Below are 121,896 nucleotides of genomic sequence, written 5' to 3' on the forward strand. Positions count from 1 at the left end.
AGATTCTGCAAATTTGTGGAAAGCGGGCAAGGATGCAGGGAATAAATGGAAGTTTCTAGAATAACATCTGCGACTGTGCTATCACTCACGTCCTTTTTAGCCCTTTTTATTTTTGTATCTCAGGCTGACTTCAAACTCCCTTTGTTGAGCAGGATGACCTCAAATGTCTGATTCTCCATTTCCATCTCCTGGGATTACAAGCCTGTGTCACCATTCCAGTTTCTGCAGTACCAAGCTTCAAGCTTGGGGCTTTGTGTGTGCTGGGCCAGCACATACTATCTGAGCTCTATCCCAGCCCCCACGTCTGTATTTAGTACACCCAGACGGCCACTGGCAGGGTAGGACCCATCCATTCCATGCTCAGTGAATGTGTCCATTATGACTATGGGTTGTAGCTGGAGGGAAATTGTTACTGAACACTTGAAGGCCTTTCTGGATCTCCCAAGAAGAGCCAATGCAACTAACCATGGTCTGTTGTTTCTCCCTCCTGGATGCCACTCAATAAATAAGAGCAAGTTGAAAAGACTTGATTTAAATGCAGAAACCTTGATTCCTACAACACATGAAAAATCTTGAGGATACTGGCAGGGATACAGATGCTAGTTGTTTTAATAGATTTAAAAGTTATTATATTGCCATTTAAGGACATTACCAGACAAGTAATCTATTCCAAACAAGTGGCAGCAGAGGGCGCTCATCTTACAGGTTAGTTTTCATTCCAGCTCTGGCAAACACTTCAAGCACTTGCTAAAACGCCTGCATATGTTAAACTGGTGGCTTCAGAATTAAACAATGGAAGAGAGAAATACATCACAGATGATAGATAGGTAGATAGATAGGTAGATAGATAGATAGATAGATAGACAGACAGAAGATAGACAGATGATAGATTGATTTTATTTCCATGAGTAATTTTCACTCCTCCCTCCCCTCAAGTACATCAATCTCTCATTTCACCACAGAAATGTTCCATCTTTAAGTGAGAAAGTCAGGCTCTGGAGCAAAACCCCCAACACTTCCAGTGCACATACTTTTCTCCTGGGGTCCCTGCACCCCGGGTGCCACAGTCATTCTTGCAGCATGCCCCAAGAAGGAGGTACCCTTCCTAGAATGGCTCTAGTTCTCCCTGTGAACAGGGATCCAGGGACTCTATTTATAGTTAGGGTCACTATCGCTGTGATGAAACAGCATGGCCCAAAGTAACTTGGGGAGGAAGGGGTTTATTTGGTCTGTGCTTCCACACCACCATTCATTAAAGAAAGCCAGGACAGGAACCTGGAGGCGGAGCTGGCTAGCTCATCCTGCTTTTCCAGGACCACTAGCCCAGGGTTGGCACCACCCATCATGGGATGGGTCCTCCTCCGTGGATCTCTGGTTAAGAAGATGCCCTATTGGCTTACCGACAGCCAAAGCTTATGGAGGCGTTTTATCAATCAAAGTTCCCTCCTCTCAGATGACTCTACTTTGGGTCAAGTTGACATGAGACTAGACAGCACAACTGACCCCTTGTCAGCTTGACACAAAAACACACCACTGTTAAGCCACAACTTTTCCATTCCTGTTCAAGAACACAAATTAATAATGACACAGCATTACAAACTTACATAGTTTTACAAACTTAAAAAGTTCCATGGCCTTCCAAATCCAAACATGTTTTAAAAATTGTCTCTTTAAAATTTTCCTCTTTAAAAAAAAATTCAAAGTCTTTGTAAAACTCCCAAATCTCTTTTTTAGAAGTTTAAAGACTCCACTGTGGGATCCTGCAAAATCAAAAATAAGTTAAATACTTTCTTATGTCAAGAGGGAAGAATCAGGGGATAGTGACAACCAGATCAAAGCAAAACCGAGCGCCAACACTGTGAGTCACTCAGTGTCTAATATCCGGGATCCATTCATGATCCTCTGGGTTCCTCTGTAGGGCTGGGTCACTTCTCTGGCTCTGCCTTCTGCAGTACACACGGCTTGTCTTCTGGGCGCCATCACTGCACTTTTCCTGGTGGTCTTCCCCTGGTACTGGCATCTCCAAAATGCCTAGGGCTTTTGCTGCAGCTGGGCTGCACTTTCACAAATAGCCTCTCCCGGGCTCTCTTCACAGCACCAAGCCTCAGCTGCTTGGTGTGAGCTCTTTAATGCTGGTCCTTCAACCGTTACTGAGGCTGCACCTTCACCAATGGCGGCTCTTGGCCACTCACAGAGTGAAGAGGCCACCTGTTCTCCATGACTCCTTCATGCTTGGGAAACTCTTACAGTAGCCAGCCCAGGTGCCAACTCAAGGCACAACCTTGGCTGCCTCCGGAGCACAGCTTCTGTGAGCTGACTCTTAGGAAACACTTCCCAGGAGATTTCACCTCAATGATGCTGGTCTCTTCTTGATCTCTGCTCATTCCTCCGCTCCAGTTAACTAGCAAGAATTGTCCAAGTAAAGCAAAAGTTTCATTTCAGTGGTGCTGGTCTCTTTAATCATGGCTGACTCTTCAGCTTTAGCTGACCAGAACCACAGACTCTTAATTCAAAATAGCAAATACATTATGGCCCTGGTAGTCTCTAAGCAACTCTCAAAGCTCCGTCTAGAGCAGGGGTTCCCAACCTTCCTAATTCTGCAGCCCTGTAATACAGTTCCTCATGGTGTGGTGACCCCCCAACCATAAAATCATTTCATTACTACATCATAACTGTAATTTTGCTACTGTTATGAATTATATATCTGATATGCAGGAAATCTGATATGTGACCCCTGTGGGGGTCGAAACCCACAGGTTGAGAACCTTTGCTCTAGGACTTCACAAGACAGACCTCCATTGTCCGCGTTTCTCTCAACACCATTTTCTTTCAAGTTCCGAAAGAATAGCTCACCAAACTTGGAATATGCAATAAATTTTCTTGCCCAAAGTTCTAAAGCCCTTCCACAATTCTCCTCAAACCAACATGGGCAGATCTGTCCCAAGGACATCCCACTCCTGCCGTGGGTATGCCAACCTTGGGATGAGCCACTTTCAAAGCAATAGAACCTGTAGATGATGGAGATGCTGACCAACATCTTCTTCATGGCTGCAAAAAAAAAAAAAATCCTCGAGGGGCTGGAGAGATGGCTCAGAGGTTAAGAGCATTGCCTGCTCTTCCAAAGGTCCTGAGTTCAATTCCCAGCAACCACATGGTGGCTCACAACCATCTGTAATGGGGTCTGGTGCCCTCTTCTGACCTGCAGGCATACACATAGACAGAATATTGTATACATAATAAATAAATAAATATTTTTAAAAAAAATCCTCGAGCCAGAAGCACCCAGATAAATGACTTCTCAATTCCTGACCTAGTGCAATGGAGGGGTAATACATGTTGATTGTTTATGGCACTGAATTTGGGGTAACTGACGAAGCATCAATAGGAACGAATCCTCTTTTCAAGGTGCCTGACAGCACAGCCGGCACCACTGTCTGTGAAGCTCTCCAAAGGCTCATCTCAGTTTTGGCATGAATTTCACATCCTTCCTTAGATCACCAGCCTGTCAGAGACTTGACCTTCCCACACTCCTCTAGTCTACTCTGCCTTCCTCCCCCGCCTCTCCAGCCACTCTGAAACACATTGTACCTTCCCAGTGTGCAAGGCTATGTTTACCAGACAAAACAGAGCCTGCCTGGGGAAATGTGAAGGCCAGATAAGTAACAAATAATCTATAGAGTTGTGCAGTATGTGAGGTATACGTACCCTAAAAATATGACTGGGAACATACAGATTCTGTTGTTTATCTGAAATTCATATTTAACAGGGCAGCATGTACTTTTTGTTACTAAGTCTGGCAGCCCTGCAGATGTGAGCTGATTTCTTTCAGCTCCCACACATTCCCAGCTGGATTGTTGAAACTCCCCTGGTTAGTTCCCTGTCCTACAACTCTGAAAAGAAGTCAGCCCTTCTAGAAACTCTATGCTGACTCCCCCAGCCTCTGCCACCTAGGATGGAGCAGAGTTGCCTGCTACAAGCTCCTCCCCAACTCTGGGGCCCCTATCTAATGCCATACTGTGATTCCTTCTTCATGACAGGCGCATTCCAAGATGCCTGAGAGACCCATACACCATGCTTTTCTCCTACACACAGCTATGGTGAAGGTGAATTTATGGATTAGTAAGCATTTAACATCAACAAATTAGAAAATAAAACAAGTATATAATAATGAAAGTTATGTGAATGCTCTCTCTATCTCTCTTATGTGCGTGTGCGTGTACGTGTGTGTGTGTGTGTGTGTGTGTGTGTGTGTGTGTGTGTGTGTGTGTGCACGCAGACAAATAATAACATCTTCTGATTGCGGATCACTGTAGGTAGATGAGACCATAGTAAGCAAACCTCAGATTAGGTGAGGTTAAAGCTACTGTATTGATTTGTTCTCTTCTGCCCTAGAACTTATTCCCCAGACAGCCTTCAATCCCAAGCCATGCAATTATGATCTATGATTACTGAGCATTTGCTGCAAGCTACTCTCTGCTCTAAGATACACACACACACACACACACAAACACACATATCACAAATCTTCATAAATCTGGAAGAAAGGACCGTAAATTGTCTTACAAATGGTGCAATTTTGCATCCTACAAACCAATTCAACCGACAGCAGCCTTGACCCTGGGAGGTCTTTGAATATGGCCATTGCATCACAGATAATATAAGTAGAATGGAATAAGGCCTGCACCAATGTCCAATGGTAATCAAAATCTATCCATGTAGAACATTTACATCTCAGAATTCCTTGGTTCCAAGCAATAAAAGCCAACTCTGGCTGAAGTTCAGAAAATAAACTACTGAAAGCATGAAATGTTTCACAGAGTCCAAGGAAAGGCAGTGGCCTTGGGAGAGTCAGGAGTTGGGAGCCTTCAAGGATCAAGAATTTAGAACCTCCTTGGGAAACACACCATAAAGATGCTGGCTCAAACATTTGGGACTGTATGACTCTAATTCTGTCATGGTCTGGGATCAACCTGGATCATAAATTATTTCTCAGACTATCAGTGAGGCGTGAGAATAAAGACACAACTCACATGACTTTATCGGGAGGGAGTTTCCAGGGATCCCTCATGAAATCCTGAGTTCACATCCTGAAAATTCTACCCGCATTTATTCTCCAAACAGCTTTTATACCAAAACATAAACTGAGGGGGAAGTTTATTAGCATTCCGTTTCCAGGTAGCCAGGTGAATGACTGTGGTCAGTCCACACCTTTCTATGCCCCCTTCTGTCACGTCTTCCTATCCATGCCTGCTCTGTCACTAGACTGAATTAACGCCTCTTCCCCAGGCGTCCTCCCAAATTACAAAGAAGGAGCAGAGCAGCATTAGCGCCTCCTGACCCTTTGTTTAGGATGTCATCAGTTTGTCTCAAAAGGCTAGGTGACCACCTCCTGTGTAACAGGTGCAAACTGGCCTGAAATTCTGGCCACCATACAATGTAGAAATATGGGCCTGTATACTATGGCCCTACATAATCCCAAGGCTTAAACGTGTGGGAAGGAACTGTATTTGTCTGTCCTGACTTTCCCTTGGCACCAGGAGAGGATTACAGAGACTGTTTTCAATAGAATAGGTCCCCAAAGCGAAAGTGGGGATCTTTACCAGGAAGGTGCAAAGCAGTCAAACCACTAAGTAGTCATTAGCTGGCTGGTTTACGTCAAGTTGTCACAAGCTAGGGTCATCTGAGAAGAGGAAACCTCAGCTGAGAAACGACCTCCATCAGACTAGTCTCTAGGCAAGTCCGTGGATACTTTTATTGATTATTGATATGAGAGGGCCCAGACCCCTGTGGGTGGTGCCACCCTGGGTATGTGGTACTGGGTGGTATAAGAAGCAGCCTGAGCAACTCATGGGAAGCAAGCGAGTAGGCAGCACCCCTCCCTAATCTCTGGCTCAGCTCCTACCTTCAGGTGGCTGCTTGAATTCCTGCCCGAGGAAAGAGGAAATAAACTCTGTTTTCCCCAGGTTATTTCTGGTCATGGTGTTGATCACGGAAACAGAAACCTAACTATGACAAATATTCACTCTAATCTCATGCCATTTTTGCAAGTGTACCATCCTGTGATGGGGGAGATACTGGGCCTCTGCCTCCCAAATAAAACTGCGTCCTGAACACCAATCCCTTAGTGTTAAGACAAGTGCTTGTCAATTTCTCGAGATCAGCGTGTATGCGGTTTACCTCCATACCAAGAAATGTGAGTTTGCAAATCAGACCGCTGCCTCTATTTGACTTTCCAGCCACCCATGAAGAAGGAGAGCAAGTCAGCCAGGCAGAGGCAGCCGCTTCACTCCAGCTGTGTCCCCACCATCAACGCTTTGTCCATCACTTCAGGTCAGACCATCATCGCCGTCAGCCTGGCAAGGAAATGCAGTACAGCTAACATGTAGGACCAGAGAATCAGATCCAGCCCTAGCCATAAAGTAAACCAGCACCTGGCATCCCAATCCACTTCCAACCTTGGCTAGCCTAGCTGGCTTTTCCAATTTCTTTTCTTTTTTTTTTAATTTTTTTGAGGATTTGACACATATATACACTAAAATATGATCATGTCTATCTACCCCTATTTCTTCCCCTTCTCCCCTATCTCTCCCCAAAGTACCTCCCTCCTATCATGGTCTTTTTCTGAGGGCAGCGGAGATGCCTAAATCCAGGAAGTACAATCCATTAGGTGAGCCTGCATCCCTAGCTAAGCACTGTACTGTCCTATACAGAAGAAAGCACAAAGAGGGACAGTCAGAGGGAGAACTGGTTTTCTTTCAGGATGGGACCCCTAGTAGGTGGACCGTGCTCCAAGGCAGGTCTCACGCCCAAGCACCACAAATTGGAATTGAAGAATTTAAAAATGAAGTTGGATGGGTAGTGGGGTGAGGGTGGGTCTGGAGGATGTTGGGGGATGAATATGATCAAAATCAAGTGTATGAAATGCTCAAAAACTTAAAAAGCTCAATTAAAAAAAACAATTAAAAAAATCCCAGCTGCTATCACTGGTCTCATGCTTATACACTGACCAAGAGCAATCAGGAAAACTCAATGGGAGCGGCTGTTGGAGCTGCCAAGGAAGCGAAAGGGCTAAGCAGCCAGCTAAAGGATGTGTCGGCTGCTGCCAGAGTTCTTGAAAAGGCAGCCACTAGCAATATAGCATCATGGCAGCGGTGCGTTCACGAAGGAGGGGAAACAGAGCTTCTCGGTCAAGTGGGCTCTTTTACAACCTTCCCCTTTCCTTGGGAAATAACTCACTCTAAGGGACTGGTGTCCTTTCTCAAGAGCCTCCCCTAAGGCCCTAATTACCTTTCAGTAGGCTCCACCTCTTAAAGGCCCCCCCCCCTTTTTTTTTTTTTTTTTTGCCTTCACACTGGAGATCAAGCAGTCAACCAACACATGGCCCTAAGGGAGCCACACTGGAGCCATATCCTGGCCACAGAAGCTCTGGTAAGTGATACCATTAGAGAACTCCATGGCTGCAGAGTTCTTAAAAACAGGAAACCACACCTAATAGTCTATCCACTTACAAAGTTTGGGTCTGCTTTGGAACAAGCCCTTTGCTCAGGTCAGACAGCAAAGTCCTCTTGGAGTGGGCACAGATCTGCACAGTGGCTGCTCTCCCCTTTATCCTTTGCTCAGTTCTTTGACCCACTCTGCTGCCCTTCTGCCATGATCACACAGCAGAATACTCCTAAAGCGGACACCCTGAGATAGTTCATAGCAAACACAGCTAATCTGTGAAGGTTAAAGTCAGTCAAAAGCCTGCTAATATAACTAGCCTCTTCTACTGGGCTGCACTCATGACTTAGGGGTCCAAGTACCATGAGTCTCCATCTCCTCTCCCCCTCTACTGCTCTTATCCCCCATTCTTCCCCACTTCTTCATTGTCTGGGAGCTGCTGTAGTTACTGAATGAAAATACAGGAACATCCGGTTCAGTTTGGATTTCTGGTAAGCAGTGTTATAGGTTATCTGGAATTCAATTTTTTTGCAAGTCTTGTACGTTGCTACCCTGACCCATCATGAATATGAGAACCACCAGACTTCCCAAACAGGAGGGTAACAACAATTCTTTCTCACCTGATCAAGAATCCAGGAGGCCAGGAGGCTTGCCTTCATTGATATCTTAGCTCCCAAGCCAAACTGAAAGTACACTTCCTGGCAATTAACTACCCAGGATGCTTGCAAATTAGAGCTCCGTTCTCGAACAGATTTGGGACGTCGTATTCTAACTCCAACCACTTCCGTCTTGGTTTACAGAGTATTAATCTCTGATTGGCCTAATTACTATCTGCACATTATCAGAAACATGTAATCCTTGTTGAATGTTACCTGAGCTCTAACTATATATTTTTCATCAGCACTTTATGCAGTAAAACTCTATTTGTAATTATTTAAAATGTTTTAACCAAATTCTTTGCTCATTTTTCATTTTTCTGTCTCCGCCTTACTTTCCAGGATCCGTTTTCTCTTGTAAAAACAACCATTTCTATGAAAGGATGCTCCTCTAGCAGGAGTGGGCTGAGTCATGTCAGCATTGCGTTGCTTTATTTCAACTTCTTCCTCGCAAGATGCTCCCGACTGGGTGCACAGCGCTGCACTGAGCTACTTTCCCCCAGACATCTCAAGGCTCCTCTGGTGTTCAGCTCCAACCTGTGGCTGAGAAGTCACGCTATCTAGAAAATTTGTATCTCATCTCTGACCAGAGAAAGAACTGTTTTCAAAGTTTGGCTATTGTAGGCGTGGTTTTCTTTTGCCAACTAGACATGAGACTCATCCTAGCTCTGACTCTACAGGTGGATATTTTCCACCAGTTCCAGGTGACTTTCTCCCAGCTCTCGTTCATTTATTGTCTCCCTTTCTCTCTGTTCTTCTCTGCAATCAATGACACCTGTACAGCCTATGCCTTCCTTCCTTCTAAGTTCTCCATACACAGGTCTTTCTGGGCTGCAGTCTCAAAAGTTTCTTTGGATGGATCTTTCAGCTTTATAAATTCTATTTTTGACAATGTCTTGTATTGACTCTTAATTTCAATAATGATGTTTCTAAAAATTCTGCTTTCTTGGGCTGGAGAGATGGCTCAGAGGTTAAGAGCACTGGCTGCTCTTCCAAAGGTCCTGAGTTCAATTCCCAGCAACCACATGGTGGCTCACAACCATCTGTAATGAGATCTGGTGCCCTCTTCTGGCATGCAGACAGAATGCTGTATACATAATAAATAAATAAATCTTTTAAAAAAAATTCTGCTTTCTTTTTAAGTCTACCTGATTCTTTCAAGGTATCATATTCCTTGTTTGTGCTTGTGCTTTTCTTTTTTCTGTGTATAACTTTAAAACATCTTACATTTGTATTTTGTACTCAATAATTTAAACGTCTAAACTCATTGGGGTGGAAATGTTGGTGTTAGTCATGTCTGCAAACGTGCGAGAGTTTGTCTCCTTAACTGTTTTGTAAATTTGGGTTTTGACCCTCTATTTAATAGTTTGTTACTCTTGTCGTTTGAGCAAGCAAGTAGTCCGTATTTATTCAGCACGTGGGAAAGCAATCAGGGAAAGCAAGTGCACCTGACGGAGCAGAGGCTGGGCGCAGTCAAGCGGCAACAGTCAGTGGTTCAGTGGGTTTTATACCTGCAAGTACTGGAAAGCTTTCATGAGGAGTTGGTTTGTCCAGAAGAAACTCTTTCCTTGTTCAAATGCCCTACAGCCTCATCGTCTGAAAGCTTGCCATTTAATTCCTTGTTGTATCGTCTGTGATTACATGTGTCATAGACTTCATACATCTTTAACATAGATGGGAATAAAACATTTCCTCTCTTCCCGCTTTTCTATGAATTAATTCTTTTCTAATGACTGCTCTTACCTGACAGAGCAGCCACAGGTTTAGCACAGAGGTCACAGCCCCAAATCTGTCCTTCAGATGGCTGCTAACACTCAGGGTGCTGGGTCTCCGTGACTGGCAATGCTTTCAGTTCAGTGCGATAGCATCAGTAACTTATTGTACTATTTTTTGTCTTTGTTCTCCCCCAAATGATTTCCATAATTTCCGCAAACTGTGCATATAAAAAATTATGTACTCAGCCAAGTGTTCTCAGTGTTTTATAAAAAGAAGACATTCCGAATGCCTGCTTACAACGTCTCTGAAAACCAGAGCTCCAAACTCCCTCCTGTACTGGCTCACTCTGAGGCTGCGCAGCAGCACATAGAGAGGGCCTGACACCAACAACGCAATGGCGCCTTAAGTCCGTGATTGCTGAACTTTTCCATGACCCTGCATCCTTCTGTGCAAATAACACCTAAGAGCGGGCAGTCTCTAGAATGCTCTTTAGAAAACACTGGTTTAAATAATAATAGTGGGAGTCCGGCTGCTAATGAGCAGAAGTCCTTCTTGCCGTACCTGGACATTTGCCAAGGAAAGCTTTGCAAATGAATTGTCTCTCATGGAGATTTTGTCCGGGTTTGACCCTGTGTGAACTCCAGAGGCGCTGTGGACATTCTTCCCCATCTTGGCCAGAGCACAGAGCTGATGTTATCTCTGTTCACACAAGCGGGAAGAGGAAGCATTTTCCACTCTAGCTCTTGTTTTGGAACCCCAAAGTTTCCATGCTCCTGTTATAGGTGAAAAAACTTCTCAAACCCAGTGACATGTGATCAGTTTGGTGGAACAGTTGTATAAAATCTGTTCTGCCATTTTTGAATAAGGAAACTTATTATGTTTATTTTTAGGCCGTAACACGTCTACTTCCCTGACAGCTCGGGAACAGCCAGCATTGACGCAGAACTTCACACAGATCTACTTCTGATTGAAGGATGGAAGTGAAGCCTGCTCTCCCAAAGTTGAGAAAGTTTAAATGAGCTGACTGAACAGAACACAGCCCTACACAACAACATCCCCTTGCCATAACCCATTCATTACTCTGGCTTTACTGTCAGTCTTCTGCCCCAGTGAAAGCACAGGTATCCAGCATGCTTCCGCAGCAGGGACGCTCCGGACTGTGGCATTGCATAGTTAGGGAGATCCTTTATGCTAATATTTCTAGGAATCAAATGACTAGAACATTGCTCTAGAGTTTATACTAATTCAATGTTAAAATTAAAATATATACAGGAAGCAAATAGGGAAACCCAGATTTTGCTAGAAAATGTGGGGTTTTTTGTTTATTTGTTTCTTTTTTGTTATTGTTCTTTGGCTAGAGTGAACATATGTCTGAACGTTGGAAAATGAACCGGAGCTCTATCCTCTGAATTCTGCCTTTGAAATTTCCTTTATGCTGTTAGGCTGCAGATTTGCCTTATTTAGCTTTGAGGGAGAAAATATCCATACCAAAGAACAACCAATGAAAATCCAAACAACAGGTTACTGAATGTGTCTTGAATGCCTCCTCTGAAGTAAGGGATCCATAGAAACAAAGTTCCCTTCCCAGAAGTTTCCAAAAATTGCCTGAGGAATAACACAGGTGTGTGTGAAACGGTAGAAGCAGGGCATCTCCATCACCCCTGGTACTGGTAGGACATCCTTCGACACAGTTCAAAGAAAAGCAAGTGTGTTAGAATTTGATTCCTAAGTCACTGACAATAACAGTGATTAGATTTAGAAACATGCCTCTTTGTCTCCCTGCACTTCATGTATGCGACAGAGGAGCAGCCACTTGAAAAGCGTCTCTCTGTTAGAAAAACCAGGGCTAAAGGCTTGGAGACAATAGGCAGATGTGTATTAGGTACTTATTGCCTTTGGGGTTAGTGAAAGGACCACTCCCACCCCCCAAACCCTGACTTAGTATTTCAAACGCCCTTTGATGCTGCAACTCTATGTACACAAACAGCAGAGGGAAGCATAAACGTCCACAGATGTGGGATGAGCAGGAGGGCTCCTGGCAGGACCCACTGAACTATGCCTTTGTGCGCTCCATCAGAGAGCCAGGCAGCGATGGTCTGCAGTTTCTCCTGAGGAGAGAAAAGCATATGTAAAGGCCACAGCTCTGCCGGATTCTAGCGTTTAGGTAAGGAATGTTTAAAGGTGGATAAAAGGAAATGAGGTCTCCAGTGCAAATAAAATCACAAGAAGGGCACAGCAAATGGATGAGGGTAGAAGCAGCCCCTCTGTGTTCCACACTCAGAGATTCAACCAAACGTGGGCTGAATATAGGTGTGTAGGCAATAGTGTACATCCATCATAGACATGTACAGACCCATCTCCTATATATGATAAATCTCTAAACAATGCCACATAAGCAATTGTTTACAACATCTTTCCATTGCATTTAACCTAGAGGTGATTTAAAATATTAAAGCGGAGGTTCTCATTTATATACACCATTACACACACTTTACATAAAGGACTGGCACATCCACAGATTTGGGTACCTATAGGATTCCTGGGGCCAATCCTCACACAGATACCAAAGAGTAACTAAACACATCATCTGAGCCAGGGGACAAGCTTGCTTTAGATAAGACGACAGGACCAGCAAGGAAAAGCATGGAGTTCCCATCCCACTCCGTTTCCTCTCCCTCTGTGAAGAAAGGCTACATTCCAGCATACACTGCACATTCATAGCCAAGAGGAGGCTGGGCTGGACCTTTTTGGGCTTCCATCTTTTTACAGTGCAAATATGAGCACACCTTTCCAGACAGGGAGTAACTATTGCAGTGTAGGTGCCAGACAAGTTGGACTCTGTTAAAATACACAGGTACCCAGAGCGTGATGACTTTATGGAAGCTGGAGCTGGGCTACCAATCCCAAGGGAAATTGAGTTAGACGGTCCTGGGCGTCTCACGGCCAGTCAGCCCAGCTGCCTGTCTGCTGAGCCACTCTAACCCTGGACATTTTTCATGGGGTTTGCAGCATTCCTGTGAAATGAAGCACTAATTTTATCTACAGGGATTTTTTTCATGGGCTGTTATAACAAGGGTGGTTTTATGACTAGCCATGTAAGTTTAAACATAAATTCAACAGGCCACTTTGGATATGAGAATGGCTTGGATCTGGTGGGCATTTTGTGTGAATATTTTATTGAGGACATAAACTCATGTGCACAGATCAAGCTCATAGCTGAGTGATATTTTCTGTTATAGGGATATCTAGATGGTGTGTCCTTAATCGTTCAGTTCTGAGTGACACGGCAGATTCAGCTTGCAGTAGGGCCTCTGAGAACCCCTCATGAACCTAACCAAGCAGAGGTGTATCTGGTCAATGCTTGGATGAAGATGTATGACCAGGAGCAACTGTGTCGGGAAACAGCACTCAGCGAACGGTGGTGAAGCCTTCAGGTAATGTTGCTACAGCCGTGGATTCATTATGAGCGGAGAGCTTGCTCCAGGTCTCCCACCCTCTCCCTCTCCACTGTGGTGATTTGACAAGAAGGCTCTTGTCGGAGGCTTGCCCCTCAGTCTTGGGCTCCTCAGCTCTGCAGCATGGAGTCAAACATATTGTATAAACCGACAACACAAGAGCATTGTATGGTCGAGGGGAAGGTTTTCATTGTAGATATGAGAGAGGACAGCCAGAGACATCTGGAAGAGTCCAGAGCAAAAAGGAGTAGACTGAACGTGGCCAACAGAAGTCGGGGAGAGGAGGATGAAGCCCATGAGCTGTCTTCAGTAGGGCGGGAGGTGAGGAGATCTGAGAAGATCCAGGATGCCAGCAGGGACTCGAGATGTCTAACAGGTACTGGTGATAAGAGGGAGCCTGGAGGCCCACATGCACTTTGGTATGTGTGTTAATAGGCACTGCAGATTGCCGTTTTTTCTTCCTGCCGGTGATAAGGGAAATGGCTCCTTTTGGTAGAGGGAAACTGGCTTCCTAAATTCCTGGGGAACACTGGCTTTTGTCTAAACACCAGAATTTGGGGAAATGGAACTTTCTTTGGACCTGACACATATGTTGTTCATAAATAACCCAGCCATAGGTATTCTTTTATTGCAGGAAAAAAAGGAGGGGAGCTAAGGCAGTCAATGGTGGATTTTAGTAACTTTCCAAAGTCTGAAAAGACTTAGGCTGAGAAACAGGGATTGCTCAGGGGCCTCAGAGTCCCTCATGGTGACACTTTCCAAGAATGTCCATCTCAGATGTACTTTAGTCTGACAAGTCTCAGATGAAACCCACCCAAGGGGCACGCAGTCAGAAACTGTGGCCATCCACCCAACGTGCCAGTTCTAAGAAACTGTGGCCATCCACCCAACGGGTCAGGACTCAGAAACTGTGGCCATCCACCCAACGGGCCAGGACTCAGAAACTGTGGCCATCCACCCAAGGGGCAAGCAGTTGGAAACTGTGGCCATCCACCCAATGGGTCAGGACTCAGAAACTGTGGCCATCCACCCAACGGGCCAGGACTCAGAAACTGTGGCCATCCACCCAAGGGGCAAGCAGTTGGAAACTGTGGCCATCCACCCAATGGGCAAGGACTCAGAAACTGTGGCCAGGGGGTACCAGCTAAAGAAAGCCCTGATGCTGAGAGGTTCATTGTCATTTCTTAAGCCTTGAAAGCTTCCTAAGGAGCCTGGGAGTCAGAATCTAGCCCATTCTTCTTTAAGTTTGAATGAGACAAATTTATCCAGAGTCTCTCCATGAGCTTTTTCTTAGCCCCAGGAGGCAACAACAAGGCTGAGCAAACCATCTCTGTGATATTCCACTGCACACATCAGTTTGACAGGGCTCAGGACGCCCAGGTAGCTGGTAGAACATGCCTAGGTGTCTCTTTGCACACCGTCTCTTCTTCTGGATAAACGAGTCCTTGAATCTACATGTGGAATAAAGAAGCTGAGCTGTCTTGCTAATGCATCTTGGCACCACCTGACCTATCACGGGTCTGCAAAGAAAAAGATGATGTTCTTCAATTGAGCAGGAACAGCCATTTCCTGCCACTGGCGTCTTTCTCCCGATTCTCAGACCTTCAGACCAAGATGTGCAGCGTTCGTTGTTTTGCATCTCAGACCATCAGATTTAGAGTGGAACTAGACCACCTGCTTTGCTGGCCTTGGAGAGATTTGGGAGGCTGCTCACCTCCATGCTCTTGCAGGCCAATTCCGCACAGCTAATCTCTTTACATATTCTTCTCTATCAGTAACTTCTACAGCCATGCATTCAACTATGAAATCAAACATATTATAAAAAAATAACCCTGTATTGAATATTTTCTTGTCATGATTCCTAAATAGTATAGATGCATCCCTCCTTCAGGCATCCAGCTGAACTGCATGCTTCCACATGCAAGCTCAACTGCATGCTTCCACATGCAAGCTGCACTCTGTCAGAACAAAGTCTGACCTGGGGTCAGTTGAATCGACTAGCCATCTGACCCTCCCTTTCCCGTCTGAGGTTCACATGCTCCTTGAGACCATATGTCCAGGGATCATTTTTATAGTTTCGCTCATGCTTCCTGAAGCACAATCTGCATCCAGCCAATCAGACAGATGTTCTTGACTTATTGGCCAACTGTGAAACCATGACGACGGGTGCTGTCCTTCCAGAACTTGCTAACAGTGGTTAAGATTTTGGTCTATTGGAACATCATGCCAGAAGAATGTCACAAACGTATTTTTCCTTAAGAAGCAAAATTATATAGAACATTTTATAGCTGAGCAACTGGTGACTTAATTTATTTTTATCTATGTGTATGTTTATGTGGCAATGCAATATTTTAAAAGTATCTACGAGACTGGAACTTTTGCTGGGCCTCAGTCAGAGCTAATAATACACCTTGAGGTCACTAAGACTTAACACTGCTATTCTACTGTGTACGCAGACTGTTTAACCTGTCATTAAGAAAACAGTGAAACAGTCAACCTTACTTGCCTTGGATTTCCCATGTAATCAACCTTTATGACATAAGCTAATGCATGGCTGTAATTTTTTGTTGTTGTTGTTTTTCGAGACAAGGTTTCTCTGTAGCTTTGGAGCCTGTCCTGGAACTAGCTCTTATAGACAAGGCTGGCCTCGAACTCACAGAGATCCGCCTGCCTCTGTCTCTCAAGTGCTGAGATTAAAGATGTGTGCCACTACCGCCTGGCTATAGCTATAATCTTAAATTATGTACTCTTCTATGCCCTGACCCAAAAACTACATGTGTATAATTGCTGAAGACAGCAAATACAGAAGTCAAAAGCCATTTTCTAAAATCTATCATAAAGGTTGAAGCAACTAGTTATGGGTATTGGTTGTTAAGAAATGTTTGTTGTTAGGGTCAGTTGGAATCAGATTAAAACCAGGGACTTAATTCCTTGCACAATTGTGTTAAAGATTTCTGTTAAGTATTCCATTCCTTTCCCAAGTGATGCTTACTATTTTGTTCGATAAAGACAGTGTGAAGCCCTTTGTTAGGGACAGACACACATACAATCAACAGACACAGACAAGCACACACAGACCCCACAGACAGGCACAGAGACGCACACAGTCATACAACAGACAGACACACATAGATACAAACGGACAGAAAGATAATGATGCAAGCAGGTTCATACAACAGACAGAGGGCAGAAGACACGGGGAGCACTAAGTAGAGAATTCAAATCCTGACTCACTCTTGGTTAAACGGCTCCGAGGGGCGTGCTTTTAGTCCTCGCCTTAATGTGACACTGATGCATTATTGCTGACTCAGTCACTAATGCATTACAATCTGCAAACGTTTGCATGCTGTGTGTGTGCATGCAGGCTCCCATAAAGGCCAGCAGAGGGCTTCACATCCCCTGGGGCTGTAATTACAGGGAGTTGTGAGCCACCTGCAGGTGCTGGGAACAGAACCTGGTCCTCTGCAAGAGCAGCACATACTCTTAGCTACCAATCATCTCTCCAGCCTCTAGCTGAGCAACTGAAATAGTGACACTTTGCTTCTTTAAAACATTGTAAGACTAGAAACCAAATATGAGTGAGTACATCCCATGTTCCTCTTTTTGTGTCTGGCTTACCTCACTCAGGATAGTGTTTTCTATTTCCATCCATTTGTATGCAAAATTCAAGAAGTCCTTGTTTCTTACTGCTGAGTAATACTCTAATATGTATATATTCCATACTTTCTTCATCCATTCTTCCATTGAAGGGCATCTAGGTTGTTTCCAGGTTCTGGCTATGACAAACAATGCTGCTATGAACATAGTAGAGCATATACTTTTGTTGTATGATAAGGCCTCTCTTGGGTATATTCCCAAGAGTGGTATTGCGGGGTCCAGGGGTAAGTTGATCCCGAATTTCCTGAGAAACCGCCACACTGCTTTCCAAAGTGGTTGCACAAGTTTGCATTCCCACCAGCAATGGATGAGTGTACCCCTTTCTCCACAACCTCTCCAACAAAGGCTATCATTGGTGTTTTTGATTTTCGCCATTCTGACAAGGACATTGAGCCTATAATTAGTGATCCTAGAGAAGCTAAATAAGGAGAACCCAAAGCAAAACATATAGGCATCCTCCTGAATATTAACCTTCAGCAAGCGATGAAAGGAGACAGAGACAGAGACGCACATTGGAGCACAGGACTGAATTCTCAAGGTCCAAATCAGGAGCAGAGGGAGAGAGAGCACGAGCAAGGAACTCAGGACCATGAGGGGTGCACCCACACACTGAGACAATGGGGATGTTCTACTGGGAACTCACCAAGACCAGCTGGCCTGGGTCTGGAAAAGCCTGGGATAAAACCGGACTCTCTGAACATAACGGACAATAAGGACTACTGAGAACTCAAGAACAATGGCACTGGGTTTCTGATCCTACTGCATGTACTGGCTTTGTGGGAGCCTAGGCAGTTTGGATGCTCAACTTACTAGACCTGGATGGAGGTGGGGGGTTCCTTGGACTTCCCACAGGACAGGGAACCCTGATTGCTTTTCGGGCTGGGGGGGGACTTAATTAGGGGAGGGGGAGGGAAATGGGAGGCGGTGGCTGGGAAGAGACAGAAATCTTTAATAAATAAATAAATTTTAAAAAAAGAAAAAAAAAGAAAAAAAAGAAAATGCAAATGCGGCTACGTTTGGATGAAGAAAAGGAAACTGTTAAATGACAAAATTATTCTGTAATTTCAGTATAAAATACTTTCTAAAATTAACTGTTTTCAAATAAAGAGAGACTTTCAAAATAAAAAAAAAACAAAACAAAACATTGTAAGACTGATTCTGGGAAGTCCTTTTATTTGGGGGATATTTAACAAACTGAACAAGAGTAGATATCACCCTACACCCCTACAATTATGTTTATTTTTTCCTCCTTCCCTCTCCCTCCCTCCTCCTCCCCCCTTCTCTCTCTGTGTGCATGTTTGTGGGTATGAATGCGCGTGGAGGTCAGAGGTCAATACCAGTGTCTTCCTCATTTGCTTTCCACTTTATTTTTGACACAGGATCTCTCACCAGATTTGGAGTTCATTGATTCAGTTAGGCAGTTTTGTTTGTTTGTTTGCTTTTTCCAAGCAAACTCCAGGAAACCTTGTCTTCCCAGTGCTGGTGTTACAGGCCTCCACTATGTCTGACTTTTACATGAGTGCTGGGCTTAGGTTCTCATGTTTGCACAGTTGAGCCATCGCCCCAGCTTCTTTAACTGCACACCTTTTCATACCATCAGAATCTGTTGGTATTCATTCCTAGGTTAACTGAACTTTAAAATGCCTACGATATGATCTTGATAATACAGTCTTGGGCACACATAAGTAGATGGAAAAACTGCAAAGAAATACATCAAAATGACTAGAGAAATTATCTCTGTATATTCTCTACTTTTACTATGACACATTAAAAATAATAATGATGAAACTGAAAACTGGAAAAGATGTACTGGGGCCTCTTATTTCCAATTCTACTTTAAATTAAGGCACACATTACCTAAAATATACTATTACACACTTCAAGTATTCCTAGTTCAAAGAAATAAAGAGAAGGGTATCTTAAAGTTGAAGGATGGAGTGGCTCCTAAACCAAAGAACCTCTCCTCCCCTGAGAAGACTGTCTGCCCCTCTGAGGAAGAAGCCCAACCCAAACTAAACATTCCATTTCAGGATATCCCCAGGTGCCTATACAACCACTATCCCCATTAGAATAAAACCCATCTCCAACCCCTACTCTTACCTTTTATAAAACCTGGGCTTCCTCATTCCCACCAAGAACAACCCACAGGAAGGAAGCTTGCTTCTAATAGCAATAATATGTCTGTTTCTGTTGAGGTCAAGTTCAGTTTCTGTTGTTTTTACATCACCTCCATCAATCTCAACCTAACAACAGTGAGAAAGGAACACTGAATTTTCTTCTCCCTATTTTTCTCTATTTTTGAATGAGCATCGCATGTAATTACTAATATTATTGTGACAAAATCAATGTACATAATTTCCATGTGTCCCTGCTGTGGGACAATGATCTTGTACTCTGTAAAGATTTGCAGCTATTGCCTCCAACCATTGGCTCAGTTCAGCCCCCTAGAGTCAGTTCCCTTTTAGGCAACCATCCTGCATGTTTCTTCCTACCCACCTCCATCCAAGAACTGCTCTTCCCTTAACGTTATTGCTGACAGGAAATGAGATGGACCTCAAATTCATAATAAAAGAGAAATTACAAGTAAATCTAACATTTACTTTTGAAGGATATTCACATTTTTTAAAGGTGCATGTGAAGCTATTATTATTAGCATGATTTAGAAAAAGAGGTAGTTTGTTTATTGGTTTTGGGGCTTGGGGGGGGAGGGAAGGTTGTTTGTTTGTTTGTTTTGTTTTTGTTTTTCTCTTTTTCTGCCTCCAATTTAATAAAGCCACCAGTCTAGGTCCCCAGAGAAAACTCCTTTGGGAAGATTGTCAGTCCTTTTGGATCCTTGCAGATTCAAGAATGAGAGCAATAGAACAATAGCCACTGACCCCCAAGTCTAGGCCATACCAGGGCAGCTTCTGGCACATGATACTCTCCTCTGATTACACAGCTGGTCAAGGCTGGCAAGTGCCAGTTTGACAAAGTCCCAGGGTCTCAAAATCAGGAGCTGCTTTGACCCCTAGAGCCAGGGCACATGCCTTCCTGTTTACCCTCCCACCCACCTGTTCAGGACCCCCCCACCCACGTTGCAGGGCATGGGAGTGAGAACAAGGGACATGCTTGGGACAGTTCCGAATGAGCTAGAGGGTGGTGACATGTGGAACAGATGCTGGGACTGGCTATTATTAGTGTCCTTGAGCGAGCAGGAGGGCCACTTCCCGGGATGAAATCAGCTGTCCCCGGATGGGGCAAGTTCCAAGGAGGGCTGCCACTCCTGCCAGTTTACCCCAGTCTCAGAACGCGGGAATCGGCTTTCCTGATTTCTAATGTCTCCAACTTCAGTCTCTCTTCTCCAGTCATCCAGGGAACAACCACAATAACTGGTAGTTATACACTAACAACTGTGGAAGCCCACGACTCCAGAAGGCTTCTAACTCAGTTTCCCTAGTGAAAGAGCAGCTGTCCCTGTCCTGCACATGAGGACCCTGAAGCCTTAAAAAAGAGCAGCCGGCTGAGAGCCAGGCTCGGGATTTGAACCTATTTGCTCTTCCTAGGTGCTCTAATGCCCCGACGTTCATCACAGTCTCATTCGGCTTTGCTCTACGGAGTGTGGAAGAAACTAGTGCTGAGTAAGTCAGACAGAACAGAGTCCACACTCCACAGTCTGAGAGTAAGTGGCCAGGCTGCTCAATATACCCAAACTTGCACATGTAATCAATAAATATCCTTACATACATGGCTCTTTGTCCACAGCTCCCTCTCTTCCAGCTGTGGGAAGACCCACACGCCTTTCCCATTCTATCTCTTGAGAGCATGGAACAAAACTTTGAGTAAGAAAACAAGTGCATTAGACCCTCAATTCCTATCCATCTGCCTGCCATGCCGTTTTGTTTCTGACTGTTTGTTCATGGCTCCCCATATTTAGAAACCCTTACTGGTTTCACAAGCCTGTTTCGATATCTGTTCTTCTAGGAGTTCAATTGGCAAACACAAAGATCTATTTTAATAGAAAACATCAGAATCCTTTTAAAGCATGATGCCCTTAAGAGTCTCTGAACAAACAGATCAATAAAATCTTCCATTTGGCTGAACCACCCCTACCCTTACAAGAACCTCATTACCCTGACAACAGCATTTGGCCAATCATTCTGGCCAAGTCTCATCGTAGCGCACAGCACCCACCTCTCCTGTTTGCTTGGTTTGGTGATTCCTTGTCTTACTTAACCAAAAGGTCATCTGGGAATTCTGATTGAGGCAGTCTGGTCGGGCCTGAAGTTCTGCCTTCCTTCCAGGCACTCAAGATGCTAAGGCCAAACTTGGAGCCCATGCAGCATAATGCTGACTTGTTATAGAGATGCCAGCTCTGTTTCCTCTCTGCCAGGTGGTACACAATCATGGGCTGGCCCCAGAATCTTCCTTGGATCACCCTGACACACTATGCAAACCTTCTCATTTGCAAAATCTCTGCAATTCCATCAGCTACTTTTTGTTTTCTTATTTTGCAGGGTCCCCATCCTCTATCCTCCAAGCCTGTTCTTAGCTGGGGGTTTCTCTCCAGAAGGTTCCCATTGCCCACATTCATTGTGATCTGAAAATAAATTTTAAAATCCAAAGATAAACAACCATGAGTTTTAAATTGTGCTTCCTTTCAAATAGCATAATGGAATCCCCACCCCACCCCCAATCGAGCAGGGCATTGCCCCACTATCCAGTGGACCCTCAATGTGTGGCACCCTCTTGTTAGTTCTTTATTGGCCAGTCATCAAATGGAGTACTAAAGAATTGCTGCTGGGGTATCTGTTCAAATAATGCTGATTTAATTCTTAGTGATTCTGGAACTCAATCATGCCAAGAAACTGAAAAGGTGGAATTTTAGTAAGGATAAATGTAACTGTATATGTACGTGTGTGTGTGTGTGTGTGTTTGAAAATATTGTAAACATAAGGCTCAGTACTCCTCATAGTTGTGGGGACTCCTGGGCCTGAGAGCACACCTGTCTAAGATAAGGAGTTCCATATTCTCTTCGCTCCGACTGCCTCTGACCCATAAGAACTGCAGTTGAAAACCTTCCTCACAGTTCCTGACCATGGGGCTCAACCCTACACAAATGCTGCGTGTGCTTCTTGCCACCCAAACGCCCCATGGTTTCAAAAATGTCTCCACATATCTAACCAGTCTCAAGGCTGCTCCCTGCTGTGGGATGCATGTACCAGCGAGCAAGAAAACGTGGGAAGAGAACCACAAAGAAGACTGCAGAGAACACCCTGTACTTCACGTCTTACTCACAAGGGACCTTGATTATTTGTTATGAGCTTCATTATTCTCCCCTGCAATCACAAGGGAGGAGAAAACAGTATCAGAGTGGAGGGAGGTTGGTTCCAGGGGCTCCAGAGCCACAGGAACAAGCCTGTCACGCTGATGAAGACTGAGCCCAGCGCTGTGGAGTGTTCCCTCCACACTTAGCCTACCACCACCTGCCCACGCCTCGCAGCCAGCAAGGCCACCTCAGGGCTCCTCTCTTCTTATCACCCAGAGCTATGACGCTGGAATATTTTTGATGGGTTCTTTGTTCGTGGAATTTTTTGATTATTCAAATCTGAGGGAACATAGGGCCTCTGTGGGCGTCTCCTGAAAATCTGAGGGGGATAGCAGGGTGTCCACGCGCATGAAAAGAAGACTCAAGGTTGAAACCTGGCAGCTTAAGCAAAACAGGAAGGAATGATCTTCAGGAAGTTGTCTAGAAATGAGAAGCAGATTGCTTTAGGGCCATGGCTCTCAACCTCTGGGTCGAGACCCCTTCCGATTAAACGACCGCAGAATTAGATATTCTGCACATCAGATATGTACACTGTGATTCATAACAATAGCAAAATTACAATAATGAAGTAGCAATGAAAATAATTCCTTTGCTTGAGGGTCACCACAACATGAGGAACTGTATTAAAGGGTTGCAGCATTAGGAAGGTTGAGAACCACTGGTTTAGGGCAAAGGGTAGCACCCTAAACTCTGTGGTGAGGACATGCATTTGGGTACCTTGCTTAACTCATAGTCAGTGACACTAACCATGAATTTGCAGCAAACTTTAATAGTGTTTCCCACGTTGAGAACTGTGGCCTAAGCCTGTGTGCCAAGGTATAGAGAAAGCACGCACAGCAATGAGCATGCCATTCTGCTCCCGGATGAGACAGAGACTTCTGAAAGCTGTGGCTCCTATCCAGCACAAGAGCTAGCTTTTTGGCTGTAACCAGGTAGGACCGTCTTTGCCATTACAGCCTTTCCAATGGCTGCTGTCTCACCGAGAGCTGGTCACAAGCCCCACTTCACAGGACCTTGTTGGCCTGCCGCAGAGCAACCCACCTTCTTGATACCCAGGAAAGCAGAACTCTGTCGACCTGAGATGGGGGCCAAGGAGATGGAGAAAGCTTATTCTACGCATGAGTGCAAAGCCCTTGGTGAGAAGACAACCTGGGACAATTGTGGTTCTACCTCGAAGCACTTTTAAAACTACTTCGAACTGGAAGGCCAAGGCCTTAAAGGGCATTACGACTGATGGTTCATCTCCGTTTCCCTCCGCGTCTGGTGCTTCTGGGAACGTGAACTGACCCTAGACTGTGGGTGGAATAGCAGGAAGGATGCTGCCTAGGCATCAGCACACTCCTGGCTCCCGGCCGAGAGTGCCTGAGCCATTGCCAAAAGGAAAGAGACAGCAGATAGCCTCCCCGTGGAGCGCGACTCGAAAACACTACTCTGAAGCTTTGAGCTGGATGAACGCATAATATCTTAAATCGTTTGACAGATTTTCCTAGAAAGAGAAGTGGTGATGAGTCACAATCTGTTTGAGACATCTCATCGACTAACATGTGGAAACAAAACCAATCAGCTTCCAGCAGACGAGGAGGGGCTATCTCAGGCCTGTCCTGGTCAATGTGCGTTGCTGTAACAAAGCAGCCGAGGCTGGTAAGTTACAAAGCACTGAAGTTGTTTGAGCACAGTTCTAGAGACGGGACGTTTAAGGTCAAGTCACCAGCACAGTCAGTGTCTCCTGAGGAAAGCCTCTGGCTGTGAAGGTGCTGCCTGCTGCTGCTTCTGGAGCAAACAAGCCTGCTGTGAGAAATCAGGTTTGGAGAGGATGGTGACTAGGTCATGGCAGTACAGCCCTAGAAAGTTATCGGACACAAATAAAATGTCTTATCTTTTTCGCATGTGAGGAGAAACACTAAAGATGGCCCTCTCCAATTGGGGAAAAAAGGTTTTCACCAGTGACTCTTCCAGGACTTTGATCTCAGACTTCTAGCACAATCTCAAGAAATAGATGTTTATTGTTTAAACCACATGTTCTACGGCATTTATTATGGTATCCCAAAGCAAAACAGTAGGGTTTCGTTTTATTTTTTATTTATTTATTTTTTATGTATATGGGCCTTTTGCCTGCATGTGTGTGCACTGCGTGTATACAGCTTCTGCGGGGGCCAATAGAGGACATCAGATCTCCTGGGAGAGCTGCCCCTGGTGAGTGCTGGGAATTGAACCAGGGTCCTTTGGAAGAGCAGCCAATATTCTTAACCAATGAAATACGGGTCCAGTCCAAGAGTTTTGTTGTTGTTTGTTTGTTTGTTTTTATGAAGGGAACCCATTTGGCAGCTGGTTTTTGAAGCTCCCTTACACTGCCATTCACGGCTACCCTTAGCGACTGGAAACTCCAGACTGGCTTCACAGGCCTTCTGCCCTTGCACCACATTTCCCTCTCCCTTACGTTTAGCTGTTTGGGTCCATCCAATATGGTTCAACAACCCTTCCTCCAGTTTCCAAGCATGCTGTATTATTTTGGGGTGTTTGGGTCCATCCAATATGGTTCAACAACCCTTCCTCCAGTTTCCAAGCATGCTGTATTATTTTGGGCTGTTTGGGTCCATCCAATATGGTTCAACAACCCTTCCTCCAGTTTCCGAGCATGCTGTATTATTTTGGGCTGTTTGGGTCCATCCAATATGGTTCAACAACCCTTCCTCCAGTTTCTGAGCATGCTGTATTATTTTGGGCTGTTTGGGTCCATCCAATATGGTTCAACAACCCTTCCTCCAGTTTCCAAGCATGCTGTATTATTTTGGGGTGTTTGGGTCCATCCAATATGGTTCAACAACCCTTCCTCCAGTTTCCAAGCACGCTGTATTATTTTGGGGTGTTTGGGTCCATCCAATATGGTTCAACAACCCTTCCTCCAGTTTCCGAGCATGCTGTATTATTTTGGGGTGTCAACAAAGAAATAGACAATCAGGATAATGGAGTTACTTTCCTATTGCTGCACGATACTTTCTCGTACTGATTTGTGTTTTTATCAAGAGAGACTCTGGACCCGTCATCTTTGACTGTAAGTCTGTTTTCTGGGGGCAGAGATGCCCCAATTATCATCGTATTAGTAAATTATCCTTGATCTCTCCTCACACACATCACTTGCTTATTTTATTCTGATCCTCGCGCTGGCCCCTCCTCCTACTCCTGACAGCCACCTTCTTGCCTTTACGACCTACCAGTGCTCACGGAAACTGAACCCCTCATTCAGCTAACGGCATTATGGAGACAGTTTAGGAATGTGAACCATGGCTCCCTTTCCAAGCTTGTGGGCATTGTCTTAGAGTTATTATTTCTTTTTTTTCTTTTTTTTTTTTTTTTTTTGGTTTTTCGAGTCAGGGTTTCTGTGTGGTTTTGGAGCCTGTCCTGGAACTAGCTCTTGTAGACCAGGCTGGTCTCGAACTCACAGAGATCCGCCTGCCTCTGCCTCCCGAGTGCGTGCGCCACCACCGCCCGGCTTAGAGTTATTATTTCTATGATGAAACACCATGACCCAAAGCAATCTGGGAAGGAAATGATTTGCTCAGTTTACATTCCACGCCACAGTTCATCATCAAAGAAAGTCAGGGCATGAACTTAAACAGGGCAGGAATCTCAAGGCAGGAGCTGATGTAGAGGCCATGGAGGGGTGCTGCTTTCTGGCTTGCTTCTCGTGGCTTGCTCAGCCTGCTTCCTTATAGAACCTAGAACCACAAACCCAGGGATGGCACCACCACAGTGGGCTAGGCCCTCCCCCCATTGATTGCTAATTAAGAAAATGTCCCCCAGCCTGATCTTACAGAGGTATGTTCTCAACTGAGGCTCCTCCTTTCTGATGACTCTAGCTTGTGTCAAGTAGACATAAACGAGCCAATACAGGCATGGTTCTATATGCATACATATAGATACAGTTTTGTTAAGTCACGCTGCAGATATAAACTAAACTATTTCCTTAGCTCTAGTTCATGATTCATTAAGATTCGTGTTGATCATTTTCCAGAGTCTGATTTGGCTGCCCAGAGCTCCCACTCAATGATAAGAAGAACAGGGCACTTCCAGGGCATCTGTTGGGATCTTTGTGTCCTGTCCGTATTGTCAGTCTTCATCAACGTGTGGAACACGCAGTGCAAAGTAGACACTTCTTCTACCTTTGTTCTTAACTGAAGTATCTGAGTGGACTTCTTGCTTCTGGCAGACACCACTTGCCTGTTGGCGTTCCTGTGATGACCCCACTCCTCTGAGCACAGGACCCTGAATTTACCCCAGTTTCATTTTCCAAGGTCTTCCTTGTCCCTCCCCTGAGCTCCCTCTGCTACTAATAGCAACCTGAAAAAAAATCACATGGAAAATTGCTAGAGTAATCCATGGGCTTCATGCTGTGTGGTTTTCCAGAGAATGTGATGAATCTCTCTCCTTCTCCATCCTGTATGGGCGTGAATCAGCCCTGGGTCCAACATATCCACCTGTGTCACCTGCTGTTACTCACAAGTCAGACCTTGGTTCTTAGACCGAGAGTTAACAGATTCTCACCGTGTCTGTAAATAGAGTTTGGGCGCTATCTGCCATTGCAGGAATCTACCGGAACTATGGGATGCATCCTCCACCTAGCATCTAGTGTGACCATCGAATTCACTGTAGCCTGTGATGGGTCTAGAATCAGTCATGCAGCCAGGTTCTGCCGCGGAGATGTGCACAGACATCTACTGAGCTGCACTTCAGGTAAAGTGGTTTCCTGCCTCCGCACTTCGCCTCTTTTGCCTTACGTCTTTCCTTCTTCCTTCCAGACTGGGACACACGTGTGATACTAAGGCTGTCAGTTAAGGGATCCCCGTGATTAGAGAGGAGCAACCACAGGCTGTGCTCCTGAGCTTAAAGCTGAGTTGTTGACTCATCTGCATCAGAGAAGCATCTGATGCTCCAAGCCTGACACCTCTGCCCTACCCCCAACTGCTCCCTGCCACTTGCTGTCAAAGGTCCTCCTAGCGGAGACACCTCTTAGAGCTAACTTATCTCCATCAGCTTCTGCACACAAAGGACTGTGCCATCCCAGGTGACGCCACTTGCTCCTCAAGTCATTCTTTAGGAGGTCTTCGCCTTCCACATTACAGCGCCCAATGCTGGGTTCAGTCAGACGAAGGAAAGTGAATAGTTAGGAAGAAACCAGGGCCTGTGGACGCTCTAGCATCCAGTGCAGCTACCCTGGCAGCCTTTTGGGTAGATCATGTAGAAGCGTGCTCGATTTGGGCTAACTATTGGGCTCTGTGTAGTTTGGAAAATGGGAATGCAGGGTTTTTCTTTCTTTTTTTTCCATAAATGATTTAAAAAAATATTGTGAAAAAATTTTAAGTTATAGATAATGGCCAGGGGTTGAATGACCAAGTGATATGAGAAGTGTTTATTTGCTCCACCCTGCCGGAATCATAACCCCCACCCCCCGGTCCAGCATCAAGTCTTGAGCAGTAATAATGGGGCAGAGATCTCAGAGCAGGGTTCCTCACAGATGCTCAGAGTTGTGAACAGACCTGAGAACTGGGCACAACAGGGCAGCAGGGGGAGATGGTGTTGGTGAGAGCGGGAGGTATCATGGAATGGGTACGGATGTGCCCAACCTTTTGGTGAAGTCAGCTACAACGTTCATACGCAATAACTGTGCAACGGAGTTCCAAAAATATCACATAATCATCTCAGAAGGTTTTAAATAATTTCACAGTTTTTAATTAAAATTTTTTCTGCAACATACTGTGATGATATTTTTTCTCCTCCCTCGATTCTTTCCAGATCTTAGGTGGCACTGATAGCTGTCATCTCTCACCCTGACCATGCCAGGGGCATTGTGGGCATGCCAGGTGGGTCTTACATGTTGGAGGAGAGGTTGGAAGGTTCTGGAGGCTTTGTGCAGGGGTAACTACATCTCACTGACCTTTTACAAAGATTACTTTGCAGCTGTGTGGGAAATGGACTGCACAGAAGCCAAGAGGGGAGGCGGGGAGTGTGGCTGGAGGCCAGGTAGTGAGTGACAAACAGGGAAGGCTAATGTGGCAGGGTCGTGGTAAAAAGTGGAAGGCCAAACCAACAGGGCCAGATCCAGACTCGGTGCAGATTAAAGATAAGGCGAAGATAAACCCTGCCAGCTCAGGGTCAGGAGACCAGGAAAATAGTAACACCCAGGCAGAAAAGACAAAACCAGGTTTTCAGCATCTGTGTTTATTTACACGGAGTGGCAAAACTGAGATCTTGTGACCTTCAGGTTCTCAGAACGCAGTTGTTCTTTTTATTTTTTTATTAAAAATTTCCATCTCCTCCCTGCCTCCCTTTTCCACCCCCCTCCCCCCACTCCCCACGCCCCACTCCCCTCCCCCTCCCTCTCCAGTCCAAAGAGCAGTCAGGGTTCCCTGCAGTTTGGGAAGTCCAAGGTCCCGCCACCCCCGCCCCATCCAGGTCTAGGAAGGTGAGCATCCAAACAGGCTAGGCTCCCACAAAGCCAGTACATGTAGTAGGATCAAAACCCAGTGCCATTGTCCTTGGCTTCTCAGCAGCCCTCATTGTTCGCCATGTTCAGAGAGTCCGGTTTTATCCCATACTTTTTCAGTTCCAGTCCAGCTGGCCTTGGTGAGCTCCCAATAGATCAGCCCCACTGTCTCAGTGGGTGGGTGCCCCCCTCGCGGTCTTGACTTCCTTGCTCAAGTTCTTCCTCCTTCTGTTCCTCTTTTGGACCTTGGGAGCTCAGTCCATTGCTCTAATGTGGGTCTCTGTTTCTATCTCCATCCAAGGCCAGATAAAGATTCTATGGTGATATTCAAGATATTCATTAGTATGGCTATAGGATCGGGCCGTTTCAGGCTCTCTCTCTCTCCTCAGCTGCCCAAGGGCCTAGATGGGGACATCTCTCTGGACCCCTGGAAACCCCTCTAGAGTCAAGGCTCTTGCCAACCCTAAAATGGCTTCCCTAATTAAGATATATACCTCCCTGCTCCCATATCCATCCTTCCTCCATCCTAACCATCCCATTCCCCCAAGCTCTCCCCATCCTCCCCTTCTCACTTGTCTCTCCCCATCTCCCCTTTCCCCATCCCACCCTACCCCCCAGTTCCCAATTTTTGCCCAGCAATCTTGTCTACTTCCAATATCCAGGAGGATAACTATATGTTTTTCTTCGGGTTCACCTTCTTATTTAGCTTCTCTAGGATCACAAATTATAGGTTCAATGTCCAATATTTATGGCTAAAAACCAATTATGAGTGAGTACATCCCATGTTCATCTTTTTGGGTCTGGGTTACCTCACTCAGGATAGTGTTTTCTATTTCCATTCATTTCTAAAAGTATACAATGGAAGAAAGAGAGCATCTTCAACAAATGGTGCTGGCAGAACTGGTTGTCAACCTGTAGAAGAATGAAAATAGATCCATATCTATTACCATGCACAAAACTCAAGTTCAAATGGATTAAAGACCTCAATATCAGTCTGAACACACTGAACCTGATAGAAGAGAAAGTGGGAAGTAAGTACTCTACAACATATGGGCACAGGAGACCACTTCCTACGTATAACCCCAGCATCACAGACATTAAGGGCAACATTAAATAAATGGGACCTCCTGAAACTGAGAAGCTTCTGTAAAGCAAAGGACACTGTCACTAAGACAAAAAGGCAACCCACTGACTGGGAGAAGATCTTCACCAACCCCGCAACAGACAAAGGTCTTTCCTGCCCAGATCCCCAACCTTCCAGTCAGGCTCACTGCACCCCGATGGGGAGATAGATACGTCTCTGGAAAAAAAAAACAACTCTGTGGTTAGGAGAGAAAGGTTTGTGAATGCCAGCCACTGCTGTGCAGTAAGGGGCCTCACCCTTGCTGACCCTGGCAGGGCAGCCTGCCATCATCTGGTCTTCCACAGAGACATGGAGTCACCAACCAGAACACAAACTTCTTCAGTAGGACAAGGCAACAAATAATACCTGGATGAGATGTCCCCCGAGTGTTTGGCTACATAGTCCCCAGCTAGCGGCTATTTAGGAAGGAGGTGTGGCTTTGCTGGAGGAGGTGTGGCTTTGCTGGAGGAGGTGTGGCTTTGCTGGAGGAGGCATGACGCTAAGGGTGGGCTGCCAGGAGCCCAGCTTTGACCCTCTCAAAACAGGCCGCAGCTCTAATGTCAAGCCACAAGCTGGCAAATCCAGAGAGGTTGTGGGGCACTGCCCTAATGCCACCCTCCACTGGGGTTAGAAGAACGAGATAGTAAATGAAGGATACCGAGAGGCACACCTGAGTTATGCTTACCTGTCAATCCATCTGCGACATTATCCAATAGAGTCTAGGAATCGGGGTTCATCCATCTCAACTTCAGCACCTATTTTCATTTTTTTATTATCATAGGAAAGTAGATCTCTCTCTTTATTTCTCTCTCTCTCTCACACACACACACACAGCACACACAGATGGCATTTCTGTCCAATTTCACTGATTTAGTTTGGAGGTTTTAGTATCTAAGATCCACTGGAATAGTTTACGAAACACAGACTGTTACATTTCTGGTCCTTAAAAACCCAGTTTAACTGGCGATGAGAAAAAAATAGCCCAGTTGCACTAAAGAGATAAGTGTACAGAGAAAGAATCTGTCATTTTGAGTGAGGGGAGGAGACAGCTAACCCAACATCCCGTCTGAGATAGGCAGTATTTGAAAATTCACTATCCGAGGTTGTCACTAGGAACAAGCGTCTTCAAAGCCGTCTGTTTCCTGGCTGACAAGGACAAGAACACCTGTGGTCTGTGTTCTTTCACACATGTCTAAGACCTGAGGAATTTCCTTTTGTGCTGGCTCTCTCCTGAAGAGCAGTTCATTGTAGAACCCCAAGAAGCTTTTCTCGCCTTTCAAACAACAATTAAAGAGACACTGGGCCTTGTGAGTGTGTGAAGCTGAGCAACCTGAGAGCCTTCTCTCCTGCTTTACTTGTTAATTTGGGGTCTTGTGCTGACCTCAGTCAGGAGAAGGAGCAGAGGCTTCGTTCTAATATAACTGAGCCCCACAACCATTCTGGTTTTGCCAGCTTGTGGCTTGACATCAAGAGTTGATAGGGTCAGTGCTGGGATCCTGGCAGCCCTGACAAGCTAGGGCCACTCACCTGTTCTCGATTAGACAATTAGTTAGATGCATCACAGTGAAAAGCAGAGGAAGGTGATTTAGTCCATGTGAGCACAGTGGGAAGAGGAAGCAAAGGTTTAGTGACCCTGCTCCCTCGAGTCCGTCTTTGGGACTCATGACTCAAGGTTGAGGTTTTTTAAATAGACCGTGGGATGGCTTTTCAAGTAAAGACACTTGCCACCAGGCCTGTGGGCCTAAGTTCAATCCCTGAGACCAACATGAAGAACTGATTCCTGCAAGTCATCCTATGACCTCCACATGTGCATGCATGCTTTGGCAGACAGACAGACAGACAGACACACACACACACACACCATCTAGGGGAAACAGAAGGTAAGTGGAAGGCTGATCACTAGGCATCACTACTCAGTCCTTCAAGGTGGTCTAAGAAGTTGTCAGGACTGTGTGGAAACTCTTCAGGAGACAAGTTCCTCTTCTGGCTGGCAGCAGGCCCCAGCCTTTCCCTTCTCCTAGCAGGAGACCCCTGGGGAGATTCAATTCCTTGGGTACCATTGATTCAGTAGTCTGCTAACCAAAGGAGGGGGCACAGACCTCCCTTCCCGAGCATCCTTATTCCTGCCATTTTACTTCACAAATATAGACTTTTACTTCTTAGTCCCCAGCCTCACCCAAAATTAACCATGGATTTTAAGATTAAGTTGTCCTCAACAGCAACGTCACTTCCAGGAGTTCCCCTTTGCTACCGCTGACTGACAGCAAGAAAATCTACCTATAATGCCGTGTGAAGCGACGGGTACAGTGTGTGTGTGCACACACGTGTTAGATGGATGGAGGTGTGTTTCAGAAAAAGTACCAAAACACTGTTCACGATTATCTGTGCTACAAACTAGAGAGGGATGACTTGTAATTTTCTTTATCTTGCAGTTCTTTCTTTTCTTTTCTTTTTTTTTTTTTCATAGTTTCGGTTTGGGTTCATGATTCCCAAGTGGTAAGAGTCTGTTATGGTAAGAAACAGCAGCAGATTTGGCAGTTGGGACAGAAGCTGAGGGCTCACATCTTTTTTTTTTAATTTTTTTTAATTTATTTATTTATTAAAGATTTCTGTCTCTTCCCCGCCACCGCCTCCCATTTCCCTCCCCCAATCAAGTCCCCCTCCCTCCTCAGCCCGAAGAGCAATCAGGGTTCCCTGCCCTGTGGAAAGTCCAAGGAACCCCCACCTCCATCCAGTTCTAGTAAGGTGAGCATCCAAACTGCCTAGGCTCCTACAAAGCCAGTACGTGCAGTAGGATCAGAAACCCATTGCCATTGTTCTTGAGTTCTCAGTAGTCCTCATTGTCCACTATGTTCAGCGAGTCCGGTTTTATCCCAGGCTTTTTCAGACCCAGGCCAGCTGGTCTTGGTGAGTTCCCAATAGAACATCCCCATTGTCTCAGTGTGTGGGTGCACCCCTTGCGGTCCTGAGTTCCTTGCTCGTGCTCTCTCTCCTTCTGCTCCTGATTTGGACCTTGAGATTTCTGTCCGGTGCTCCAATGTGGGTCTCTGTCTCTGTCTCCTTTCATCGCCTGATGAAGGTTAATATTCAGGAGGATGCCTATATGTTTTGCTTTGGGTTCTCCTTATTTAGCTTCTCTAGGATCACTAACTATAGGCTCAATGTCCTTTATTTATGGCTAGAAACCAAATATGAGTGAGTACATCCCATGCTCCTCTTTTTGGGTCTGGCTTACCTCACTCAGGATAGTGTTTTCTATTTCCATCCATTTGCATGCAAAATTCAAGAAGTCCTTGTTTTTTTACTGCTGAGTAGTACTCTAATATGTATATATTCCATACTTTCTTCATCCATTCTTCCATTGAAGGGCATCTAGGTTGTTTCCAGGTTCTGGCTATTACAAACAATGCTGCTATGAACATAGTAGAACATATATTTTTGTTGTATGATAAGGCCTCTCTTGGGTATATTCCCAAGAGTGGTATTGCTGGGTCCAGGGGTAGGTTGATCCCGAATTTCCTGATAAACCGCCACACCTTGCAGTTCTTTCTGAAGGAGCAATGGGACACGGACTGTTTCATCACCGAAAACAAAATAGACCTTAAACACAATTTTCTGTTTAAAGCCAAAGGAATTACGGTGGCTGCCTTCCTGGGGGAAGAAGGGGAACCGATAATGGACTCGGTGATGGAATTGCCACCAACGGTTTTTAGTTTGATTTGGGCAAATGTAATGTATTGATACACACTGCCCTGACATTGGGCAATGGGTAAATGAAGTGAGTTCACTTGGCTCATGATTCTGGTGTCTGGAGGGTCTACACAGCATGGTGCTGACAAGTGGCAAGGCTCCTTAGCCGTGTCACGACATGGTGGATGTTCTGGAACAGATCCAAACCAGAGAGGTCACATGTTGAGAGCTGAGTGACTCTTGCTCTTTAATCTTTAATAGCAGCCTGCTCGGTGAAAGGAAACGCATTCCAAACCCCTCTGTGAGCCTAACATTGATCCCTTCACAGGGTGCCCTCCAATCACATTCCACCACGCCCCACCTCTTAAAGAGCCCGTCACCTGTTAAACCTCACTACAGTGCAGGCCAAGCATTCAGCCCGGGAAACTTTAGGGACAGAGAACAGCCAAACATGGCAGTAGTTTCCGTTGCCTGCCTTTGGAAGATGCGTGGGACACGGTGAAGAAGGAATCACAGCTTGACTTGTAGATAAGAGCTACTGACAAATGTTAGTTCTTGCCATCTTTATCGTCATCCTAGGACATTGCCCACCACCTGCTTCCCTTCCTCTCTGAGACAGTGAGCTCTTGTCTATTGTCCTAAAGGAACTTCCAACTCTACTTTCCCGTCTTCCTCTACATGACCATGCAATCTCTGCTGTATAGAGATGTACTGGAGGTCATATCCTAGACATCCCAGTCCACGCCCTTTCTCTTCAAATTCATGCTATTTCATTCTTCAGGCTTTCTGGCAGTTCTGACTACTCTACTTGACAGCCAAGAAGGGTGAATGAATGTCTTCATCTGGTGAAGAGTCCCTTGGCTTATCTTCATCTCTTGTCAGGAGTTCCCACGCCAATTATTTCTCTCACTTCATGGTGGAGCACCGATGTGCATCGACTGGACAGACACTCTGTACTTCCTGTCAGTACCCTCTCTTCCTACCACCTTGCACTGTTTCTGGCCAACAGTGACTGGCCTCATGGAAGGAAAACACATGGCTAACTTTATATTTGCACTTGCCAACTTTGAGACGTGTAAAGAGGAGACAAAGGCTCTCTTTGGATGCCTGACTAACCACGGTCTGGGTGGGCACCTAATGGACCAACATTTGTGTGAGAGGAGCCCATCCCTCCCCATTGACTCTGTCAAAGGGCACTTTCACACAACATCACAATATCAACTGCCCTTGTCATCACTGATGCAGGGCTTCTGAGGTCAGGCCATTCTTGATGATCCTCAGACAGCTTGTCTGTTTAGGGAGTGTGAGTACAGAGAGTCCTAAGCCTGAACAATCTAGACTGTGTCTGTATAACCTTGGGCTACTGCTTCCTCTGAACATTTGTTTTCTATGCTGCTGCTGTTTGAAAGTTTTCTCCAGTATAAAGAAAAAGTTACACAGTAGAGATTTGACTCAGGGCTGCAGAAGGGGAGAGTCCATGACCTTTTACCCTGCCATGGCTTTATACCGTGCCAGTGAGGTTGGAGCCCTGGCTCACTAAGAGAGAAAAAGCATTCACATTAACTGACTTGTCACCTCTAAGACTATACAGAAGTTTTCCTGGATATGTTAGTAGAGTCAAGAAGCTTTTTTTGTTAACTAACCTACTAAATCAAGGATTGGATGTTGGCTTGTTCTGTGATTTGGGGCATGCTAAGTACTATAGTGGTCCTAACACAAAGACAGCATTTCTGCCTCCAAGGATACAGATGAGTAAACAGCTACCATACTGTGCTCTGGGTGCTGAAACAGATCAAGACAGGGGGGTTTTACATGTTAAAAGCCTGATCCACCACGAGGGTCCAGAAGGCTTTCTCAAAGGAGGGCATATCGAAGGAGGAAGACATCTCTAGAAAATAAGGAGCAGGAAGGTGTTCTGAGACAAAGAAATGGCCTGGGTGGAGGTGGTCAGCAGAGCAGATAGTGAATCCAGGGGCTTAGCTGAAGTACAGTATAGCTTTAGGGGTAAGTGACAAAAGATGAGATAGCACTGGCCTTAGAGGTCTTACATTATAGATAACACGACACTCTCAGGCTTTGTTGCACATGAAATCAGAAGGGAATGACTAAGGCTTGCCAGCAGACTAGTTAGATGATAAAAGTTGCTCTTGAGAAAGATTAGAGAAGTTGCAAGGCCTCACAGCACTGTGAACCCAGGTTGAAGGTGATGACAGGAGACCAGACATGAGCTCCAGCAACAGCTGCAGGAGTTGGCATGGAACAGAAGGGGTGTGGGAGGCAGAAGGTGGCAGATCAGATGGCAGGGGTGGAAATCAGGGGGATGATAGGGCAGCCCCAGTTTGGAACTTGAGAGCATCACTGAATGTTAGTGTCGTTAACAGAAGCAAGGGACGTAGGAGGATGGGATTCTCTTAAAGGGGCTTCCATTGTGTTAGGATAGTGCCCACCAAGATGAAGGACCACTGGGTACCACTGAGCTGAGACATCATGTGTCATGTATCCAGCTGCTGTAGGTGGTGGGCTGGGTAGTGGGACAACAGTCTGGTGGGTTCATTTCTGTGTACAGCTCTTCTCCTCAGAAGTCCCATGACTTACACAAGCCTGTTAACCTCTGAGGTTCCTTTTCATCACTGAACCTTGGGCTTGCTCTGATGATCACTATGATAGCACAGGGGAAGCTCTTATAAACTATGGATCTCTGTAACTCCAATGGGCATTTCAACAACAATGGGGAGGGGGGGAAGACTGAGGGTAGGGTTCCTTTGTGAATGATGAACACTCTGAACTACAGAGAAGCTGAGAAAACAGGTGAAGAAAACTAATCTCCCTAGGAGGTGACAGGCCTGGAAAGCAAGGAGGGGCCTACTGCCCATCAGCACCATCTTCCTCTGTGCTCAGTCCTTTCAACCCACAGAGTAAAAGGAGGTGAGCTTTTCTCTAGTTAACTGGCAGTATTGGGAGGTAGCACAGTGTATTGTTAAAATTATTTCATTATTCTCACTCACATCTTACTGCACCTTATTTGTAAGTTCAGCTTCATCGTTGGATTTCCTGGACTTAGTCCTGCTTGCCGTTTCACACCCATGGGGGTTGGGAGCACCCTCACGGCTCAGGAAGGACTGCTGTTTCTGTTTGACCCCCTGTACTCAATTCTTTGTATATGATCTGGAGTAGAGTTTCCGGGTCATATGGTTGCTCTTGTTTCCATTTGAAGGGACTAGCCAAGCTCTCTTAGTCTGGCTCTCTATTGCTGTGATAAACACCGTGAGCAAAGCAGCTTGGGAAGGAGGGGGTTTACTTAGCTGACCCATTAGAGTCTGTCATCCAGGGAAGCCAAGCCTGGAGGTAGGAACTGAAGCAGGGGCCACGGAAGAATGTTGCTTCCTGGCTTGTTCTTCATAGATTGAGTTCTCATAAAACCCAGAGTCACATGCCCAGGAATGGCACCGCCTACAGTGGGCAGGGCCCTCCCACATCAATCATCAGTCAAGAAGATGTTCTACTGACTTGCCCGTAGGCCAATCTGATGAAGGCATTTCCTCCATTGAGATTTCTCTTCCAAGCTGGTGAGTTGAGACATAAATAATCAGCACATAAACCATTGCAGAGACCTCACCATTCCATATTCTTTCTGGCAACAGACAAGGCTTCCAAGTTGCTAACATCTTTAACAACACTCGCTATTTTCCAATGTCTCATTATGGCTATCTTTCAAGATAAGGTTTCTCTGTGTAACAGCCATGGCTGTCCAAGAACTCACTCTGTAGATCAGGCTGGCCTGAACTTGGAGATCTGCCTGCCTCTGCCTCCTGAGTGCTGGGATTAAAGGTGTGCACCACCCCAACACCACATCCTGGTCTCATTGTGGCTATCTTTGTGGGTGTGAATTAATGTCTCATTACAATCCCAAGGCCATTTTTATTTTAAATGCTAATGACTTATAAAACTAAGTATTCACAAAAAGACTGCTACATGAATATTCAAAGGAGCTTAATTTGTAATATCTCCAAACTAGAAGCAACCCAAATGTCCACTAACAGACACTGGCAGATCTGTACAATGAAACACTAATTAGCAGAATAAAGGAACAAACCATACAGAACATATGGATAAGTTTCAAGCCATCATATATGGTTCAAGCATATAAAATTCTAGAAAAGACAAAACAGTTCCAGACCTGTGATTTTCCTGGCCGGGAGGTAGTGACTGGTGGTGACAAAGAACACGTGTGTTGACCAATATTGTGGGTACCTCAGAACAGACATTTCTCAGGACCCATTAAACCCCAAATGAGTTCATTGTGTTTATGTAAAAACTTTGTTTTTCATAAAGTTCGTGAGTTCAGTTTTAGACAGGCGACATGTGAAATTCCAATTCTCTCGGGCTCTCACTTCCCTGAATGCCTCTCCTTCCCCGGTCCCTGTCACTAGAGATGTCTGTGTGTTCATGGGATCACAGTTCAGGTGTCACTGCCTCCCCCTCCCACCAGGCAGGCGGCCTCCCCCAAATCTATCACCTCATCTGTGCTAGCTGCCCATCCAGAACACGCTCCTCCATCACGCAGAATGGCACCCTCCTCTCACCTCCTGCAGTCTAAGCTGCTGCTTCCCAGAGGACAGACCTGTGAATCCATCTTTGTTCTCTGCGCACCAAAGCCGTTTCACTGTGCAACAGCTAGTTTATAAACATATGATGATATGACATGGTTTAAACCCCTCGGGTTTCTTTAGTGCCTTCTTTCTAAAGACCCCAAGAAGTTCCGGAATTGACAGGAATACACCTAGAAGTATATTTGTCACAGCAGAGGTGTGGAAGGGAGCTACTGGAGGTGTCTGATGAGTGATAGGAGCAGATAGGAGGGTTTTTTTTTTCAAGTCACATTTTCCATTAGGAACATATTTAACTGGAAAATTGGATCCCTAAAAATGTTCCTTTCCAAATTGGACTGTCCTTATTTGGAACAAGATGGGTAGAAAACAAATAAATACTAGTGTTCTTGAAGGATTAAACAAAGGAAGGAAGGAAGAGAACATCAGTGGCTTAAACAAACAGTAGTAACTTTTTCTTTTCCCCTAATAAGTAGTCCAGAGGTGGACATCTGCTGGCTTTGGCTTAGGTGCCTAGCAACACAACACTGTCTATATCAGAATATGCTCTGATACTCTGTCTTTGCTGATAGTGTTGGTTGGCATTCATTGTTTCTTGGTTGAAATCTAGTTGTATCATCACTAGGTATCAAAGCATAAAGAGAATAGGAATGGAAGAGACAGACACACATAAGCACACACATACACACCCAACTCCTTCTTCCAACTCATTGGCCAGAATCAAGCCAACTCAGGTCCCCAGACTCAGTAACAAATGCCTTTACTAGCCCAGCCATCACATCTGCCCCTACTGCCTGCATTAGGACAAGTTTTGTTTTTTTTTTTTATTGTTGTTATTTGGGGATGTTGTTGTTTTACTTTGGTAGTACTGGGGATTGAACTCAGTTAGGCAAGTATGCTTTCTAAGAAAGTCTAGGTGATCAGGAAGGGTACTGTTCCTATAGTCTTCAGTCTTTGACCGGTCACTATCCTGAGTTCTGTCCATAGAAAAGATGGGGAGAGTTGGGGAAGAGTAACTTAGGCATAGTTCTGAGGGACTTCTCTAAGGGAACTGATCCTTTCGCGATGCCAGAGGAAAGGGATGCAGGGAGGACCACTTGTTCCGTGAGACACTGAGTACTTGGACACAAAACCCTAATGATGATTTCAACCCCAAACAGCCCCACTCCTTAGGTTCCCATCACCTGGCACCAAGCACTTTAAAAACTGAAATACCGTGTCCTCCAGCAACTGTCCAGCTCATAAAATAAACAACTATGTCCATGCAACTAGTCTGTGCTTGGGGGACTCCACGGAAGACCTGGTGGGACTTCTACAGGCCGGTGGAAAAATCTCTTCTCTGCACATTGAGCTTCCCTTCCTTTTGAAATCTGAACACAAGGAACCAAGTAATGAGAGTAAAGATTAACAACGGAGAAGAGGGTCCTTGGGTGAGACCCCGGCCTTCTTAACAGCAATTACATGCAGAATGGTTAATGACTCCTAGTTGAAGTATATCCTTCGGGCCTCACGTCCAGGATCGTGTATCTACACATAACCCTCTTCACCTAAATCAAAAGAGAAAGCTGCATACGTGTCAATACACAAGTGAAAGACGTCCTGAGTGTATTATTAATCCTTGATATAACCATAAGCCTATCAGGCTATAAACATGAGCAATTAGGGAAGGAGCTGAGGGCTTCTGGGTATACATACTTTGACCGTGTGATGCTGACACTGACTCCCTCCTGTGTGTTCCGAAACACCTCCTTGTGAGCACTGGAGTTGAGCCTGCCTCCTTCAGTTAGCACACTGGAGGACCCTGCAGAGCAGCAAGCTCACCAAAGAGCCTCAAACACTGAAAGGCCAGTTAAGATTCCAGCAGGACATCCTACATCGGCAGGGATCCTTAAGATATGAGACACCGCTGGAAACGGTATGTTGCCTCAGGCACAAACCTTCTGCACCCTCCCAAGCATCAGCCCGTGGAACAGTGAAGTGGGGCAGCGTTTTGCTGGCCACCCAACTTCACTCCGAAGGCTTATTCTAGTTTTTAAACTGCCTTCTTTGCTCTTCAGTCCCACCTAAAGCTACTTACCTCCCTGTTACCAGGATATTTTGTGCTCACCTTGTGTTATTCTTCGGGAGCAAACCTCTCTACCCAGCCCAAGTCCCAGTCTGAATTGGGTACCCTCTACTTATGCATACTGGATATCGTCTTGGCTCTGAATTGTACCTACTCCTTCTCATCAGGACTACAAGCTTTCCTGGTCTCCTTTGTCCTTTTGCTTATGGCGCTGTCTGGGGCTTAGCGAGGGCTGGGAAATGTTTGGAATGCGTAGACGAGGTGGCGCGGAGAACTCCAGCCTTAGGCCACACTGTTCCCGGCTCCTACTTGGGACTCTGTACCTGGGAGGTGCGCCGCGCGGCCGGGACCCGCCTCCTGGGTGCCAAAGCGACCCCGCCCGCTGGGCCGCGTCCCCGTGCGCTAGGCGGCGGGGCTCCGGGGCGGCCGCAGCAAGCAGGTGGGGGCGACGGCTCCGCCTCCGCGTCCCGGCAGCGCCTGAGCCTGGCCCCGAGCGAGCGGGGAACACAGAGACCGGCTCAGCCAGGCGCGCAGCGACTACGCCAGGCGCGGTCCGTAGACCGAGAGTGGACAGCGGGGACGACCGAGACCGCGGCGCCAGCTCGAGTCCAGTCCAGGGCCAGCTGCAGGTAGCGGCTCCGCTGATTCCGGGCCCCGGGTGGAGTGTCCGACGCTTGCTGTAGAACGGGGTGGTGGGGACAGTCCCAAGGAGGAGTGGCCTCCGGCGGTGTCAAAGACATTGGGCGCGTGAGAGTGGCCAGGGACCCCTCCAGATTGCAGTCCCAAACCGTAACTACGATCCAGGCGCTAGCTCCGCGTAGCCCTAGCGCCGGCTACTCCGCTCCCCGCCCGCTCTGGGTCGGGACGGGACCAAGGCGACTACCAGGTTACCTCAGGGCGGGTGACCTCCCAGGACAGCACTGTTCTGAAAGCAGCTTCTGGCATGGAGGCTTGCTGGGCCTGGTGCCCCAAGGGGCTCTGCTTTCTTTCCTCACACCACCCCCTGAGAACAAAAGGGTAGGTCTCTCTGAGGTTGGAGCTGTCCCTGGGAAGGGCCATGGTGAAGAAAATAGATCAGGGAACCTACACAGTAGGAAGGGACTTAAGGGTATTGGAGCAGCCGCCAGGGAGAAAACCAGTTCCAGAGCTGAGAAGTGACTTATCCAAGGTCACACAGCTTCTGGCGACAGAGCTGAGCCAGGAGCTCAGGTGACCTGACTCCTCAGAGGTCAGAAGTCAGAGAGTGTGTGTCTATCTATTATCTCTAGCCATTTACAGCCGGCCACAAGCGGTCTTTAAAGCCCTTTGGAGGTGCAGAAAACTGGGTAACTGTGGCCGTTCCCCTGGATGCTCAAAAGGGGGTGGCAAATTTGGGAGAGGGGCACGCTGGCTAGCACCATTCCTCGGGAACGGTGCCTAATGCACTCCTGGAGTGCCAGCCAAGTGTGTATGAGGACCAAGGGTCTCTAGTTGGACAGATGTTCTAAGGGAAAATCCAGGAAACCTGTCCAGTTGCCTAAGGACAAACTAGAAGTATCTCTGACACTCTGAGGACACTCTGAGGAATGCTGGACGTTGGTATTCCAGTCTACTGTCTGTGCCTGGGGTCCTGAGATGCAAATGAGCACCTTTGCTGGGTAGACCTGTGTCTTTTAAAAAGTTTGCATGCCTCGGTCTCCTCCTTGCTAGAATCCTTTGTCACCTCAGAGAGGATGGGAAGAGGTGTACAATCCCTCAGTCAGTATTGTAATCACCACAGACACTCCAGCCTTGTTTTAAAGATTCACTCCTTTAACTTTCTGCCTGAATGTATGTCTAGGCACCGTGTGTGTGTGCCTAGTGCCCCTGGAGGTCAGAAGAGGGCATCAGACCCACAGAACTGGAGTGTTGGATGCATCTGAGCCACCCTGTTGGTGCTAGAAATGAAGCCCTTCCTCTGCAAGACAAGGCTTTTCATGGCTAGCCTTCTTTTGAAAACTGTCATCTCTAGAGCAGTGGGAGAGACCCCAAGGGGACTGACTCTGGGCTTCCCCCTGCCCTGGGCAGCCCTTCAAGGCGCTTTGGGTCTAGACATACATAGATAGGCAATCAGGAAGTTATGTGCTTTGGATTTGTGCACGTGACTTTTGCCATTTTTTTTTTACTTCATTAACAACTTAAGTGAGCCTTGGATGCTGAAGGGCACTGGCCGTGGCAGTGCTCAGATCGCTGCAGCTTTCCAGCTAATGTACTTTAGAGATGCATTTTAAACCCACAAAAACCAAATCAGGAGAAACAGGGAGAAGGGCAGGGGAGAAAAAAAGATGGAGTAGACGTCACAGGAAATGGTGGGGTACTGTAGGGTGCCCCCGCAAGCATTAACCTGAGAGTTTGGCGGTTCCCTGTAATTGTGCCTTTTCACTGCTGGGAAATAGACAGGGGTTAACTGAGTTGCTCAAGGAAGCCGAGGATAAGGAATTGGGTCTGTAGGCTTCACATGAGGAATGTACCCTACATGTGCAATTTTTGGTCCCCTAATCTTGGCGGAGGAGTCGGGCTGCCTTACTAGAGCTGAAAGGCTGCTGTGCACCCTGTTTTAGTCCTGCCAGGAGTCTCGGTGATCAGGCACTTGCGGCTGTGACACGGCGCTCCACTCAGCAGCCAGCAGCAGAAGGGGTGGAGGAGTGTGTGTGTCTAAGAACATTCAGTTTCAGGAACGGGAGACAGCCAGCTGGCCCAGCCTGGCAACGCTCTTTTTAGGCGATTGTTGTTCAGCAAGCGTACAGCACAGGTTGAGATTCTGCAGTTATTCCAACACACCCCACAAAAAAAGGAGTAATAGAGCCGGGGAAAGAGCTGCAGCACCAAATGAGAGTAACGCAGAAGAACGGAGAGTTTTCACCAGGAAACCTCAACTCTTCCTGCTCTCTGTGGTTGACAGATATCTGTTCATTGGTGCTAAGACTGAAAAATCTACAAGGGGGGGCCAAGGTGGCTCAGTGGATAAAGGAGCCTGTGCCAAGTCTGAGTTCAACTCCCAGAATCCACATACTGGAAAGAGAGAAATGATCCCTGCAAGTGGTCCTCCGACCTCCAGAGTTCAATGCAGGGTGTGTGTGTGTGTGTGTGTGTGTGTGTGTATGTGTGTACACACATACACACATAAAAAATGTAAAATCAACCTACAAAAATAACTTAATGGAAGAAATGAAATTGATTTACCTGCATATGTGATAAATTTTTGGGACACAGTCACATCTTAAAACGAAGTGAATTCCTGAGAAACTTGCCCTGGTGTGTGATCTAGTGACCTTATGTGTGTGTCTAAGTCCCGAACTTAGAGACATAGAAACATTTTTGTTTTACCACAGGTTCCTGACTGTGCTTGTGGGGACTGTGAGGTTTAGTGGGAGAGACCACTGAGCAGGACCACGAAGGCGGGTATGGTGGGCCCTCTCAGCCGCCTGTCTGTCACAAAGTTACCTCCTAGTGAACTGTGCCTTCTCAAGGAAGTACTGCTGCCATCTGGCTGCTGGAATATTTAGAAAGGAATTGTACTATTTGACTAACGTGGCTGATAGCATATGACAAAACAAACTGAAGAGGAAACTAGTAAATCAGAGTTCAGCTTGATGAGAAGATGATTAATTAGTCCCTTCACCACTCTAGCGAGCCCCGGAGCCTTTGCGCTCGCGATGGCGCTCAGCAGGCAGGCTGCATGCTGCTCCCTGCCTCCAGCCACTAATGCATTTTGAAAGCTCCCCTTGCTATTTGAGCTAGCTCTTTCCTTCCTGTGGGGGACACTAGGGAGGGGCTCTCCCCACGCCAGGTGTGCAGCAGGGATTGCATTGCATCGCGGACAACAGTATTCACACATCAGGCGGGATGAAATGGAACAGAATGAATGTGGGGAAAAAAAAATGCTGTGTGGGCACTGAGTGAGCCAGACACCATTGGGAAAGTGTTCCGGAGCATCCAGAAGGACTGTTCATCCCGTCCCTGATGGGTGATGGATTCCAGTAACAGGACGAGTTTCAGATGGCAGCACCCAGAAGGAACAACCAGACCCATCTTTGGAACGGAAGTTAGAGTCGGCTCCAGGATGCGCTGGGAGGAGGCTCAGGTGACCTCAGATCCGTAAACATGGCTGTCAGAGCAAGGCACCCAGGCTGCTATCCACTGTTCCTAAAGCTAATGACTAACTCCTGCCAGGGCTAAGAGTCTGAGAGACTGAAGCCATTCCAAGAACCTTTATAGGGAGCTTCGCCTTCTTCCTCCCACTGTTTCATTTTCAGCTGCTGTTAAGATTTATTATTAATTATGTGTGTCAGGGTGGGGGGGTGTATGTGCAGGTGCCCTCACAGTCCAGCGGAGGGCATTGGAGTTATAATAAGCATCTGTAGACCTGATGTGGGTGCTGGAAACCAAACTGAGACCCTTTCCCAGACCATGAGCCATCTCTCCAGCCCCTCCCACCATTTAAGGGAACTCAGAAGCCAAGGACTAAACTGCTCTCAGAATGTGGTGTGCTGCTCCACTCTGAACTCCTACGAACACCTCATCCTAACCCCACCATATCCTGGTCCTAGGCTCTGCTCTGCTTCAGTTCCCAGAGAGCAGATACTAAACCCACGTGACAGATACTCCCTAAAAGCTGGCGAGTGAATGAATGAATGAATGAATGCCTTTTACAGTGGTCCAAGAGCCTATTACCTTTCCATCATCTGTTGTTTGGCTTTTCCTGCCATAGCCCTCTCTGTTGCCCTGGATCCTCTGGCCTGATGGTAGAGACGGGATGTGAGGGCTGAGGATTTTTAGATTCAGCTTGTGAAATCAGAAACAGATTGTTGTCTGTGTGGTGTCCACTTCAGAATTCCCGGGCTTGAGTTTATTGCTGACTCGCTGCCTGATCCTAGGCAAACCCCTTGAGTTTTGTGTGACTCTCTTTTCCCTCTGTAAAATGGAAATGGTGACAAGGCCTTTCAGTTAGGGTAAATAGGACCCTGTTGTACACATGGTGATTCTCAACAGATTATAGATTGTTTGTTATGATTACCATATCTGGGGCTTTTCATAAGCTTTCAGTGAACGCAGTTTTCAGAGGGGAATCAAATGCTGATCAGAGCTTCCTGGCAGCCAAAGCAAAAGGGGAAACTCAAATCTTTACCAATCAACAGCAACCATGAGATAAACATAGACAAATTGCCAGTTCTTCCAGGTCCTGAAACCTGAGAAAGCTTTTCCCTGGCAGGTCTTTAAGGCCAGCTCTGTTGTCATGGAGATCCAAGTCTTTAGCATGGCCTTGCCTTGCCTACAGACAATGGGTGTTTTGTGGCCCAGGACAGTGCGTGTTTTCTGGACCTTTATTGACTGTAGTTGTGGGGGTGGCGTGCCAGAGCGCAGCCCAGATGAGCACCCGTGTAAAGGCCAGGACACTTTGGTCCAGAGACTTGCTAAGACTCCTTCCAGAGATGCTAATCCTTCACAGACTCAGGTGGACGTGAACCCCACTAGTCAACCAGAAAAGTCCTGAGGGTGTTTGGGAGCACAGCCCCATTAACAGGGACTGCTTTGCTGTCCCTGAAAATTATTTTCCATTTTCATATGGGTATGTGTGCATGCATGTTTGTGTGTTTATGGGCACACGTGTGTGAATGTGCATGCACATGGATGTTCAAGCCTGTGGAGGCCCAAGGTTGACAGGGTTCAACCTTGACTACACTTCCCTCTCATTAACTGTGGCAGGCTCTCCCAATCAAACCCAGAGCTCATCAATGTGGCTAGTCTCATTGTCTTGGCCTCCAAGGCTGGATTATAGGCTGGTCATCCCAGCTGGCATTTACTTAGGTCCTGGGGATCTGAACTCTGGTCCTCATGCTTGCTTGACAAATGTTCTAACCGCTGAGAAATCCCACCCCCGTCTCCACACCAGTGACAGTTTTAGCTTCCAATTTAGAAAGGAGACATACTGCTGGGAAAAATGAAGAATGTGATGTTGTGTTTTAAACATTTTCAGACTAAAATACTGATAGCCCCATTGTTTTGGCCCACCTCGTGTGTGTGTGTGTGTGTGTGTGTGTGTGTGTGTGTGTGTGTGCAAAATGCCCAGATATAACTTGATTCTATTGGGACTGCATTCAGCAGCCAAAAAAAAAAAAAAACAAACAAACAAAAAAAAAAAACAGGAAAAGTGTATACATCTGGATCTACCTTAAAAAGGGACAAGTTATTTGTTGCGGGGGAACCCGACTTCCCAGTAAAGGCCGCCTAGGGCTGCTGCGAGGAGCTCAAACAACAGGACCAGCTCCTTCCCAGCTCTGTTTCTCCCTCCTTAGTTTGCAAACAATACTTCATCCTAAATCTGGCTGCCTCACAGTCCCAAGATGGCTGCTGCATCTCTAGGCTTGCATAGATAGCCTAGGTAAAGAGCAGGCGGGCACAGTAGCTAAACTGGAGCTGTCCTATTGGACATTCTTCCGTTTCATTCAGAAGATGGTGACCTCTCCAGACTTCCATTCACACCTCCTTAACAGAATGATGTCCCAAGATCATCCAAGTATAAGAGTCGGAGAAAGCAAATCTTTCCAGCTGGGTGGATCCCTCCCCCACCCCCCAATTAGAGGAGGGGGTGGTTAGAGGGTAGAGACTGGAGTGCCTTCTTTAGTCACGGCCCTGGCTTAATTAGCATCGCGAAGGTGACTCAGTCATTTTAAATGTCACACATTCCAGATCTTCACAGCAGAGTGCTGCCAAGGGAAGTGTGGTCCACATGGAAGTTCCTAGATCTCTGAGCCAGCTCCACCCCTTCCCGGATCTCAAACTTACCCTTGTCCCTACCACAGCACTTCAAAGACTCAAACTCCCTTTTATCTGCCTGCGCTCCCTTCCCCCACCCTTCTCTTTAACACTGAGGAGGTCTGCCAAAGTGTCCTGGAGTTCATCTGTTTATCTGGCCTTGTCCTTCTCCAAATTCCAGACACACAGCCTTTCGCATTGCTGTCAAACTCAGATGAACGGTCTCCCTTGCTAGTGTGGATGTGTGCAGTTTCCTCTCTACAGAATGAATTCCATCCTATTCCACAGGCAACCCGCAGCAATGACACCACAAATGCTCCCCCCCCCATCTAAATGCCCACCTGCCTTCCTGACGATGATTAACAATACAATTGTACAGGTTAACGAAAGTCACAGAGAGGTGGCCACATGCCTATAATCTAAAACCTTACAAAATAAAGCCGATAGCCAAACTCACTGGTAACTTGTCACTGTGAACAGCATGCCACACCCCGCACTGGGCACAACTGACCCAGCCTACCACCCCTCCCATCAGGGGAGACCCACCCCTACTTCCTTCTTACCCTTTTGATTTGCTTGTGATCCATGTAAGCGGTTTCTTCATTGCCTTCAGGTTTCCAAAGTGCTTGTGTTTCTCTTGGTGCTCTGTGCCCTGGATTCTGCCTTGCCTGCTGGGAATAAAGCCACGCTACCTTTTAATTACAGCTTCACTGAGATATTTACACATATTAAGAAAATCGCCCCTTTTTAGTATTTCATTTCAGTGAGTATTAGAATACGCAGAATCATGCGGCAGTATCCAAAAAAGAAACCCTTTCCCATCCTCTCCTCTCAGCTCTGCCTACCATTTAGCTGCCTTTCACTCTGGATTTACCTCTTCTGGACATTGTATTAGTGGAATCATACAGAGACAGTCTTTTTGTAAGTGGTTGCTTTGTCTCACACAGTATATTTAAGGTGAACCCTCCACAGTCCGGTGTGAATCGGCTGTCATGGCTTTTTACTGTCGAGTAATACTGCATCCTTGAACTGATGGCCTGAGACTCTTGTTTCTTCTTGTTGTTGATTATAATAATGCTGGCCTAGAGGTGTGGCCCAGAAGGAGCTGGAGCCCTTGCCTAGAATGCGCAAGGCCTGGCTCTGATCCATCATTGCAAAGAAGGAATAGGAGAGCTAGGATGAGGAGGAGCACGAAGGGGAAGAACTGAGCCGGTCATGTGCGAGTTTAATAAGCATGGTCAAGAGTGATCAAATGCACATTTTACACATGTATGAGATTAGGCTGTGCCCCAGAAGTATGTTCAGTCATCATGTGTCAGTGGGCAACAGTACACGTGTGAATGCACTTGGCAAAGGCTGGATGCAGAAGAGCACAGCCCTGGAATCATACTGACCTAGGGGGCCTGTGGTTTGTGCTGTTGCAGCTGTTACCTATCACAATGATTACTCACATTTCTGAGCCTTCCTTTCCACATCTTGGATATGGGGCTGATATTATACATCTGTCATGCAGAGTTGGGTTTATCTTTTTTGGAGGAGGGTGGTAAGAGAGAATTGTATAAGTAACAAGTAGATTGCTATTTTTGATCAGAACATGTAAACTGTTGTCTTATTAATGAATTATTTAGCAGAGCATCCTCATAGCCATGCCTTTCAGTATTGTTTTGGTAATCAAGTGTTCTGCTATTGAACTCTTCCCAGACTGAGGTCCATTAAGTAGGCACCAACCCTGACTACCAAGGAATAAAGCTATAGAGAAAAATGAATGTACCCTATCAGAGCAGGAGATGTTTACACACACACACACACACACACACACACACACACACACACGGTGGGGGAAGGAAGGAGGAGGAAGCAAGGAAAAGAGTGAGAAATATACTTTCTATTTCCTTTTAATGACAGAAATTGGTTTTAAATGTCTCGTGTCACTTAGAGCTGATGTTTATTCTAATGATTCTTGATATCGAAATGAGATAGTTTTGTTTCCATTGTTCTGTCTTCCAGTAAGGCAGAGGGAAAGTTAAACTGCACAGGCATAACTACTAAACCTGACAGAGGAACAATTATCCTGAACATAAAATTTGCTCTCCCTACACTTCAACGGCTTTTGCATACACTTGTTGCTCTGATTTTCACACAAATGGATATGTTCTAAGGTCTAGAAATGTACTAGCAGTGTTCTAGAAAGTAGGCAAGAAATGTAGTGGGCTGATGTCCACTGTGTGCCTTTCCAGCGTATATGGATGCTCAGCAGGTTCTCAGGGATGGCATTTGACTTTGTTATGTCCACATTATCCATGTAAGTTATGTCTGTGCCTATATGTATACTAAAGATCAACAGCCCAGGATATCTATCTGTGGGAACTGGGGGGTCCGCGTTTTCTAGTGAAGAAAGAAAGCCGCCAGTCATTATTTCCAAGTCGCGCGTCTTGTGGCTAGCATCCTATGGAGCTCCTCATTTAATGGGTGGCAAGAATTGATCCCCAGCTGGAATCAGCTCACAAATGATTCATATCTAGTAGAGTATAACTCTGTGAGCTGTGGGTCCCATAACTGAATGTGGTAGCCATGGAAATGTGATAACAGGAAAATGTTTGTGAGTCTGCCATGACCAAAAACCAATTTAAAATTACACTTGGAGCATGCAATGCAATCGCCTGTGCTCCATTGCACAGCTTCCCCGCAGCCGTGGCTGTGGTCACACACGCGTCATTCCACCTGCCACTCCTCCACCCAACACCAAGGGAGATACCTGAAACAGCTCAGCTCAGATTCCAGAGCATTGTTAAGTCATAAACTGCAGCGCTTCGCTGGTTTCTGCTCCTATGGGAACATGGGGCTTCTTTATTCCCCCAGAGTCTATCAAATGTTTGACTTTAAAAATTGCTGTTTGGATTTATTCATTTAATGTAATGATCCAGGAGTCTGAGGCCATCCTAGTCTGAATATGGAATTCTAGGTCACCCGAGGCTACACAGTGAGACCCTGTCTTTAAAAATAAGATAAAGTAATGAATTTTAGCTTGAGATTAAGACAGAATTTCCAACAATTTCTGAAACAGCCGTGTGTTGGCTGCTGGGTTTTTGGTTTGTTTGTTTTTGTTTTTTGTTGTTGGTGGTGTTGTTTTTGTCAGTTTGACAATTTAATACAAGTTAGGGATATCTGGGAAAAAGGAACATGAATTATAAAAATGCCTATATAAGACAGACTTGTAGGCAAGTCTTTGCAGCATTTTCTTGATTAATGATTGATGTAAGTGGGTCCAGACCATTGGTGTAGGTGAGGAGTGCCATCCCTAGGCAGGTGACCCTGGGATGAAGAAGAAAACAAACTGAGCAAGTACTGGGGAGAAAGTCAGCAATCAGTATTCCTCCAAGGCCTCTGCTTCAATTCCTTCCTGTTGCTTCCTGCCCTGACCTCCCTTCCCGACAGAGCCATGAGCCACGCTGGGAGAGTGGTTTTATTCCACCTCTGCCTATTTTCCTAGCATGCTTGACCAGTCCCCTGACCCTGTGGATGGTGATGACTGTGTGAATGTCCTCAGAGGAGCTGGCCATGAGACTCAACCGCAGAGCTTGGCACACTGTAGATACTGCTTTGATTTTCTCCCCGTATACTTCCTGTTTAGGCACAGAAGTCTCCTGATTCAGGTTGCGTGAAGCTTTAAAAAAAAAAAAAAAAGCTTCTCAGTTCCAAATAAGAAACCCAGAGCCAGCAAGGCTCTTGTTTAATCGATTCATTCATGGTCTTAGTTTCTAAACAGGTAACATTCATTGCACAGATGTTTCGGACATAAAAGGAGTGCACCATGCGGAGGGTTCTCTGGTCACCCAGCTGCCCCGTGTTCTTCCAGACACTTCCTACGTATGTAAGCATAAACATGGATATAAATACACAACATAAATAGAAACCTACTCAGACTGTAGGCGTTTGCCGCTGACTGTTTTTTTTTTTTTTTCCCTTACTATAACCTGGAGACCATGCCAAATGTCACACCTGGAGTCTACTAGCTTCTTGTTTAGCAACCATCTAGTTAACCATTATTGGGTATGAATTATCTTAATATCCGGTTGATAGGAGAACACACACTTTATATCTGGTTGTTTGCTGTTTAAAAAAATACTGTTTCTCGTGAGTATGAGTGTGTCCCAAAGATAAAGCCTTAAAATTGGAAAACATGTAAAAGTTTGATAGATTTGACCTCGCCTCCAGAGAGAGAGAGTGACCCCTCCACTCTCTCCAGCACAGGAGAAAGAGTGACACTTGCTTTCTGTCTAGTGCGTGAGAGGGAGTGACCCCCCCACTCTCTCTAGTCAGTGCATGAGAGCGAGTGGTGACACCCCCAAACCCCACCCCTAACCCCCAATCCCCACATCACTGTTTCAAGTGTGTGCTTATTCAGCTCTTGAGCGTGGCTGATCTGATGGGCACACAGTAGTATCTTGTGGCTTTGACGCACATTTTCTCAGGAATAATGCTGAGTATCTTTGATGTGTTTTAATGTCACCTAGGCTTTTGCTTTAGCTATGATCTGTTTAGGCCCCTTGCATATTTTTATTACATTATTGATCTTTACTATGAATTTATACATCTCTGTCTGGAAAATAAAGCCATTTTACCATAATTTTAATTTGCTATAATTTCCCCTAATTTGTAGTGTGCTTGTTTCAGTTTCATGGTTTTTCTCAAATTTGTAATGATGTATGTCTTTGATGTTGTGGTTCATGCACTTATATACTTATTAACAGCAGAAACATTTTCTTGTGGCTTTTAAAAGGACTTACTGGTTGGGCGATGGTGCCACATGCCTTTAATCCCAGCACTCGGGAGGCAGAGGCAGGCAGTTCTCTGTGAGTTCGAAGCCAGCCTGGTCTACAGAGTGAGTTCTAGGACAGCCAGGGCTAACACAGAGAAACCCTACCTTGAAAGTTTATGTGTTTCTGTTGTATGTATAGGTTGTGGGTGTGCATGCATGTGTACATATGTATGTGTGTGTGACATATCTGTGCATGACACATGTGTATGAATGTACTGGTGTGTGCACCTGTGTGTGTGTGTGTGTGTGTGTGCAAAGACCAAAAGATGGCATCAATGTTGTCCTCTATTGCTCTCCGCATTAATCCCTTGAGATAGGAACTCTCAGTGATGCCGAAACTCACCTTGTTATCTAGACTGGCCAGGATCCTCCTGTCTGCCCCAGTGCTAGGGCTACGCAGTCATGACCAGTTTCTTACGTGGGAGCTGAGGATACAAATTTGGGTCTCCGCTGCTTCATTGCTTGCTAGAGCTTTTGCCCACTGAGCAGTCTCCTCCACACCTCGCCTTGAAGGGTTTTTTAATCTCCTATATTTTTCATATCATAATAGTTTTCTCTTTCAGAAGTTAAAATTTTAGTACTTTGGATTTTATTTTGAGCCAAGGCAAGCCTTACATTCATCTATGTTTCTAGTTATCCAGTTTCCTCAATAGTTTTTATTGAGTAACATATCTTTCTTTTCCCTTCTCCTACATGCAGTGTCTTAAAAAAAATATAGCCAAATCTTCTAAAAATTGATCTGTTTGTGGCTTTCAGATTAATTACCCAGATAACTCTCTGTTCTTCTCAGTGGTGTGGCTTTACTCTTTTATTATCCAAGAACTTAAGGCTTGCATGTGAACTTCAGAGTCTCCTGCCCAGTTCGGAAAAGTGACCACAAGTTGGTATGTTCACCGAGGTCACTGAAGTTTATAGCATAACACGGACCGAGTTAACGTTTGTCTGGTGTTCGGTCTTTTCTGCTGGAAAGTAAAGTGTGTTTTTTCAGTGTCTGCTCTGTTGCTCAGCCTTGTCTTACTCAGTCATCTCATATATTCTGTTCCATATTCTCAGGCTGACTTGTGAGCACAGTTGTCTTTGCAGTATTCCAGCAGCTGTTTCTGCACTCAGAGGTAAATGCTGAGATTTTGCTTATTGGTGTTGAAGTTTTTCTTATGATTCAAAGTTATTTCCCTACTGATTCTCTTAGGCTTTCCATATGCACTGCCATATTATTGAGGGGGTGGCAAGTGAGCTTCTTTTCTAACTAATACATATGCTTTATTTCTTTTATAATTGAATTGACTCCCACCTCTGGAGTGATGACATCGGGCAGTGACAGCCATATTCATTCCTGATTTGTTCCTGACTTTGACTGGAATCTATTGAGTCTTTCATCATTTACTATGACATATTTTGTGCTGTTATAATCAGGTGACAGCTAAGGAAATAATTCTATTTATTATCATTGTATGCAGGAAAGTGTGATATGTGTGTGGGTACGTGTGACCTGTCGCTCCTGCAGAGGTAAGAGGACAGCTTTGTAGAGTTGGTTCTCCAATTCTACTTCTGCTTGGGTTCCAGGGATGGAACTCAGCTGCCGTGGGTTCCAGGGATGGAACTCAGCTGTCGTGGGTTCTGGGATGGAACTCAGTTGTCGTGGGCTCTAGGGATGGAACTCAGTTGTCGTGGGTTCTAGGGATGGAACTCAGTTGTCGTGGGTTCCAGGGATGGAACTCAGCTGTCGTGGATTCCAGGGATGGAACTCAGCTGTCATGGGTTCTGGGATGGAACTTGGGTTTTCAGGCTCATGCTGCAAGCACCTTCCACCCTCATAGCCCATAATGCCGACAATGAGAAATTCTGTCAGTAGGTGTTTTTGCCTTGGTATGTTCCTGTCTTTGGTTCTTTATGGCAGGGTCTTCCACATAGCCCTGGCTGTCCTGGAACTCATTCTGTAGACCAGGCTGGCTTCATACTCAAGAGATCAGCCTGCTTCTGGCTCCAAGTGCTAGGATTAAATGTGTGTGCCACCATGTGGCTGAAATGCCCTTGCCTTTGAACTAGACTTGGATGATGGGTTTTACTTTAAATGTTGCCAAAATCTGCTTATTTATGTTTCTTAGATCTCGCTTATAAGTGAGATTGGCTAGTACTTTGGGGTTCAGGGTCTGTCTGTCTCGCCTTTGGGTCTGCCGGCTTCCTGTAGTTAACTTCTTCCCCTAGCAGCTGGGTGGAACCCCACGTTCCAGCCTTCCTGTAATTGACAGCAGACCTTTGACTTCGTCACTGTGCTCCATCCTCTCTTGTCTTGGTTACTTTCCTAATTAATATTGTAATAGAAAGCCGTCTACTTTAATCTGTGCTTTCATATTAGAGCAAAAACTTCTAGCATCTATATGGCTGTCACTAAGTCTTTCCTTCCCCTGTTCTGTGTATTTGCTGATCTTTTGGAAGATTGCTCTTTTGATTTCAGATGTTTTCCATATTTCTAGATACCTGGTTTACATTCACAAAAGAAAGTCAGTTCTTTTCTCTCTGTTGCCCTTAGCAGAGCTGATGTCACCACACTCTTTAGGGGCTATCTGTCCTTCTGTCCATCAGTGTCATCGTTGACAGCTGTGATGTGCTCCGGCCTGTGCTTTGGCAGTGTCCCATCTGTCATAACTTTAATTCTCAGGATCATTGAATTGGTCGTTTAGATCCCAGCACTTTCTGTTGCTGCCGTTTTGAAGATGTTCCCTGTATGTCTTCAGTATTAGGATTCTGAGGAGAGCCTTTTCTCTGTTGTAGTCCTGCCTTTTGGTTAGGTGATTTTTCCTTGCATAGCTGCAGCTGAAGCACTGTGATTCTGTGCCTATTTTCGGTCCTAGAATTGGTCTGTTTGTTTTCTTGCTTGAGAGTCTCACTGTAGAGCTCTTCCTGCCTCTGCTTCCTGAGTGCAGGAGCTGTAGAAATGACCTACCACAGACTGTTTGCAATTTTGCTTTATTGGTTTGGTTACTGCTGATTTGCAGTTGATGTTTCTGACGCTAATTCAATTTTTGCATGTTATATCTTCACCATGGTAAAGACCTTATTTAGGTTTTTGTTCTGTTTTCAACTTTTGCTGATTTGGTGTGCACCTTTTAGACAGCTCATAGGCAGATTTCAGTGCAACCTGAAAGTGTCCTCAGTAGCCTGGAAGGTAAGTTTATTCTCAGGCTTTCATGGACAGATGCATTTACTTTTATTTCCATTCTGTTCTGATTAGTTTTTACTTCTAAATTTGCTTTTTTATATGCCATTTAATGAACTTTTAAAATTTGTTTTGTTTCCATATTCTACCTAAAGGTAGATTCTGTTTTAAGTTTTCCAAATGCCTCTCTAGCTAACTCTAATCTCTGGATGCCTCTGGGTTATAGTTTGCTTGTGTGTTTTTAATGTAGAGAATATCAGCTGCTCCTCCCATAAGCAATCTACTGATCCCCCCCTTCCTTTTGAACTCTCTTTTATGCCACCTGGTATTAGCTGATAGGATCACTTCCCTTAATTTTTCTAGTATTTACATTTATATCTTCCATATACCTTTATTCTTGAATATATGATTGTTTCATGTAGCGAGCTGCGTGGTGTCACACCTGATGGAGATGTATAATCAACTCCTGAGATGGCTAAGGCCTGACCTATGCTATGATCATGCAATGATTATCAGCTGCTTGCATATGCGTGAACCTATGGGCAGTGCCCACCTGGCAGTTCGGGGTTGGCAGCCCATGCCTACGTAAGGGCTGGGAGAGGTTTGCCCAGAGAGAAGAGAGGAGAAAGAGGGGGAAAGTGAGAAAGTGAATGAAGTCCTGGAATAAACTGCAGTGAGAAGAGCTCTGGTGGTCGCGTCATTCCTTGCTGGTCGAAGGTGGGGTGTGACAGTTTCACTTCAAAGGTATTTTGCCTCTCTGTGTAACAGCGGAAGAATGGATATGCATGTGTTCTTCATTTTGTGTTCCTTTTCACCTGATAACTCTTTCTGGTTATATTCTTCTGTGTTGCTGTTGTAGATAGTAGTTACATTCCTCTCAGTTATTTTTAAACTTAGAATTGCTTTGTTCCTATTCATCACCCCTCCTACCCTCCCTGCCCCTCTTGCTATTCTGCTTGTGCCCAAATGTCCTTCCTTGCCATTCACAAATCATAAAGTACAGCTTCCTCCTCTCTGTGCCCCTCTCCTTGCCCTTAAGATCTTCTCCTCTCCATCATGATCCTGTTTCCATTCCCATTCTATACAAAATTAAAAATGGATATAATCTTAAAGATGAAAAGACATACAGGTCACACACCCATACTTATCAAGATCCTACAAATAAGAGAAGATGTGCAATATAGGAAAAACTGAAAACTAAGTGGGAACTTGGAAGAGAAAGTGGGTCCTCCAAAACGGCAGTGATACTATATTTACCATAGACTCAGATTTTTCCTATATATCAGTATAAATTCAGGAACTCAAATTTGGCATATTTAAAAACATTTTACACTTGCCTTTTTGCTGCAGTGACAGTTTAGCTGGGTATAAACTTTTAGGTCTTACATTATCTCTCTGGATTTCTATGGCAGGGATAATGTCTCCAAAGCTGTATAATTCTCACTTAGTTATCATAAAAAAAAAACAGAATTGCTTTTCTCTGTAATAAATAGGCATACTAGGAAAGATGGCTAGTGGTTAAGAGCAGCACTTACTGCTTTTGAGAGGATGCCTTAGGCTCCCAGCTCTAACCAACTGTAACTCCAGTTCCAGGGGGGAATCTGACACTTCTGGTGTAGATGGAGACTGTGCTTTCATTTCCCGGATATCTAGACCCAAATAATCACAAAAAGCTATATTGATTATAAACTGTTGAGCCTATTAGCTCAGGCTTATAGTTAACTAGCTCTTACAACTTAACCCATAATTCTTGTCTATGTTTAGCCACGTGGGTTGGTACCTTTTCTCAGTGCAGTATTCTCATCTTGCTTCCTCTGCATCTGGCTGGTGACTCGCTCTGCCTTTCCTCTTCCCAGAATTCTCCTCGTCTGGTGCCCCACCTATACTTCCTGCCTGGCTACTGGCCAATCAAAGTATTATTAAACCAATATAAGTGACAAATCTTGACAGTATACAAGAGCACTATCCCACAGCACTCTGGTCTCTGCTGGCATGGCACTCACATGCATATGCTCATACACAGACAGAAGACAGACAGACACACACACACACACACACAGAGAGAGAGAGAAAGAGAATGAGAGAGACTTAGAAATTGAAGGACATACAGGTGCACTCAAAGGAAAGGTATGTATGTCCTCTGTGCTGCCCATTGCCACCTCTAGTCCACATGATGTTACCTCAAAGAATTTCTGCATAATTCTCAGTTCCCAGGGAAGAGGTGCTACCTAGCTGTGAAGTTAAAAGCACCTTCCTAGTAAAACCTCACATCACGAACTGAAGGAGCAACCATTAGTTTTAGAAAGCAACTGACTATATTAGAATGAAAAGTGAATTGATTGTGTTAATGCAGAAGGTGGGCTCTGTTTTTGAAAAGTCAAGGTGCACTTTTCAGAAGCATAGCTATTACATAAAGTGAAACTTCCTTACAAGTGTGTGATTAATGTATTTTTAATGATCCCAGTTCTTCTTTTAGTCAACTCAAAGGTAGAAAAAAAAAAAAAAAAGAAAAGACAGGAAACCAACATTTCTCGCCCTCGGGAGCCACACACACAATGGTTATTATGAGCCTGAGTCATGGTGAATATTATCAATATCTCCAATTTTTCCTTCACCAGGTGCTGTTCAAATATTATAAAGAACTCAATGAATGAGCTGGTATCCAATTTGAATTTTAGCAAGCGTCTAATAAAAGGAAGTTAATTTATGAGCTCTTTTCGGGTGTGACACTGAGTTTTGTACTGATTGTGGCTAAGAAATGTATCACTTTGGAATTCCTGCAGATGAGCCTACGTTCGTTAAGTACTTAGAGACTGACTGGAGCATTTGCAAGGCAGAGCTCCAGAGCTGATGTCAGGCGATGTTTCTCAGGAGCTGCAGCCCTTCCTGTGGCCCCTCTGACATGGGGCAGGCATCCTTCCTTACCCCTGCCTTCATCATTTCCAGCTTTAAGTACAGTCTGCTGTCTGCATGGCCCCAACCCACTGAAAGTCAGCGGATCTATGCAAAACCCAGTTTTCTCAAAGAGGACCTAGCCTGTGGCTGTGAGCCAGTGTTCAGCACCCTAGGCTCAGACGGCCTTAGGCAGCATTTATATCCCTCTCTGGGAAGATACTGGGATTGATGCTGGTCCTGGGGGTCTGGCAGAGATGCTGCCTTGCTTGCAAGCTTCCACCAGAGAGTCCCTCTAGAGTGTGGTTTCCAGCGCAGCAGGGTTGGTCTGTCCTGGGAGAATAGGAAGGAGAACTTGTTAAAAACAAGACCCTGTGTTCGTCCTCTCTGAAAACTAGTGACCACTGCCCTAGGCCTCTCCTCCCAGTGATTCAGCTTGGGCTCCCCTGGGAAATTTGAGATGAGTTTTGAGGGGCAGGTGGATAAACATCACCAGTTTGATAATGGTTGTGGTTTATTCTTACTCTTAACGTCCACTTATAGTAGATGCTCTTACTTTGGCATTTGCAGTCAAATTTAAAGGATTTATCTAAAGACACGAGTTGATTCGTAGCAATCGCTAAACATAATAGTTCAGGTGATATGTGGGTGTCATAGAAACTGTAAAGTCACCTGCAGGCAACTTAGACCAGACACTAAAACCAGTTTAGCGCTGAGAAGGTTGAGGTGTGGATTCGGACAGCGCCCCCTCCAGGGCTCTGTGTGAATTCCACAAAGTGACCTAAGTATCACTATGTGGAAAGTTCTAGGAAAGGTGCCTGCTGCAAAATGTGGCAGGGTTCTCTGCTGTACTTTATCTCAAATAATACAGCTCAGATTTTTAAAAAGTGTTCCTCTAAGTATATATGTTAAGTATATTCCCCCTAATACCCTCTGTCCCCTAGACAGGTTTACTCCTAATGCCATGTCATATGTGTGTACATGATTGTTACACAGTTGTACAGAATCCCAGGAGACACAAATGAGAAATCCCGATTTCCCCCTGACCCGAGGTTGATTTAATTCAATCAATATGATTATCTCCACCCATTATTTGGCAAATGATATGACTTTGTTCCGTTTGCTGAAAATGTGTGTGTGGTGTGGGTAGGTGTCTATCTACCATATTTTCTTAATCATGATTTTTTTGATCATATGCTGTCTCATTACCCCCTACCCTGTAACCCTTCTTACTCAGGTGTCGGGTACCACTTACCAGGGTCGGGCCATGGGGATTAGAAAAATCAGTACAGAGCGTGAAGGCGTGAGTGAAAGTCACAAAGAGAAGCACAGGATAGCACCGGGAGGGAGTTCCAGTGAGTACTGAAAATCGCCCGCATTTAATTTCCATTTGCTTGAATACCGCGACCCTAAAAAGGTAGAAGTAAGATTTAAAAAAAAAAAACTGCATTAACGTGATACAAGGAGTGAACAGACCAGTTGAAGGATTATGAGTTACACTCTTAGTTAAACATTCTATTGCCAGAAGACAAGCCATGCTTATACCCTAGACTTAAACATTCTGTAGGCAAACCACTCCCTGGGTGGAATCCATAGTTATCTCCCTAAGGGAGTAGGAACTTTGTTGGATCCTTAGACTTTTGTTTGAAGTAGAAACAGATCTACTTTTTAATACCCGAAATATCAGGGCTGGATATTAGCCACACCTATTGACAATAACCCTGAAGGAACAGAAGTAAGTTCTAACTCTCTGACCTTTAGTCAAGGTTGAATGGACCCACACCTATGGGCTCTGTCTCAAAAAACAGAAACAAAAGTAATTTCTTTACTGTCTGATCAATGAGTCCTATAGATATTGATATTTCTACAGTACCCAACAAAACAAACAAAAGCCAGCCAATCCAAAATCCCCTCATGTTATAAACCAGATTTTCTTTGCTCTCGTAAGCCTTGTCACTCAGGTCAGTGGACCCTACCTCAAAGTTACCTCTCAAAAATGCAAATATTCCTAGCAATCATATATCATGGAGTACGAACAAGAGGCCAGTGGGAAGTCAACCGTAGGGGAGAAAGTGGCTAGGGGAGGTGCAGGGGAGGCTGCTCAGAGAATCTGCTCCACAGCAGATGGGGTGGCAACAGGAAGTGACTGGAGGTCACCTGGAGACCAGCTTTACATTTTAAAATCCCTCAGTTAGTTTGTTTTGATAAGAATTCTCCACAGGTATTCTGAGGATCCTTCATCTCACCGTGTTTTCCTAGAGGTTAGGAGTAGGCTGTCCGGGCCGCAGGGTCTTTGTGATCAGTACACTCTAGTGACTGGTCCTTGGATATGACAGCCCGCTGAAGTGAGGCGTAAGTGGGGATCACCTCCTGGGCCAACAAATCGAAGGAAAGCAAAGGAGAAGTGTTAAGACAAAGGGGGCCTTGTAGGAAAACCTATTCTCAAACTCCCATTCTGAATGGACACAGATGGCTGGTCAAACAAAGAAAGAAAGAAGGGGATTCCAGGGTGACAGAGGGATTGTATATACCACCTGTGTTAGGTAGGGGTCCCCACCCTGTGCAACCGGAGCTCACCAGAGAGAGTTTCCACTACGGCAGTTTGTGAGAGCAGTGTGACCCACAGGTTCTGTTGGCCACTGGGGCATACAGTTGTTTTACGGATTGCAGACCTCCAGCTACACCCATGCGCTCTGCATCTGCTGACTAAGCCAACCACTGATTGAAAACACAGCATCTGTCCTGAGGACACACACAGCGCGCATGCACCCACACCCCATCTGTCTGTCCATCTGCAACCTTTTCTTCCCATTGCCATTATTCCCAAGTGTTATTATTCCCAAACAACTGTTGCACAGAATTTGCAGTGTGCTAGGCATTATGGGTAGTGTAGAGATGACCTAGAATATCCCAAGGCTGATTGTAGGTTACATACAAATAAACTACACATAATAAAGATAAGGACTTGCACGTCTAAGAATTTGATGTCCATGGGAGTTCCTGGAACCGACCCTTTGAGATACCGAAAGAAAACTATACTTACCCCGATTTCAAAATTGAGTTAAAAAAAGAAAAATCTGGAAGGGTGGTTTTTCTTCTGGACAGAGAAAGAAGTTCTTGCCAATACTGTGCTTGTACTCCTGAACAGAACCAGTTCTTGTGTGCTGAATGAGGACCTCCATACCACACCCAGGCCTTGTCCCCTTAGCCTCTTGATAATATTACTTGAGTCTGTGGCCACAGCCTGCTTTCTACTTACAAGGAGTACTGAAAAGGGGGTCCTGGCTTCTGGCTGGCGCTCATGCTACAGGGAGTTCCTTGTATTTTATAAAGAATGTGTTTAAAGATTGTGGGTGACCACAAGACGAACATCCACCCCATCCCAGGTGAGAGACTCTTACGGAGTGGTGAGCACCAGGCAAGCCTGTGTCCTTAGCCCCTGCCCTTCTCTCCTCACAGGCAGACACTTCTGTCCCCATGCTTTCCTGTCATTCTTGTTACCAGGACATATCTCAGAGCCACCTGTTTGCCTGTTGAATACTCAGTCAGTTCTGCCAAAGGTTTGTTTATTATGCCCCCTGCCCCGCCCCGACTGAGATGCAGTTGCCTTCCTTGCTATTCCAGCCTCCATTGGAACATTCATCCTCCTCCTTTCATGCTGGGTATCCTAGCTGTTTGCGGTGGTTCTGAGTGCGGCCTGTGTATGCTGGGACCTGTGTGATAATCTTCTTATGCAGGGCAGGCCCTGTCCTGTGGACTCTGTTTCAGCTAAGAATGAAGCCTTGGAGCACTCGTTTTCTATATAAAATGTAGCCGGGGAGGAAGACAACCAGACTGAGAACCAGGTCTGTGGGAGTCTCAAGCCAGCGCTGCCCCCATATCTAGGTCCCCTAAGAAGCACAGGGCAATCTATTCCCCTCCACTGTCCCTCATGTTTAAATAACTAGTTTGTGTGTAAAATGCTGCTTTTTGGTTATTTCATGAGTTGGAAGAGAGTATAAAAGCCTTTGGATATCTGTCCCTCTTAATATCTTATGCATTTTGAATAAATTTCAGAACAAAATAAACTTCTAATGGGTGTGGAGAGCATGAAGCCTCAAAGAGCTGACTGGCAGCGCAGCCCATGACTTCCTGGAGCTTGGTATTCTTAACTGTCAGATTCTAACAAGTGCTTCTCTAGAAAATCCCGTAATGATTCATCTGTCAAGAAAAAGCCTCCACAGTCATGAAGCACCGCACATAAAAATAACCTTTAATCGCAAACTTTGGGAAATTATGCCCTGTGATTTCAGCAAGGCTCAGTCCCAGTCAGGTGCCTAATTGCTCCCCAGTTCCCCGGGACAAAGCCAGGTGAAGAACAAGGGCACAGAGGGAGAGGGAAGCAAGGAATTAGTCTCACTCTGTGAGCCCTTCTTTCTTTCTAGGCCTGAAAAGCATTTTTAAATCTTTGCAAATCAAAGCAACATAAGTAATGCAAACTGTTAAGTTTAATGAAAGATGTGGAGGAGTCAGAGCTGGGGATGTGTATCCCAGACCAATGTTGACTCTCAACTATGGTCTTCGGGAAGGTGGTAGAAACTGCATGAGCTGAAGTCAAATCGGGCTATCTGTTGCAGAGTAATGTTGCGTGTGCTGTCTGATTGGTGGGAAGGTTTGATGGAGCAATGGCTTCCAATCCCTAGAACTGTGCCGGGCACACGCTGGGGAGTTAGGAACTTACACAGCTCGAGGAGAGTCAGTAGACAGAATCCATAGATGACCAACCAGCGCCCCATCTCAAGCTGACCCTCATTTTTACAGACTCACTGAGTCGGCTCTAACACGAGTACTCCCGGGTGTTTTGTGGTCATGCCTAAGCAGGAGGGAAGTTCTGATGATTGAAGGTCCCCACTCAAGTGTTCCCGGCCTAGACTGGACGAGGCATCTGCTGCCTCGCTCCCTCTCTGTCGCTCAAAACAAGGCTCCTTTCACAGTTTACTTAGTACCTGTGCCATTGGCATTTAAAGGCATGCCTGAGCTGAGTGCCTCAGTGCTGTAGGGTGTTCTGAACCGCAGGAAGCTGTGAGTGCCCTTGGAGAAAATGTGTGTGTGTGTGATGCAGGCTTTGTTCAGACCCCAGCCGCAGTGCTGCCGCTGTGAGTTCTGTTGTTCTATTCTGTCCTCGGTGGAAGCCATGATGCCCACCCCCCCGCAGGATAGGAAGTCTGTACTAAAACTACAGATTCAAATGTTACTGTCGTCGGAAGTACCTTGTATACTCCCATAAATAATCTAGGAGTCCCCCGGCCCTGTCACATTGTCACATGAACTTCACCATCAAATGTAGCACGATTAATACAATCCCAGAGACAGATATTGGGGCTCAGCCTGAAGGTCAGAAAAGAAAAGCAGTCAGCCACTGGCTCTTACCTCTGCCTCAGTCTGAAATGGTGAATCTGCCTCCAGGAATCTCAGAATGAGACTGTGGGTGAGAGCTGTCTCCTCCCGTCTTACATTCCTCTCTAGTGCACCACTGCCTCCCAGTTTCTATGGCAAACTAGTGTGGCTCCTGGGTTTAAAGGTGTGTGCCACCACTGCCTGGTCTGTAAGGCTGACCAGCAGGGCTGTTTTACTCTCTGATCTTCAGGGAAGCTTTATTTATTAAAATATGAATGAAATATCACTATAATCACATGCAGTGTCCATGGCAATATAATAGAACACACCTACGTTACTAGTTTGATTAGTGTATTAGTTCCTATACAAGGTGGTGGGTATTATAAATGAACTTTAAAACCTCATGTCTTAATACCAGAGAAGTTTGGGTTCTTTGATGTATGTTAAGTCTTAAGAAATCTTTGGCATGTGACCTTATAGTGAGTGAGTTAGAAACCCATCTCCTGAGCAAATCAAGCAGTCCAGCAGGTCTCTTCTGCTTCTTTTCTATTGGCTACATCTCAGCCACGTGGTTCAACCTAACTGCAAAGGAGGCTGGGAAATGAAGTTGGAGCTTTCCTAGCTAGCCCTGCTGTAGTTTTTAAAACTGTTGCCTTTATCATTTCTCTCTAGGTAAATAGTAAACTATTAGGTAAGCAGAATTTTTATGCTTTTAGTTAATTTCCAAATAACTTTGTTTTCAGGTTTTCACCAGAGAAAACAAGTCTTCATCCTCATGTGTGCCCCAATTAAAGATGAGGCCCTTAGGTGTCAGGGTCATGCTATATTCTCCTGTTCTGTTAATATTTCTGCCAACCGTTCCTGATGCACGTGTTTATTGAAAATATTTTTGCCATTGAAATAAAAAGTTGTATTATGGCCAGGGATGTCTGACCCTGCAGTATTGCAGGTGCTAGACCATGCCTAGAACACAGCACTCAGCCTGCGGAATGCCAGCTGTGTCTGCCCCAGCACTACTGCAGGTGCTAGACCACAAGAAGAACACAGCACTCAGCCTGCGGAATGCCAGCTGTGTCTGCCCCGGCTCTACTGCAGGTGCTAGACCATGCCTAGAACACAGCACTCAGCCTGCGGAATGCCAGCTGTGTCTGCCCCGGCTCTACTGCAGGTGCTAGACCATGCCTAAACACAGCACTCAGCCTGCGGAATGCCAGCTGTGTCTGCCCCGGCACTACTGCAGGTGCTAGACCATGCCTAGAACACAGCACTCAGCCTGCGGAATGCCAGCTGTGGCTGACCCTGCTCTACTGCAGGTGCTAGACCATGCCTAGAACACAGCACCCAGCCTGCGGAATGCCAGCTGTGGCTGACCCTGCTCTACTGCAGGTGCTAGACCATGCCTAGAACACAGCACTCAGCCTGCGGAATACCAGCTGTGTCTGACCCGGCACTACTGCAGGTGCTAGACCATGCCTAGAACACAGCACTCAGCCTGCGGAATGCCAACTGTGTCTGCCCCGGCTCTACTGCAGGTGCTAGACCATGCCTAGAACACAGCACCCAGCCTGCGGAATGCCAGCTGTGGCTGGCCCGGCTCTACTGCAGGTGCTAGACCATGCCTAGAACACAGCACTCAGCCTGCGGAATACCAGCTGTGTCTGCCCCTGCACTACTGCAGGTGCTAGACCATAAATAGAACAGTGGCACTGCTTTGGTTCTTCTCCCACTGTCTGGTGTCCTCCACGATCTGCTCTTTTCATGTGGCTTTATCACGTGTACTCTGAGGAGTGGCCTCAGCCTTTTGTTGTCGTTTTACTAATAAGGAAAGAGCAGTAATAGTGACTCTCAGGCCCATTGTTTAGGGGAAAATATCAGGTCACGCACCAGGAAAACTATAAAAGGCATATTTGGATATGCGTTTGGTAACATTTGGTAACATTTATTCTGGAGGATTCTTAACCTTGCTGAAGAGAAGCAAGTGTGACACAATAAGCCATGCCATGCTTGAATATGTGCCTAAGAGAACTGACAGTAAGGTCGCGCGTGTGTGTGTGTGTGTGTGTGTGTGTGTGTGTGTGTGGTGGCTCGTGTGTGCCATGACACATGTGCCAAGGTCAGAGGACAACTTGTAGGAGTTGGTCCCAAAAACTAAAATCAGACTTGTTGGCAGTCACTTTCCGCACTAGGCCGTCTCACGCACCCTGGAAGCAGTCTTACAGAGGTATTTGTGCACCGATGCTCATAGCAGCGCTTTTCATAAGGCGCCTTTACAAGGGAGGCAACCCAGCCGTCCACTGGGACATGTGTGATATAGACATACAATGTAGTGATTGGGGAACACATTTCTGATACATGCTGAAACATGAGCGAACATAAAAAACATTGTGCTAAGTGAAATATCAGCGCCAGAGAGGTGGCAATGTCATGGGTCCACATAAGTAAAGAATACAGGCTATGGAGCATGTAGGTTTCCAGAGGCCTCGGGTTGTGTGAGGGGACACTGCTCAGTGGGTACAGCGCTCTCTTTGGAATGGTAGAAATGTTTGGGGGATGGGTAATAGTCGTGCTTGCACAGCCTTGTGTGTTTGCTTGATGGCAGAGAATTACATTGGGCTTACTGCAGTTAAAATGGCAAATTTTATATTATATTCTTCCACAATAACTAAAAGTTAAATTGGAAAGAGATTGGATCTGAGCCACTGAGCTGGACCTGGTCTGCCTGTTACTAAGTGTATGTGTGACTTGTGGCAAAAGTTTCACTTCTCTGAATGTTCCTTTGCACACCATGAGAACAAATGAAGTCCCGAGGGCATTGTGTAGTTGACAAGATCACAGCCATGTCAAGGACCCCAATGCCTCAGGTCCATGGAAATGGCAAAGCCTTCCTCTGGACCAAGAATGAATGGTTTAGCTAAAGCCACTGTATGCAGAAACTATCAACCACAGCTCTCTCTTCTTGGATCGATCACTGCTTTCTGAGACTCCCCTCTTAAAGAGAGAGACCTCCTACCAAGATTATCTTAACTGGCCTCCTTGTGCAGCTGTGAACAAGAAACCTGCCTCCTCGATCAGTGAGACACAATAAACATCCTGAGTTTCCCAGCCCTGCTGGGGCATCTCTATCAGAGCATATGGCCCAGCTGATCCCAGCTTGTCTGCACATGTGTCTGTCCCCTTTTCCGTCTCCTCACCACCCTACTAGCCACGGCAAGCCCAAAGCCAGGCAGGTTAGACATGTACCTATAAAAATCAGGACAGCCCTGCTTTTTGTGAAGGGTTGCTGTGGGAGCTGTGGCTCGCTTGTCTCAGTCTGCATCATGTAAAAGGTGACGAGAAATACCAATGGTTACAGCATTACAGTGTTGTGTTGCATAGTTGTTTATTGCCTCTGTAGTACTGAGGATGTATATACATGTACACACACGCATACACGCACACACACTACACGCACTTAGATAGGGGTTGCAGAGAAATACCTGTATCTGGAGATCAGACATCTTGCAATATTAACCATTTGAAACAGAACTGTATTTGCAGAACCTCTGTGTGTCACAGGAGAAGTGACATGTCTACACTCAGACAGCTATGCAAAAATGACAGTAAGGGAACACAAGGAAAGGGGCAGCTGACCAATTCGAAAGAGGCAGGGAGATGTGAACACCCTTCCCACGTTGTGCTTCAGGCTGGCGTCCTGTGTGAGGCTGCTTGTGACACGGAGCAAAGGTCAAGTGTCTTTCTGACTGTTTACACGGATGATGTCTACCCGGAACTCATTCAAAGTGATAAAACCGCAGGCTATTGTCAGTCATCGGAAATCCACTTTAGAATGAGGTGTGTGTGTGTGTGTGTGTGTGTGTGTGTGTGTGTTTACACATTTACTTTCTGTGGAGATTCAAGAGTAAATTCCATCAGTTTTATTAGCAAATTAGAATCTATCCACTTTTCTCATTGCGGGCACATGGCCCAGGCTCCCCTTCCGATAAGTGCTCATTGTCTGAATGCACAATCAGATGAACTAAGGAACGAGGGGAAGTGTCAACAAGACCTACAAAAGACACCTAATTGAACACGATCCCTTTCTCTTTTGCAGACCAGAAACTACTCTCTTGGGACCATTCATAAACAAGAGACACCAACACTGTGACTTATGCCGGTGCCGCCTCCACCACCACCACCTCCACCGCCCCCACCTCCTCCACCTCTGGGGGCTCCTCCACCTCCACCTCCACCAGGGCCCCCGGTAAGGCCTGTTTGTTTTTCTCTCTGTTTTACTGTGGCTGTCTGGCCTTGGAATGATCTTGAATGGGAACTTGGTGTTGGAATGCAGGTGATACCGGCTCTAACATGCCAGGGTGTACACCTTAGGATCCTGGCTCTGGCTGCTTTGGGGTCTAATCAGTCTGGACTACATGTTTCTCCCCACTACTCCCCACATATCTCATTTGCACCTAATTTCAATCTCCATGATTTCCCCCTCAGTTCCCACCACATGGCACATGCTTCCCCAGGCTCTCTAAGTGACTTTCCATCTCAGTGGATACTCTGGCCAAGAGGGTCCTGCTGGGGTCAGGCCCCTAAGACACTGAGAAGACAATTTGCATGTAGGGTGTCATGCAAAAGGTGATGATAACACCCTGGCTTCAGTCACCCAGTTCTATGTCCAGCAAGTTACATGTGGGTGAAAGCTGTTGGGAAATGGGACTCACTGACAGAAGTTTCCTGCGTCTGGAGCAATGAATCGAATCTACTTCCATCCAGGCCACACATTTTTAGTTTAATCATTAGATTTGTGTTAGAAGAGGGCCACAGAAAGTAGACCTTCTGTCCTGGAACAAAAATACAACCTCTTAGCACCAGTGACATTGGGACCAACTAACTGGGGTAGGGAGCTGGGGAGCTATATATTTTAGGACACTTAACAACATCCCCAGCTTCTACTTGTGCAATGCCAGTAACATCCCTCAAGTGTGGCAATAAAAATGTCTTCAGATACTGCCTGGTGGACGGAATTATAGGCAGAATAGAATTAAGTATTGAAGTCTCATTGCTGAACCTAACTCCACATGCTCCAAGTCAAGGTCATCGCCACTTGGTGAGGAACAGTTTGTAGATAAAGAAGGTGAAGGGGAAACTATTCATGAATCCTAGATTTACTGACCCTGAAGAAATGCATCCGCCGGAAAAACAGACACATCAAAAGTCGTTAGTGGATCTGGAGAAATAGCCTCTTACAATCACTGCTGGTGACATATGCATCTAGAGTTCCCCAAACGGAAAGCAGTTCTTTCTAGAGAGTTCTAGAAAAGAAACAATAAACCCATGTACATCATCATGTAGTCAGGCCGTTTCTCCTTTCAAGAGTGGTTAAGAATTTCACCCTGAAGTAACCAAAAAGAATTTACGCAAAGGTATGCACAAAAATACATTTTAGACTCGTGAAAAATAATAGTTTATGAGAACTTACTTTTTATGTTACCCTGCAAATTAAAACTGCATTGTAACATAGTGTTAATTAAAAATGGCATATATGGTTATTACTTTTAAGAGTATCGACAGCATGCCTATTGCACATAGTGAAATCGGTTGCGTAATTTACACCATAAATAGAAAAGATCATAAAAATTTGATAAGCTGATATGAAATTTAATATTTCATTAGGAAATTCTTTGGGTAATTTTTTTTTGCACTGTCTCATTCATCCCCTTTTAAAATGTGTGTCTCGTGGGGGAACAGGTCACTCGGAGCAGAAGATAGCTATGTAAGTTTTAGTATTGTAAAATAAGCTTCTGCAGTCTGGAATATCTTTGCCATGTATATTAAAGGCAAAAATAGTTAATGTCCTTGGTGTTTCCAGAGCTCTTATAGATCAACATGAAAAGGATGATGGGAAAACAGATACAGGTAAAAGGATTCTCAGATTTAGAGCATTTTGGATGTCAGATTTTTAAATTCTGGATGCTTACTCTCTAAATCTATATGCAACTATTCCAAAACCTAAAAATACCAAAACTAGAAACACCCTTTATCTCACCTACAGTGAGAAGACATGGCGATGGAGGGTTTAGAATTGGCCAGGGTGTTGGAACTCTTAACAAGAGCACAATTATGATTTCCTAGGAGGCAGTTTCGTGGTATCGATCAAACAGTTTAAAAAATGAATGTACTCTAGGACCAGTTTCATTCCAGGCCATTTTCTTAAGAAATTAACCATGAGAGCCAGTGAAGAAGGAAGACACCAAGGAAAGAAGCCCTAGACACGGCAGGACTACAGACTGGGGCAGCACGCACAGATCTGTCTGCTGGGGTCCCGGCTCTGAGAGAAGAAGAAGAAGACACAAACCCCCTTCTAACCCATTAGCTATATTAGATATCTCCAATATCTCTAATGAGAGGAAGAAGACACAAGCCCCCACTTCTAGTCCGTTAGCTATCTCCAATATCTCTAACAGCTCACAGAGGAAAACTTAGTTCTCTCCAGTGGAGTCTCACTGACATACAAGCCGCATGTAGGGGTGGGCCCCATGCCCAGCAGTCGATGTTAAAATGACTGACTCAGTGGTGGTTTCCGGGGTGATTTTGTCACACTTTCTTGTCTGGACATTTTTTAAACCTTACAGATCCGTGGCTTGTCTATTATGGCTTCTGATCTTGTTTTTATGGGTTTTCTGTGTGTGCAGATGTGTGTATCTCAGCATCTGTCTATGTTTCTTGTGCTTTTTCCTTGACTCTTTTTTTCTGTTTCTGTGTTTGTTTTGTGATTAATATTATTTTTAGGTGCCCGTTTGTATTCTCATGAGTTAGAGTAGAAGAGTGCGTGTTTGGGTGGGTGAGGAGGTGGAGAGGATCTAGAAGGAAGTGGAGGAGGGGAAAACGGAATCAGAAAATATTGTATGAAAAAATACTCTCAGTTAAAAAATAAAATAGATACTAAAATTGTGAAAGTAATAAGCATTTCTGATATTCTCAAAAAAGAATACATAGTTACATGACATTAATAAATAGATTACTTGTAATGGTAACCAAAAAAGAAATCAAAAAAATTTTAATTACAGGAGAGTAAAAAATTGTTTCCCAATGCACAAAACAGCATGCTAGATTAGTATATAATTTCCAAAGTACAGTTGATTCAGGAATATTACCCAGGAACGCTGAAGGCACCAAGTTCAGAGTTGTTCAGGGACAGCCAGATGACCCAGAAGGAAAAAGCACTTGTTGGGCGAGCCTCAGTATGATTTTTAAAACCCACAGAAATGCAGAATGAGAGAACTGACCCCCAAAAGTTGTTCTCTTATCTACGCACGCACGCACGCACGCACACACGCACGCACGCGCGTTACTAATGATAAATACATTTTGAGTTGATGGGAGAAAGAATGCTGTTGAGATTCTAAGAATCTCATGGAGATTACATCTCTTTTCTTACATGTTGGGGATCAACCCATGGCCCACTCATAGGAGACAGTGGCTTTGCTACTGAGCAACACCCCCACACAGCCCTTCTTACATACAGAACGCTTTAATCATGCTGGGAACGATGCTTCTAAAATGGATCTCTGCTAGGATGACCTTCCGTCACAGGCCATCTGCTATCCCACAGCAAGAAGTGCGGTCACAGCCTGCCTAAGCAAGCACTCACACCCATCTAGAGTCAGGCCGTGCGGCAGAGAGCTGGCAAGCTGCAGCCCATGGTCCAAACCTGGCCTGTGACCAAGGTGCTTTCCAGTCAAATAGCTGGGGTGAAGAACTGAAAAAAAAAATATTTCACGATACATAAAAATGACATGGCATTCAAATGAAGTTCACGGGAGCACAAACGCTCTCATTCATTTGCAACATCATCAGAGGCCGTGTTTTTGCTTTAGCACTGGCATAGCAACCAAGAAAATTGTTATTTGACCATAAAGAACTTCCTTCTCACTTGTGGACCTGTGTGTTTTAGTAATTGATTTAATTCTTATTTCTATATTCTTAATTTGGGCAATAAACATTTTGTAGAAATCATTTCTCTTTTGCTGCATGGACTATCTTTCATTTGGCCCCTTGGCCCACAATCCCTGGAATAGTTACTGTTTGACTTCCAGGGAATAGTCACCAATACCTGCCCCGCGGGTGGCCAGCTGGCCTTCTTCAGCCTCCCATGTCTCTCCAGCCACCAGTGAGCTCAGCACGCTTCTATCATGCCTTATCCTCCTCCTCAACTTTCTCTCTCAGGGACTCCCTTATGGCCTTTGACAGGCCCATGCCAGCTTTCACAGCCTGGGGCCTGCCACCCTCTCCAGCTCCTCCTGAGCCCCTCTCCCAGGGGATACCCACCATGGCTTTTACAAACTTGTTCCTTCTGTCTGGAAGGAACTTTCTACTAAAATCAAAGTAAAGGTCTAGTCCACTGACCCCACTGGCTTCGGTGCTCATTTTCAAAGCCCTCCGTTGGAGCAATAATTATTTTTAACTGTTTTATTAGTGTTTACATTTATTTTATCTTATACTTTTTGTGTCTGACTTGAAATAGGCATGCAGCTTATAAAGGAAGGAAAGGAAGAAAGGAAGAGAGGGACAGAGGAAGGGGGATTAAAGACTATCTGAGTAAACAGAGTTAAAAAAAAACAGCTAAAGTTTTCATAACTAGTGATCAAGATTCTAAGTACTTGTTAAAGATCAATAAACACGACACTGTTTAGGGACCATGGGAAGTGAGACTGAACTCAACTCTGAATACAGCACGGGCAATGGGAATTTGTAGTCAAGAACCTAAAAAGGTGGGTAGTGGATGAAGAATTACTGACAGGAAATGTGGGGGAAGGGGAGTCAAGGAGACTTTGGATAAATCTATCTGCTGTGTTTGTTTATCTGTTTGTTGTAGTAACTGGGACCTTGTGCTTAGCAAACACTTTACCAGTCAGCGGTATCTCCAGCCGGCCAAGCATGATCTGGCGTGGTAGAGTTTATGACCCTGATTATAACCAGGACAATCTGGTTCTTGGAAACCGTATTTAGCAAGGTTCTTTTTCCAAACGGGATTATTTTATAAGGAAGTGCACAGATGGGCCTAGAAGTTCCTGATACCTGACCAAATTTTGATTGACATCGAAGGTTCCTCTCTCTTGCCTTTCACCCCCCTCCACACTTAACTCCATTCATCTGCATCTCTGACATGGCAGAAGGTGGGGACGGCTGCAGGGGCTTGGGATAAGCTTCTGCTCAGCTAGGCAGCTCTGCCCTCATGTCTTCCACCTTTCTGAATCTCCCAATCTTTTCAGCTGTTCCTCTTTTTCTTGTGCCTTTATAATCCAATAAGTCATGTAAATTGCCTGTGGGGTGTGTTGACTCACTTTTAACTAAATTATTATTGTTGCTTTGTTTATAGGGTGTGTTTTTTAAATAACTGGTTTTTTTAAAGCCTACAATAGATTTGGATTTGGCATGCTTCAAAATTGTACTATACTTTTATTTTCAAATCCTCTTGTACCCTTGTGTCCAAATATATTAGATGTAGTGAGGGAGTAAACTCCATAAGGGTGATTTTCATCTGCCTGCCACGGTCCCCAAAAGAGGAACATGTAGACATCACTGACCCGCAGAGGAACATGTAGACACCACTGACCCACAGGGGAACATGTAGACCTCATTGACCAGCCGATAAATTTTGGAGATTTGTAACCAGACAGAGCCTGCCAGTAACATTCATGGCTGTAGCATAGGTGTCGATTTATCTAATAGATCTAGGAGTTTTCCTAACATTGTTTTAATGTTGCTATTCAGGCTAAGATATCCTCAGAGGAAAACAGTAGTCCCAGAGCTGGCCATCCTTGGCATTTAAACATCCACTGGCTTGGCTGTCATTGCTTTACCATGAGAAGCGACGCACAGTTGCAGAAGATGCCACAGTGATATGCATTTCACCCCCCTGTTCTAAAGACCGTGTTTGCTAACACTGCTGAAGGGAACTGATAGTGGGCCCTGTAGCTGTTCTCGCCTTACTGTTTGTCGAGTCATCATTTGGAAACTCGGTGGCATCATTTTTATACTGTGGACTACAGATTGCATGATTCATGGGCCAAGTAGTCATCTCAGAGTTGACAGTATCAGCCATGACTTACACGGGGAGATTTTCCTGCCATCTCTGGCAGGCAAGGGCTTCTGTTAAGAAAAGCAGGGTAAAAACTGCACTGTTCTCCGAGGTCCCGTCCTGTGAGATACTTGGGAGTCAGGAGGAGTCTTATGTTTGATGTTGTTGGGGAGGAAGTGGGGGTGGGGAGAACTGGGTGAAAGGAAGCTTGGGGGAGCTGCATATCTGTGCTCCAGACAGGGTAGTCTGCATGTTCACTAGTGCTTTTGCAGCGATGAAAGGCTCACAGATTCTTAAATACTGTCTCTCATGTGTGTTCTCTTGACATGCTGGTGTTTTGATTGGTGCTGCTGACAGGGGACCGCAGTGTTTCCCCAGGACCAAGGGATCCTGAAAGGAGGAGGAGGCTTTTGCCTTGCACCCTCTATGCAGATTGTATTAAGCTGGCTTTTTCTTTTGTTTACCAGTTGACAAAAACGACACCTTTGTCTTCTAGTGACTTTAAAAATCCTATCCCTTTCTTCGTGGATTTGCCTAGAGAGCAGTAACAACAGCAGGCCTGTGAAAGTCAAGCTGTTTTTTTTCCTCTTCAGATTTTCTGTCTGCATGAGAGGGGTGTCAGGACCTGCCACTCATGCTTGCAAGGGGCCATTCAGGACGACGTTCAAATGTGTTTGTTCTGTCACAGCTGTGAGGTGGGCGGGTGGCAGGCACAGAAAGGAGAAGCCTGCATGGCATATAGTTGTACACTGATGATACCCAGGAGCTGGCAGGAGCCCACTGCACTGGCGCTCCAGCCATCAACCCAGAAGGGCTGCCATCTCATGGACCTGACCTGAGCAGGAGCCACCCCATACAGCACCGAAAAGGAAGATAGGGAAAACTGCACAATGCCAAGACAACCCTTGCATATAGCCAGTTACTGGAGCCGAGATGCCTTGCCAGAGTGTTATTCACACCCCCAACTGCTGGGGTTTGGCCTAAGGGAACTTGAAAGCCCACCATCACTAGCCGTTCCCAGAAAACCACAAGGCAGCCCTTTCTCCCTCCCTGGTCGGTATTCACCTGAGCATGGCTGTGATGAGAAGGGACATCCTAGAGCCTTTGGGACCTTATATCCCTTGCCCCAACTGCTCTTATTTTTACCTTACTTGTCCTAAAGGAAGTATCCAAGCCTTCCAAGCTCATGTGGTGACCGTTAGTCAGACACCCAGCCTGACCAGATGCGAAAGCCTGAGGCAGGGTCTCAGCTCTGCACCCAGTGGGAAGCAGTACTGGGGACTCCTAAAGTCTTTAATCAAAGGCCTCACATGAGGTGACGCCTCAGCAGAGGTGTGCCCTGGTTATACAAGTGAAAGCATGCTGGCTCGTGTGCACTCAGAAGAAGACAACGAGACAGGGCACCAGTGTCACCCGGCTTTTCAGGCAGGGAATTTTTACTATTTTTCAATAATAATTCCTGCGCTTTCTCACATACCCACATGAGATTTTTTTTTTTTTTAATTTCTTCTGGTGTTGTAGATGGAGCCCAGGGCTTCAGTTGTGCTTGGCCAGCGCTCTTCATTGATCTGCATCTCCAGCCCCCTTGTTCTTATTTTTATAATTCCTTTTAAAAAAAGAAAAGGATAAGCAGCAACTTGCCGGTGGGCCGAGTGAGACTGTGTAAAGCTGATGGCGTGTGACAGCAGGGGCGGGCACCTCCTGAATGGCTGCTAGGCCTGGAGCTATGCCAGGCCCTCCGCATGGGTGACTTGTGTTAGAATTCATCAGGGACAGCCCTGGTGGGCCAGGTGAGAGAATTGAGGGTCAGAGAGGCACCGGCAGGCCCAGGGTCACAGACCCACTTCAGTGGTGGGGGTGCGTTCCTCTTCAGTTCCTGGGTGTGCATTGCTGTCTTCTGCCTTGTACACTCGAGACACCAACAGTTCTAGGACCACTGCCAGCAAGCTGTGTGTGACACTAAGCTCCGCTCCATGCCCACTGAGCGCCTTTGGAGCAGGCGACGGGATGCTTTTCTAAAAATTCATTGATTTCTATTTTATTTGTGTGAGTGTTTTACCTGCATGTGTGTCTGTGAACCACGTGTGTACAACAATGTCGGGGGCCAGAAGAGGGTGTTGGATGCCCTGGAACTCAGGTTACAGACTGTTGTTAGCCACCAAGTTGGTGCTGGGAATAAAGCCAAACCTAGCTCCTCTTCAAACGCAGCAAGTGCTCTTAACCACTTCCTCAGACCTAGGTGATATTATTCTAGTTTTAAGAAGCACAGAGGGGCTAAGAATTTATGCAGGGGTGCACAGCTACTAATCTGGTAAGGCTGAAGTCTGAACTCGGGCAGGATGGCACCAACCCTATCTCCAGTGTGAGGCCAGCTGCCATTGGCTAGAGATCAGAAAACACTGAGGGTGTGTGATTCTCAGCCACTGTTGGTGCCCTTTGGAATCTGCAAGCGAGAAAATGAATGGGGTCACATTCCCCAGACCTTGTACATGGCACCCAAGACTCCATCCTATATCCCAAGCTGCTGGAGCTACTCCTTTCTTTCCCATTCTTTTCTTTGTGGATTCGTTGCTTTCCCATTTATGTATTTGTTTCTTCCTTTAAAGTGAAATTTTAAAAAAGGTAGCAGTTGAGTTTCCAAATAAAACAGTGATGTAGCAGCAGAGAATCCCATTGGGGAGGAGGGGCCGAGGCAGAGGAGCCACAGCCTACCCAGCATGCGCTCACACAGTCTCTGCTACCAGTGACTGTGGGCACATGGTAGAGACGGTAAGTGCCCGATAAGCTCAGCGGCAGCATGCTCAGTCCCTACCGTGACCAGGCCATCATGTGAGGTCCTGTACCCAGGCTGACAGAGCTGCAGGGGCTCTGCCCCCGAAAAGTGCAGATTCCTGAGTCCAGAGCAAAGCCTATCCCTGCTCCGACAGAGAAATAGTTTCCTAGTACCAGATCAAGGGTGCCTTGGTAGTGTAGTAGTGAGTATAATCCCTTCCTATTCCCAGATTGGAAGTTTGAGCAGTATATTGTCTCTTCGTTACTTCCTACCTCCAGGTTCCTGGAAGTGTCATTTTTAAAGAGTCTTTTTTGCCACCTAAGGAGTCACCCTCCTCTTCCCAGACTTGAGCGCTTCTCCTGAATGAACAGACAAGAACAGGTTGAAGAACGAGAGAGGGTCTGGGGGCTAGCAGCTAACGAGTGACTCAGAGTTAGACGGCTATGCCATGGCCAATGCCAGACGCTGGTAGACGCCTGGCTCCTCACTTTATTCCCCGAGTTGGCACTGAGGTCCCAGGTAAAACTACTGTGAGCTGGCTAGCCCCTGCTTCATATCTTCAACCTGCCTGTGCCCCAAGAGCCAAGAGTGGGGTCTCTGCCATGTTATATAAGAACACCTCCAATACCTCCGGACTCCGCTAGAAATGCTATGTAAAGCAAATGCAGTTATGTCAGAAACAGCAAAGTTAGGAGCAACAACAATTAACACTTGGGAAATCCTTGAAAAGCCAGAACGAATCCTTCAGCACAACCGTCCCCGTTCTAATTTGTTATTTTCTCAGAGAATAGACCCTGTTCCTTTGCTCTCCATGGAGGTATTTAAAAGCTCACAGAACGCATGCGGTGCTCCTGTTCTGTAGACGGTAGCAATAGATTACCATTTCCATAAGATCCATGCACACCGGAGGAGTCTCCGACTGTGTTCCTAGATGCTGACAGCAGGACTCCACCTGCACCACGTGGAGCCTTGGAACACAAAGGTGTGAAAATGTGCTTGTGTCCTTTAGCCCTCTGTTTGGATTGCATTGTGGGAAGCTGTGGGCTTCAGCAGGGATCCTGTAATGGCACAGCCCGCTGTGCGAAAAGGCAAAGACCATGCATGAGTTTTAGAGCTAGGCAGATTGAAACCTGAATCGCAGGAGCCATTTCCTGGCTGTGATGAGCGAAATATATAACAACTCTGAGCCTCAGTTTCCCCACGTATCCTTGGGAATAATATGGCCACTTCCTGGGGTCCGTTGGCCCTATCATAGAAACGTAAAGAAGGGAGGAACTGGGTTTTTTGCTTGTTTGTTTTCCACAACGTGTTCTGAACATTTTGGGGATTGCTTGGCACACGGTGACACTTGTAAACGCGTATGGGATGAATGACTCCTCGGCTAACAGTGAGGATCCAGAGGATGGCAGACGGTGTTCGCCAAGTGTCTCTGATAAACAGCAGCAACAGTTGTTTCAGAGAGCAGAAACAAACCCAGTCAAAGGTCTGTGTTCACCCAAAGCTGCCAGGATAGACAGAGGTTAAGATGAAGACTGGGAGCCCCAAGCTGACAGTCACCATCAGTCTGAAAGAGTCCAAAAACGGGAAACAAAAAGCATTCCTTGGGGTTGTCTGTGGTTTCTGGCTCACTCTGCCAGGTTGCCCTGCCTGTGGATTCCGTGGATCCGTTCTCCCAGAAGTGGCCTTCCCTTTCTTTCAGGCTGAGTTTAGTGCCTCTGTGTCCACGCCACAGCAGGGAGCATCTGGGACAGCAGATCTGAACCACACGGCTCATCTCTGCTGCGGTGTCTCATGGGGGAGTGCCTCACCCACTCCAGGGAAACTGCAGCACAATTTAAGTACTTTCAACATTTGGAGATGGTTTTGCTTTGTTGTTGGCCAACAGCAGCCGATAGTGCTGAAGGGAAGGCCACCTGTCTCTGGATGGCTTCATCGTCATACCAGAATGAGAATTCTAGATGGCCAGGCTCTAAGCCCTCTCCTTGGGTTCTAGAGCAGCTCCATGAAGCTGAGGTTAAATGCTATGACCTGGTCGTTCTCTGTCTGAGCCAAACGTTTTTTTACATTCTACTGACAGGGAAATTGAAATACAGGTAGAATATTTTCTGTGTACTAGTTATTTTAAAAATGAGAGTTGATTTTATAATTAGTTCTTATTTGTTTTACTTAATAAAACCTTTATATTGTTAGGAGTTTTATATATATGTAAGTATTTGGATGTAAACAGCTGGCTGAGATGGAGGTGAGACCGACTATGAGTTGACAACTGTTGAAGCTGGATGGTGGCTCCTGGGGGTCATTATACGTCTGACCATTTGTGTATGGCAATAATTTACTATAACTGACAAAAACCTCCATATGCCTTAAATAACTCTTGTGACTTGAGAGAACCAGGAGACTGTAAGCCTGTTTTCTCTAATTCAGAGAGCTGTTTGGGGGACCAAATACTGATGCTTTTTAATTTAGCAAAGTGAGATTTGCATTAGCAGGAACCTGCTTGAAAGACATGTTGTCCTGCTCTGTTCCATGTAGTCCCACTAGAACTGAGCTCTGGTTCTTTTAGGATTAGATATTATGGCTTTTGACCTCCTTTGCCATCCAGGTGTTCCCATTAACCACTGGGCCGGTCAGTTGCATGGTTGGAGGTTCTTCTCCCTTTAAAAAAAAGAACGAGCCGAGCGGTGGTGGCGCACGCCTTTAATCCCAGCACTCGGGAGGCAGAGGCAGGTGGATCTCTGTGAGTTCGAGACCAGCCTGGTCTACAAGAGCTAGTTCCAGGACAGGCTCCAAAACCACAGAGAAACCCTGTCTCGAAAAACCAAAAAAAAAAAAAAAAAAAAAAGAACGAGTGACTTCTGAGTGATGTGCAAGAAGCAGTGGGCTCCCGTGGGCATCTCCCCGGCTGCTGTCTATCCATGTGGCACCAGAAGGAGAGGATGCCAGCAAGCAGCATGCTTTGCAATACTGTTGCATTTGCTGTTCTCTGCCCTGGCCCGAGGCATCTGTCTGGTTGCTGTTTCTTCCTCAGACAAGCACAGAGAGCACTGTGGTAGTTATTACAGCAAAATTCTCCCCCTCTGCAAATCTCCGGAAGGCCAAGGTCACTAAAATATGTACAAATTTTCACCTTCAGCGTTTTCTGTGCCTGACCACATTCTCTGAGATGGAACTTCTGGGTATAGTTGCGTGGACATAGCTGATAAGGTGTATGTTAGAGATTAAAGTACATATAACTATATAGCACATGAGCATGTAAGAGCATGTGGCATGGATAGTGTACATATTACATACAGTTATTGAAGAAGAAAAGGAGACAATCACAAAGATGAGAAAGGTCCCTGAGTGTGCCTGGAAAAGAACTTTGTGTCGATTGCCATATAGTCTAGAACAATGGACATGTGGTGACAAGGTTTTCTAGATGATTGAATCTGAGACCGTGTTTCAAAATCATCTTAAGAGCTAAGAGCATCAGAAAAATACATTGTCCTTTCCTCTGCGCTCCCCCTCCCCGCCCCATTTGCTGGCACTGACTTCTTAACCATGTGCAAATGTTTTCAGCTGAATCACCCATTCCTGTCCTCCAGCTGGGTAAAAACATTGCCACATCTCACAGGACTGCTCATCCCCTCTCTGTCCCCACTCCGTGTCTGCAGGAAATGCAGCGGTTTACATCCAAGGCCTAAACATTCCTTGGGTGATAGTGCCAGGCATGGAGGTTGGCTTGGATAAGAGCAGTTAGCCAAGCCACAGAGCTGGGAGTGTGTGAAGTCTGCGAAGCTCAGTGTTGTGTTTTCCAGCCTGGGGGTGACATGTGGTCCAGACAGGATGCAGGAGCTGAGCTTCCTCCTGTGGCCTCATCAGTACCTTCTGTGTGACCTCAAGCTCCTCTGCCCCTCTGTAGAACAGTTCCATTCTCGTTCTCTCTTTCCTTCCCTTCCTCCCTCCCCTCCCCCTCTCTCTTTCTCTCCCTCCCTTCTTCCCTCCCTTTCCTAAGTAATGTCTGAAGAAAAGATTACTCTAAAGCTTAAAATGTTTTGTTTTGGAGACAAGGTCTCATGTCTTCAAGGTCCCAGGTTGGTTTTGAACTCACTACGTAGCAAAGGATGGCCTTGAACTTCTAAATGTTTGCAGTTCTGAGAATTGAATCTAGGGATTTGTGCATGCTAAGCAGGTACTCTAGCAGCTGGGCTACATTCCCAGACCTTAATTGTGTCTGTCAAAGGGTGGATTTTGATATAAAATGGGAGAAGTCTGGATGATAGGACACGGTCAACAAGACAAACAACAGCCTATAGAATGGGAAAAGATCTTCATTAACCCCACATCAGACAGGGGTCTGATCTCCAAAATATATAAAGAACTCAAGAAATTGGACACCAAAAGAACACATAATCCAATTAAAAAAAAAAGGAGTACAGACCTAAACAGAGAACTCTTAACAGAGAAATCTAAAATGGCTAAAAGATACTTAAGGAAATGTTCAACATCCTTAGCCATCAGAGAAATGCAAATCAAAACAACTCTGAGATTCTATCTTACACCTGTAAGAATGGCCAAGATCAAAAACACTGATAACAACTTATGCTGGAGAGGTTGTGGGGAAAAGGGAACACTTCTGCATTGCTGGTGGGAATACATGCTGGTACAACCTCTTTGGATGTCAGTGTGGCGATTTCTCAGAAAATTAGGAAACAACCTTCCTCAAAACCCAGTAATACCACTTTTGGGTATTTATCCAAAGGATGTTCAACCGTGCCACAAGGACATATGCTCAACTATGTTCACAGCAGCATTGTTTGTCATAGTCAGAACCTGGAAACAACCTAAATGTCCCTCGCCGGAAGAATAGATAAGAAAAATGTGGTACATTTACACACTGGAGTACTGCACAGCAGAAAAAAAATAAGGACAGCTTGAATTTTGCAGGAAAATAGATAGAGCTAGAAAACATTATTTTGAGTGAGGTAACCCAGACACAGAAAGACAATTATCACATGTACTCACTCATAGATGGTTTTTAAACATAAAGCAAAGAAAACCAACCTACAAACTACAATCCCAGAGAACTTAGACAACAATGCAGACACTAAGAGAGACTTACATAGATCTAATCTACATGGGAAATAGAAAGTAGAAAAAGACAAGAGTAAATTGGGAGCATGGAGACCGTGGGGGAGAGTTGAAACGGGGAGGGAAGAGGCAGGGAGGGGAGCAGAGAAAAATGTAGAGCTCAATAAATATCAATAAAAAGAAAAAGAAAAACAGAACAACGAAAAGGGCATTTCTGTTAGGATACGCTGTTCTAGGGCATGTTACTTCCTTGTTACCTTCTCCCTTTTCCTCGGAGAGTCAGAGTATTTCTCCAGAGGACTCCTTCTCTCTGCAGCCAGACACAGATGCCCTGCTCCGGGCTCTGACAGAGACACAACATCATGCTAGGTTTCTGATTGGGAGGGCAAATGGGGTGTGCTCAAAGTCTCTGTGGCAATAGGGACTTTTCCAGGGCAATTACAATGGCACCTTCATATTGTCACTCAAAATAGGGAGTTTCCAATACCTCACAGTTGGACAGAGGCCCATCCTCTCTCTTGGCACCCACACTAGAGAAAAGGTGAGAGACGTAGGTCACTGTGAATAACTTGGAGTCTGCTGAAGGTATTTCTTTACCCTGCTGGGGACCCATGTGTAGCTATACAGAGCCCGCCTTGCATTGTACAGAGCCACCTCGAGGTGTGCCACCAAGTCTTGCTCTTCCCTGGCAATTTTACCTATCCGTCTTCCCTCCTAGGAGTTCCGGTGGACTCTAGAAACCACAGTCAGTTAACCCAGTAATACATCTTTTTGAACCAGCTTTGGGATTAGGCTAAGCAGCCATACTTAGGGACCCATAGCATCTGGCACAGTAATGCTTGTGACTGAGGTAGATAGCAAGGGTGAGAACTAGCTGAGTCCCGCCGCTGACCATTTTTGGACTTTACTCTCTGCATTCTGTCCCCTCATTTCCAGGCAGCCCTTGTCGCTGAGGTGACTTGAGCATCTCCTAAAACTGGACAGAGAATGCTGGGAGAATTGGGCACAGGACTTGCCACGGTGGCCTCCTGTAGTTATGCTTGTCACATGGGACCTTCCTGTGGCTGGAGCCCTCTTTGTTTAAACATTTCCTCATAGCATCATGCCTAATAAGCATCGACATTCTCAACCAAGCCATTATGCTCCTGTCCTGGAGGGTGTGTGGCCTTGCTTGGCTAAATTCCTTTTTTGCTTTCTGTACTTCAGCCTTGTCCTCGAAATGCTTTCTGTTTCATTATGGCTGACAAGAGGATGAAATGAATAAATACGTACAAAAGCATTTTGTAAGGGAGTCACAAAAGTCACTGGCCATGCTGGTTTGTGTGTACTAGCTGGTTTGTGTTTGTACTAGCATCCTAGCTTTGATATTAATATAGCGTGCTGTAAAACAGAAGCTCACATTGCATCATAACATCATGGCTAATAGATAATAATCTCACCTATTTAAACATTACTCTGGGGCTGATTTGTTGGTGGCCTGCCCTCCCCCGCCCCCGTGGTGGTACTCTGTGAGGAAGAAGACCCGTACATCCCTTGCCCTGTGCAGTGGCAGCATCACTGAGTCAATGGGATGTCTAGTCTTCGAACCTGATGTTAGAGGTGCTGTCATAAAAAACATTCAAAGTTTGTATCCAAGGTGCACGCCTCTCAGAATGTCCTGTGTAGTTACAGAATCCTGTTCTAAAGCCCCCATGGGAAGGATTTCCAACTGTGACTCCGTTCTTTAATCCCAAATGAGATGAAACTGGAGGCTAAAGTGTGGTGTGTGCCCTTCCAATGTGTGCACACTTGACATCTCCCAATGACCACCAATAATCAGATTGTATTTATACATGGCACCCTTTGGCAAGAGGTAGGCTGGTTTGACATGCTCTTTGAAAGTCGTGACAAGCTGAAGGTCCTGTGTCACAGGTGAGGGGTGAAGTCACTGTGGTGTGACCCAAGCCAGATCGCTCATTTACAACTGTCAGATTCCTTTTGGCAAATGTTGGTGGCACCCAGTAGCCTCAGCCTCAGCCCCGCATCTCAAGTATGTATTTTATGTGCTGAAACTGTGCCCCACACCACTGCCAAAAATCACACATTGAAGCCCCAGTACCTCTAACTGACTGCATTGGGAGACAGGGCCATTGGAGGCAGGCTCTAATCTGCTAAGACCTCTGTAAGAAAAGGAACTCATTTGCAAATCTGTATAGAATGAAAGACCCTGGTGAGGCCCTGGGGGACTCTAGTGAGATCCAGGGGGACCCTAGTGAGGTCTGGGGGTCCCTAGTGAGGCCCAGGGAGACCCTAGTGAGACATGGGGGGGACCCTAGTGAGGTCTGGGGGTCCCTAGTGAGGCCTGGGGGACCCTAGTAAGGCCTGGGGGACCTTAGTGAGGCCCAGGAGAACCCTCATAAGGCTCAGGAGGACCCTAGTGAGACCTTGAAGGGACCCTTAGGAGGACTAGGAAGACCCTAGTGAGGTCTGGGGGACTATAGTAAGGCCTGGGGATACCCTACTGAGCCTAGGGAGGACCTATTCTGTGAGGATCCTAATGAAGCCCAAGGAGGACCCTCGTGAGGCCTGGGTGTCCTAGTGAGGGCCACCCCCAAGCTCAGGAAGGAGGCCTCTGGATTTGCTAACTGGTGACTCCTTAATCTTGGACTCCTGACCTTGAGACAGTGAGAAATCAATTCCAACTTAGGGCAGCCCAGCTAATAATCAGTGTTTGGGAATCGCGGGCATACCAACTCACCCTGAAGATGAGCAGCAGCATTCCAATGACCCCTGAAGCATAGGGTCATTCCTATTTGGTCAGTTCAGGAGAGCCTGGCTTCTGCACGCACAGCTGTCCCCACCACACTCAGCAGGAAAAGCCTACTGAAACATCAGTGTTTCTAGAACCTGTGTCTTGGCTCTTATTCCTCTGCTGCCGCGTGCCCACATTCCCGAGTGTGTGCACAACTCTGCTACCTTCCTTTTCTGGCTACTTAGAAAAGCACACAGACTCTCTGTGTCCAAGGAGCGGTTGACTCCAAGAGCTGAGGCCTCTACTTCAAAGGGCACAGATGCTGAAGGTGCTTCAGCATTATGTAGTTCAGAATCGATGGACAGATTCCTGCTATTTCTGGAAGCTTATGTGGAGAGTCCGATCAATTCCTGGCAGCCTCGCATCATCTTAGCATCCATTATAGATTACCTCTGAGCAAGTGCAGAGCACTTTGCCCTGCTCATCTGCCACGCAGGAGCCGCTGACTTCCTCTTCCAGATCTCCTGGTTCCTGAAGACTCTTGATGGCAGGCTGGTGTGCCTGGACCCTCTAGACGGACCCACCTGCACCACAGGCTGGGTCCCCGGGTAGAACTGGGCTGAGCAAAGTACACATGGACCACACAAGTCATGAAAACCAGACGGGGGGGGGGGGCTGGAGAGATGGCTCAGTGGTTAAGAGCATTTCCTGCTCTTCTAAAGGACCCGAGTTCGATTCCCAGCAACCACATGGTGGCTCACAACCATCTGTAAAGAGGTCTGGCGCTCTCTTCTGGCCTGCAGGCATACACACAGACAGAAAATTGTATACATAATAAATAAAATATTTTTTTTAAAAAAAGAAAACCAGATGGGGACCTTCTTTATTTTATTAATATTTTATTTTTACAAATAATCTGACTCCTAATTTGGTTTTAATTCTTGCCCTTCTCATTTCCTCGCTCCACCTGGACTTCTGTGCTGTTTCCTTTATGCTGCCAGAGTTAGAAAATAAAAATATAAAACACACGCTTCAATTCAGATGAAAAACAACAAAACAGTCAGGTGTGGTGGCACATGCCTATCAGCCTAGTATTCAGGAATCAGAGGCAGGTGGATCTCTGGGAGTTTCCTGCTAGGCGGGGCTACATACTGAGACACTATCTGAAAAAAATAAGATAAAAAATTCAGCAAACAACTAATTGCTTTAGAACAAGTATGGAGCAAATGTGGCCATACGTACATATAAAGCAGTCATGGAGCTTAAAGAGTGTACTTTTGTATCTGGCAGTCTTAGGGCATATTTATGTTTTCTGGATATATATGTTTATCTGTCTACAAAATATTTCCTTTATAGACTCGTTTCTTTTCTCTGCCATAAACCCAGGACTCATCTCTTCATCTGTATGTTCTGGGGAAGGTAATAATGTCTCTCCTTTGTTTAAGTTTATACATTGCTTCTTCTATTGTGGATTATGTTACTTGAGACTACTGGTCATACTTGATCAGGTTTGGTTTCCCGCACCCAACACAGTGGCTCACAACCATCTCTAACTCCAGTTCCAGGGGATCGATACTGCTTCTGACTTTCTCAGGCACCAGGCAAATTCATGTCACAATACACACAAGCAGGCAAAAAACACTTTGACACATAAGAAAAAAATACAGAACTAAAGAACCAGGCTGGCCTCAAACTCACAGAGATCCGCCTGCCTATGCCTCCTGAGTGCTGGGATTAAAGGCATGCACCACCACCGCCCGGCATCCACCACTGACCAGCATCTGTCACTGCCAAGCTCCTTAACCCTTTTTTTTTTTTTTTTTTTTTTTTGGTTTTTCGAGACAGGGTTTCTCTGTAGCCCCTTAACCCTTTTTTATACTTGACTTTTGTGGATTTGGTTTGGTTGTTTGTTTTGAGGGGGCAAAGTTGTTGGTTTGGTTTTTATTTGTTTTTATTTTTTGTTTGTGTTGTTTTGTTTTTTCTTGGTTCTTTGAGACAAGGTCTCACTCACTATATAGCCCTGTCTGGTGTGGAACTATCTAGGCAGAGCAGGCAGGCTTCAAACTTTCAGGGATTCCTTGGCTCTGCCTCTCAGGGTCCAGAAGTCACTATACTGTGTGCGTGATTTCATTTCTGATAGCCTCTACTCTTATAGGAGTTTAGTTCTTAGCAAAACTGAACAGAAAGTAATGTTCCCAAATACTTCCTGCCCTCCAAAGACATTTCCCCCACAATGAAAAAAACAGATTTTTCACCAAATGCTTAAAGATTCTTCATTTTTCAAACCCCCCTTTTGATGGTGTCATTATTCAGAATGAAGAGAAAAATTACCAAAGATTATGATTCTTAAAGATGTTTATGTGATGGTGTTCTGCAGCGAATACCTTACATTCATATTACAACATGGTCTTCTTTTCTGTCAGTACAGTGTAGTTATTGAAATGAAATTAACTATGCTGCAGGTCAGAGGAGTAGCTGGCAGGCCAAAGGCAGCAGCTACTTGACTGAATTAATGTTCTTGTCCTTAAAGCATCTAGGACAGCAGGATGTCTCTTGGTCTTTCCGTCTTCCAAAGCAGGGCTGTACCTGCTTCCTTCATGGTGAAACTCACTGGGCTCACAAAGAGGCAGGGATCCATCTGTCTAAAGAAAGGACAGAACAGCGGTAGCTCCGAGGTTACGGCAGTGAAGGTTGCATCAGCCCACGCCACGCCAATCGCAGAGAGCCCCAGTCAGCAGACCTAATTTTAGGAGGTGCAAGACAGAAATACAGTTGAGAGGAACAAACTAAAAATAATTCCTCTCTAATCCCTGCAGTTCACATCCTCAGACTGAATGTATTCATTTAAGCAGACGAAGTCCTTGTCGTGGTTGGCATGATGACCTCACAAGGAGTGGGACCCGCGTTCTGTTGGAGCCCCTGCAGCTGTTGTGAATGACCACTTCTGTCCTCTTAAATTGCTGGCATCTGGCTAAACTAATGTGACTGTGTTTTCAGGAGGGTTAGCAGCGACCCTGTTTTGTTAAAATAATATTCATGGAGCAGCATGAATGGGAGCCTGTTGTGCAAGGCAGGCCTCTGGGGTGCCCACAGGCCTCTTCTGCCATTATCATGGAGAATATTTATTTTCATTTTTTATTCACACTGTGTTTATCACATCGAAGAGCAAGGTTGGTTTGAGTGAATTTTTGGAGTTTAACATGTACTAAGTACTGGAAAGGTGGCTTCAGACATTATTACTATCTCAAAGGACATACTTAAGGGGACAGATGCAGGTCAAGATAGGTACGGCATCCAAACACTGGTTTGGGGTTGTGAGTGAGATGCTCAGAAATCCTTGTCTGTCATTGGAAGGGTCAGAGAGCAACTAAGGCCAGGCAAACCCAGGACCTGTGTGAAACTGTTGATGTTGGCTGGAACGAAATGCTTTCCACCACTTCCCCGCAAAGCTGCTGTGCTCATGAATGGTGTGTGTGTGTATGTGTGCGTGCGTGCACGTGCGCGTGTGCGTGCGAGCATGTGTGTGAGTGAAATGTGTAAGAGAGTATGTGAGTGTGGGCATGCATGTATATGAGTGTAATTGTGTGTGTGCATGCATGTGTGTGAGTGTAAATGTGTGTGTGTGTATGTGTGAGTCTATGCATTCATGTAGGTGAGAATGTGTGAGTGTGTGTGTATTCATGTGTGTGTGAGTGTAAGTATGAGTGTGTGTGTGTGTGTGTGTGTGTGTGTGTGTGAGATGTTGCCTTAGCTTGGGTGGCAGATGTATCACAGAGGCAGTGAAGATATAAGACACCCTGAAGTTGCAGAAGTCTCTAGGAGGCAGTAGGTTCCTATGGGCGGCAGTAGGTTCCTATGGGCGGCAGTAGGTTCCTATGGGCGGCAGTAGGTTCCTATGGGCAGCAGTAAGCATCTACCACATCTCTTCTGTCTTCATGTGCAGGAAAGCCCAGCTGCTCCTGCCTCACTTGACCCGAACTGTGGAGAGAGAAAGTTTTGGTTGACTTGAAGAATGCTCCTGGGCTGTGTGTCAAGGTGAACTAACAGGCGGTGTGCAGAGGTTGTGTGTGCACTCGTGTGTGCTCCTGTGTGCACATTTGGGAAATGGTGGCAAGGGCCTGGCGTGGCTGCTGAAAGGGAGCGTTGGCATTCCAACACTCCATGGCATACATGGGTGCCCGAGGCCTACACATGTCCAATAGGCTCACTCTCACCAGAACGTGTCATGTCAGCTTCTGGCACCGCGTGTGGACAGACTGCACTGGATGGCAGACAGACTGGCATTGAAGATGAGGCTGGCGGGAATGCCACTCCTTTCTCATTAGGAAATGCCAGATGTGATTGCTCTGAATGTTGAAACTTTCTTGTAGTGCAGGTGCTTCGTGACTATGAATGGGTCAGGGAGACCCAGGGACATCATAGCAAGATGTCAGTGGGACCAGGAAGTTCCCGGCCGTTTGAGGATGTAGGTCCACCAGTGTGCATCTCAGACATGTGCCAATTACTGAAAATGAAAGAGTGTGCAAAGTTGGCATGTAAAACAGAGCAACGGCATGTATGAGTGTGGTTTGAGTATGTTCATGGTGTTTGCTCTTTAGGGCCACTTTTTGGAATAAAAGAGATGATAAATCTATTGAGCTATGTGGAGTTGCAATCTAAAGACTATGTCAACACTGATACTTTTAAAATTCTTTTTGTACCTGTGTAGTGTGTGTGTAGCAGGTGTGCATGTGCAGGTGTGATGTATGTGTCCATGTGGAGGCCAGAGAACAACGTGCAGGAATCGGTTCTCTCCTTCTACCATGGAGATCTCCAGGCTTCAAAGTCTTTCCCTCCTGAGCCATCTCGCCGGCCCTGTTGCTTTTATTATTTTGAAACACAATCTATTGATCATCTACTGACCAGCTGCTATGAGACTCTCGATCTCTTAGACCATCCTCTTACCCCTCCCTTCCTTCTTCTTCCTGACATGAGGCTTTTGCTGCTGTGCTCCTCACTTCCTTTGTTGTGCTCTGCCCTGTAAGCATGGCACTGTGTTAGTCACACGTTGCTCTGATGCATCCCCCACTCAAACAGCGGTTTCATGGTTGGCTTGCTCCATCGCTGGAGCCCGAGGGGAGGAGGAGCATCACGGTGGGAAGAGAGTATGACAAGGCAAAGAGGCTCACACCATGGTGGCCTAGAAGCAGAAACAGAGACAGAAAGCGGCAAGACACAAAGTATTTCTTCCAAGGAAAACCTCCCAGTGACCTACTTCCTCCAGTCGGGACTGAACTCCCAATATTCCCAATTGTCTACACTATCAAATATAGAATCCATTAATGGATTAACCTGTTCGTAAGGTCAGAGCCCTCATGCCGCAGTTACACCCCCATCTCTTGCCTAGGAATGTTGTTAGCTTTGGAGACCCAGCTTTCAGCGATAACACCTTGGCTGTGCTGTTTGCCTCAGCATTGACAATAGGCCTTGACTCTGCTATGCAGAGAGCAGTTCCTGGTGCCTTTACCACGGGTCCGTCTCTCTTTTCTCTTTTGTTTGCTGACTTTTCTCTGTCACATTTTTATTTCACTTATATATTTCAAGTTTTATAGAGTAATATTGACTTTCACAGGAGTGGGTGACAGCCCTGTGTGACAGCACACATACAGGTTTGTTCCCTCACCACTATCAATCAGACCACTGTTCAGTTCAAGCCCCCTCCAGAGCTCACCCTCATTACCTCTCGCTCGTCACACCCTTCTTACCCAGTTGCTGGGTACTGTCCCACCTTTTGTTAATCCAGCCTCTGCAAAAGGGTGTTCGGGCAGTTTCCAGTTGTTTCCGCTGCTCCTGTTCCTTTGCTTCTTTCTATACATTTAAGACCCACCATGCCAATGTCTATTTTTAACTCTTACTGGGCTTTGACTGGAATTGCACTGAATCTATGCATTGACCTGTTCTCTTTACTGCATCGTGTCCTCCAGCCGACACCCTGCACATCTTCATCGGTTTAGTTCTTCCTTTCATCAGAATTCTATGGCTTTTAGAGCCCGTACCCTGTGCATAGTTATATGCATTCCTTTTATACTTAGAAGTATTTTGAAGTGTTTTTGAATATTTGATTTCCGGTTGTTTGTCCCCGGTTTACAGAGTAGTGCTCGGCTTCAGTGTACTGGCCCGGTAAGCTGTGACCTTGCCGACTCACCTCCTAGCTCCACCTGTTTTCTGCAGAGACAGTTGTGCAGCCTGTGAACGGGTAGCTTTATCTCTCTCTTTCCTACTGCCCTGTCGCTTGTTGCTCTCTCCCAGCTGACTGTGAGCACTAGGATTACCTTTGCCATATTAAAGAGATGAGAGGGACGAGTCTTGCTTTGTGCCTGGCAGCAGGATGCTACCTCGCCACTGTTGTTAGCCCCTCGGAATGAACTCCCCCTTCTGTTCTGTTTGCAGAGAGCTCTTATCATGAAAGGATGTTGAATTCTGTTGAGTTTTGTTTGATACCTTTTCATAATCAATTGATGCGATTGTATGATTTTTTTTCTTCATCTTTACACTGTTAATATGATGGTTCTGACTGACTGGCAACGTATACAAACACACACATTCACACATGCTGGCCTCTATCAACTTCTTTAGCATTAAGGATTTAAAAATATCCGCCTTCTGTTGCATGGTCATATTTGAGTGTTTCCTGCTTTGACTCTAAAACTCTCTGAGAGTTTGAAAATCCATGAAAAACATTATTTTCAGGTTTATGAGGTATAAACAGGATTCTTATGAGGCCACTTGGGCTTGTATGATTGCATTTGTCTCACTTTGGGGCCAGCATCTGCTTCACCTCTATTCATCCTGTACCTCCTTCCTTTCTCTAGCAAGTGACTCAAAGTTACTGCCTATCTCAGAAGACAGTTTCTCCCTTTTCCTGGACTATGGGGGACTTCTTTATTTTTTTGTTTTCAGAGGCAGAGAAGAGGGCAGACATACTCTTTCTTTGGCACTGGGCAATCATCCAGCCTTTCCCATGCTCCCTTGCTCAGGATGGACCCCATTCCCCTCTGGTTTGAACTAGCTGTTCCGGAAACTAGCGCAGCTGTCATCTGGGACCTTCTTTTTCGGAATGGGAATCACAATCTTTAAATCAGGAAAAGGTGGGAGTCTGTTGGAAGCTATTAAAGGTGCTGATATTAATAGCCAACATCTATTGAATAATTACTAAGTGCCATGTGCAGAATCATGGCACGGATGACTTCATTAAATCCTCACCACAGTACGTGTGGTTGTTGTTGTTATTATTCTCTTCCCTGTTCACAGGTTAAGAAAGTGGAGACTTGAAGGCATTAGATAAGTTGCCAAGGTTATACCACTAATACACAGTAGATCTGGATTCCACTTGAGATGGTGGGACTGTAACCCAGTCAGTTACAAAATGACACAAATGTAGGAGAAGGTTGTAGGAAGAAGGAAGGTCGATGGTTAATTCCAACCAAGAGAGGATGTTTTGGGTGCCAAGTCAGGAAGGATGGCCTCTCTGCTTCATTGGCAGGGCCCCGGAACCTGAGTGAGAGCCAAGTAGTGGTGTCAGCCAAGTTATGAAGCAGAGGCCTTATGATCTCCAAAGGGGCCTGGGGAAGGTTCTGGGATGGAGGAGAAGCATATGGTTTCTCTTTGGGCAAATCTGGGAGTCATTGTTCCCCAAGGATCCAGTCCATGCCCAGCCCTACTAGCTTCTTTTGGGTGGACATGCAAAGAAAATGTGATTGGGGTTAGGTGGGGGCTGAATCTATCTACAGTATCATGATACTTCTTGAACTTCTTGGGAATTTTATCATCCCACCCCATTGGTTATTTTCCCCCTTCTGACTCTTTCCCTATAAGCAATATTCATAAACCCTATCATTTCCCAGTCTAGAAGCCATGTAAACACTGCCGCTTGCCTGCAACCAGCAAGGAGGTGTGAGAGGAGAACTGGAAAGAGGCAGACCTGCAAGGCTGGCACTTGAGAACTGTGGGTTACGTGACAAGGGAGTGTTGGGTGCAGATAACTTTCAGCTCAGAATATCAGCCCTCAGCCAGCGGCACAGCGTAGGGTTACTCTCTGCACTTTCCATCCAGTGCTCACACCCCTCCCGCCTGAAGCATCTGACACACTCGTTAGGCAGTTCAGAGCCAGTTACTCAGCATTGGCTGTCATTTCTGGCACTGGCCAAGCCCTAGCACTTAGTTCCTATGGCCCAAGGGTCTCTGAAGCTTTCCCCGCCCTTCCAGGTCCTTCCCCTTTCCTTCTGATGCCTCACACCTGCTGACTCCTTCCTGCTCCTGTTCTCACATTGCTTGTGAAGCAATGTCCCCTGGTCCCAGGCCAGAGGTAATTGTCCCAGCCTTATGTCTGTTTTGCATTTCTTGGGTGATGTCATTATGAAAGGACTGAGACGCTTGGCATTAAGAGAACCAGGCTTCCCTGGCTTATCTCTCAGTTCTATACTTCTAGGAAGTAAAACCTGTTTCGTGTCTGGGCCTTGTCCATAAACTGGACTTTGTACCCACAATCACACACTATGTTACCATGACAAGTTTTTCAAAGGCACCTGAAATGAGACGCACAGGGTCCTTGTGATGATGCCGAGATCGCATGAACAGAGAGAGGGAACCAAGTCTCTGTAGAAGTGTGGCTATTTCACATGAAAGAGAAAGGATGCGGAGAGCCTTGGGCTTCAGTTAGGATGAGTGGGAAACACCCCTGCCAGGAGGAGAGATACTGGAATGGTGAGTGCTTAAGGACCAGAGGGTTTGCAGATCAGCTGGGAGGGAGCCGTGCTTCTCATTGGCAGTATGTGTGATGTGCTGTTTCCAAGAGAATAAAGCAACACCTATGCATTCTACCAGGCTGATGGCAGGGAGGTGTGTGTGAGAGAGATGCCTGACGTTGTGCACAGCTGCAGTGAGTGGTAAGACTTAGAAACCGAATTGTCTCGGGCCACCTCTAGTCCCCTTAAGGTCATTTGTTCTACACCTTTCTGTTTGGCGTAGCATCCTTGTGGCTATCAGGCAAGAGTCTTTGGGGGATAGACGAGCAGATCCCTAATTTCCACCCACTCAAAGGCGGAGACTGCCATCAGACAATATCAGAAGCCTGCAGCTGAGACTCCCCGCTCAGCCGTAACCCACTGATGTCCCCATCCGTATCTTTGAAAGATGCCTGACTTAGGGTTTTCTTTGTTCTGCTGTTATAAGAACATCATGGAACTGTTGCCATACTGGGATGTGACATTTGGGGTGACCTGGTCTGTGTTCTAGAGCTATGGCTGCTATTTTTGATTCCAGCATAAATTCCTATTCTCTTTGAGGTAAGAACTGGTTTTGCATTGACACACTTTTTGTCTTAAAGAAAAATAAGAAACCTTGCCCACTTTAGAGGTGATGTTCAAAGCCTGGGTTGTGCCTTGCTTTCAACTCTTAGCCTAGGGAAATTTGGTTCTCTTAACTCTCATTAAAGTTTTCATTCAGATCTAACATAAGTTTTTAAATCAAGTTTTCCTATAACTTAAATTTTACTCTTGAATCCCAGGAATATTGGCATCATTGAAAAAGAGATTGGTTTCAAATTGAATTTGCACTTCTAGGAGCAAAACATTCTAGAAATATATCTTAGTCATTGTGCTATTGCTGTAAAGAGACACCATGACCAAGGCAACTCTTATGAACAAAAGCATTTGATTGGAGCTAGCTTATGGTTGCAGAGGTTTCGTCCATTATCATCATGGTGGGGAGCATGGTGGCATGCAGACATTGGAGCAGTAGCTGAGAGCCACATCCTGATCTGTAGGCAGAGGCAGAGAGAGCCAGGGCCTGGCATGGGCTTTTGAAACCTCAAAACCCACCCCCGAATGACACACTTCCTTCAACAAGGCCATATCTATAAATCCTTCTAATTCTTTCAAATAGTGTCACTCCCTGGTGACTAAACATTCAGATATATGAGACTTCAGGGGCCATTCTTAGTCAAACAAACAGAGGGTGTAAGTGAGAAGACACCGGGGGAGTCAGGGATTGGAGATAACCTCAAAGGCCATTGGTTTTCTCCCACACCTGCCTGCTTTCTGAAGACAGGCCGGCCGGGTCTGTGGAGTCAGGCTCAAGGCTCTGGGTTATACAGAGATAGTTAGAAAAATGCCTATAGCTAAACAGGCAAAACAAACAAACAAAACCCTGTATTCTCTGGTTACAGGAAAGGAAGAACATAGTTTCTGAACTTAATAATGAGAATTTTAGAGAATTTTAATACCAAAATGAAATCTAAGTCCCTTAAGTAGGAAATATTTGAAAACTAGTAAGATACATGTTGGGGGGTAGAAAGAGTAGAAACTGTGGAGAGAGGAAAATTCAAGGCATGTGCAGATAGAGCCAGTAGTCCAAACATTCCAGAGCCACAGGTTCAGAAGGGCATGAGACACGTAAAGAGACTGGATTTCAGACAAAAATATATGGCTATTTTCACTGAGAATGAACTTATAAATAGTTCATGGGACTTGAGGGTAAATAGAAAATCTCTCAGTTACTAATGTAATGTGTAAACTAGTGTGTTTTATGACGTCATCCAGGAATGGTGGTGGTGCTGTTGCTGCTGATGGGTAAACATGGGAGCCCAGGCAGGGACATGAATGTTTTGTTCTGCGTGAGATGGAAAGCCGCTGCAGGTCGTGTGTGAGGTGACATGTCTGGGTGGCAGGTGCTCTGCTGAGGGTAGGAGCACAGAGCTCTGCTTCTGCCTTCCAGGATCCAAAGGCTCCTTGGAAGAGTGCCAAGAGACAAGTCTAAAAAGATCAAAGAGACAGTGCAAGTCAGGGTCTGGAGGTGAGCTCCTTGGTGATATAGAACATTTGGGCTGGTCCCTAAGGGCCTTGGGCTACAGTGAGTTTGAGTTGAATTCCCAAGAGCAGTGGGAAGACAGAAAAAGAATAATGTGGAGGAGAGTGGCATGGCCAACTGCATGCCCCTGGTAAAGGTCACTCTCGCTGCTCTGTGGAGGAGGGCAGGGCAGCAGGCGTGGGAGCTTGCTTTACCACACAGCCCGTAGGGGACAAAGCAGGAGCCTGGGAGGGAGGGGCAGCCTGGAATGGGACAGGGAAAGAAGCGCCATCTAGTCAGCAGAGAGTTGTACCACTGCATGATATAACCTTTTACAGGGTAAGAAGCAGGCCCGGTCTCACCTGTATCCTGCAGCATCGACGGGAGGCTCATCCTGTGTCTCCAAGTGAGAAGCACGGTGCTTATGTGTTCTTGGTGTGGATAGCAGGTGTACGTGCAGCTTAGACAGTCCATTGATTCTGCTCTTGAATTTGAAATGCAATTTGAAATTCTAAAAATGAAACATGAAAACTGTGTGATGGCAAAACGCCTCGTTCTTGAACAGCGTGACTTAGGTACCATTTGGAATGCAGAGAACGCTGTGTCAGACCTGGTGCGGGAGAGTGGTTTGTTTCCCTCTTAAGGATATTTCAGTCTCTCTCCTGGATGCAAAGTTCCCTGTGTTCTACTACACAAAAAGCCTGGCAGTGGGTACGAGGCAGTGCTATTCTAGCTGTCCTAGCGATCCAGCCTTGGCAAAGAACTACTGAGGCTGCTGAGACCTGTCTGCCTGAAAGTCTGCAGATGCTGGGGTAGCCGAGGGCTGGGGTAACGTGCTGGCCCATGTGCCTGGGAACCTGTGTACTCTTCATCAATTTAACAGCCATAAGGGAAAAGCCTGAAATCTGACATCTGCACGAAAGTGAATGGAATTGGAATCCTTGGGTTAAGCGGCAGGGGTTGGGGGTGGGGACAGACTCAGAAACACAAACACTGCTTGTACAAGCTTTGTTTCAAATGCAGGAACCCAGATTTAAATTTGCCTGTGTATGTGAGGATGGGTCATAAAATTACAGAAGACTTCATCAGAAGTAGGTAGAGACTTGAAGGAAGGGGGAAGAGGATAAAAAGAAGATGTTAATGAAATATCTGTGGTCTGAAAGCAGAAAGAAAGCTATGGGTATGGGGGAACCAGAAAGAGAAACTCAGGAGGGCAGGGAAGAGAAACAGGAGAGGGGCTGAATAAGAACAAAACGTGTATGAACATGCCATAATTAAACCTTTTACTTTATATGCTAGCTTGGAAAAAAATAAAATGATTGGTTTTAGATAATCTTCGAAAGAAATGCCTGGCTTGGTCTGGGTCAAGCAATGACTTTTTCCCTCCTCCTACATGAATACATTTTATATTTATCAAATCCATTCCTCATTCCCCACCTTCAGCTTTCCCCAAGTTTGTCCCATCTCCATCTTCCCTCCAGTTTATGTCCCTCCACCCTCCATAAATAGATAGGTGATAATAGACAGACAGACAGACAGATGATTGATAGAAAGACAGATGATAGATAGATAGATAGATAGATAGATAGATAGATGATAGATAGACAGACAGATAGATGATGGATGGATCTATTGAGTCCAATTAGTGTAACCCAAATATAAGTGTAGAGCTGTCCGTTATATCTTGGGATCCACCCCCATGGCTGAGAACCCTGACTTCTTTCCTCTGGTAGCCATTGACTACCTGTAGCTTCTTACCTCGAGTGGGGCCTTGTGATTTCAGATTGGTCTTGAAAGTCTTGGGTGGCACCCACAGCTGTTGAGAGCTCTTGAGTACAACTGCCCATCATGGGTGGAAGACAGTTTGGCGTCAGTCCTCCGGGAGCTCTCACAATTTTTCCCCTCTGGGAGACCTTCCCTGAGCCTTGGGAGGAAAGTGTGATCTGGATGTCCCGTTTAGGAAGAAGAACTCTACTGATGCTGATTCTCTGCACTTAGTCTCTCGTTGTTCCCTCTGGTAACCTCCCTCCACTACAGAAAGAAGCTTCTTGTGGCTGAAGGGATGGATGGCTCAGTGGTTGAGAGTACTGGCTACCCCTCCAGAGGATCTGGATTCAGTTCCCAGCACCTATGTAACCATTCACAGCCCTTTGGAACTCCAGTTCCAGAGGCTCTGACACCCTCTTCCTGCTTCCCCGGGTTCTAGGCACATGCTTGGTACACAGACTTGCAGGCATACACATAAAATAAAGACATCAATTCCTATTTTTGCTTCTCTGATGAGAGGCGAGAAAACCAGACCCGTTTGTGCCAACCTTTTTCACACACGCCAGTGTTACCCAGAGGCCAGAATAACAAAGGGAAGCAAGGAGGTGCAGCAGAGGACATATGCTTCAAAGTTTTGATCTAGACTGTCACTCCCCTTCCCCAAATAACAGCTGAAGCACTGCTGGTTCATTTATTGGAACTGCAAAGGGACATGGAAGGCTTTTATAATCTGTCCAAATCAGAGCCACCAGCTCTCCAATCTTGCTCCTACCCTTGGCTCTGTGTTGCTGGTCATTTGATTTTGGTATTTCTAATCTTCTTATCGGTTTGCCTCCGGCTTTCAGCCTCTTTATCCGAAGAGACAGGCTTACGTGTCTACCTTTTCTGTGGTTCCTAGACTATTATTTCCTTTGAAGCTTACAGTAGCAAAGTGAGTGGACCCAGGCTCTGTGTGGACTCTGACAGATTTTTGCTCCCAATCACATTGTTAACAGGCAGGAGCCAGGGTGGCCTTTGCGATGATGGCAGTATGGGGGTTTCAGACAATGTGGGAGCTTGTTTCCATGGAAAAAGTGTCCAGGGTTGCTTCTTCTCCCATGCTTATGACTTTAGTAAAGTTATCAATAGCACGGATGGGCCCAGAGTTAAAACACCAGTGGATATTTAGGAATCTTTCCTCCTGCTTCATTATCCTGTAACCATGGTAACAAGGATTCTGAGGGTTGTAGATTTAAAAAAAAACACTATAGTTGGAAGGTTGACAAATATTGTATCGTGAGTAGAAATGATTGTCTGTGTAATGTGATCTTCAACATGTGAATGAATGTGTCTTTTTGCCTAAAACCCACTAAGTCTAAAGATATACAGCTTTATTTTATCAGATGCTAACAGTTCTTCCCTGGCCTGGCTCACAGAGATCAGGTTGACAGGCGCCTTGTGAACGGCAGGAGCAGGAGAGCCCTCTAGTGGGAAATTACCAGGGCACCCAGGAGCAGGAGAGAGTCAAGAGAGAAGGAATGTTTACCAGTGTACTGTGTTCATTTGCCAATCTGCCATGCCAAAATCACCAGGCACATACCGAGGCACATGCTAAATAAGTAGTAAAATTACAACCATGATGTCAAAGCATCATTCCTCGTGGCCCTCCCCTGAAACATCTGTAAAGGGCAAAATCAGAGAGCAGGGATGGATGTCTTTAGGCAATAAAAGAAACTGAGGGGCCAGAAGGAGATGGTTTAGCAGTTAAGAACACTGGCTGGCCTTCCAAAGGACCTTGGTTTGATTGCCAGCACCCACATGGTTGATCACAAACCTTTGTTCTCCTGTTCCAAGAGCTATAGCCCCCTCTTCTAACTTCTGAGGGCACCTGGCAAGCATGTGGTACACAAACAAACGTGCAGTCAAAACACCCATACATACAAATAATAAAAGTCTGAAGTGGGTGAGGGGACCCTTCCCCGAGGGGTGGTAAGGGATAGGGAGTGCTTGCCAGCATGGGTGCTTCTCAAACCGGAGATTGCAAATCTCGCTCTTTCCCAAGATCAACGTTGGATAGGACCGCCACTGCTGTTGTTTTCCTTGTATTTAGAGAATTGTAGAGCACTCCTTGCCCCCTATCCCCAGCCATAATGAATAACTGTGATTGTAATATCAAATTTACATGAACCGTCTTATCCCTCTTGCCTAGGGTCCTGATGATTTTACACATTCGGTTCTAAATGACTTTGATTTTAATGGCTTATACAGAACATTTCAAAACCGTGTTGTCTAAGAAATAACCTTGTTGCACAAGTGTCCTAAATGCATTTGTGCCATGACTATATTTATTGAATGATTTAGAACTGGGGCCCCTGGTCCACTGCTGTGTTACTGACCATCGTCCATGAGTATCTCTAAAGGGTTCACAAAGGTTGTTTCCAGGCAATGAGAACCAAACTTTGGAGTTTGTGCCTTTCAAAGCCTGTTGTGTCTAACCCAAGCCAGAGTCACTGGTGGGAATGTGGACTCCGTGTGATCAGCCCAGAATACAGGGGCCTTTGCTTTCGTCTCTGGCACTGCACAGCCCAAGGTTCTCTCCGGGGAATCTAACCTCTCTCTGTCAAATCAGACATATTTCTTAGAAACAATGTCTTACAACTACTAGATCCAATTCAGTCATTCACACGATCAATCAATCACTCACCCACCCAGTAAATGGAGTTTATAGTCCCAAAAATATACCGTGAGCCCTGACTCCTTATCTTCCTAATTCTCTGACCCTTGGGGAACCCATTCTCTTGAGGGTCCTAGTTCTCCCCGGGCTACAAGATCATACCTCCCGCAAAACCAGCTTGCAGAGCCTGAATCTGCTTCAGCATAAAAAACAAAAACAAAACAAAAAACCAACCAACCAACAAACAAAACACAGTGGCCCACTTAGAACCTGTGAGCAGGTCGAGGATGCAAAACTGGAAGCCCAGGTGTGTGAAGGGGATGTGATTTGGGGCTCCTTGAGACCATCAGAACCTTGTGCTCTAGATGGCCTGGTATAGACCACCTAAAAGAGAGCCTGTTTAATGTCCCAGGGAGAGAGGTGTGGGCATGACATAAGATTGTACATAGTTGTATGGGTGTGCTTGGCTTTGGGAATGAGGCAGAAGTGGCAGAACTCCTGTAGGAGAGACGTGCAGCTGATGGGGACGTTTTGTTTCTCTGCAAATGCTGTGTCTGATGACTGTCAAATCCCAATTCCCTTGCAGGTCAGTACAGATGCACCCAGCTTAAGGAAAACAGACCTGAAAGGTCGGAGTGCTTTGTTGGCTGATATCCAGCAAGGAACGCGCCTACGAAAAGTCACCCAGATCAATGACCGCAGTGCCCCGCAAATCGAGAGTAAGTGAGCAACTCAACGGAGCCTGCTAGGAGCCCATGGTGGGGTGGAGAGAGCACAGACAGACACAACACTGGCTGGTCTGCATTTCAACCCATGTACTCTGAAACCACCTCAGACACGCTTAAAAGAACAGGCCACACCATGGGCAAGAGAGTCAGACCTTCCTTTCCAAAAGTCCACAGCTGGTAGAGGCTAGAGTATCTTTTCAAAAGCAAAACAGCAGGAAAAAAAAGCTAAAAAGAGCAAAACCAAAACCCCTTCATGAAAGGTAGCATTTTAAAATTGATAAAATGCACATAAAAAAATTCACCATTTTTAAATGTCTCATTGGGTGTCATCAGATAACATTCACAATGCTGTTGCAATCCATCCCTCTTTTTTGTCAAGATTGCAAAAAGTTAACATCTTATATCCAGAACTATTGGTAATGATAGGCATTATTGTGACATCATATATTTCAAAATGATGGCAATTCTCAAAAATAGCCCTGTAACAATTATTGTACCTCAATAACCCATCCCTACGGGTGTTAGTGCATAAAGACACACATTTTAAAAGAATTATTTCTATTCCTTTTAGTTATGTGTAGGCGTGTGGGAGTATGTATGCGTGTGCACATGGCTGTGGATATGTGTGTGTGAGCGCCTGCAGAGGTCAGAGGCATCAGATCCTCTGGGGCTGGAGTGGCAGCAGGTTGTGGGTACTGGGTACCGAATTCAGGTCTTCAGAAAGAGCAGTGCACGCTCTCATAGCTGGGCCACCTCTCTAGTTCCCAAGACAGGCCCATTTTATTTTTTTTATAATATTTACTTATTATGTATACAATATTCTGTTTGTCTGTATGCCTGCGGGCCAGAAGAGGGCACCAGACCCCATTACAGATGGTTGTGAGCCACCATGTGGTTGCCGGGAATTGAACTCAGGACCTTTGGAAGAGCAGGCAATGCTCCTAACCTCTGAGCCATCTCTCCAGCCCCCGACAGGCCCATTTTAAAAGGAACATTGTCAACACTGATTTCAGTAAAGATCTATTTCTGATTAGACTAATTGTCTAATTGGCAAGGCTTGATTAGCAGACCGATATTGTCCCGCCCACTGCCTAATCACACCAGATGAGTGCCCACATGATCTCCAGAGCAATCTGGCCACTCACCCAACCAGCAGACACCACGCCCTGATTGCTGTGTGTTGACCTTAGCTTTCGCCTTCGTTACTTTTCCACTGCCCTGACAAAACACCATGACAAGTTATAGAAGGAAAGGTCCATTTGGGTTTATGGCTCCAGAGGGGCGAGACTCTATGATGGCAGAGCAGAGACATGGCAGATGGAGCTGGAATTCCTCTAAGCACTTAGATCTTGAACCACAAAGAGGAAGCAGAGAGAAAACTAGAAATGGCTGGAATCTTTAAACTCTCAAGCCCCACCTCCAGTGGCATACTTCCTCCAACAAGGCCACTCCTCCTAAATCTCTCCAAACAGTGCCATCAGGGGACCAAGTGTTCAGATACCCGAGACTGTGGGAGACATCTCGTTCAAAGCGAGAATCCTTGTCTAAGTTGAGTATCTTCTGAGTTTCTGTGCTTGGTAACCACCATATCTGGCAGGCGGGGGTTAGTAATATTCACATAGGACATTCTGATCCATAAATAAAAGAAAAACTGTGCAGGGAAGCAGGCGCTACTTAGGACCTGAAAGCTACGCAGCCACAAAGGGAAGTCCCAAGACAGAAACCCCTGCAGACCTTTACTTCCTGTTTGATGCTCTGGCCAATTCTTTGGCTAACAAATTAAAATGTCCAAGTGAATTAAGCCTGGGCTTTTGCGGGGTGAAGGGAGCCTAGACCTTTCAATGTCAAATTGAATTTTCTAATTTGAGCCGTGTGTGGTCAGCACTGCGGTAGGACTGGAGAGTGTAGCCCACAGGCATAGGGGACATGCGGAATGAAAAGGGTGGCACTGGCCTGGAGTGAGAATGGCCCACTCAGCTGTCCAGACTCATCTTCTTGCCTCTTCTCCTCAGGCTCAAAGGGAACCAACAGAGACGGAGGAAGCACTAGCAGCAATGCGCGAGGAGGAAACACACCCCCCGCCCTGGGAGATCTCTTTGCTGGTGGCTTTCCTGTGTTGAGACCAGCAGGCCAGAGGGATGTGGCAGGTAAGGAAGGGCCCAGCCTGGTGACCTGGTGGTCTTCCTTTATGCTCTCAACAGGCAGGACACGTGGCTCATAAGTAGTTGTATAGTATGAATCTGTGTGTTTGAGAACTTTAACTCTGGAAGTTTCTGAGCACAGACTTGTTCTCTGAGAATCTTCTAGAATCTCACCTATTTAAGTTTCATCATCCTAATTGAAGAATGACTTGTTGAGCAAAGGTGTCGTGTTAGACAGAGTGCCCTTCACAATTGCCATGCCAGTGATATGGACCCTCGGGCTTCATGTTGAGTTGGCTCTCCACTCTCCATCACCATATCGATTAGACACTGCTGGTTGCCCAGCTGTAACAATGTAGGCACTTTAAACATCTAGTAGGAATGTATGATAGTCTTAGCTAGGCTCTCTGCAAATCTGCAGAAGGCTGTCTAGGGCCTCACCATGTTGGATCTCAAGAAAGAAGCAAGATGAAAATGATCTCATGATCTCTCTCTCTCTCTCTCTCTCTCTCTCTCTTTCTCTGTCTGTCTCTCGCTCTGTCTCTCTCTCTGTCTCTTTCTGTCTGTCTCTCTCTCTCTCTCTCTCTCTCTTTCTCTTTCTAGGCAGCGTTTCTCTGTAGCTTTGGAGCCTGTCTGGGAACTAGCTCTTGTAAACCAGGCTGGCCTTGAACTCACAGAGGTTCACCTGCCTCTGCCTCCTGAGTGCTGGGATTAAAGGCTGTGCCACCACTGCCCAGCATGTGATCTCTTGAGACTGTCCTGGGCTTGTCAGGAACTAACTTAGAAGCGCTACTTCCTGCTCCCTTCTCTAGGTCACAGCAAGCAACAAGCCCAGCAGGGACAGAAAAGAGACTTCACCTCTCGACGTAACACCTGTGCTATCTTCTAAAATGGCACGGGTGGGCCTGGTTCAATCACCGAGGCCATTGGGGGGCCTACAGCAATAATTTATGCTTCAGTGGGCATTCAGTATTTTAAAGTCATCGAGTTAAATATTGGACAAATAGACTGCTGCTTTGAGGGGTAGAAAGGGTGTTTTGCTTATTATTGCCTTGGAGGAGGACAGCTCCTGCTGAGAGACACCTTGTGGCTGTTACTTGTACAGCCTCACAATGGCCCAACATAGTTTGCTACACAACTGCAGGGACATCAGACTTGTGAGGCCCACATGCTGCCCTCGCACCTGGACTTTTTCCTTCCCATATTGCTGGTCTAACCTAGAATGTGTTTCACTTCCAGGTGGCAAGACAGGGCAGGGCCCTGGCTCCCGAGCGCCTTCTCCCCGGCTCCCCATCAAAACTATCAGTGGCCCCCTTCCTGCCCCTGCATCTCCCAGGCTGGGCAATGCCTCAGAGGTGCACGGCTCTGCCAGACCCATCCCTCCTCGCCCTAGTATGCCTGCTCCACCGCCTCCCACGCCACCGCCGCCCCCACCTCCACCTCCACCCTTGCCCCCTGCTTCGGCCTCCGCCATCAAAGCCCCATTGGTGTCCCCACCTGTCCCTCCAACCAAGGGGAATCCCTCTGTGGTGGCACACCCTGTACCCTGCGCACCTCCTCCCCCTCCGCCCCTGATCCCACCCCCGCCCCCGCTGCCCCCAGCTGCAGTGCTCAGTGACAAAGCAGTGAGGCCCCAATTAGCCCCATTGCACCTGCCGCCCATCCCACCCCCACTCCCTCTCCTCCCACCCTGTGGGTACCCAGGACTGAACACAGAGCCCAGCAGCCCTGCACAGGAGGTACGGGAGCCTCCAGCCCCTCCTCCACCACCACCACCTCCTCCGCCACCACTCCCAATCTATGCCTCTTGCTCCCCCAGGGCCGCTGTGCCCGCGCCCCCTTTGCCAGGCTCCAACAACAGCGGCAACGAGACTCCTCCCCCACTGCCCCCCAAGTCCCCAAGCTTCCAGGCGCAGAAGGCCTTGCCCACTCCTCCGGGTGTTCCTGGCCCTCAGGCCATCCTGCAGAAGAAGCGACGAGGCCCAGGTAAACAGTCTTCAGCGTGGTCTTCTTGGCAGGGCTTTCCCAAACCTGGCCCCTCTGTAGGACAGATGGAAGCCACTGATGAGGGAGGCTAGGAGCCCTGTCTCAGACTCTGCAGAAGGTACCAGACAGATTCTGGCCTTGATTGGTGTGTGTGTGTGTGTGTGTGTGTGTGTGTTAGCTGTATGCCATGAAGCAACCACTTAGCCCCTCTGTGCTTTCTTCTCTATAACATAGAATGGCAGGCAGATGTCTTTCTCTCTCACAGTATGTAGGGTACTTGACACTGGTCTGGGTCTAACAGGTAGTGTTTCTTCTTCAGTCAGCCTGACTCTGGACATCCTCCCTGGGTTGGGTGCAGCCAGTTTCCAGAACTAGGGCTCAGGTTCAGTTGTCTGAGTGATGCCTGTCTGGCTTCCAGCTGCAGTGACAGCCCATCCCACTGGTACACGGTCTGCATTCTAGCAGCTTCTCCAGCGGACTCAAGAAAACAGGCTGTGGATTGAGCCAAAGTAAAAACTAATTCCTTCCCGGAGGACAGAGGATTGTGAAGGAAGCACTTGTGGTAGAGAGTGCACGCACACTGAGGGCTGTGTGCAGCAGAGACAGTATAGGCACATGCTCTCACATACACACATACACACATGCAGAAACACGTAACACGTGAACACACAGCAGCACACATCTGTTCATACAAGTACACTGATACCCATCCCACTCACACGTGTAAATCCATCTCACACACACTACTTATACTATATACACATATGCATACACACAGGTCCGTCATACATATACACACACACATACACACATACATATATATGTGCATACACACTCCACATACCGCATACATACATACATACACACACATGCTCCACACATATTTACATAATCCATGTACATATAGACAGATATTATAAACATAAATATCATATGCACAAGCACACCATACATGTCTGCACATTATATACAAATATCTAGGCACATGCACAGAAGGTTTCTTAAAGGTATTTTGGGATCTGTAGACATCTGAATTCAAATCCTAGTCCCCCCACACACACATGTAAGGGATGCTGGTTAAGCAGTGTTTTATAAATAACACAGTTTTTCACATAAGATTGCTCAATGGGGGCCTGCATGTGGCTAGGCTTGTGGTGCATGACTTGCTTTGTAGTCCCCTATGGGCAGCATCCTATCCAGTAAAACAACAGAGCCTTACCCCCCCCCCCCACCTCCTTCAGCAGTCTTGTTGGGGGTGGGGATTGTGTAACCCTAGTGCTTCCCTCAGGTACCTATAGAGAAGAGAGCAGAAAGGGAGAGGAAGGAGGCGGTGGGGGGGGGAGTGGCTGGGAGTGGGGAGAAGACTGGGAAGGGGAAGGAGGCAGGGATTGAGAAAGGTTGGAAGCCCTGAGGGTGTGCCAGAGGCTGGATGGTGCAGATGGGGTGCCCTTCACCTGGTACTCTGCTACTTGCTTCTAGATTCAAGCCCCCTGGCATAGATAAGCCATAGGCACTTTGTCTTTGAGTATCTACAAAATGAGGGTGCTCCTGCTTCAGCCCAATGGGAGGTGGGGGTGTGAAAGCAGAGGCTCCTTGTAGTTCACCAACACAGGTCATTGCGAGGCAGTAGAACATGGCAGGTTCACTAGGAATGGGTAGCAGTGGACACCGGTACTGACGCACCAGAGACATGGCGTGAGGCAGCAGAATGTGGGTTAGAGATGCCCCATGAGGCAGCAGAAAGCAAGGTGAAGGAGAGAGCCTCTCACCTCCACAACCGGGAACGTGTGAGGAAGAAGAGTGGGGTGAGTTGGGCTCCGGCAGGCAAGAAGGTCTTACCCAGGCTGGAAGGAGAACCAAGATTTAGAGCTCCCCTCTGAAGGTCCTCCGTCTGACCTCACTGGGCACTTGCCTGTAGGACTCCCTTCCAGTTCCTTTTGCTCTGCAGTGGGTCCCTTTCTGGGGCTATGCCATCTGACCACGAGGTTTATCACATTGTTGATAGTATAGTGGTAGCTAAGGTCGCCACACTGACTATATCATACATTTTAACTCATGGAATCTTTTCAACCACTCCAGAAAATGTTTGCTGGTGTTATTTCCATTGTATGGATGAGGAAACAAAGGTACAAATATATAGACTGGTATTACTTCCGTTGTATAGATGAGAAAACTGAGGTACAAAGAAGGTATGTGACGTGTGCCAATTAGCCAAACTGTGATTCAGTCCCAACCAGGTTGGCTCCAATTGTTGCCCTCTTACTTAACACATTGTTAAAATCACATAAAGTTAAAATCTACTGTCCCACTTCTGGGTGTGAATGGTCTCTCTCTCTCTCTCTCTCTCTCCTCTAAGGAACCAGTGGGGGGAAGCTAAACCCACCTCCAGCTCCGCCTGCCAGATCGCCCACCACAGAGCTTTCCAGCAAAAGCCAGCAGCCTGGCGGCCAACTGCGGAATGGAAGCCAGCACGTGATTGGTAAGGACCCCGCTTGCAGAGCAGGCTTTTTGCACCCCTAAGACAGACAAAGGTTCCCCTGCCCACCCAAGGTGGGGCTGAACAATTGACCAGCTCCCCACGCTGTCACTGTAGTATCTATTTCTCAGTGAGCAATGGATAGAGGAACACAGATAGCCTTCAGGATCTGTGAAATAGGGACTTGCCCTCCACGTCTTCTGGCTAGGTCTAGGACCCACTGTCTAGCCATGTGAGTCAGATAAGAGGGAGAGAAGACATCCAGCACTCACCCTGTTCATGCAGATGTGCATACATCTCCATGGAGAGCAGGGCCAGAAACTGAAAAGACCACAGTGGCTTGGATGAGGGGAGGGAGCAAGAGGGTGTCTGGCCAAGCAGGAGATTGGAAGGAAGCCACTTGGGGTCCTCAAAAACTACATCCCTTCCATGTGTTCAGTTACTGTCAGGTCGGAGAGGGGCCAGGGCCCTTTGCTCATCACCAGAGCTCAGGGCAGAACCCATTTGCTTGGGAAGCCAGGCCTCACAGTGGACACAGCCAAGCTGACACGTCTCTTTCTCTTCTAAGCCTTCCTTGGGGAATTCAGCAGGTACTCTTGTTGGAATCCCAAACGAGGTCCATTGCTAGCTTTTTCTCCCGACTGGAGCCTTCTTCTGTTTCCTCAGTGGCTCCCTTAGGCAAGCAGAGGATCTTGGGCACAGTAAGGGGCAATAGCTACACTTTGCCTCTGCTGCATCCTCTTGTCCAGCCGGGAATACTTGAAAAGCAGGTGGACTCCTGGAAAAATAACCCTGCCATGGAAACCCCTGCTCTGAGCAGGCGAGCAGTCAGCAGGGGATTCAGTCAGCGTGACCTGTGCGCCTCTGGAAACAGTCACACTTGGGTCACAGTAGCAACCTGAGTAAACGCCACTTCCCATGTTTCTCACATGTGCAGATGACTTCGAGTCTAAATTCACGTTCCACTCCATGGAAGACTTTCCCCCTCCAGATGAATTCAAACCATGTCAGAAGATATACCCCAGCAAGGTCCCCAGAAGTAAGTACCACTTTGACAAGACCCTCCATAGTACAGAGCACCCGCAGACAGCTGGGTGACTTTACTGCCCCACAGCAAGGATACCGTGCTATGCACACTTTCAGACTTAAGGGCACGCATTGATCCTGCTACCTAATGTTCACTTCCAGGCTTCTGTAGAACACCAGAGTTAACTGGCATCCCTTTGGAATTGCTAGAATGAGCCTGCGCCCTTTCCTCCCCAGGGTCTTTGGCTGGGAGACTTGGCACCCAACCAGCGGAGGAATGGGACATGGGTTCTTTGCATTAATAACTGGAAAAGAGCCCCCATCAGATTCTGGCAAAAAATCTTGAAATGGACAATGTCCAAAGGCCAGTGGTTCTCAACCTTGCTGACACATAGCAATGACCAACTTTTTAAACTCCTGGAGGCCGGGCTGCATGTACTTGAGTGAGACCCAGATGTTAGGGTTTCTGCACTCGGCCAGCCATCTCCAGAGCACAGCTGAGGTAGAAACTCATAGCCCAGGGGCTCTTCCTCCCGATTTCATTGCTTAGGCTGGCTTCTAGAGGAGGCTAGATGGAAGCCTCTTAGGGCCAAAATAGCAGGAAGGCCAGAGAATCCTGAGAGTTGGAGAGATGACCACTCAGGGATTCTGCAGCTATTTAGCAGTTCTTGGCGGTGCTAGGTCATTCAGAATGGCAGAAGGCAGGAGAGGGCAGAAGCGGCAGCATGAGGTTGAATGTGTCCTTAGCCTACCACCGAAGTGGGGGCAGAGCCACTTGTGTGTGCACTCAAAAGGAACAGTACATGTTTAAAGCTAGCCCAAAACCAGAGTCCAGGAACAGCGGACTCTGTGTACCGGTTCCTGCAGAGGGCCTGGCAAAGTCCCTTCTCTGGGGTTCAGCTCCCTGGGAGCTGAGGGGTATGTCTGCTCTGCTCAGCACAGAGAAGCTATCAGCATCTCGGCAACGGCATGGACACAGCTCTCTCTGCTGGCTGCGGGACCTCACTTTAGACAGAGGGGCCTGGTGCGCCCTCTGAATGAGAGTAATTAGAAAGGAATGTAATGGCCCCAGAAGCCAAGCCTTCTCAAGGTTCTGACAGACTGTGAAAACCAGCTGTGGGAGAAAGTGAGCATTGTGTCTGCCTAGCATCCCTTCTCAGGCGGCATGCTCGTGAGCTGGCAGGTGGCAGCAGGTCCACTGTGAGCACAGAGGCCACAGTGAGAAGCCAGGTGCCCAGGCTTGCCCCACACTCGGAAGCAGGTGGGTGTCTTAGTTAGGGTTTCTATTGCAGGGGTGCATGGGAGCCCCGTGACCAAAATCAACTTGGGAAGAAAGGGTTTATTTCATTTTCACTGCCAGGGAATCTGTCCATTGTTGAAGAAGTCTGGCCAGGAACTCAAGCAGGGCAGCAACCTGGAGGATGGAGCTGATTCAGGTTCTGGCGGGAAATGCTGTTTACTAGCCTGTTCTCAGCCTGCAATGCTATAGCACCCAGGACCACCAGTCTAGGGGGAGCAGCACATGCAGGGCTGGGCCTGCACCACCAATCACTAGTTAAGAAAATGCTCTACATCTTAACCTTATGGAGGCATTTTTCTCAATCAAGGTTCCCTCCCCTCAGATGACTCCAGCTCACATCAAGTTGACAGAAATAACTAGGCAGGACAGATGAGTGACATTTGTCTTAATGCCCAAGAGTGTAGATGATTAGAGAACACCTCAGTTAACTGATGCGAGGCCTGGAATTTTGCCAGGGAGGAAGCGTGTAGGGCACGGGCCTGGTGGCAGAAGTTAGAGATCCAAAGTCCTAGAGAGAAAGCCATGTTTCCATGTGGGCAGGAAAGCATCCAGACTAAGGATAGCGCAGACCAGGGGAGAGCTTGACAGTTCAGGTCTATTTCACAGTCATCAGCGTCCGGTGGCATGTCAGGGCCCAGTGTGTGCCTGGCTCAGGTGGCACAGGACTCAAACTGGCAAATGCCAGAAAATGGCAGCTGTGGCCTTGTCCTGCAGAGTGACCTTGTGTGGTGTGCACAGGTAACAACTGGATGAATATGTGAGTTCTTATTCTTAAAGACAGGGTGGGGCTCATGTTGATCATTCAAGTCCTTCAGTGACTTAGGCCCCACATCTTAAAGGCTCCCCCACCTCCCATTTGGACCTTTGGAGACATTCCAGATCCAAGCCAGAGCATGACCCATCGATTCCTCTCATTGGTCAGAGTCCTGTTTAAATAACAACATGGATGTAACCAGCTAATGAACTGATAACAAAGTTGGGTATAACTACACAGCGGGATAGAGTTCAGCTCTAAAAAGGAGCCGTGCAGGGACATGGGACCTGGATGCACTTGAAAATGTTGTGCTCAGTGAATCAAGACCACAGTCCACTTATATGGAGTGTCAGAAAGGAGCAAGACCACAGAGATGGGTAAAATAGTGGCTGCCGGCGAGTAGGGCTTGGGGAATGGGGAGTGACGGCTGGTTGGTCTGGGCTTCCTTTTAGGGCGATGGAAATATTCTGCAGCTAGCTAGTGGTGATGGATACACTTAACATTTATAAGTGCACTTATTATCGAATTCTGGGAGAAGCCAAGGACTCCGACTTTATTCAGATTTAGGTAAAGGAATTTAGTCTTCCTGCTAGCAGGACAGCGGCCTTTGGCACAAATAGCTTGTCACGTAGAAGGGGGAACTAAGGTGGCGCTTTTAAAGGCCCAACATCAGAAAGGTGTGCATTGCAACTATCCATGGGTTCCACAGCTGGCTAAGGAAATTGTTTTACTTCCCTCAGGCGTTTCTTACTTTCCTGCTATATAGTAATAAAAGACCATGGCATTCCTTTCCCGTGGTGATCAGCAGGTTTCACGGAAGCAAAGGCAGCTGTCAAAGTCTCCCAGCCCTTTATCCTATTTTTAATCTCACCTGCAGGTCACTAGGCCCTCCCAGGTGTTCCAGAGCTAAAGGTCACCGGGCCTTAAGAGGTGCCTGGCTCCAGATCAGATTGCTTTAGTCATCACAGGGGACCTGTGTAAATTATTTCCCAGGTCTAATGACTGGGATAGAGTAGTTCATTCTGGGCAGGCAAAAACACAGTGTCATCAGGTTAGGACTGACTGTCACAGCCCCAAACATGCAATGTCACTAACGGTGTTTTAGTTTATTAACATGTATTCAAGAGAGGGGAAAAAACTAATTTTTTAAGGAAAAGTACTTAGGTCACAAATGCTTATTGTCATTATAGCCATAAGAAAAGTCACTGTTATATCAGCAAATACTTGCTGAGGTTCTCACCCACTAGAAAGGTCTAGAGGTGAGTCCCTCACATACCCAGGGTAGCCACTAAGTGGTGGAGGATGGGGTGGAGACACCACACATGACATCTTATTCCCATGTTCCATCACAGTCAGTTCAGTGGGAACGTGGCTGATTTCAAATGGAACTCTGCTCACATCCCAGCCCCTCAATTGTAAGAAAAATAAAACATGAAAGACCTTATCTAAACCGAGTTTAAGCTTGGCCTGTTACGTGTGATCACATGGCTATCCAAGCAAACTTCAGAGCGATCCTCATCTTGGAGAACCAAAACTCTACACATATTAAATAATAACTCTAGACTTCTTCCTACCCAAGCCCCTGAAACCACTATTTGATTTATTTTCTCTATGATTTTGAGCATTGTAAGTGTCTGGTATGGGTAGAAGTATATGCTATTTGATTTTTTTTTTTTGCTGGCTTATTTCACTTAACAGAATATCCCAAGGTTCACCCATGTTAGAATGTCCTTCAGTAGTCTTGTAGTCTTGCAGATTGACATATATACATATGCATATATATCACATTTCATTTATCCATTTGTCCATAGTTGACATTTGAACTTCTTCCACATTTTAGCAATTAAGAATAATGTTGCTATGCACGTGGGTATTTAGAGGTCTCTTCAAGACTCTGCTTTCAATTGATTTCCATATATATATCCCAAAGTCCAATGTCAGGTCATATGGGAAATTGTTTTTCATTGTTTGAGGACCTCTACCATACTGTGCTCCGCAGCAGTTCAATCAGCTTTCATCTTCACCAGCTGTACACAGTGGTTTCAATTTTTCCACATCCTTACCAAGACATCTTCAGTTTTTAATTTTGCTTTTGTTTCTTCCTAGCCACTCCAGCGAGTGCCGTATGAAGGCTCGCTGTTGTCCAACTCTTACTTTAGAGGCTACTCTTGACAAACCATCCAGTTATTTCCCTGAGTTTCAGAATTCCTCACCACATCGCCGAAACTTTAACATCACCAAGGGGTTCATTTCATAAAACCCAAAGGATTGAAGGCCCCAAGTCCCTGATACTCAGTAGGAAAAGCGTGTGGCCACTGGTCATATCCAGTTCCACCTTTGTAGTGACAACGGGGTAGGATCCTTAGCACCCTTGATAATGCTGTTAGCCACACCCTTGCTGAATTGACTTCTAGTCTACTGCCGTCCCACGATGCTATCTTTTCTGGGCAAGCCTTATGCCTGCGAGACCCCAAGCATGCCGCTCTGCCTTTGCAATTGTCTCTCCTCCCTCCAGCTCCTTAGCTCCCCCACTCCATCTCTAGTTCCGCTCCTGTGTCTCCTGCTGGGCTTTCTGCCCCCTCAGCCATGGCAGACACTCTGTCATGGCCACTCCTGGACCTCCAGGTCACCATTACTGGACCTCCACACTGCCATATCTCATAGTGGTGTTAAGGATGGCTCAGCACCCCCTTCTTCCAACAGTCTCCTTCCCTTGTGTTGTGTGATGTTTTACTCTTTGGACTTTTGGGGAGGCAGCACCCAGATCCCAAATAAAATCACACATGGAGGCTTATTACTTATGAATGCCTGGCCTTAGCTTGGCTTGTTTCTTACCAGCTTTTCTTTTTTTTTTTTAATTTCTTTTTTGTTTTTTATTTGTTTTTTTCTTTTGGTTTTTCAAGACATAGTTTCTCTGTAGCTTTGGAACCTGTCCTGGAACTAGCTCTTATAGACCAGGTTGGCTTCAAACTCACAGAGATCCACCTGCCTTTGCCTCCCCAGTGCTGGAGTTAAAGGCATACACCACCACTGCCCTTAAATTAAGTTATCCCGACTACATTTTGCCCTTGGGTTTTCCTTTTCTTATTTCTGTATATCTTTCACTTTTACTCTGTGGCTGGCTGGATGACTGGGTGGCTGGGTGGCCGGGTGGCTGGGTGATTGGCCCCTGCATCCTTCTTTCTTTGTTCTCCTGTTTGCTTCTCATTCCCCTTCTCTTGTTGCTCCTATTTATTCTCTCTGCCTGCCAGCCCCACCTATCCTTACTCCTGCCTCGCTGTTGGCCATTCAGCTCTTTAATAGACCATCAGGTGTTTTAGACAGGCAAAGAATCACAGCTTCACAGAGTTAAACAAATGCAGCATAAACAAAAGTTACACGCCTTAAAATAATATTCCCCAACACTGCTGCACCCAGACTGCTCAGCCATGTTCTGTTGTCCCATCAAAGGCAGCAGTCACCTTTGTCTTCTCTCTCTTCTACTCCCAGAATGGGGCCAACCACACTCTCAGTGAATAATGGTTGGGTTGAAAAATAAAAAAAAAAATACCCCATCTCATATACACTGCTAAATACCTACAGAATGAAAATTTTGGAAATAGCACCAAATTCCTCAGTGAGATTAAATTATTTACAGTATAGTCACCATGCTAGAACTCTTATGACCATTAAACCAAGTGTATTGAATATTTGGTGATGCTACCATGTCAGCAAAAACAGCCCAAGCAAGACTGTACAAAAAGAACATACAATATTTTTACAAAAATGTATTGATTTGCTGGCGGTGGTGGCACACGCCTTTCATCCCAGCACTCGGGAGGCAGAGGCAGGCGGATCTCTGTGAGTTCAAGACCAGCCTGGTCTACAAGAGCTAGTTGGAGGACAGGCTCCAAAGCTACAGAGAAACCCTGTCTCAAAAAAAAAAGGAGGAAAACAAAAACATACAAACAAACAAAAGTATTAATTAATGCACTCTGTGGTAAAGGAGGACATGAAACTAGAAGTAAACCAAAATGTTAAATGTGGGGAATGCTGCTTGCCTTTCATTCTTTACTATTCTGTCCAGGTTTTTATAATAAATGCACATTGCTATCTGATCTAAAACTAATTTATAGGAAGAGAAGATAGAATTAGCCCAATTGTGGTCCATGTACCTATACAGGAGGAAACAGGGACCACTGCAGGTAGACTAACCCAGCTCAAGGGCCAAGTGGGCTGACCTCTTGAGGGGATCTAGTTCCTTTTATGCCAGCTGACACTGTGGCAGTGACAACTGGGGAGCGTGGGGAAGCCAGGTGTGCAGTGTTGACAGTGTTGACAGCCTTCCAGCCCAATTTCTCCATATACCGCTAGGAAATAAAGGGGCCGGGCCATGTCCCCACCTGGTGGCAAAAACAGGCTAGGGCCCAGGTTCTGTGCTCTTTGCCCCTCATGGTGCCGCCCTCTTCGCTTTCCTGCGAGGCTTAGTTAGTGCTGGGCCCGTGACTGACAGGTCTGGTCTTCACAGGAGCCACTTTTCCCAAACACATTCAACAGTTCATGCAACTTGCTCTCCCAGGCTGGTGTTAGCACATCTAAGAGACTGCCTTAATGGCCGTCCAAGTTTGTCAACCCTCTCTGCACCCTGGCCGGGTCCCACCTGGCCATCCCCCTGTTGCCTGTAAATGGATTTGACTCATATTATGAAAGCATGGCTGTGCTTAGAACAAGAGAACAGGCACGCTTGGTTTGCACATGACCGAAAGTGAGGCTAGAAGCCATCAGAGGCTCTTGGTCCAAGCACAGATAACCTGTAAGCCCAAGGTCCCACTGCCTTTGTATCCACAGCTATGGGAATGGCAGCACATTGGCTTCCAGTACAACGGGGACATGAGCTGGGAGGAAAAGGTGAAATACATTTCGTATTATGAACGGCAGAAACAACGGCCCTTCCACTGAATCTGAAATGCCCACCACGTAGATGGGAAGTACCGTTACAGAGTTACCCCAGAGATTGCAGTGGTACCTCACAAGGCAAAATCCCTCTAAGGTGCTCTATCAATTCAGAGCATCCTGACTCCCCCTGAGCAGTCAAGTTTTCCTTGCAACCAGATGTGATTTCATAGAGAACCTGATTTTCCTCCAGCCTCCCTGCTCTGATCAGCTTGTGGAAGCTGGTGGGAACTGCCTACCCATGATGTCTCTATTGCTAGCTGGTTTTTTGGTGAGATAAAATGTTCCCAGAGGCAATGGGTGATATCTAGAACGCTCTGGTGGTTACCAGCAGGCCTGGGCTTGGGTAAGGCTGCCACAGTCACTGAGTGAGTAGAGCTGAAAAATATGGTCAGTGTTCCACGGTGCAAGGACAGACCTACAAGGGAGACCAAACTGATCAAAATGTTAGTAAAGGCTGGACCGGGAAAGGGATGCCTAGTGAAAGGTTTATCTCTAGCAGATAGGCCATTTGTAAAGCTATGGACCGCAGTCGGTGAGGCTGCCCTCCACATGGAAGTACATCAGGGCTGTCAATGTCTTGGTACTTTTTCCTTCAATCAGTGAAGAGCTAACATTCTATCTCTTATTTGCTCCAAAACACCTTTATTCTTGACCAAGGACAATCCCTGGTTAAAACCCTGATGAGTGTTATGTGCGTTTCAGAGCACTTTGCAAAGGACCCTTGAAAGTTTGCCTTATCCTGTAAGACGGCCACAGTACCAAATATACACACTGTGGAAAACTTCAAAAGTGTTGGAGATTTTTTTTTAATGGTAATTCTACTACCCAAGAGGGAAAGTTGCTTATTGTGTTTTTGATGGATTTTAAAAACCTAAATTTTTCTCTCCATACAATTTCACCTCCCCAAATCATCTCCATAAACATTCAAGCAGCTGCTTGCTGCAATATATTGTCACCCTAAAGCTCAGCATTATATCCTATGTGATTTGTATGATACTGAAGCCCAGCACATCTTGGAGATAAACTTACATGTGGGAGCTTCACTAAATGGAAGCCTGAATCGTGTCAGCCGATAGTACCTGCGCAAGACTTGGCTTGTCACAACTCAGAAGTGTGCCCACAGGCCGGGTACATGCCACTCAGGAAGGCCTCTTCACACAACACGGCCTGTGGCTCCCTGAGCCCATCGTCTGTGACACAGAAGATAGGTGGAAACACACAGTCCGGAGCCAGAAGGCTGAAGGTTTCAGGTCGGGCTCATGTTGCCTGGGGATCCTCTGCTGGTATTTTAAGTGCTGGTTTAGCAGAAGTGTCTGCACAGGGTACAGAAGCCCTGGGCCAATTGATGGTGAGATCACTCTTATTTCTCTCAGGCCGCACCCCTGGTTCCTGGCTCCAAGCTGAGGCAGCTGGGCAGAGCTCGGATGACATCAAAAGCCGAAATTCTCAGGTAACACCTCCCCGGGTTACTAAAGCCTGGAAGTCTCTACAGCAGGGGCTCTCAACCTGTGGGGTCACGACCCCTTCGGGATAGCATATCAGAGATATTATATATTAATATTATTCATAACAGCAGCAAAATTACTGTTATGAAGTAGCAATGAAACAATTTTATGGCTGGGGGTCACCATAACACAAGGAACTGTATTAAGGGTCGGAGCACTAGGAAGCTTGAGAACCACAGCTCTGCAGGGATTTTTTTTCTCAGCAGTTCTAACTTTCTCCTCCAGTTCCTCTTCCCAGAGAAGGCCATTTGTTTTGCCTTTGTTAAAGGCTGGGATGATAGCCCTACAGTTTCAAACACTGCCCTGTAGAAAGGGCCTTGCTTAAGGCATCACTGTGCAGAAGGTGATATTCGCTCAGAACCCCACAGTCTCATTCCTCCAGAGTATGATCATTCCAGAAGCCCGGGAAAAACCCCCATACCATCTGTAACATATGACTGGATGTTCTAGCTCACCTACAGACTAGTTAGTTCTTTGGAGCTTTTTCTTGCATCAATATTACAGTTGATTTTGACCAAAATTTAATCACAATTAAAATGCCCTTGGCTGCATGTAATTAATTGTCGAAGCTGGGAGGGGAAAAATCATATAAATATTCTTGTTCTTAGCCCAAGTAACTGATGCAGAGTTTTCTAATCTGGATAGAGGCGACATCTCTCACTGTGCACACTGTGGTCACCTCTTTTAAAATCCCTTGTTGCTGGGTGTGGTGGTGCAGGCCTTTAATCCCAGCACTCAGCAGACAGAAGGCCGCCAGGTCTCTCTGAGTTCAAGGCCAGCCTAATCTACAAAGTGAGTTCCAGGACTGCCAGGGCTGCTAGAGAAACCTTGTCTTAAAAAACAAACAAATAAAAAGAACAAGATTCTTTGTTTCTCCAAGTATGAGAATTTAGCCCTGCCCTGGCTTACACTGGTTTCCAAGGCTGGCTGTTGATGAACTGGACCATTCAGTAACTGTATGAGACCTTAAAGAAGTAGCCTGGCTGGGACGGTATCAGAGTCCTGAAAGCTGTGATTGCCCCCCAAAGAGGGGTGCTACTTCTACCAGTCAGGCCGCACCCCCTTTCCTAAACCCAGGTAACCCAGGAGTCACAGTATCCACTCTCGATGATCACAGGCCCAAAAGTGAGTGCGAAGTGGTCACAAGTTTATAAACGAGGAAAGGGAGAGAGGACGATTCGTGCAAGATTATTGACAGGTGGAGAAGAGAATTCTGGGAAGACAGCGAGGTAGGAGGCACCCCAGTCTGCCACTCTGCCTGGACTGTGGTGTCCCTGCCACTCTGTCTGTTGCAATTGTCTTGGGATTCTGGCATCAAAGGAAGGTTTACTACACCCAGGAAAAAAGGAACCTGTGAACTGATTGATGTGGCTCAGTTGCGGTTCATGAGACATCAGCTGCTAACCCTTCCCCACCCACCCCCGTGAAAGGCCTCGAGGAGCAACTCGAACACTTGGGGAAGGAAACTGCCCAGTCCTCCAGATAATTGGGGGTCCATACTCTAACTGCTCGTCACTGTTTCAGATCACAGAGGTTCAGATACTGCAGCTGGCAGCCATCATCTTCTCAGTTCCCCCAAGTTGGTGCAAGCCTCCTCCCCTTCAGGCTGAAAAGCTTTCTGGGAGATTTCCTTCTTCCCTTCCATTTTTCTGTTTCCCTTTGGACATTCAAGCACTAATGGCTAGGTCTGCACGAGTCACTCTCCTGTTACACTGACAAATACCTTAAGAGCAACTGTAGCAAGGGGGCTTTACCCACTTGTGGAGGCAGGCGCTTGAGGAAACTGGGCGCTGCCATGTGGGTGCTGGGAATTGAACCTGAGTCCTCTGGAATAGCAGTCAGGGATCTTACTCTCTGAGCCATCTCTCCAAACCTGCATTTTCTAAAATGAAGAGATAAGTTTTAATCAGAAAAACAAAAAATCATAATACCCCAGTCCCTACATTGACAAAGCTTTTCCCGTTTTTCAATTAGCTTGTCTGTGTGCTCTCATTTGACCTTTCCAGTAGCCGGGTGATCCAGCTGGGGAGAGAAAAACTCACCTATTTCCACAGAGGGAAACGTGTTGCAGAAGGCCAAAGAGTTACCCAGGGTGACTTTCTGACCTCTGCCTGCTGTCCCCACCCCTTTTCTAGTGTGGTAGAATCCCGAGCAGCCACAGTGACCATCTCCATCAATGCAGCAAGGCTGCGTGGACCATTGGGCATGACATAGTCCCCAGCCTCAGGACAAGCACACACCTAAGTCATCAGGCTCTAGCTAAGGGCTCCTAGCATGGCTAGGCCACGATGCCTGTAAAGAAGACCCTCGTTCAGTCAAGGGGAGGTTGTAAAACTGTCCTTAGGCATCCCAAAGTCAAGCTATTGTATGTCTCATTGGAAAGAATTTTAATTAATTTTCACTGTATGAGGACACAAGCAGTGCACAGGAAAGCCACTGGGCTGGCGACAGTCGACAGAGCCAGGGGACGGTACTGGTATGGATCCAGTGGCCCTGGACTGAAACTCTGAGGACTTTGGTCCCCTTCCCTCCTTTCTATTGCCTTCACATGGTTTCTTCATCACGCCGTTTGCTTTTCCTGAGCTTCCCGCCAAGTGTGTTGCTTATGCTTGCTTCCATATATGTTCCAAAGACAGAATCAGGTCTCTGGCCCACCATGTTACAGGTCTCCACATACCATCAATTTCCGGTTTCCTTTACTGCTTCCCATTCTCAATCCCTGGGGGTGAGGGGTGGGGTGCAAAAAACAAGACAAACAAACACAGTTCCTTGTACATGACGGGGGCCATCGCGCCTACAAGAAGAGTTTGTGATCCCAGGCCTGGAAGGTTCTTTGTGAGCAATGAGTCTTCTGACCCCTTTTCAGTAATGTCTGCCATGTTTCCACAGTTGTCTCTGAAGGCACTCCGGTGAGAAGATAGAGGAAGCCAAGGCCCTGGGGTTCTTGATTGGATGGACACCGGGATACCTCATCAAGACTGTACCATGCTCAAGCTCCAGTCATTGACAGGCAGGCTCTGAAGAGAGCATTATTTATTGTAAATAATGACTTGCACGAACTTTGAAGCACCCTTTTCGTCAGCTTTTATTTGAGTAATATTTTAACATTTTTAAATATGCATCTTGGCACTCGTCTGTCCTGTACAGAGGGTGCCCTATCCCACCCTGTAGTGTCCACTGTGACTATACACTATGCTTGCAGGCTGGTCCTTCTGAAACATTTTCCTGAGCATCCTTAGTTTTCAAGTCATCCCGAAGTCATAAATAGCCACCACAGCTTCTTATTGGCATGACCCTCATCCCACCAACTGCAAAATCCAACCAGATAATGCCTTATAGACAATGCAGCCCAGAGGAAGCAATGTGTCCCCGGGTCCTGGCAGTGCCACACAGCCTCCGGTGAGCGAGATGCCGTGTCTCACTTCTTTTTTATCGATACAGGGATGTCATTTTTGCTGCCTAATGTAAATATATCCCAGTGCAAAGATTAGAGTGGGCTTGTCCCCTCACATGCCTTCCGCAGGGACCCCTTTTGTAACGGAATTCTTTTACAAATAGCCAATGCTTTTACTGTTTACAGCATCCCTAGTGCCCAGTCTCCATCACTTTCCTTCTGCCCCTCCAAGTTTCCAGCTCCATCCTGATAGCCAGGGTACAGTCAGCTTTATGACATTTTGATATCTTGCCACCTCTGCAGATTACACATGTACATAGCTCATGATCATGATAAGCTTATTTTTAACCTCAGAGGTCTCCCTCCCCCAAACCCTACCCTGAGTGTAGGATTTACATGGAAAATACAACATACATTTAAAAAGGAACAACATGAGGCTGGGGCAATAGCGCCATTGGTAAGATGCTTGCCTCACAAGCCTAAGGATCTGAGTTAATTGCCAGTGCCCACATAAAGCAGAATATGGCAACTTGTATCCCATTGCTGGGGAAGCAGATGCAACGAGATCCTTGGGACTCACCGGCCAGCCAGGCTAATCAAAGAGCCCCGGGTCCCAGAGAACAATATTGTCTCAGAATACAAGCTGGCAACTCCTGAGGCCACAACACCCAAAACTGACCTCTGGCTTCTCCAGACTCACACACACATGTGCATGCACACTCCACACAGGAACATATGCACCCATACACAAACACATACAAAAGAACAAAGCATTCCATTGGTAGGAAACCCAGAACACCCATCAGCCCAAAGGATTTCCCTCTGAACTGAAAAGCACAGCTGTCTGATGGCTCTCTGGACTTGTGGTGTGTACCTGGGTTGGCAGGTGATATATGCAACAAGTTTAGGGGTCCTGAATAGACAGAGGGCCAAGCCAGGCAGGGGCTGCTCTGTGCACCCTTCTTTGGGCTTCAAGGGAGGAAGAGTATGCTTTTACTTCTTGTCAGGTCCCAAATGCTCCCGTCCACGGGAATGAGGAGGCTGTAGCAGAGAAGGCAGAAAATAGAAGGAAACAGTATCTGTGCTCAGAATAGCAGCAAAGGAAGAGGACAGTGAGCATTGGGGTGCTCTGAAGCATCCCCATCAGGCACTCACACCAACAAGAGCACTAGCCCAGGCCAGGCCTTCCAGAGATGATGGACAAGGAGAGTGTTCAGTCAGGTGTCTGCAGACAGCTGTTTGGAGCAAGTGTCTTATATTGTTGTGAGCCAGGGTCCAGTTCCATCTCTGGGACATGACTCAAACCACTGTAACAACTAATGAAGGAACAGAATGCCTCCATGTTGCGGATTTGTTATGTTGGTTCTGGAAGTCTGCAGAAAGGTCAGCCTCCACTCCCCTCTCCTGGCAACCAGGCGAGTAATAATCATAAGAAGCTTTCGTAATTATGAGGAGGGCCATCAGCAAGGCAGCCCCACCCTTTGAGGTAAACTGCTTGCCCAGCGACTATTCCCGTATTTATGTCTACACTGAAGGGACGGAAATGTAGAGTCTTCCGGAGTGGGTGCGGAGATGTCTCAGCCAGGAGGCTGCCTGCTGTCCAAGCATGAGGACCTGTGTTTATGTCCCCAGGATCTACAGAAAAGCCGGACGTGGGGGTGAATGTCTGTGACCCGGGTCCTCGGAGTCAGGTAGATGCAGCAGATCCCAGGGAGGTCAGTGGCCAGTGAGCCTCACCAAATCAGAGAACTGTAGCTTTAGCAAGAAATTTTAATAAGGACGAGCTCAGAGAGAGAGAGAGAGAGACCACAACAGACACTGGTCGTTGGGTTGTTGACCTTTGTTCTCCAGATGCATGTGCACAGATGTGCCTTCACACACACACATACACACACACACACGTACATAGCACACAAATATTTTTTTTTTTTTTTTTTAGTTTTTCAAGACAGGGTTTCTCTGTGGCTTTGGAGTCTGTCCTGGAACTAGCTCTGTAGACCAGGCTGGCCTCGAACTCACAGAGATCCGCCTGCCTCTGCCTCCCGAGTGCTGGGATTAAAGGCGTACTTACCTGGCAGGGGAGATACCATGATCACAAATAATTTTTTAAAGCTATTTAAAGACAGAGAAAAAGAACAAGCAGAAACCAAAAACAGTAAGCAGGGAGCAATCTCAGGAATGTGGCCTAGCAGCTCTCCTCCAGACCTATCACTGAAGCTACCCCCTCCAAGTTCAAGTGGGCAAGTCCAGTTCCCAGCGGCAGTGTACAGTTAGGCCCCTGACCGTGAACTCACATGTGGAGGCATCCCTGCCACCCTTGGCTGCCCTCACATTGCAGACTGTGACTCCCCAGTGTCTCCCCTGTATTTTATCTTTACTTGTGTCTCCTGCTGCAGATTCATTCCTTTGTACCCAATAAACTTCAATAAGTGGCAATGTCTGTGGCTGTTTCCCTGCAAATTCTACCTGTGATCCCCAGTACTGATCTAAGCCTCTTTGATTGACAGGTGATGATTACACACATTTCTGGAATATAATATGAGGCTGTGGTGCA

The 121,896-nt window shown here is 46.2% G+C and overlaps 1 protein-coding gene across 2 annotated transcripts; it reads left to right on the forward strand.

The window, feature by feature from the left end:
* Positions 1 to 40,438: 40,438 nt before the first annotated feature.
* On the forward strand, positions 40,439 to 121,302 carry Wipf3 (WAS/WASL interacting protein family member 3). 2 transcript variants are annotated; one of them, XM_041640386.1, is made up of 9 exons: positions 40,439 to 40,824; positions 67,304 to 67,453; positions 99,684 to 99,816; positions 101,838 to 101,972; positions 103,206 to 103,952; positions 106,309 to 106,431; positions 107,366 to 107,467; positions 115,817 to 115,893; positions 118,838 to 121,302. In XM_041640386.1, exons 2-9 carry the CDS (start codon positions 67,361 to 67,363, stop codon positions 118,859 to 118,861), a joined length of 1,434 nt encoding a protein of 477 aa, XP_041496320.1. In that variant the 5' UTR covers positions 40,439 to 40,824; positions 67,304 to 67,360; the 3' UTR covers positions 118,862 to 121,302. The 2 variants fall into 2 exon arrangements, with proteins under 2 accessions (XP_041496320.1, XP_041496321.1); XM_041640387.1 differs by lacking the exon at positions 107,366 to 107,467.
* The last annotated feature ends 594 nt before the right edge of the window (positions 121,303 to 121,896 follow it).

Source organism: Microtus oregoni, unplaced genomic scaffold (assembly GCF_018167655.1).
Source record: "Microtus oregoni isolate MIOR12 unplaced genomic scaffold, Mior012 000062F_ref0000492, whole genome shotgun sequence".
Taxonomy (NCBI): domain Eukaryota; kingdom Metazoa; phylum Chordata; class Mammalia; order Rodentia; family Cricetidae; genus Microtus; species Microtus oregoni.

What these genes read in the sequence shown, in the direction of transcription:
- Wipf3 (XM_041640386.1), top strand. Translation starts at nt 67,361, where the DNA reads ATGCCGGTGCCGCCTCCACCACCACCACCTCCACCGCCCCCACCTCCT. An exon ending in CAGTGCCCCGCAAATCGAGA is followed by an intron (nt 99,817 to 101,837) that starts GTAAGTGAGCAA and finishes TCTTCTCCTCAG; the next exon opens with GCTCAAAGGGAACCAACAGA. An exon ending in GAAGAAGCGACGAGGCCCAG is followed by an intron (nt 103,953 to 106,308) that starts GTAAACAGTCTT and finishes CTCTCCTCTAAG; the next exon opens with GAACCAGTGGGGGGAAGCTA.